The following is a 144179-nucleotide window of genomic DNA, read 5'->3' on the forward strand; positions in this document are numbered from 1 at the left end:
TCCTTTATAGGAGTTTGACTAACATCTCTATGACTGTTCCACCTCGATGCTGACCCTTGTGGTAACACCCTTATGCTGCAAGTAGAAGTGGCCGTAGCCTCAATCTTGCACCATTTTTGAGTTTATGCATGAATGGTCGTCTCATAATGATATCAAAGTTGTTGCTCTTTCCAAAATCCACTACTGCAAAGGTATGCTTGAACTCAATTCCACATGAGGATACTATGATATGTTCTAGCATACCTGAAGGTCTTTCTATAAACCCATCTACAAGTTACAGTTTTGTTCTTGTTTTTTCGAGCGCTGGTCTCCCCCATGTTTCCCATATTGCTTTGGTGGCAATGGCCACTCCAACCCCACTATCAAGTATAGCAATTTTTTTCACTCCTTGACATTCCAGTGGCAAGGTGATATTTCCTTCTTCACCTTCACAGTTTTCTCCCATCTTGTTCATAGGTATTGGTTTTGCCTTAAGTTTCTCTTGTGTTGTTTTACCTGTGTGTTCATCTAGGGGAATATCTTCAAGAGAATTTTTTCATCCACTCTTGTCTAAGTGTTTGCCTACTTCTCCCCATATATGTGGTCTAATTTTCAACAACTCTGAGAGAAAGTGTGCATTGTATAGGAGAAGACATCAATTCGTGCAAGCTTTTGGTATCCATCATTTTTTGTGTGGCTTTCCACTAAGAAGGTACCACTCTAACCTCGGATTTTGTTTTGTGTTCTCCTATGAAAGATGGTAGATTATGTAGAGGGTGTGGTTTGCTCTCTTTAGATGCTATAGACCTGGCATCTCTGTATAGAGATTGTATGTCTCCTATGTAGAACTCATGGTCCATATTGATCTCAGTGATAGGTGCACACTTAAAATTTGCACTACCAATCTTCTCATTTCTTATTGTCTCCCATAAGGCTTGTGTCCATGGCTCCTCTACCTCTAGGATAGGTGCCAAAAATTGTGATCTTGCAACATTAGTGGTGCTAGCCACTACCCTTGTGTCCAATGGTGTTTCAGTCTCAGGGTTCATTAGTTCATTAATTCTATTTGTTCGGGAATGTTTAATGTTTCTGGCTGTATTAGAGCTTGAACGGTTTCTCTGAGTTGTCTGTACATTTCCAGTCTCTTTGTTTCAAATTCAAGATGCGGATACGTCAACCATCTTTGCTCTAGAGTTTGGGTGTTCTTTAGTTTTGCCTCATACATAAGCTTGAAACTAAGCATCCAAATGTTCATTAACTTTATCTACTAAGATTTTGGATGATTTTTCTTTCTCCATGTTTTTCTTTTCTTGTTCCAACTACTTTTTGTTGTGTTGTAGCTCAGTTTCTAAGGTGCTTTTCTCTTTCAGCTTTTTTGCTTTCATTTTGTCTCGTTTGGCTTTCCATAATTTTCTTCTAGTCCTTGCTGATATGTGCTCAATTTCCATATGAACTATCAATTTGTGATAATCCTCGACAGGTTTGTTCTTGGAAGCTTCTTGAGCTTGAGTCCTGGTCACCGCATTTATTTCATTGTGACTTTACCCTTATTGTTTGGGTGTTTTGAAAAATTAGGAATGAAGTGTGTAACACCGTACTCTAGACAATATCCCCTAATAAGGACAATGTGGTGTCTGGTTAGGTGGGCGTCGTGTACTAAATCCGGCTACATGGATGCCCGTGTATTGAATCTCAGTCCAATGATTATCAAGAACTAAACCTTGTAAAGTGGGGCCCCAAGGAGACCAATGTAGAGCTGTGTTTCTCTAGTAACTGGTCTCTTCATCCTAGATTAGAGTGGAGGAAGATTTTCAACATTTCACATCCTATCTTAAGAAAATACCAAGATAGGAATAACAAGTCAATCTGCACACCCCCATAGTTTTAACATCTTTAACCATCCATAAGTTAGATATAGTTTATCCTAGCCATACAGAGTATATGAAGGTTAGGGACACGTATTTTCTTCAAAAGAACTATCAATGAAATTGATACTAAAAAAACCATCAACCTAGGAGGAAGTAGCTTCCTTTTACCTTGTAAATAGCTACACCCCTCAACTATGAGTATGATTTTCTCTATTTCTCTACCTTAGACTAATGTACATAACCCCCATGTGGGTATATGTAGCCATGCCACCATAGTGCTATTTGGATGTCTTCTCAAGTTTTCTATTGGTGGATTTCTGGGATTCGGCATACATGCACATGTTTGTGACCTGCTACCGTCGCTAGAAGAGGAGGATCTGGCACAAATCTTCCCTTACTTCTATGGCCACTACCTCATGGATATTGTGAGAAACATTCTCATGTTATTGTTCTTTTCACAATTTTCCTCCTCTTGGAAAACACCACCCTTATGTGGCATTATATGGCCCACGTGTGCTCCCGATACTTTACCTATGTACTAACATGGGTGGAAGATTCTTCTTACAGCCACCACAGGACATATAAGGTGAGGGGTTTCACCCTCGCTTATCTTGGTCTCGTCTCATTGGTTTCCATTTTGCACATGCACCTCCATATGCACATGAGAGAGAGAGAGAGAGAGAGAGAGAGAGAGAGAAGCTTGCCCTTCTGCTTCACATGCACTTGTGGAGGCCTATTGCGCCTTGCTGATTTTACTGCAAACATGACAATTATTCAAGAGCCACGCCAAAGGATGATCTCATCCCATGCAAATGTTCAAGAGAGAAGAGCTCTAGAAAGGATGACCCAAGCACATCACAAATGTAAGATCCTCAATTTTTTAGTCTCTTTTGAAAATAAGAAAAATAGATTCCAATGTCCACTTCTTAGAAATTTTGGTCTATAATGCTCATTGCACAATGTTGTAAGGTTTTAAAATCAAAAGCAAGGTCATTTTCATGTTCTAGTAGGTCAGACGGACGTGAGGTTCAGCTTTTTGTGCTTTTTTGTGAAAAACGGAGCCGGATCCTTAATCTATGAGTCTCGAGGATGCTATTGTTTAATTTTGTAAAAATCCGCTTTTTAAGTGATTTTTACACTATTTTTAGCTTTTCATGCTTTTCGGTGAAAAGTGAGTTCGTTTCCTTGTTCGGATGGATGACGAGAATTTGTGGCTCAATTTTATAGAATTTTGCTTTTTCTCTGTGCTTTTTACACTACTTTAACTTTTCATGCTTTTCGGTGTTTCTAAAACATAATGTGCTTTTTAAAATGACATAAACCGAAAAATGATATTTTTAATGATCGTATGAGTGAAAAACGGATGTACGGTGAAGAGACGAGATTAAACAAGACTTTTATGGGATTATTTTTATAAAAAGCGACAGTGTAAGTACATTGTGGCAATACGAAAATGTCGTAATTACATCAACGCATCATGATGTAGCTTAATTTAGTTATTATCACATTAGTTGCTAAGATATCATTTTCATTAATCAAATTGCAGCAAAAATTGAAGGGTAAGCCAGAGTTGACTTTTAAATGTTCTCTTTTCACGGTATAGGAGCTTGACATCAACTTTGTGTGGCAAAATCCTCTATGTAGCTGTCATCACCGCTCTCTTGCAGCAAAGAAAGAACCCTTCCAATCATTGGTAATCACTTTTTGATCACAGTAAGAAGCTTTAAACTCCATAGCCATCATCTCTTTCTCTCTCTACTATCATATCTGAGAAACTACGCTTTTAGTGGTTGTTTTTTTGTGTACATAGGCAAGTATGGACTTGTTGGATGTGTACAAGGATGCTCCATGATTGCTTCATCATATTTAGCACACTGATGTATGCATACGGTGTGTTTGATCATGTAGATACATAAAAAGCGTTTTTTGTTTCACGTCACATGGATAGTAGGGACATTATTTTGGTCATATCTCCTAAATCGCTATGAATCAGGTCAAATCTTTGGAACCAAAGATTAAACACATCATTTAGAGCATTTTCTCTTTTGTGTGTCACATGAAAATTTTGCACGAGCAAAGAGTTATGGTAAAATACAACTCGTTACCCAGGACCCCAAGCTCCTTGGATAACCACTATATAGATTCATCGGATAAGGAAACTAACTTAGAATTTTTTAAAAATGTATTTGGATCACCGATATCACTTCATGAGCGTGAATTATTAACCGTTCCTTGTACGGGATTACTTATACGTGTAGGGGTGCTACCAAGGAGAGTACCATATGGAATCATTATTTGATGTGTGTTTCAAATATGTTTTATGGGTTTTTTTGGGAGTTGATTTCAATTGTTTGATTTCCATAAACTTACGTGTGGGTAAATGGTTAGTCAATCCGAACAGTATGGGCAATTATGCATAAATGGCTTTCTCGGCTATTCGCATGAGTCTCATACATGTGAAGTAATGTAATTAGGTGTTAGCCTATGCTATGTGGTTGAGCTATATGCATTGGTTTCAGATCAAATTAGTCCTTTTGTATGTCATGCACGCACCAAAAAGCATGAAAAAGTTTTTTTTCGCGTATATGTGAAGTCCTAGCATATGCTTGATCAAAGTGGTAGGGTTGTTTTGCATCATGATTGGATTGATGTGGTGATTTCATATGATGTAAGGAACCTCATGGATGGATGTGGACGTTTCATGTGCATGCGTGCACGTCAATGCATGCACTGCTTTCCACCCTTCCAGGTCAAAACTAGCTCTATGTGCAAGGAAGGTGAGGTGCGGTCATAGTACATCACTTATGCATGGCCAAACATTATCAAATGTGATTTTGAGGTTGTGTTTGATCGTTGGTTGAATATATTTTTTCCGCTCTATTTCACCCTCCACTTCTCTCTCTCTCTCTCTCTCTCTCTCTCTCTCTCTCTCTCCTTGCAATGTTGTGTACACATATGTTCACCCTCCACTTGGTCATTTTCTTGAGTACACTTTCATTCATACATATTCAGGGGTAGCACTAGTCGCTAGGTACCTCTTGATGTAATATAACTCATGTCTTAAGCTCCATGCTAGGTCGAGCGTTGAGAACTCCTTCCCTATACAAACTCTTTTGTCACTGTGATGTATATTGAAATTTGTATAAAAGTGTAAATTGTATAATTCTCGTATAGACCCCTAGGGAGGGGTATCTCTCAATACAGCAAAAAGAAGCACACAAGTCTCCACAGAGGATGCACAGTTAATGCCCATCCCTACAACCACTAGAAAAATATAGGAAGCATTCCCATGAGGTTAACGAGGTTAAGTCCCAAATCAATCCAAGCAAGGATGGTTTCCATAACCAATAGTTTAATTAAGATAGCTCACAAGACCAAGGTAGGGATAATTCCCACCTTGATTCAATAAATCATCAAGAGAGTTCAATTCCGTAAGCATCCAACAAAGGACAGTTTACTTAGGGGTATTGCGTCAAAACAAGCTAGTTTCTCAACATTTTATGTGAAAGAATCACAATGGTAAGGTTAAGTGTTTTGACAAGGTGAAGCCAAAGTTTGTAGTCAAAAACAAAGGTAGTGAAACCCACCAACAAATTGACCAAAAATCAAGTTAAGCCAAGTACTAATACATAACCAAATCAAGGGTCCTCTGCTTGACAAGGTTTTGAACCAAATCACCAAGTAATTTTGCAAAAGGGACTCCCATAAGAACCGTGCAAAAGCCTAGGTGGGAAATAGGGTTTCTCTAAGAGGAAGTTGGTACATTGATTGTTTTTGTTTGTGTGTGTGTGTGTGTGTGTGTGTGTGTGTGTGTGTGTGTGTGTGTGTGTGTGTGTGTGTGTGTGTGTGTGTGTGTGTGTGTGTGTGTGTGTGTGTGTGTGTGTGTGTGTGTGAGAGAGAGGAGAGAGAGAGAGAGAGAGAGTGATGGAGATTTTTTAGTAGTCAAATGAGGAGAGAAAGAAGTTAGGGAAAGAGAAATAAATGTTTTTTGGTACGGCAATGTGTGTTTGGTGTGTGTATACCAACATGAATAGAGAAAGAGAGAGAGAAAAGTGGTGGAAACTATTACTCATGTGTGTGCATGTGTGAATTTGCACGAGAAAGATGTTTGTTGACCACGATGGGTAGGGGCCACAGAGAGAGAGAGAGAGAGAGAGAGAGAGAGAGAGAGAGAGAGACGTGTGAGGCATGTGTGTGTTCACACACATACACTAGATAGTCAATCCTAAGAGATAGATCGATGAAGGATTGAGGATCAATTTGCAGTATTTATTTGATCTTAAAAATAGTGGTCACCCATCACATTAGCCTCTTTTTTTTGCTAAACTCTCAATAGTGATGGATATATTAGATATTCCTCAAAGTAATGCACAAAACAACCTTAAGCTCGTGTTGAGCCTTAAGGGATTGCTGGTTACATCAAGAAGTTACATAGCCTCAACCAAAGGTGAAACATATCCCTTATTCAATGTAATTGGTTCTAACTGTGCTAGCTGTCCGATTCTACCCATCCCAATTTCTCCTTTTTCCAATTGCAACAATTGTTTCTCTACTTTCTTGGTCATCTCTGTGAAGTTAGCCACAAAAGGTCCTTTTTGAACACACGATGGTTTGTGGTTCCAAATATGATGAAAGGAGGAGAGTCTAACAATTTCTGTACAGATTAAGAGTGCTTGGCTTTGGCTTTTCTTCCCTCTCCATCCTAGGAACAAATTGGTCTTGAAGACCCTATCTTCCAAGTTCTTTGGATCCACTTACAAATCTTACATGCCAGCCATTTTAGTGGTATTAGGGAGACATCTTCCAATATATAAAAAAAAGTTAATAAAATATGAGATTTTTCTTGTTTTAAGAAGCTTCAAAAGATGAAAATTGGTCCCTTTTTCTAGCACTTTGTGCATATTATCTTTTGGTAACTCTTTCAACCTATCCTTCCATGATGATATGTGTGTGTGTGTGTGTGTGTGTGTGTGTGTGTGTGTGTGTGTGTGTGTGTGTGTGTGTGTGTGTGTGTGTGTGTGTGTGTGTGTGTGTGTGTGTGTGTGTGTGGCCAAGTGGCGGCTGGTATTATATGATGTAGGACATGCTCCACCGTTGTTGTCATCTCAACAGTGATACCCAGCATGCCTGCGCTAGAATAATTGATCTAAACCCAATCCACACTAGCAACAAAAAACTATTGGTCATTAAGCTCTGCAAACCTTATCCCCATTGGACATATATTTGTGAGGACCTTGATACCACCCCCCTTGATAAAAGATTGCGGATGGACGATGGAGTAAGTTGGAAGGCGATGGTGAGCTCCACCAAGTTTTCATCTACAGTGGTGGTGGAAAGGAGACACCTTGATTCTGGTACACAGAGGAGGAGAGGCTAAGCCTTCAACATGCAGGAAGAGGCTTGCCTCGTTGGATCGACTCATGAGGGATGGCTCGCCAATGGCGAGGTTGTAAGCATACTAGAATGGCCAAGGAGTGGCCGCCTCGTAGTGAAGACCTGGTCGTGCAACCAATCACGGAATGTGGAAGATGGCTACAGCAAATAGGCAGGCTTTACTGATCAGACTGGCCACCGACATGGGCCCACGTGTGAACACCATTTGCATATCCTGATTGTGGGAAAAACGGGGGTATTTTGCTTCATTTGATTGGCTCGATAAGCAAGCCGACTGGGATGGAATCAAGCATGAGGCATGAGCTGACATGGTAGGATGGACCTATGGTGGTCTGCGAGATGATAACTTGCCATTGGCATGCAACTAGTAGTAACCTAGGCTCACTGCTTGGAAGTTGGATCTACCCCTTTGCCCTAGTCGCTCCGTGTGACGATCAATAGAAAATATAATTTTGATCATACATCAAAAAAATGTGAGAAATGATGATTGACCTATATTCTATGTAAACAAAGCATATTGCCTTTCCACGATCTCTTGATTCCTTCCATGCACAAAGAGCTCCATACGTATTGCAGTTGCATTATGGTAGTGATGGTTATGCACACACATGATCACCACGCTCTTGCACTAGAGACTCCACACTCGGCCCTCAATCAGTATAAGTGCTTCCACTGCCTTGATCTTGTTCTCCATGATGTCCCAATTTGAGGAATTGATGATGGACATCCATTGAGCCTCCAATAGCTTAGCCAAATATATATGTGTGTGTGTGTGTGTGTGTGTGTGTGTGTGTGTGTGACACATGTATACACACACACACACACACAAACACACACACACACACATATATAACACACACACACACACACACACACATATATATATATATGTGTGTGTGTGTGTGTGTGTGTGTGTGTGTGTGTGTGTGTGTGTGTGTGTGTGTGTGTGTGTGTGTGTGTGTGTGTGTGTTATACACACACACACACACACACACACACATATATATATATAGATGTATATACATGTACATATATATATATATATATATATATATGTACATATATATATATATATATATATATATATATATATATATATATATATACATATATATATATATATATACATATATATATATATGGTAATTAAAGAAATAACAAAAAAGCTTTCTCCAAACCCCTACTCTGCCTTCTCCACCTCCACCGGGTTTTCACAAATGTTGGTCAATTATCTATGTGTGTCTACTGCATCCACTATAAGATGCCAGATTGCTTCATATGTAGAATTGATACCTCCAGCTCCAAATCCTACTGAACCAACATTACCTAACTTGAAAGACACATATGATCCTGCAATCTGCAAGACATCATTGACAATTTCAAAGAAGGCATTTGCAATCAGCTTGTTCCTATATGCCATGATACCTAGATGTGGCAGCACGTGGAGCATAATTAGAAAGCATAAACCATCGATGCCTCCTTTGTATTTTTTATTGTTTTGACAACATCGTGCCAGAATATAGCATCTAGTTTCAAGAAACCACACATAACCTTTGGCAACGCATTCACTTTTCGACAATGTAGGTAATTATCACGTACTAGCGAAATTGGATTTCTAAATTTAACCTTACAAACTATATTGTACAATAGTCTACAATGATAAGCACCTTTCTTCCTATTGTCCTTGACTTGTTGAACTCTTCAATTTTCTTGCAATCACAGATTCAATGGGACCAAATCCCCTGTTGGCATTCATCATCTTCATCCTTCACAAGGCTACTGGAATTGGAGGCCTCGAGTCCTCATCAGGTAAATTTGATCCAAGTAGCATGAGAATGAATCCGCCACATGTGCATCGATATTCTCCCCAATCAAGCCTCTCACCTTCTCTAATGTATTTAAAGTAACCAGGTTCTCCTCCACTTTGTGCAATCCCACCGATTTTTGAGCATCAGATACATAGACTTCCTTCTTGACAGTCCTTCCTTTGCTTCCTCGACACTTGTGGGGCTGTAGATTACAATCTCAGAGTTACCCCCAATACCATCGTTAACTACCACCGGCACATCCTCTTTCAAGAGAGACAAACCTTATACATAGTAGCATGCCAATAGACTGGTTGAAACCACCACTTCCCTTGTTTCTGGTGGTGTTGGGTCACAAATTATGGTATGCATTTCACTAGGAAGGGCAATATACACTAGGAGTATAATCATCTTTGGAACATTGGGACCCAACCCCTTCTCTTCATACAAGATTTGGCATGCTGTATCAATTTCTTTATGTCCTTTTGAAAAGAGAAGGATATCACCTTGTGGCTCAGTTACATGTATCTATATAATAGTAATAAGTTCAGCATCTAGATAGTCACTATCTAGTTGCTTTGCAAATAGAATCTTGACAGGAAACGTTCATGGAATAATGAAAATATTACAATAAAAAAAGTACGTAGTGACTATAAGATGCAAATCTTTCCGCCGCCTTACTAGGTTATTTAGCAACCCAAAGAGGACATCAAGGTGTGTAGTTCTTTCATGTGCTTATCGATCAAGCACAATAACCGAATGTGCCCAAAGCTGGTTATCCACAAGCACTATCTCAAAAGTATTCCATTTTTCATATACTTGATAATTAGCTCAAGCCGTGTGCACTCCTTAAACCTAATCGCGTAATCAAGCTCTTCACCAAGAGTGCAACCAAATTCTTTAGCAACCCTCTTGGCTACAGACATTGCAACCGTTCTTCACGGTTGCATGCAACCAATCTTTCTTTTTGTTGTGTTCCCTACCTCTACTAATATTGTGTAACTTGTGTTGTTTTCCCTAGAGTGGTTTCTCCAATCAAAACCAAAATCTAGTTCTCATGGACTGCTCTAAGGAACTCATTTTTCAACTTGTAATTGGAAAAAATTTCTTTGCTCGTGTATTGATTCCTTTGACTACTGGCCAATGTGGTTGCCTTACCAAATTCATCTTTCTTTGACTCCGGCATGTCATACGCAGAGTCCCATACCACCAACTTTGTGAGAGCAAGATGCTGCTCTCCTGTCTTTGGCATGGGATCTTCCCAAGGATCATTCAAATCATTTGGGATGGAAGCCGGCATGGTCCTTCTCTACTGCTCTACCAACAATCTCCGCTCTTTGGCTAAAGCATATTGTGTCATTGTAGCTCTTTGAAGTGAATCATCTGGATTTCTTACGATTTACAAAATTATCTCTGAAAAATCATCGTTTCACAACCTCTTAATGAATCCCCCCCCCTCCCCCCCCCCGCCGTCTATGGCCCCAATTGTGGCACAAGATTTATAGATAAAAATGTACATCACTACCTTTGGAATGATGCCCTCATGCTACATGCAATCATATAGATCACTATTATTGTCATCTCGGCCCTCTTTGCAACTTCAAAAGACAACATTCCAAAAGGCAAGACTCTTCAGCACATCTTTTGTCCTCGAGAGTGCACCACACTTGTGTTGGAGTTAGGGTTGCAAGGAAATGCACATAGCTTGGAGAAGACGAAGGAAGCTCAAGGCACACAATAGAGAGTATATTACTTAGTGTGCAATGGAAAGATTGGTAGCCCTAGAATGAATGGACATATATACAATGCATGGGGGGAAAAACCTCCTAAAGAGGGAAAAAATGACCCGGCAATCCTAAGTGTGTTCACACACATCACTACCACATGTATATGGTAACAAATGCCCCCTGGAGTGATGTGGTGAAAGAGAGCTGGCACATGAGTAAAGGGAAGTGCCATGCCCTAAGGACATGATCAGTCCACAAAGGGGAGTAAGCCCAAAGCTTTGCGTAAAGCTTCGAACTTCTCACAAGACAATGCCTTTGTGAAAAGATCTCCAAGGTTGTCATGTGTTGGCACATAAGCCAAGTTGATCTCTCCTGCTGAGAGTAGTGGTAATGCACCTCAATGTGCTTTGTGCGAGCATGAAAAACTGGGTTCTTCGCAACTGCCAGTACTCAGCCTCACAACTAGAAGTGGCCACAATAGGTTGCTTCTTGCTCATCCATGATATACATGAATTGCCAAGCATGAAACAAAAACCACTTGTGAACACTCATGTGTCGAAACAACCAGCTCAATCTGAGTCTGAAAAAACATGTAAGTCTGGCGGCAATGATCCCCCCTTGGGATAAAACAATCCAAGATGTAAAGTGCCACTCAAGTAGCAAAAAATCCTCTTGACAACCCGTCAATGCTTAGACCGTGGGCTATGTATAAATCTGTTGACCTGTGAGACTGCGAACTAAATATCAAGTCTCGTGTTGCATACATGAATGAGGCATCCAACAGCAGTTTGGTAAAGAGTGACATCTGCAGGATCACCAGCATCATGAAGACTCAATTTCAAACGTGTTTCCATGGGAGTGGCAATAGGTTTGTAATCCTCAAGTCCAAACTTACATATCAATGTCTCTATGTAACTTTTCTGACACAAGGCAATACCACCATCACACTACTTAAATTGTATACCCAAGTAATGATGCAACAACCCCAAGTATTTCATCTTGAAAGTAGCATTCAAATTAGACTTAAATACAGCAATATGTCTCTCATTTGGTCCAGCGATCAGCAAATCATCTACATAAAGAACCACAATGAGAAGTACATCACCCTCACGCTTTACATACAATGTGCTTTCTGTTGGACTGTTACGAAAGCCTCGTTTGACCAAATGAGTGTCAATCTTCTCATAACAAGCACGAGGAGATTGCTTCAACCCATACCAAGCTTTGTTACATTTGTACACCTTATCCTCTTGTCCTTTTTTGACAAAACCGTAAGGCTACGTTACATAAACTTCTTCAAAATATATCAACATTCAAGAAAGCAGTAACAATGTCTGACTGATGTACATCCCAACCAAAATGAGCTGCCAATACACATAAAAAGCGCACAGTAGTCATACAAAAAGTGGGAGCAAAATTTTCTTCATAATCTATGCATGTTTGTTGTGCATACCCCTTTGCAACAAGTCAAGCCTTATAGCGATCAATCTCACCATCCGGCTTGCATTTCAACTTGTAAACCCACTTTGTACCAATGGGCTTTTTGCCAAGAGGCAAATCACATAAAGTCCATGTGTCATTTTCTATAAGTGCATCATACTTTGTGAAGCTAGATATGGCATTTCTCAATTGTTTGGTGAAAATTATGGTGTAGGGAAAGGACCTCAAGTGTCCTTTCCCAAAAATAATTGTGACCATGTGGCGATCGGTGTTAAATGGGAAAGGACACTTGAGGTCCTTTCTCGTCCGTCAAATGTCGGGGGGAGGTGGGCCCACCGCACAGTGTAGCTGCAGACATTCGTAGGTGTAAGATTAGCAACATGCATTCCAATTGCTTGCATGGTAGGCGTTGACTGGCTCTCATGGCTTTGGATTCCGAGTGTTGACATGTTGCGTGCATGGTTGTCAGCCTGTCGCTCTCACCATTCCGCCTGCAAACATGTCAGAAGGGCACACAATTCCCAAGGTGGACTTGCTGTCACATCATTGGATGCTCAAGCAAGAATTCCAACTGCTGACCTGTCGACGATCCGTCGGCTGCTGCAGACTTGGATTACAGCCAGGAATTGCAGAGGGTTGGACGGCCCAGATCTACAACCCGGTGACCCCCGACTTTGACGAAGTGGTAGGCACACCAAACTTTAATTTGTAGGGTATGGTTCCACTAGTAATGTTCTCTACAAGGTGATTGTGTCTAAATGAGTAGGGGCATTGGTAGCAATTTATACTTTTAGCTTCATAAAGAAGAATGGTACAAGTGTGCCAAGCACTTGCATCCTTAGTTTGTATTATTAATTCCGTATACTTTACCCATAATCATAAGCCTTTGGCAAGTCTACTCCAAGACATGAGTTGAGTATTATAAGCTTTATCCATAATCACAAGCTAATGAAAACACTTCTCCAACATATCAAGTTTATCTTATGCCGTGTTAACCCTCTCAAAAAGGATAGAAATAATGTCTTTGTAAGCTTTTTTACAATCTAGCACATGCACATGAACTCCAATCTGCAATCTTTTTAATGATGCTTGCAAAGAAATTATATGTAGTGAATCATTAGTGGATTAACAAACAAGGAGCCAATTCAGGAGGAACTCTCATCTTTGAAACCATGTCAAAAACCATGGATCTTGCTCTCCTATGGTCGGTGATACCCACAAATCCACGTGTATTAGTCGGGCCAATATCGTATTCATAAGACATTACACCGCCATCAACGAAAGTAGAATGTGAAGAAAGTGGAGGAATGGTAAGAATATGCACAATTTAGGCAAGAGCATATTGTTTAGCTTCAATTATATATCCCTTTAACAGTTTTCACGTGTCCAAATGATACAAACAATTAACCTTGTGTCTCATAAAACACCTTGACATGAGAATTCTCCTATTTTTGTTGCGGCATGGAGAGGACTTGCATAAATTTTATAGCCCTAGGGTTCTAAACCAATTCTTGGGCTTGGTTACAATAATCAACATTTGTAATTTAAAAGGTTTCTTCACCATTTCACCACATGGGTTGTATGCATATAACCTACAAGTCTTATGAAGAATCCACTTGAAAATGGTTCTCTATTTCCAGTTACATTGTTGAGAAGGCATTCAATATAACAAGCCCTATATGGGAAAGTTGAGTGGTGGCAACTCATACTTTGCATCTTCAGGCAAACTAGCCAAGAGTCACTATTTAAGAAAAAAGTAAAAATTGTCTTTCATAGAATCATTAATTTGGCATGTGGAATCATTGAAGGAGATATATGGAATGAAACATTGTGATTTAGATTGTCTTATAGCTTGTTGACAAAGATCTTGTGATCTTAATGTTAGGAATGGGATCGTGCTAGCTAGGGTGGATGAAAGAGAAACATAGTGTTAATGTGTGAGTGTGTGTGTGTAAGCAAGATTATCACTCAAGTGAATTAGGTTCCAAGATAGAATTAGCTTGAACTTATAAACACAATCTTGAGTATTGATTTAGCTTAGCACAAGCTCACCATAGACAAGCATGTAGTGCAAAATAGTGTTGTGTTTGTTCATTCATGAAATGAGCTTTAAGTAGCTCTACAACCTTGCTCCATAGCATGCGGGATAATTCCACTCTCCTCTCCTTGACTCACACTTTAGGACAAAGCTCACACTTTACAATCCTCCCCTTGAGGTTAGGACTATGACAAAGTACTGAACATGCAATATCCACACAGGATGATAATATCAGTGTCCACACAGAATGGTAATATCCACATAGGACACAGGATGGTGATATTCACACAAGATGATAAAATCCACACAGGAAAATAAAAGTCCTCCCCTACAAGGAGAGAGTTTGCATCTTCAAAATGGGTCTTCATAAAAGACAAGATTGCTCTCGCCTTCATCTTCTTTGTCTTCTACCATGTGAACTGACCCTTTGATAGGTCTCTTCCCTTCGTGGCTTCTGTTGCTGCTTTCTCCACTGCTACTGCCTCCATTTGAGTAGCACCGAGAAGGAGGGTGTCCCTTCTTACCACATTTGTTGCCAGATTTGTTTGTGTAGCAGTCTTCCGCTACGTGTCCCATTCTTCCACATTCATAACACTTTCTTCCGTTTGTCGATGTCGATGGCGAATACCTTCCCCTTGAGGATGTTGCGATAAAAACTCCTCCTGATGACGTTAGGAACCTCTTTGCTTTCTTTCTTCTGCTTGGACTAAGTTGATGACATCTTGAAAAGGCAGTGGGATGGGGTGCTTCTCAGGCAGCGGGCAGCCCAGTCAATTTGGTCAAGCCGGGCAGGTCAGGTAGCATTCGGGCACGCGCGGGCAAGCGGGGGCACACCGGGCAGGCGAGGTCAGACCGAGCGGGCTCCGGGCAGGCTCCGGGCAGTCGAGGCAGGCGCGAGCAACTCCGGGCAGCCAGTCGGGCAGGCGGGGGAAGATCTGTCAGTGCCGAAAAGGCTTATACGCGTGAAAACTCCCCAACAAAACCGACCCGCTTAAAAGCTGGTTTTCATGCAAATTTCGGGTCCGCCCACTCTCCCTCAAATTAGGCACGGGTATTGACCCCGAGACCTCAAGAGCCAAGAATAGTGTGCCTAAGTTGGGCTAGCCAACAAGCCCACCGGCTTGCTTGTGAAGAAGCTCCAAAAAATAAACTCTTAAACTCGAGCTTAGCAGGTTTCCATACACACACACCTAAAATTAGAAATTTTTTGGGATTGGAGATGAGGGGACTCCCAGGATTGGAATGGAGCAATCGAGGGCTCTATGGAGAGCTTCAAGATGAGATGGTTAATGCTTGATAAGTACAAAAATCGGGAAGATTAATTGAGGATGCAAATGATTAGAAAATTGGTTTTAAAAAAATGACTAGAAATGCAATAATAGGTGCTAATTCTCTCCCCAATCAAGCTTACCTAGCCATGGAGGGTAGTGGCCTCTTGGGTGTACCAAGGACATGCCCACACATAACTAGATTAGTGCTTAATTAGTGAAATGCAACTAGTTATGAAAATGTCAATGGGACGTAACAATAATTATGAAATGCTAATCGATCTAATGGAGATGCTAATTATTAACACACACTAATGCATAATGACAAATCTAGCTAGCATAACCTAAAGCTCTGATACCAATTGTTGGGAATGGGATTGTGCTAGCTAGGGTGGATGAAAGAGAAACATAGTGTTAATGTGTGAGTGTGTGTGTAAGCAAGATTATCACTCAAGTGAATTAGGTTCCAAGATAGAATTAGCTTGAACTCATAAACACAATCTTGAGTATTGATTTAGCTTAGCACAAGCTCACCACAGACAAGCATGTAGTGCAAAATAGTGTTGTGTTTGTTCATTCATGAAATGAGCTCTACAACCTTGCTCCATAGCATGTGGGATAATTCCACTCTCCTCTCCTTGACTCACACTTTAGGGCAAAGCTCACACTTTACACTTAACATGTAAGCACTTCACTGAAAAAGGGAGAGGAACCAGAATGATCCTACACACAAAGGCTAACACCATATTGGCCCCAAAGATTCACATCTTTTTGTAATCACAGCACATTGCCACAAAGAAAACCCCCAAACAGAAAAAGGAGTTCGAAACATGCATAAGAGACAAGGCAGTTCTCTCAAAGAATTTACGAGAGTACAATGTCACAACTTCCCATCAATCCCACAAGAGTTCTACTAGTCAATCTAGCACCTTGACACGTCATCCTATCTTTTCTTGCTTCATATCAATAAACTTTAAAAGAGCAACAAAGACAACTTTTTGAAGTACAATTGTGGAGAAAGAATTATATCGATGTGCCAAATTTCTTGTAGAATCATCACCTTGAGCTTCTCGACTTTGTATGCACAAACAGGAGGTCTTTGCAACACAATGCATCACTACTATATTAAGAATGATTTCTATACTAGATGCAAGCACCAAAAACATTTCCCGCATGACAACACTTGAGTTATGCAAAGACCCATAGAGACAGATGGATGTTCTCAATTGAAAACTTTGTAAAGTTTTCACTTGCAAATACATCATGCTACATAGACAAGGTCGTAGACAACATTCAAACAACATTCAAACAATTGCCATAAGGCCATTATGCGCTAGAAGAGTTCCAATGCCACAAACATACTCACATCAGACCTTAGAATTTTGGTTAGCCCAACTGGACCCCTACTTGCACATCGTAATCAGGTAGGCTTGTTGATGTGTGCACATTAATTCCATTAAGCGAGGGCAAAAACCAATGGGCAATTGAAACAAAATATTTAGCACAACTCGTGTACTCTCTTACTTCATTTAACACATAGCCTTATAGTGGATTTTGCCTATGTTTAAAAATTTGTCAAACCTTCAAAATGATTAAATGAAATAGAAGCCACACCAAAGGTCCACTCTCCTTAGCTCATCTCTAGCACTGGTCATGCATTGTTGGAAGACGTCTAGGTCTTGTCCACTTGCCGAGCTCAAGAGTTTTGGATGAAAATAAACTAAAACTATAATGAAATAAGCAAAAACCGAAAGTCCACCCCCTAGTAATATGCCAAATATGCACACATTCTTGACACTAGGTTCATGTCAACCTTCATGTGCTTTACCTTAATCTACCTGAACCCCTAGGAAATAGGGAACAATTCATTCTTATGCTAATGACATCCTATCACATCTTCATCCAGATGTCTCAAAATCAAGCAAGAAATTACTCACTTGAGGATATTTTTTGGAATTTTCCTTTGGCTCCTTACTCGTCCCTTTCCTTTGTTTGGATGGTATTTTGTTTTCTTGAGACGCATTGTTGCCCAATTAGAGCATTTGAGGTGTCCTTTCAAAGGAGAACGTGAACTTCTGCATGTTAAGCACTAGAAATGACGTACTTTTATTATTAGACTCTTCAAAGGTTAGCATTGACACCTCGACATTAAAACTTAAACCGGAAGAAATCTCACAGTTGTCATTGGTGTAAATGTAGGGGGATATCGCTAAACGAATGTTGATTCAATTTTTTGGAGTCTAAGGCAAGTCATGAACCACACAAGAATAGTCTTTGATCTCATGGCCCATAGTCTTGTTGGTGAAATGAAATAAGGGAGCAACTTCACAAGAGGTCACCCATCCCAATATTGTTCCTCCACAAGCATGCTTAATTACAAGGTTTCCATGTTCTAGTCATCCAAACCAGAAAACCTTGAATAAGGGACCTCCAGTCTAACCATTTATAGAAACCTGAAGTTCGAATGGAATGTGCGACAAAAGTTCATCCCCAACAACCCTCCCCTTGCCCTTTGGAGCCTTGTGACAGTCTCCAATTTGAGGCCTCATGATCAAGAGACTAAACATTTTGGTGGTCTTACAGCCCTGTTGACTCTAGGACGCTCTTCTTCTTGACAATAGCTATATACATGGTAGTATGCATTTTTTCGCCCCCATAGGGTCTAACATGAATGGGAGCAACCACCGCGAGGCTATCCCATCCCAATAATATCCCGCCATATGCACGCTTAGTTGTTCTAGCCATCCAAACCCCAAAACATTGACTGTCCCCGCATATGCACACTTGGTTGTTCAGCCATCCAAACCCCCAAACATTAGGTGTTTGGGACTTCCAATCTAGCCATCTTCTAGAAGTGTGTGTGCACACAAGGCAGAAATTATGATGGGTTTGAAATTAAAGATCATCTACTCTCGTGTGTGTGTGTGTGCGTGCGCGCGCGCACGCATGTGTGTCTCAATGAACCTATAGTAAAAAGGGCAACAAAACCTTTCACCCCGCGCATTCAACATTGTGCATTCTTTTTAAAGGGCCAAGAGGAAATAAGAACAGAAAAAACTTGAGAGAAAGCTCTTGAGCTGACATATTCATGCCTCTGGGAAAATATGATCGACTGATTACAAACCTAAACAGCCCCTAAATTTTTAAAAGAAAACTAGGAGGGTATAAGGAAAAGCATGCAGTTAGCTCTATCAAAGTTGGCAATCAACTCTAATCAACTATACAAGCCCTCACCAACAAAATCCCTGGAGAAGCCAGCATGATACAGGGATTGATTAGATTTGCTAAGAATCAGGGGGAAGGTGAGTCGCAAAAGCAGCATACATTACTCTGCCACTTCAGCCTGAACTAATTACATTTTCAGATTAGACTGATCGGTATACCGTGCATATATGTTACATTGCCAAATACTGTCCGAGAATGTTTAATGCCGTGCTCTCTTCCAAGCTTGATCCTCCTCAAGTTCTCCTTTCTGTAAGTTCATCATCAAAAACAATTTATGTTATGCTAGAGCATATTCATTGCCTAACAAACAATCACCAGCTTAGGATAAGATCCATTCAGTTTTCTGCCAACAAGCATATATTTATTATATACATATGACAACAGATGATGACAGAAGAAAATGCGGAGCACATTTGACTGCTTTGGGACAGGTTTCACCAGCATTGACAAGGGTCGATTGACGCGGAACTGCACAAGGTGTGTGTAGAAGCATGGGAAAAGGTTAAATGAGGTCGTTTTTGCTCTAAAAGGGACAAAAGGCAAGATTTTCTTTCAGAATATTCTAGAAATCTCTCAAAGGTTGAGAATTTAAAGACTCTACAAAAGCCAAAGTTGATCCTCTCAACAAGCCCTACAAATTGATGCAAACAGTTTTCAGTTTCCACCATCTTCCAAAATTAGGTTTACAGCCGCATACGGTCTTATGGAATTTCTTGAGCTTTTATATTTGAAGCATCTCACAGTGGAGATTAGTGATGATTTTCTTGGTCTTCAACAACTCGAGCAAAGGAATTTCTCATTGGACATTTGGTTCTAAGTTGCTCAAGTTGTCAAGCATGAAGTTATCCTAAAGGAAGCCATCACTTTATTGCAGAGGGGGTGTACTATTCCGTAGATGTGAAACAGGAGGAGGAATGCTTCTTGCATAGAAAGCATTGATTTTCCTTTCTTCTTAATAATAAGTTAAGGCTCATACAAACGAGGTGTGGAATGAGTTTTGGCATAAACGGCTAAAAGATATAGCCTTGCATCGTCTATGTGCTTGATATACTATGGGGCTATGTATGAGAGAAGGTACAAACCAACACTAGATTGATATATTGGATTTGACATCATGATCATGCATGGTTTAGCAAGGTATGATTCATCGGGCATGCTATGGAAGTCAGCACAGTCAACAGGGGCCCTGGACTTTTGGACTACAATCTTTAGGCCATTCTTGTGTAGATGCTCTTAATTTTTCCCTTTCCCCTCTCTTACCCTAAATCTTGGGCTATGGATACAAACCAACACTGGATTGATGTATCCCCCCCCCCAATCTATGTTTTGTGGTTTATGACACTTGATACAAACCAACACTAGATTGATGTATTCCCCCCCCCCCCCCCCCCCCCCCAATCTATGTTTTGTGGTTTATGACAACTATTTGTGTTGGAGATGAATGACTGTAGCATTGTCTCCAAGTAATAAAAAAGTCTCCAATAATTTGATTTTGCTTGCATGACTACAAGACGCATTGATTGTTAACAATATTGGTTGAGTGTTTATGTCAGTCGGTGTGATCACAAATGACTACTCTTATTTAAGAAAGGATATGTGACGACTTGGTGACATTTGCATGAGAACAAGAGAAGCGTTGAGCAATGATACCACCCGTAATCACCTTCCGGACAGATGACTCACCGAAACACGTAAAATTGCGACCGAAAGACTTTGAAGGAACTGAAAGAATCCCACTTTCACTTTGTAGACTGCACGAGAGCCGCGGAGTTTCGCTATACAGCGTATTGGCACTCAAATCGAGCCGCTCTGGCGGTATTCCTTCATTAATTGATCAAGAGAATTTTACGTGTGACCCACAAGTGAACAGGACATGAAGGCAGATAATTGGGCTAAGCTGTTTGTTTAGTACATCTTTAGGATTCATGCCATGCCTATTAGATAGAGACCCTAGGTTCACAAGTTTCTTTTGGAGAGCAATGTGCGAGAATGTGGTTACTACACTCAAATTCTCCTCATCATTTTTTGCACAAAATGATGGACAGTTACTGAGACTCGTATTGGACTTGTATTACATCTCTGAAAAGGACAGTTAGAGATTACTGAGACTCGTATTGGACTTGTATTACATCTCTGAAAATAAGTCACAATGGGAGAAGCATTTGTGTTTGGTGGAGTTGAATGCAACAACATTGTACATACATCAATTATGAAGGCACCATTTAAGATAGTCGAGGGTGGCAAGAAGGTTCTGCCTATCTTTTGCACCAAGGAAAAGATCTTTTAGGCTGATCATTTTGTAGAGGATCTAGCTATAGCATTTGCTAAGATTAAGGAGGCTTTCCAGTATTCTCAAGAATGACGCTAGGAAGCAGCAAACAAGAAACATCGCAACTTGAAGTTAAAGGAAGGTGATTGGGTGCTTCTTAAGTTTCAGAAGACGTGATTGAGAAAGAAGCAGGGTAATGAGAAGCTTTAACCAAAGCTTAGCATGAGATATTATAGGCCCTTCCAAGTAGCAGATAAGATCCATGAGCTATCTTTTAGACTTAAGTTGCCAAACACTTGGAGGATTCACAATGCTTTTCATGTGAGTCTATTACGACCTTTGAAGGGTGAGATGTGAGAGGACAGGGTGTCGGATGAGCACCCCAAGGTAGAAAAAACAGAGATGATTATTATAGAGCAGATCTTAACGCACAAGGAAAGGAAAGTGAAGTCACTGGATACATCACCAATTGGACTTCTTCTTCTTCTGCTTCTGCTAGGGTATATGCACCTCGGACGAGATTTGCAGGTTGGCTAGGGTCTCTGGGTCTTCACTGGCTTGACATCCCCCCATCAAAGAGTAATCGTCCGCGATTATATGCAAAACAACTCAAGTTAGATTAAAAAAATTGTCGGAGTGTCACAAAGTGATGACGTGGCGGACAGCAGAAACCCTAATTTCTGCCAAAAACCCTAAAAAACCTGCAAACCCTAATTTTTGTCGAAAACCCTAATTTCCAATAATCGCGGAGGCTGAAAAAAGAAAAAAATTTGGAAAATGATGAGAGACACAAATTTCGCTTTTTCTCTACTTAATGAGAAAGAGAGAGAGAATGCTTTTGCTTTCAAGTTTTGACTCTCTGTGAGAGAGAGAGAGAGAGAGAGAGAGCGATTGCTTTTGATTTGAAGCTTTTGGGGCTCTGCTTTTGGGCATCCCTTGTAACCTTTAAATTAGTGGTGAGGGCCTCACTTCTCAGAGCATCTGGACGCAGAGTCGAGAGTGAAACCCTAACCGCTCTCTTGTACTTTGATGATTGATTAATACAAAAAGAAATACCGAAAGGGGCGCCAGTCTTTGGGGCCAATATCTCTAGGCACGGAACTCCGCCGGGCCAATGCAAATCTATTGTGATCTGTGAATTGTTTTGAAGTGGTTAATTGGTGCTGTCGCGATTGATTTTTGACTTGGAGTGTCCAAGTCTGTTACACGGAGGGTCAATCATGAGCGTCATTCAGTTTTCTCATTCCATATCGGAGCTCTTGATATTCTAGCAAAGCAAAATTAGCCGCATACACCCAGACCGCGTTGATTTGTAATGGGTGTCTCGATGCACTAAAGAGACATACCCAGGTAATCACGATGCAACATGGATGCCTACATATGCATGTTACAAGACACAACAAACACAACCGTTGATCACTTCTCCCAAACAGAAGGTCGTACACATGAAGCTACTCAACAACTACCGCCAATAACCTAAAAAGGTCAAGGCCATGAGCTTAGAGAACTTATACAACTAAACGCTCCCCAGACCGCAGCCTGCGTCACTTGGAGCCTCCAAATACAACTCAACGCTCCCCGGACCACTGGCCCGCCTCATTCAGAGGTTTTCAAACAAGAACACTCCTCTCACGACAGCCCGAGCCGAAGATATTCAAAAAAAAAGTATCAAAAACCAAGCATTTTCAAATCGGCACCAAAGCAAGTTCAAAACAGATGAATCCATTTCAAACAAATTCCAAACAGTATTTTCAAACAAATTCTCAAACAAGGTTCAAAAAGTGTTTAAATACAGATCAAACTTGAAAGCATTCTTGGTGTATCTCGAGCAGTCGAGCTCAAAAAATAGGAGTGGCTTTCCATATTGAGACTTGCACCATAGTCAAAATAAGGTTCCTTCCATAAGATTGTAGCCGACCGTAGCATGGTCCATAAGCTCTTGAATAATCAACGGCTTGGACAGACAGTAATCCTGTAGTGGTAATGGTAGTCCAATGATATAGCAATCACACTCGGCCTCCAAGGTTATTAGCTTGAAGAGAGACACTTGATGATAGGTGTCTAAGAATTTCAAGTTGAAATCTATTAGAGTTTCCGTGGCAAGCATTTTTAGAATACCCCAGAAGCTGTCCTTCAATGGACGATGTCATGTAACTTCGGGCAAGAATTTTCTTGAAAGCTTGCCAAGTCCTTGGAGTGTGCGGCTTGGTAGCTATAGACATCCACCACTGCATGGCATTGTCTTTGAGAAAAGTGGTGGCTCGAAAGATCTTTGATTCTTATGAGTAGTTCCCAATGGCATAGATGTGGTCAAACTGTTGCAGGAACTGTAAAGCTTTCCTTGTATCTTTCTCTCCCGTAAAGGGGGGGAAAAATTCTTTGAAATCTAGAAACGCCATCTTGCTCTGTCTGCTCTTCATGGGCCGGTATGCTTTCAGAATAGCAACCGCCTGAAGCTATGGTACCACTGTAACGGGACGGGCACCACGCGCCAACTAAAAAGAACAAAATGAGACAGATGTTTAACACTTCAAACAACTGAACAGAAAGACAGAGAGAATCCACACGAGACGCGGGGTGGCGGAGTTCCACCCCCACAGTGCACTCGCCCCAAATGATGGCGTCCCTTTTGGTATTTCTTTATAGGGAAAATTACCAAAATACCCCTCTAATTTGTGGAAATTCCCAAATACCCCTCAAATTTCAAAAATTCCCAATTTACCCCTCGTATTTTGTCATAAATTCCCAAAATGCCCTTCAAATTTTTCAAAATTCCCAAAATACCCCTCGTTGTGAGAGTAAATTTATCCAAAGATAAAAAAAATTTGTAGCTTTTCATAAGAAGACTGATTGTCTATCAATACAAGATACTAAAACTAGAATTTGAGTTGGTTATGTAGGCTTTGAAGATGAATTGCTTCATTATTTTTAGACATAATTGTCTTTTTTTTGGGAGGTAATTTGTGACAAATTACATGCTAAGCACTAAAAAACGATTCTCCATTGTCAAAAAAGAATAAAGATTAGGAAATCGTGGACAATCCAACTAAAATAGATACAAGGGTATTTTGGGAATTTTTGAAATTTGAGGGGTATTTTGAGAATTTCCACAAATTAGAGGGGTTTTTTGGTAATTTTCCCTTCTTTATATTGCTTCAACAAGGTACACTGCATGTGGCTCTGCTCCGCTTCACCCATCGGGGAGAATGCAAGAGTGAGAGCCCACAGGGCTTATTTAAAGGCCCCAAACGATGGCGCCCCTTTTGGTATTTCTTTATATTGCTTCAACAAGGTACACTACATGTGGCTATGCTCCGCTACCCACTGAGTAGAATGCAAGAGTGAGAGTCCAAAGGGCTTATTTAAAGGCCCCAACCCCCAAAAGCAATTTACATAAAAAGCATACAGTCTATAAGCATCTGAACCCAAAAGCAAGCGCCCATTGGGCAGATCCGAACGTTGTTGCAGTCCGCAAATCGCGGATTTCTATAAAGCTACCACGTCAACATGTCAACGCAAATTGCGGGTATCCATACAGCAAGCCACATCATCAACTTTGTACGCAATAACTCAATGTGTGTGTGTGTGTGTGTGCGCGCGCGCGTGTGTGTTCAATAATTTAGGCCCCATAGGACGGTTCCATAAGTTGTTGGGGGTTAGTATTTTTAATCGTAACCCATTTTAGTAATTGGGACACTCAACGAGGATCTGTAAGTTAATGAGGACCTCTTCTTCTTCTGCTTCTGCTAGGGTTTAGGCCCCTCCGCCACGATCTGCAGATTAGCTAGAGGCTCTACCCATTTTAGTAGCTGGGACACTCAACGAGGATCTGTAAGTTAATGAGGACCTCTTCTTCTTCTGCTTCTGCTAGGGTTTAGGCCCCTCCGCCACGATCTGCAGGTTAGCTAGGGGGTCTGGGTCTTTAGTGGCTTGACACGTCAGCACCTTGTGCCAACAGACCCAAGATAAAGTCTAGAAAGCACTGAAAGCAATCTAGCAATTCAAAGCAGAAGACCTCCTCCTCTTCGGATAGTTCAAACAATGAGAAAAAGAGAAAGAAGACCAAGGAGTTCAAGGATGGGGTCAAACAGTTAGGTTAGATACATTTTCACGCTACAAGGATACTCATTGAGCGCTTGCTTTTACACAAACATTTTAATCGTCTTTTTGGGAGGTAGTTTCTCGAAAGCCTCCAAGGTACGAAGGGTGGCGTCTTATTTGAAAGGTAACGCACAGACATGGTGGTCTACTCTGCTGTTGTACAGAGAAGCACCTAAGAAGTGGATTAAATTCAAGAGAATTTTCACTTTGGCATAGTTAACGGATGAATATGAAAAAGATGTCATTACTCTTGGCATTATCTGAGGATGAAGAAGGAAGACACTTCGGTTGACTATTGCCACAGGTTTTGGGATACCTTTTTATCTATATCTACTTTTCAAAAGATCACCTTTAAGTAGCAGGTTGAGTGGTTTTGTTGCGGACTACCAAAAGAGATTCGACGGTATTGCCTGAACCAAAAGTCGGTATCCATTCAAAGGCTTATGGGACATGCCAAGGAAGGTTTGGCGTAGCGTGCAGAGTACTTTGTGGTGGGCACGTCTTCACAAAGTGTCCAAAGAAAGTACCAAGGGAACCAGCTGATATTTCAGCAGAGACGTCTAATGATTCAAGATGATGTGCAGGTGAACATGGGGGACAAAGTAGCAACCTACAAGTCGGAGGGCACAAAAAAAAAAAAAAAACAGAAGGGTAAGCTAGGTCCACAAATAATTTGGTCAAGATCAGGCATTTTAGGCTCTTGATGCAAAGTGGATGGGGGAGGAGAACTCCGCAAATTCTCTTAAAATTTGAGTTTTACCTTTAGACTTTTGGATTTTTAGCAGTGTCTATTCCTTAAGTGCACGTCGAATCAACAGGTTGAATCTAGTGCAATGCCTCCTTGAGATTTTAGGGATACCATAGATTGAACGGTTAGGGTTTTGATGACCTAACCTTGTGGAACTTGAAGAGCTTGGCCGAGGGGCCCTAACTGTCACAAGACGGGCACCACGTGCCAATAGAAAAGAACAGACTGAACAGACTTTTAGCACTTTAATAACAACTGAACTGAGAGAGAGAGAGAGAGAGAGAGAGAGAGAGAGAGAGAGAGAGAGAGAGAAAACGTGACACGAAGTGACTGAATTCCACCCCAGAGAGTATTGGCCCCAAACCTTCGCGCCCCTTTCGGTATTTCTTTATATTGCATCAACACAGTACAAGCGGGTACTCCAGACTCTGCACCTTCTCCAGGAACTTGGAAGCATGCTAGAGAATGAGGCCATGGCCTCATATTTAAATGCCCTAGGCCCCAAAAGCAATTTACATGAAAAGCCTTCAAAACTCAAAAGCTTCTGGTCCAAAAGGAATGCCAAAAAGCTGCCAGCACGTTTTGCAGAATTTCGTACAACTGCCACATCAGCACTGTCAGCAGAAAATCCGAAGAACTGCCACGTCATCAGACAGCTGCTACGCAAATCCTTCTTTGTGTGTGTGGGGGTCCTGCTTTATTTTAATCCTTTATGTCACTTGGGCCACATCGGACGGGGTCCCATATGTTGGTAGGACTTCTTCTGTTGTTGCTTGTTCTTCTTAGGGTTTAGGCCCTTCGGCTGTGATCTGCAAGTTGGCTCCATTCTTCAGGGCTTGACACATCAGCAATTTGTGACATCCCCCCTTCTTAAAGGAAAGTAATCGTCCGCGATTACAGCATATCTGCAAAAACAACTTAAGTTAGCTCAAAAATTTTCGAGGGTCATTCCAAGGGACATTACGAGGGACAATCAGTTTGCTATTTTTTTGTTAAGGAGTTGGCTTCTCCTTTCTTCTCTTTTGATCAAGGAGTTGGCTTCTCCTTTCGTTCAGTTCGGAACTCTTGATATGCTGGCGTAGTAAAATTAGCCATCACACCCAGACCGCATTGATCTTTCGCGGGTGTCTTGATGCACTAAAATTACATACCCAGGCAATCTCATCCAATTAGGAATATTCAGTGGTTGGCACATCATCATGCAACACAAATGCTCATATATGCATGTTACAAGACATAGAAACATAAAACCGCCGATGACCACTCCCCCCGTAAATAACCATCCAGGTCCGGGCCATGAGCTGTTCAATGACTCCCTCATCACTCCTCCCGCAAATAATATAAAAAGGTCTGGGCCATGAGATATAGAGGCCTTTTACAACCAAACGCCCCCCAGACCGCAGCCTGCATCGTTTGGAGGTGCTGAGAGTAACCACTACTCAGACTTCTTAATACTCCCCCCGTAAATAACCATGCAGGTCCGGGCCATGACTAACAACAACAATACCCCCCCCCCCCCCCCCCTAAGTAGCCACAAGGGTCCGGGCCATGAGTAAACAACAACAATACTCCCCCCTAAATAACCACAAGGGTCCGGGCCATGAGTAAAAACAACACTTTTCAATCATTCAATACTCCCCCCGCAAATAAACACAAGGGTCCGGGCCATGAGTATGAATGAGCAAGCATTCTCAAACATCATTTGTCACTACTCCACCCGAGAGTAAAATCACCAATCAATGAAACCAATATTAAAACCAGAGTCAAACATTTCAAATCAGTACCAAAACAAGTTCAAAATAGATACCATCCATTTCAAACAAATTTCAAACAAGATCACCAAACAAGTTCAAATAGAACTCGGACTTAAAAAGCAATCTCGACATCAGTCGAGCTCGAAAAGTCGACTGACTTTCCATCCTGAAACCTACACCAAAAATCAAGGTTAGGTTCTTTCGATAAGGTCGTAGCCAACCACAACATGGTCCATCAGCTCTTGGACAGGTAGTGTTCCTCTGGCGGCGATGGTAGTCCCAAGCCATAGCAATCACAACGGACCTCCAAGGTCATCACCTCGTGAAGAGACATCTACTGAGAGATGTCAAGAAATTTCAAGTTATACAACGCGTTTTGCGGAATTCCGTACAACTGCCACGTCAACACTGTCAACGAAAAATCGAAAAACTGCCACGTCATTAGCTGCTACGCAAATCCTTCTTTGTGTGTGTGGGGGTCCTGTTTTATTTTAATCCTTTATGTCACTTGGGCCCCATCGGACGGGGTCCCATAAGTTGGTAGGACTTCTTCTTTTGTTGTTGCTTGTTCTTCTTAGGGTTTAGGCCCTTCGGCCCTGATCTGCAAGTTGGCTCCATTCTTCAGGGCTTGGCACGTCAGCAATTTGTGACACTGACCCTAGAAAAATAAAGAAACTGCAAATCTGTTGACGTGGTAATACGGTAGATCTCGAAAATTGTGTTGACGGATGGCGTGACATTCTGGCCCGCAAACGCACTAACCGTTGATGTGGCATGTATGGCAAGCTTAGGCTGATTTAGCACCATGTTTTTGGGGACAGATACTTTTGGATCAAATGCTTGTAGATCTAAAGCTTTTTGAGGCTATACTTTTGGGCAACCCTTGTACTGTTTATAAGAGTCCTTTGGGACCACTCTGGAGAGCATCTAGTCACAGAGTCTCGAAGAGTTGGACCCTCGGGGAGTTGTACCTTTGTGATCGGCAATCAATAAAGAAATATTGGAAGGGGCACCAGTCTTTAGGGCCAGTGCATCTGGGACAGAACTCCGCCGTTCCATGCCGACTCCCGTCTTCTCTCTCTATTGATTTCTCGCTTGGAGTGTTTAAGCCTATAACAGCAGCAGGCTTGCACCAAATCCCAAACTTCCCCTCTGTTAGTGTGCGTGCAACGTCGACTGGAACCGGCCAATCTCTGCAGCTAGATACTCCGGCGCCAGAGGCGAAATGGTGGACTCAGTGGGAGCGGACGAGGGGGCTGCATTAGAGGCCCTCTGAGGCGAAGAGGCTGAGTCATTCATCCAAAACTGCTCCCGCTTCTATGTGAATAACAATAAGTTCATGAAGGTACAAGCGTCCAATTGTCCACCTCTCTTCTTATGATAGAAGCGCACTAAAAAATTTCTTGTTTTTTGGATAATGGCAGGTAATAAGTTTCTTTCGTGAAATCTGTCACAGCTCAACTTACCTATCATCTCTAGGTGAAGGAATCCATCAAGGTCAGCATGAATTAAAGATCTACGTTGTCACATTTAAAAAGCTGGAACTGGGGACATCATGCTTCTGATACAAATCATTCAATACTCAAACTCTCAGAGACTTGGCCACCTTCTCCTATCATCCTATTAAAGGGTTTCCTTTTTCCTTTTGCAAACTCCTCCCCCCCTTTCTTCTCCTTTTCCCCCATGGGAATCGGCTTGCGACTATGCAAGACCTACAGGCCTTTTCACTACCATTTTTGTACCTCATATACTGTGCATATATGCATGACTAAGCTTCTAAGAAGGTCATAATGTAAAGATCAAATATTCCCTCAGCTTCATTCCCAAAAGATCCCTTGAAAGCACGGATTGCAAGCAATCCCTTCAATGGGCTGAAAAAATAAAATCCAAACTAGGCTTCTCTTGGCTGACATTTTCGAATGCTTCAACGCACACAAGAGGCAGATGTGATGTAGAAAAGGCACCAACAGCGCCCTGGTTCTCGTAGTTCAAAGATTAATTCTCCTACAAGGCTTGCTCACGTTGGTGGCTGCTTGTCTACTTGGCTCTCTCTATGCAAGCTTTATTGCTTCCCTCCTGCCTTACGCTACAGTTCTGTAAGGTGCATGTCACCATCTACAAAATTCTCCAGCAATAAGTGATTCACGGTTTTATCTTCCCCCTTGACCTCCACTTCTTCTCGGTAAATATGTCCACCTTTTCCTAGAGAAGGTGCTCACTCATTGCTTGAACGTCATTCAAGGCTCAGAGAAGCCCCACTATCTCAGTGTACCTACCAGTTGATAAGCCCCATATAGTGGAATCTCTCTTTTGCATGATATTTTCGATCACTGCAAGCATTGAAGTGTAAATGACTGAAAATCTCAAGTTTTCTTTGAATTGAAGACCCCAGCTTGAATTGTATAACCACTTTCAGAGGAAAAAGCCATGGGATGCTGATCCAGAAGATAATGGTTTTTTCCGAGCACAAAGCTCTGTCACAGAGTTGTTCTACTCTTCCCCTCTTAGCAGAGTCCTCTGAAAAAAACAAATTACTGCAAAAAATCCTCTACTTTTAAAGGGGTAAACCCTTAAGAGTGTCCAGTACTGAATGCACAAATAAAACCTCTAACTTGGAAGATATTGCAGTCGACTTTTTTAGGAAAGATGAAGGTAAGACCAGCTCTAGTCCTTACAAAGACGAATACCTGATGTTCGTGTCTTATCGATCCACCTCGGAATGCTAGCAAGGAATTCTGTCTTTGAATTGGTGATAACGAGCCTTCAGACTGCAGTCAACGCTTAAAATAAGTAAGGGCAAAACTTTATAGCAATAACCATGCAAAACAGAGTACAACTGAGGGGTACCATTAAGAAAACATCAGGTGTTGATTGGCATTTTGCATGCACTATGGGCCCCTTGCCTTCATTACTGGCCATACCAGGAGCTGTGTTCAGATATACAGCACCCTTGTACATCCAAAGATCTGTCTCATCATCATAAAAATCCTCAAATGGCTCCCCACATAGCGTACATGCAGCCTGATCCTCGTCTGCTGGAACAGCCGGTTCTCCACTGCCCTCCACCTTACAGGCGCTCTGTAAGGTGACTGCCTGTTTGCAAACAGATAACCTAGCACCTTTCAACCACTCTTCCTTTCGTGGAAACCAGCTTCTGGAACCCTTTCCTAAAAAGTTTTGGGTGCTGTTCTCAGGAGCATGTCGTTCCATGTGCTTCAGAAGGTCATGCTGAGACTTGCACCTGAGGCCACATGTTTTGCACTGCTCAAGTAAGCTTGCATACAGCGCATTAATCACAAGATCGTGCCGCTCCCGTAATACATCTGTCTTGAACTCAACGCCAACTGATGCATGTCTTGTGTCCACTGAAGAATGCTGAGCAACATTTAAGATAGGCCCCTGACTTACGAGGCTATCGGGTACAGCTGTTCCAGAAGAACCATCCAATACAACAGCTGCAGTTGCCCCTGCAGCAGCCATGTTTTCGATGGATGGAGTCAAAGAGATAGATGGAATCGAGTAAGGCAGTTGTAAAGATGGAGTTGCACTGGTGGCAGAGATTAGTCCTTGAGCAACAAGTGAAGAAAGAAGAGTAGAGATGTTAGTATTGAGCACTTGTGGTGGTGGGTTGCCTTCCTGAGATGGCGGGGGTGGACGTCCAGGAGGGAGAGGAGGTTGAAGCACTTGACCAAGATGAGGAGCATGCACAGAAGCAGCAATGAAGGAATTTTTAGCTTGTGTTAACCAAGCAATAGTGCCACTAGCAGGAAATAAAGGCTGAGGCTGTCCCCCAGAGATGAGTGGTATAGAACAGCTTGCAGACTTGTTAGGTGGGTATACACTTTCAGCAGAGGAGACAGTAACACTTGCTGCCAGAAAACTATGACCATTGGAGTTCTGTGCCCCCAATTGAGGCACATCAGCCTTTGATGTTTGTCCAAACTGTTGAAGCTGTAGATCTTGTTCATGTTGTTGATGCCGTGCTTGTTGTAGTTGTAGTTGTTGCCGTCGTCGTTGCGGATGTTCTTCTTGTTGCTGTTGCCCTTGTTGATGCATGATCACACTTTGCTGAAATTGGGATTGCTGATGCTTAGCTGGCATATTTTGAAGAGCTGGTAAGTGTTCTTGCAATTGCTTCAATGTTTTCAATAAATCGGTTGGAAGAGGGAGAGCTGCCAAGGAGTTGCAGTTACGTTCAGGCATAGAAGGTTGACCCTGAGAAGTATTTTCTACTTGGATTAATTGTGACTGAGGTGCCTGAAGTGACATCAATGGCTGCCATGCAGACATAGGAACTGCTTGATTGGGCAGGGAAGAATGAATTGTCACTTGCTGCTCAGGAAAATTAACCTGATTTGCCATGGGTATGTTCCCATTGCCTGATGGGTTAGGAGGAAAGACCCATGATGCTTGTGGAGGCTGAGTGCCTACTTGAGGCTGACAGACAAGAACTGGCCTCTGTAACACTGAGGACAATCCAAAAGAAGGCCCATCGGCATTTAGAAGAAGTGGCGATGAATGAGGCTGGTTTGGTGGATTCAATAAGAAGGGACGTAACTTAAGACGCATAGAGGCACTTAAACGTTGAGGAGATTCATGAGGTATCCGATCAGCAGGAAACTGATGCCCTTGAACTAAGCCAGGATTAGCGCCAAAGACACAAGCATCTCTCACAACCCCCATCTCCAGTTCCTGGCAAGAAAAATGAACTTCCCAAAATTAACAGAGCCCCAGAAGGGTGTAATTGTCATTAGATCACAATGCCTAAAAGAAAGTGGCTCACTCTTTCAAACTTTTGCTTGAATGTATCAGGTAGTGACTGATTGGCTGCATGTAAGGGTGCATCGTAGTGCCTAGCAGCCCTATCATGGATGACAAGATTATAACTAAAATCTTCTTTGTCTGTTGCAATTTGTGAATCTTTACCTCCATCACCTAAAAAGCACGCAACTTTCCTGGATACTTCTAAATGCCTCTGATTTTCCATAGACCTTGGGCTCTTGTCATTCCAAATGTGCCTTTCCTCCTCCCAGATCTTTTTCAAGCGTTCCCTGCCTTGGCTACCATCACGCTGAGGCAGGACCACCCCTGAAGGGCTCTTCAACATTGGTGGAACTCGGACATTACCATAAGCATCTATCAAAAGCCTCGGAGATGACTGCACCCTATCAAGAATACTTCCCTGCGTGTACCTTGGTTTCGGTGACTCATTCACAGAGGCACTCAACAAACTGCCATCTTCCTTAGGCCAGGACTTCTCCCATGAATCTGTATTTTTTGGAGTCTGATTCCCTGTCTTGGCTCCTATGTCAGTACAGACATAATCATAATCTAGAAAATTATCCGCAGAGACCTTCATGCCAAGGTCAGTAGAAAAACTATTTTTTGGAATGTCTGCTGTAAGAGGCTGCAACACAGGAAAAAAAAACCTTTTAAGTGCTCAAATAAAACTCAAAGAGCATTAAACAACAATGCTATATTGGTACCTACAATTTTAAGTTATTCCACATACACAAAAACACACACAAAGGCTTAACAGTTTTGATAGTCCAAGCTACACTGTTCCACAACATACTAAACATGCTGTTTGCGCATCCATCTTGCATACACGACATGACACAAACCATACAAGCACATAGAACAAGGCTCAAGCACAAAGAACAGGCATCAACCTTACCTCCCAGTCACAGAGCCAATTCAGGGCCAGGGACCCGGCAGACACTCGTTGAGCCCCTTATCACAAGGGTTTGTGTATCATACCACACAACCAACACCAAGTCAGTGTGCAGGTAGGGCTGCCACGGGGACCAAAGTGACGAGTCTTTTAAGTGTGGTGGATAATGAATTATACCAGATACGCGTGCATTTTAAACTATTTTTTGCCAGTAAGCTGCACATGACTTGTTATTTCATTTACAAACCACAGGGGAAAACCAGAAGAACATCACATCCATAGAGTCAACGGCATTTGAAAAGTGGAGAAGCCATACAACCAGCCACACATGGCTTGTCAACCAACCAAACAACAGGAAGGAACAGAAACAATCAAAAACATGCAAGCCACACAACCAACCACACACCCACTCCCAAAACATGCGTACACATGAATGGAAGAGGCAGCCAAAAACAGCACACAAGAAAGAAAGCGCCACACAGAGCAAGCAAGACAAGAAGCCCACACATAGAAAAAGAAACTCAGAAGCAGCTTTGCCAAATCGAAAGTGTCACAAAAAAACATGCCATCACACCCTCCCGGCCCCCCGGCCGAAAGAGGAGGACTGGACCGGACAGTAAGGCACTCCAAGACTTGCAAACACAGCAGAGTTGGCAAAGCTGGCGCAGAGGTTGCCTTAGCAGTATGTGTTGCACAATCAGATGCAAGCCATTATGCTGATCTCCCACATCAGATGCAGAGGCACTGATCTGCTAGAGAGGACCCTCAAGGCTCATATTTAAAGGCATGCGACCCAAAAGCAGCAAGGCTAAAAACAAAGGCGCCTTGAAGCTTTGCTTTCAAAAAGTAACACCCAGAAAGTTAAATGTGTTCAAAAACTGGCTGAAAAGCAAGCCCACCATGAAGCAAGTCCTCACTGCCACATCAGCAGCCCGCGAATTGTGGCACGATTTGCGGTGCAAAATGCAACGTATTCTCCAAGTGCCACATCAACACCGTACAGCTATGTCCGTACTACCACGTCATCTTTATTCGCTCAGGTAATGACAATTCACCACAATGTGACAAGTAATCGCGGAACCAATCAAAGGCGGCACTGAAGTCATGTCACCCACAGCAAGTTCACATTGAAGGATCATCGAGTTGGGTAAAGTCATGACAAGAGTCGCTGCAAAATGTTCAGAGGAAAATCTCAAAAGCTCCAGGGTCAGAGAATATCAAAGCTTTGAACCCTTTCACTTGTCCCCAAGCTCTGCAAAGTTCTCCAGACCCATCATGATACGTCACCACATTGAGACAAGTAATCACCCGTGATTACAACCAATCAAAGGAGACACTAGAATCATGTCACCCACAGTGAGTTCATATTGAAAAGAGTCATCAAGTTGGGCAAAGTCATGACAAGAGGTGCAACAAAAATGTTCAGAGGAAAATCTCAAAAGCTCCAGGGTCAGAGAATATCAAAGCTTTAAACCCCTTCACTTGTCCCTGAGCTCTACAAAGTTCTCCGGACTCATCATGATACAAAGTACCAATCACATTGGCAATGAAGACAACTCAGGGTTTAGGAAGTTTGCTAGGTTGAGGGTTGTACGACAAGTTGGGTGGTTATAGAAAAGGGCAAGCACGAAACATCGTTAGCACTAATTGTTGTTCCTCAAAGCTTCTCTTTGCGCAGCATTCAAATTTAGGGTTGGAAAAGCTTGTGAGTTTGTGCGGTTAGTGTCGGAAGGTGTAGGAGTAGGAAGCAGGAGAGCATTGCTAGAAGCAAGTATATCATTTGTGAAAGTAAGCTTGCCAACCATCATCTTGTAGCCAACAACTGCATGATCCGTAAGCTCTTGCATGGTAGACACTTCAATGTTAAGACCATACTCCACAATTTCCCACACTAATCCGCCAAACTTCAATCCTTAAAGATAGAAGCAGGAAGGTAAGCATCCTAAAACTTTTGATTGTAGTCGCCAAGGGTTTCCATGGGATGCATCATCAACTGGTTCCATGCAGAGAGAATATTTAACTCAAAGGTAGGAGTAAGGTAGTTTTCAGAAAAAGCACTCTTGAACTGTGACCAAGTCTTGGAGCAGAAGGTTAACTCCTCCGTTGCACAGCATTTCTTTGAAGAATCCTCCAAATCAGAAAAACTTATGAGTCTTCTCTATAACAACATCAAACTGTTGAAGAAACTCAAAAAATTTTAATCAATCCTAAACACCATGGAAAGTGTCAAAATTTATCATAGAACCACTATCTTTAAACGGTTTGGGCCCAGCAACTAGGTGGGGGATAATAGAGAAGTAGCCCATATACATTGGATAGGGTCCTAGCACCAGAGAACAAAAGGGTCCAGGTGATGGTGGAGGTGGTGGTGGCAAAGTAGAAGGAACTATAGAGGTAGGAGGATTAGGCAAAATAGGATTCTCAATGGCCATGGTGCAGAAAATGTTACACACTTGGACACCCCAAGTTAGAAATCTGACACAACACACGAGAGTTGCACAGAAGCTCGTGAGCTAACTGAGGGGAAGAGTGGCCTTGGGTTCATATTTAAAGGCCCCTTGGGCTCTCAAACACAGTACATCAAAAGCTTCAAACTCAAAAGCATCATCCCCAAAAGCTGGCACTGCCCCCACGCTGCAGCGCAAATCACGGAATTTCGTACAACTGCCACGTCATCAGCCAGCGCAAAACGCGGAGCAGCCACGTCAGCACTTTTCACTCAATCTCTTTTTTTTTTTTTACTCGTGTCCCCAGGGCCCCATCGAACGGGATCCTATAAGTTGGAACAACTTATAACTTTAAACCCTTGTTAGTTTCCAGGTGGACATGCCACGTCATCATTTTGTGACAAAAAACACCTCCCATTAAAGAAGATTGTGAAGGAGGAGCAATAGGAGTAGAAATTGGAAGAGTCAAGCCATGTAATCAAACCCATGTGAAAACACATATGTATGTGTGATGTGGGCAAGCCAATTCATCATCCTATGTGGCAGGATAAGCACCGTGTGTGAGGTCAACCATGTGTGCCAAAAGATGCCTCTCTAGCTCTACAAAAGAGCATGCTTTGGCCTATCAGTAGCACTCCAAGGTCGTGCTCCCCTTCTCCAGCTCGTCCTCCTACTTATGTGCTCTCCCCTCATGCAAGCACCCCCCTCGCCTTTGGTTTCTTGTCGTGCTGCCCTTTTCCTCAGTAACTTACGACTCTGCTCCTTGTTGACGGCGACGCTCCCTCTTCAAGTCGTTTTCCACCTGCTGTGTCTCGCTACCAAGTAGTGCTTCCCCCTTTTTATCTGCAAGTACTGCTCGTTTTTATCTTGACTTTTCGGCCCGCAACTTATTGACGGCGCTCCCTCTTCTCTTCTAGTAGCACCCTCTTTTTACCTTCCCTTAGCATTGCTTTTCCTCTCCTTTTTCTACATGGCGCTCGCCACCCCAAGTTTTTCTTTTTTTTAACTCCACTTTAGAATACCTTCACACCTCTTGCATGCCTTTGACTCTCCACCACATTCTTCCCCTTTGGCCTCCCTTCACATGCCCTCAATTGCCAACCTTCTTTCCACGTTCATAGAACACTTTTTGTTCTCCCACTTCAACCTGCCGACCTCAAAGTCACCCGTTGCTTTTGAGTTAAGAAACTCTGCATGCCATAGCATGTAATCACTTCCGACGAGTGATCGGACAGAAAGACAAACGGTACAGCAATCTACACACTTGTGATACCACTGTCACAAAAAAAAATACGGAAGCGTACACTAACGTTTAATTGCACTTCAAATACTCAAGAGAATTAGAGAGAGAGAGAGAGAAAGCTTGACACTTCATTGGGGACCAGAAGATGGGCTGGTCCCCCCCCATAAAGAGAATATCTTTATTACTAAGGGAGAATCTTTACAAGCACGGGAACGAGGCGAAAGCCCGTCCTCTATTCTTTCTTGGCCTTTTTCTGCTTCTGACTGAGAGAGTAGAACTGCTCTCTGACTACTGAGAGGATCTTTCCTCTTCTGCGAGATTTTGGTAGCTTGGCACCAAATCTATCGCATGGTCCTCGGGTCTCTCTGGCGGTAATTGAGACGGTAATGAATCGGAAAAACAGTCACTATACTGTTGTAAAAACTGTTGGGGTATAAAGCCCAATGTGGTCGCCCAGGTAAGTGGGCGGGCCGCCAGGTATGTACACATATTCTTTTGTTAAAACCTAATAAGAACTCACTATGCTCTACACATTACAGTAGAGCGAGTTCACCATATCGTCGTGCTCTTCTTCTCGCACTCTCTCTCGCGTCGCACTTCCGCTCGTACTCCTTCAACTGGTATCAGAGCTCAGATCGAGGCTCGGGGCAACACTGCAGGAGGCTAGAGTCACCAGCTCAAATTGGAGTGAAATTCGACAGGCGAAGACACGGCCACCGTTCGGCTTCGTCAAAGGTCTGCGCAGGCCATTTTCGACTACGTGGTCTCAACGGGTGCAGATCCGACTCTGCAAATTTGGGGTTTTTGGCCTACGACTGCAGGTGCTGAGGATATCGACACTCCCAGAGTGTTGATTTGTGACTGTCTACACATCGAAGGACGGCTCACAGTTCTTGGAGGCGTGTCACATACGACACGGGCGCATCTACACACAGACTATAGGCGACATCCACTAGTTCATCAGGTAGCTTGTGTTTGCTGCTTGATATTCCAGATTTCATCCTGACATTGCAGGTACTTCCACATGGGATGTATTGTCAGAGATGATGTATGTCTGTTGAGGGTTTGCTGGCTGTGAGTCACGCAGCAAACAACCGCCGCAGCGTTTACAGCATACAGTGGGAAATTTGTGGATGTATGACTTTGTGGGAAGTCTATGTACTATCAGATTTACTGCAGCCTTTGTTGAGGGTCGAGTGAGGTTTTATTGAGCTAGGGGATTCTCGAATGTTGAGATCCTTTCGGGGATACAGGTCTTGGAGCGATCCCTCGAGCACCCTTAGATAGGCAGCTAGGATGTATTGACTGTGAGTTAGACAGTTGGGATTGCATCTTTGCTTTACTGCCGTTGAGGCATTGTCGCAGTCTATGCTTATAGGACAGTGACAGGACAGTGAGAGACAGTACAGGTGCAGGACAGGTTTACCCGCAGCTTACAGTGTCAGAGAGACAGTGTTTTTTTTTTTTGAGCTGTTTTTTGGTCTGTTTTTTAGTACACCAGAGCCATTTTACAAAGGAGACTCTGTCGAAATTTATGCAGAATCTGAAGCTTTCTTGGTTCATTTGACAGGTTGATATTGGTTCAGAGGTCAGTTTACAGGGGAAACTCTGCCGAATTTTTCCCAGGAAAGTAAACCACTGTGAAGCATAGCTATGGCTGGATCACAGGACACTGCTCTTTACAATATCAAGAAGCTGGATGGAACCAATTTCCCATTGTGGAAAAGGCAGATTTGGCACGTGTTGGTACAAAAGAAGCAGATAAAACCTATAAAGCTCAAGGGGATAAAACCAGAAGATATGGACGAAGATGAATGGAGCGAAATGGATGAATTGGCACTTTCTACCATTATGTTGACTTTGGCAGAAAGCGTTTACTTCAATGTAGCAGACGAGATGTCGGCTTATCAAGCATGGTTAAAGCTGAGTGATCTTTATGAGAAGCAGAGTGCAGCTTCACAGGTATACTGGCTTAAGAAGCTTGTTGACTTGAAGATGAAAGAAGGGACACCTATGTCCAATCATCTGAATGAATTCAACACAATCTACAATCAGTTCTCAGCTCAAGGTGTCAAGTTTGATGAACCTGTTAGAGCTATGTTCCTGTTGATCACATTGCCGGAAAGTTGGGACACTTTTCGCACAGCTTTGAGTAATTCTGCACCTCCAGAGGGTTTGAACATAGCAGGTGTAGAAGGAAGTCTGCTTACTGAAGAAACCAATAGAAAGACAATGGACAAAGGCAAAGGAACAGCCTTAGTTGTCAGGGGAAGGACCAAAGAAAAGTACAAAGGTGGAAAGAGGAATCAGTCTCGTAGCAAGTCCTGCAGTGCTAAAGGCAAGAGTGACATAGAATGCTACCATTGTGGCAAGAAGAGTCACATGAAAAGAGACTGCAGAGAATGGAAAGCAGAAAAAGGCAAAGAGAAAGCTGAAGACCATGGTGAGAAGAACAAGTCCTCAGTGAAGATTCAAGAAATAAATGTGACAAACACTGTTGCAGTGGATGACAGTGTAGTGTCAAGAGACATCTACTTCTTGAAGAATACAATGGACTCAACTCTTCTTACAGCATCTGATGGAAATGCACTGAGTGACTGGATTATAGACTCAGGGGCATCACTTCATGTGTCTCCAAACAAGGAGTGGTTTACCTCTTATGTGCCCACTAAAGATCATGTTCGGCTAGGCAATGGGCAGACATGTGAGATCTTAGGTGTTGGAGATGTTCAATTGAAGTTTCAGAATGGCTCTTCTTTCACGCTGAAGAATGTGAGACATGTTCCCGCAATTACAAAGAGCTTGATCAGCACAGGTTTACTTGATGATGCTGGCTACGTCACCACTTTTGGACAGAACATGTGGAAGATATCCAAGGATTCTATGACAGTAGCACATGGAGTAAAGTCTGGAGGACTTTACATGATTCATGTATCAAATGTCTCTAAAAATGTAATCAATGTAACCAAGCAGCCGAACGTTTCTTTGTGGCATAGCCGGTTAGGACATATGTCCAAGAAGGGAATGGAAATCTTGTCTCGTTTTGGTTATTTGCCTGGCTTTTCATTTAATGATTTTGAATTCTGTGAACATTGTCTGTATGGTAAGCAAACACAGCAGCCACATAAGCATAGAAGCAATAGAAGAGATACACAGTTGACACTTGTTCATAGTGATTTGTGTGGACCTATGCCTAACCTATCTCTAGGGGGAGCTTCTTACTTTATGACATTTATAAATGATTACTCGAGGAAAGTATGGGTTTACTTTCTCAAGCACAAGGATGAAGCGTTTAGTGTTTTCAAAACGTTTGTGACACTTGTGGAGAATCAGAGTGGCAAGAAGCTTAAATGCTTACGCATTGACAATGGTGGAGAGTATGTTTCAAAGGCCTTTCAGGACTTTTGTGAGTCAAAAGGTATAAAACGTGAACTTACTGCTCCTTACAATCCTCCTCAAAATGGTGTTGTTGAGAGGATGAATAGGACCATACAAGAGAAGGTCAGAAGTATGTTGTCTAATGCACAGCTGCCAAATGGGTTTTGGGCTGAAGCTGTATCAACAGCTGTTCATCTTGTAAATAGATCTCCTAGCAAGGTTTTGCAGAAGGATTCAGTGCCAGAGATGGTATGGTCAGGCAAAATGCCCTCATACAAGCATCTCAGAGTCTTTGGCTGTGAGGCATATACTCACGTTCCAAAGGAATTTAGGAACAAACTTGAGCCAAAGAGTAGAAAGTGCATCTTTCTAGGCTATGGTAATTCTGGTGAGATGGGGTACAGACTTTGGGATCCCGAATCCAGAAAGGTTGTCTGCAGCAATGATGTTCACTTTAATGAATCCAAATATCATTCTAAACCAGAGAGGGTTGAGGAGATTAGAAGAGTTGTCTTCCAAGAAGATGGACCTGCACGTGCAAGACAAAATGTCAGGGCTCAAGAGGAGCAAGGACAGGATAGAGTGGAACCACAGGTTGTGGCTGAGCCTGAGCCACCTATTGTGCGTAGATCTGGACGTGTCACGCGACCTCCTGATAGGTTTGTTCCATCTATGAACTATGTCATGTTGACTGATTGCAATGAGCCTTCATGTTACAAGGAAGCACTGCAAATGAAGGACTCCGGGAATTGGCAATTGGCCATGCAGTCAGAGATGACAGCTCTGCATAAAAACCAGACATGGAAGCTAGTTAAATTACCACGGGGCAAAAAGGCTCTACCTTGTAAATGGGTTTACAGGTATAAGATCACCGCTCATGATAGTCAGCCAAAGTACAAAGCAAGGCTTGTTGCCAAGGGCTTTAAGCAAGAACAAGGCATTGACTTTGATGAAGTCTTCTCTCCGGTGGTCAAGATGACTACATTGAGATGCTTTCTTGCATTGGTTGCCATATTAGATTTGGTGTTGCACCAAATGGATGTCAAGACAGCGTTCTTGCATGGTGATTTAGATGTGGAAATTTACATGCAGCAGCCAGAAGGGTTTGTTGAGAAAGGCAAGGAAGATTGGGTATGCCAGTTGTTAAAGAGTCTTTATAGCTTAAAACAATCACCGAGGGCATGGTACCATAAATTCCACAAGTTTATGCTTTCTCAAGGCTACAAACGTAGTGAGTTCGATCACTGTCTATATACAAAGAAGGCTAAGGATGGCAGTTGGCTGATCCTTATTTTGTATGTGGATGACATGTTGATTGCTGGCAAGCACTTGGAAGAAATTTCAGCTTTGAAGTCAAAGATGGCAAAATCGTTTGACATGAAAGACATGGGTGAGGCAAGTCATATACTTGGTATGCGCATTGAGAGAGACAGATCAAAGAAGTTGATTTGGTTATCTCAAACAAAGTATATTGACAAGGTTTTGCAGCGTTTCAATATGGAGAAGGGAAAGGCATTGAGTGTTCCATTGCCACCATATGTGAAACTTAGCAAACAAGATTGTCCTGTGTCTGAGGAAGAACAGGCTGAAATGGATAAGATTCCATATGCGTCTGCAGTGGGTAGTTTGATGTATGCAATGATTGCTACTCGCCCAGACATTGCATTTGCAGTGGGAGTAGTAAGTCGATACATGTCAAACCCAGGCAAGAAACATTGAGAGGCAGTGAAAGGAATATTGAGATACCTGAAAGCTCCAAAGAGTATACGTATATGCTATGGGAGTCAGGAGCTAAGTGTAAAGGGTTTTACAGACTCAGATTATGCAGGTGACTTAGACAACCGAAGGTCTACGTCAGGGTATGTCTTTACATTGGCTGGTGGAGCAGTATCATGGCGTTCTAGATTACAAGATTGTGTTACTCAGTCTACTACAGAGGCTGAATATGTTGCAACATCAGAGGCATGCAAAGAATCAATTTGGCTTAATCGACTAGTAACAGATTTGGGAATCAAAGAAGAGATGCTTGTGTTATATTGTGATAGTCAAAGTGCTATACAATTGGCTCGCAATCCAGTTTATCACTCAAAGACAAAGCATGTGGATGTGAAGTATCATTTCATCACGGAAATGCTCGAGGATAAGCAACTTCAGCTTGTCAAAGTTCACACCACAGAAAATCCTGCTGATCTACTTACAAAAGGACTTCCCTCAGAGAGCTTTGCGCATTTTCGCAAGCAGTTAGGTGTAGGGTAGTACATCACTTCTCTACATCTCTTGTATATTAGCTTGTATAGTAGCTTCTCTCACACTTAAAGTACCACATTGGACTTTAAGTGGGAGGTTGTTGGGGTATAAAGCCCAATGTGGTCGCCCAGGTAAGTGGGCGGGCCGCCAGGTATGTACACATATTCTTTTGTTAAAACCTAATAAGAACTCACTATGCTCTACACATTACAGTAGAGCGAGTTCACCATATCGTCGTGCTCTTCTTCTCGCACTCTCTCTCACGTCGCACTTCCGCTCGTACTCCTTCAAAAACATTGACCTTTCCTTATCTAACACAGATAAATTTGATTCATCACAATCTGACACTTCACGTGCAAAAACCAAGTACGCAGAAAGATGCTTTTTCATTACAGAAGTAATAGCAGAAGCTGATACAGTGGGAATAGACTCCCCTTTAAGCTTTACATCCAGAATGTGAGTCTTTCCCCTGCTCTGTTCAGTGATCTTTTTGTTGTAGGCATCCATGATTCCCTGTACACGAAATAACCAAGGATACCTAACAACACATCACATCCGTCCAGTGGCATGATGTAAAATTCTTCAGCGTCTACATAGGACTGGATATGTAGGTGCAACTTTCCGATGATGGGTGTCACAGCCTCTGTATGGCCAGGACATGCCAAACCTGCCTCTGTTGTATACCCCATCTCTTCAGGTCTGATTCCCAACTTTGAAGCCAATTCTGGGGAAATGAAGTTGGCTTTGGAACGTGGATCATAGAAGATAAGCACTGTTTGATCCCTGACCTTTCCCCATGCTCTGCAAAGTTCACTTGCATCTGAATTTGGCTTGTCGCCCACCATATCTGGCACTAGACCAGCCATGGGCTTCTTTCCTTTCTTGTCCTCCTTGTCTTCAAAATCAGCTGGCCTTTTCTTTGTAGGACAATTGTAAGCAATGTGGCCAGGCTGCTCACAGATGAAGCATTTGTTCTCTGACCTCAGGACCTTCTTTTGCTCTTCCGACTTACGGGGAAAACGTCTTTTCTATTTCTTTGTTGGTCCCTTTTCTGATTCAGCCGTAGCTTTGCCTTTCCCTGCGTTGGCTGGCTCCTGAGTCCCTTTAGGAACCTCATTGGGAACGTGCTTCTTGGCTGAATTTTTCTTGGCTGATCCTTCTTTGACGCCAGTATTAAATTCACAATCTTCTCCCTTGAGCAAACCATTGCCAGTGTTTGCTACCTCGATGAGCTGCGTCAAAGTAGTGACTTTTGTCTTCGTGCAGTATTTTCTCAATCCTTTGGGTAGGCCACAACAGTATTTTTCAATCTGTTCTGTCAATGGCACAAACCTATAGGAAGTTACTAGAAGTAGAGCTTTCCAAAACTTCCGATTGTAGTCATCCAGATTCTTGCAAGTGGCAGCATTAAGCTGGTGCCATTCTGTCATGACATCTGCTTCAAAGTCATCAGATAACCATGTTGCTGCAAAAATCTGCTTGAAGTAAATCCATGTGGACGGAGCTTGCCCTTGCAGCAATAAAGTTGTCCACCATTGTCCCGCATTCCCTGTCAAGAAAGTGGCTGCCTTGCGGACCTTTGAAGCCTCTGTAAAGTTTCCCCCTGCATAGGCCTTGTCAAACTGCTGGAGGAATGAGAAAGCCTTCTTCCTGTCATCAAACCCTGTAAAGGTCGTGAATGTCACACCTTTGCCACCTTCTTTGTATGGACTTTGCCTCTCCAACGGCATTAAGTTGTCATATGGAAGTGACTGAAACATAGGAACACTGTTAGGGTTCGTCTGTGTTCCCTGACCGCAATTAAGTTGACCTGGAACTGCCATATTTGGCTGCTGATTTGTTATTCCAACCATACCAAAATTTGTCGATGGCGTCCCAAATTGGCCCTGGGTGCTTTGAAACCCTCGTAGCATGCCCGTGACACCATACATGGGGTTAGGCATCATCGTTTGAGCACCCCATAAGTCACGAATCTGCTGCTGCAATACTGGAGTGGTGAGAACACTGTTAGGGATGCGGCAGCCTCGTCTCTGTGCAGAGGATCTAGTGAAGGAGATAAACAATGAGATGGGTAAATGATCTGAGACGCTGGTCCCTCTCCATATAGTAGTAAATCCGCCTAGAGCTGCTGCCCAAGGGCCAATGTAAAAACGATCAAGTCGCTCTAATAATCTCCCCTGCTGTCTCTGAAACCCCCAAGAGTAATGAAGTGTAGCAGAGTGGTGACCAAAAGAGGGTATGTGCCAGGCGTCAACACCTTGAATAGCTAGAAATCGATCCCAAGCTGTCTGCTCATCGGGAGAAATGGATGATAGAACTGGGATGATAGAACTGGAGATATGCTGGCTCGCCAATCAGAGTCGCTCTCAACGTTGTTGAAGTCACCTCCAACAACCCAAGAGTATACAGCAGGTAGAACAGCAGCCAAAGAGGACCAAAAGGTAGCCCTCTCCCGAGGAGTAGTTGGTGCATAGACTGGCATAAAACCAATGATAGATTCCCGAATCCGAATAGAAACATAAACTGCTCTGCGAGCGACAAGGATGCCATGCTGCTCAACTGAGGCCAAGTAACGTGGCCCCACTGAGATGCATACACCGCAACTCTGTCCATGAAGGCCCAGAGCAAGCTCCCAAAAAGTGCGAGCGCCCGAGGGCATGAGATTGCCAAAGGGAGTGGCAATCTTATGCTCCTGTACTAGTAATATATCCACAGTTCGCACTACATGAGCGTGTAAATCTCTGCGAAGTAAAAGCTTACGGGAACCTCTTACCCGAGAAGTCTGTAAACCATTAGCATTCCAAGAAACTACATGTAAATCCATAGACTGCATGAAAGAATTTGTAGAGCATTTGACTAACTACGCATCTTCTTGGAGGCAGTTGGACCATCCAAGGGGTGAGCTTCAGGCGGTAGGAAAGCAACCCGCAAGCCCTCTCTAAGATATGGTGTCTCATTGCACCAACTGCGGACCTCAGCTTGTTTACATTGCATTACCGATGCTGCAGCTTTGACACCCCAAATGCGCATGGACATACGAAGCACCACATCTGAGGATACATGAATGACCACCATAGGCAATGAATAGCAAGCATAAACATCACTCCACTCCATAGCACCAATACATGAAGGGTAGTGAGGAGACAAAACATCAGGAGCGGAAGTAGACAACCATAACTGAAGCTGAGCCATAGTCTATGCGTGCACAAAATGTAGAACCTGATCCTCGGACCATTCCTGAGCAGCGTGGAATGGAAGGAAAAAGGAATGGGTAGGCTGAGAGCGACTGCCTATTAAAGAGGGAACACGACCTGTCTTGTGATGCATAAGATAGAGTTGCACCCACAATGGCCCTTCTGAGTCACCGCACATCTCAGCCCGATGAGTGCCCGAGGAAAGAGGGCAAGAGCTGAGAAAACTACGTGGGACGTAAGTATGAGCTGCTGAGGGAGCGGGAGGACCAGAAGGCGAAGGGGGAAGAGTAAGGGCGAGAGGAAGAGGAGGAGAAGGGAGAGGTAGTAGCGGTGAATGATCCATCTGCATGGGAACAGGGACCTCGGGAAGAGCGGAAGGAGAGGGCGGGGGAACTGCAGGTGAAGGAGGAGCTGGTAGCAGAGGTAAGTGATCCTGTGGCGAAGAAGAAGAATGGCGAGGAGATGCAGGGGGTAAGGGGGTGGTGGAAACTTGAGAGGGAACAGGAGAGGTAACACTGGGAGCTCGCTGCATTGTTGGTTGCTGACAAGGACGGAAGGAATGATTACAACCCACTGTCTGCCATGTTGCCTCAGTGTGAGCTGAAGCTGAGGGAGGAAGATGGAGGGTCAGAGCTCGAGGAGCGCCTGTAGGCTGCTGAGGTGCTTGGGTAGTAGATGGGAAAGAAGGAGGAACCGGCTGTTGACGTTGACCACGTGGATGAGCATGACCGCCACGAGCCGGCTGTTGTTGCCGCCGATATCGTGGCAGGGTGGGGCAATCTCGCGCCAAGTGTCCCATCTCGTGATAGCGTAAGCACTGTCCTGGGCGGCCAGTGACTACCATACGGAGAGAGTAGTCCCGATCGCGCACAGCCACAGTAACTGTATCTGGTAATGAAGTATCCCCAAACACCAAGACCTGAATGCGAGGTGGGCCAGATGAGAAAAGGTAGGATCCTAGAACTACCGTGCCAAAATGAGCAGCAATCATCTGGAGGAGATGCTCATCGATAAAATGGAGAGGCATATCCGGGAAGGAGAGCGTCAGAGGGAATCTGGGAATAAGGTGTCAACTGTCAAACTCCTCAGTGGAAAACTCGGGATACCACCTCGTCAAGTATATCATCCTGCGATCAGAGAGTATCGGAGAGCGAGCCAGGAGAGCTGAGGCGGTGGCGGGATCTGACAGACGTACCATGAATATGCCTCGGCCAAGGAGTGTAAGCTCCGAGATCCGTCCCTGAGTAGTGCCCAATGCAGTCTGACACCAATCACGTATAGAAGATCGAGGTGGAGACTGTCCAATCATCCGGCCAACTAAGGTATGCTTAGCCGTTGTACTTTGGAGTCGATGCGTGTCAATAGGTCGCCAGTGCAGTCCACGCGACAGGCAAGTGGTGATGGAGCGCCGTGAGTAGCACTCGAGACCGGCAAAGCCGCCATTAAGAATGGGCAAGACTGGCAAACGGTAAAAGCAAGACCCGAAGTGAAGCTTGGACTCTCTCTCTCTCTCTCTCTCTCTCTCTCTCTCTCTCTCTCTCTCTCTCTCTCTCTCTCTCTCTCTCTCTCTCTCTCTCTCTCTCTCTCTCTCTTTTGGAAAAAGTCAGGGCTGTATATTACTGAGTACAATATAATCCCCAACGGATGCCAAAATAGCCTATCACGTGGGGTGTATAAGCTGAATGTAAGGAGGAGAGCCACTATAGTGACAACTCGACTAGAACAATCTCATGGTGGTCGGTGTGATGAGTGGAGGAGAAACCACCGAGGAGGGGCATAATGCCACGTAATCTGGCCACCTGTAAGTGTGAAGAAGAGTGGAGATCGAGCCCAACGCCGAAGGAAGGCAAATCGGCGTGCCTCGGCTGCTCGACATGTACCTGAGGATGAATCCCACTGCCAAATCAGGGTATGAATGATGTCCAGCCAAATAGCAGTGAGGGTATCCTGAAGGAGCTGTGGAGCCGCACATAGAATGTGGAGACAACGAGCTCTCCAAACATTCCACAGTGTAATACTAGTGATGACTGAAAAAACTTGATCACGTGTCTGAGAATCCCACTGCCAAATCAGGGTATGAATGATGTCCAGCCAAATGGCAGTGAGGGTATCCTGAAGGAGCTGTGGAGCCGCACTTAGAATGTGGAGACAACGAGCTCTCCAAACATTCCATAGTGTAATACTAGTGATGACTGAAAAAACTTCATCACGTGTCTGAGAATCCCCCTGCCAAGCAATCTGTGGTAGCATAGCCAAAGTACCTCGCCGATAACCAGTCAATGTGAGCATAAAGGCTGGATCTGTGTCTGAGCCCTCGTAAAAAAGATGGGGGCCGGGCATCGGCATCAACCATGAGACAGATCCCCAAGTAAGAAATCCATGCATGCTGAACACCTGCTCTGCTAAGTAGAAAGCAAACTGCAAGCCACAGTACAAGGGAAGCTGAGCATGACCAAAGGCAGTGTGCAGGTGACTCAAGTAGTCGCAAAGGACAGCGAGTACATAACGGATCATGACCCATAGTAGCTAGCCAAGTCCACTGCTGCCCCCTTGCCCACCGCCTCCCTCTCGCCCTTCATCCGATCGCTCCTTCAGATTTGGGTTTCCATGCGACGGGCTATCATACGCTCACCTCCCTCATGTCGTGAGGAGATTAAGCGCCAGCCTCTCATTTGGAATGCTGCAGTTCTTGGTTCTTCGGTTGATCCACCCCGTCAGCTTGGAGAGAGGACTCACATTGATTGGGCTGCCTGGGACACTGGCCCTGCTGCCTCTATGCGGTTGTTTCATGAGTCACGTATGCTGGATGCTGATTTTGTGGCAGAACATTATGACATTGGTCGCAGGGTGACAGACAGACTGCTTGAGATTGATTCCGTCGTTCCTTCACAGTGGGATGCAGTCATGAGAGGCACGGTTCAGATGCCTCCCCATTGTGGTTGGGAAGGCCTCTTTGCTCAGAGCACTCTCTTATTAGTTCGTTTAGACACCATGCTATTCACAGTTGATACTGACCAGTCTCAGGGGATTCATGCTAGATTGACATATGATGCCACCTCTCCGCACTTTGTCCTCCCCGGCGCTCGATTGGATGCCATCAGAGTAGGTGGCCCCCGCGGGAAGCGTCGTTGTGTTGACCCCCGTTTCGCTTTCGTTGATGCTGCACTTTGGAGGCTTTGGGTGTGGGAGGGTCGTGCCCTATCTCAGCTTTATTGGGACCCAGGAGAGTGGCATTGGCCTCACTCTGACCCCACCGATGCACCTGTATTGGCCTCACTCTGACCCCACCGGTGCACTCTGACCCAGGAGAGTGGCATTGGCCTCACTCTGACCCCACCGGTGCACCTGTATCCTTCTTTGAGTACACTGTCAGGATTGGACGGTTAGCATTGATGAGACAGCAGCCAGAGCAGCCCACTCGTATGCATTTCTGGTTACATTCAGGCCTCTCCCATGCCTATTTGCAGTAGTTTTGGTCCGCCATCTGGGATTTACATGCGGCTCGTAGAAAACGATACCCTGTCTGCCAAGTATGACCATCTCTAGTGCCGAGTCGTGGAGTCACTACGCAAAGAGCGGCCAGAAGAAGCATCTTCCAAGGTTCTTGTCCGAGGAAAAGACCCCGAACAATAAGCTCGGTAAGAAGGGCGCGGCTCTGTAACTATGGATCAATAATGCCAAGGCCTCCCTCTGACCTAGGACGAATAATCGTGGACTAGCGAACTCGAGCACGGGTATCAGTAGTCCCATCTGTGCCACTCCATAATAAGTTCCGCACTAAGCGGCGGAGCGGAGCTATCACACCACAATGTAACATTCAGCAAGAAGTCGTATACCATACTGTAGCCAGAATGACCTGGTTGGCGACCAATGCACGGCCAACCAACGACAGATGACGTGAAGACCAATGGCATAGCTTCCTGCGAATAGACTGTAGTACAGGTGCAAACTGCTACTGTGAGGTAACATCCAATCCAACCTGAAAGCCCAGATATCTGCATGTCTGACCCGGTCGCAGCCATGTGAAACCATCAGCTACCCCCCAAGTAGGTATGTCATCATTGCCAACCAATAACCCATAGGATTTATGCCAATTAATGCGAGCGCCACTAGCAATGCAAAAAACCTCTAGGGCCTCCCGCATAGCATCAAGAGCAGCTAGCAAATAGCGTAACATGAGCATAGTGTCATCAGCAAACTCCTGATCAATAAGGTCTGGAGCTGTAGGTACTGACATGGTCAAGCCACAAAATGCATGACTCTGAGCACGAAGAAAGTCGGACATAGTCTCTCCTACAAACAGATATAGATATGCTGCTAGGGGACATCCCTGACGGACAAATCGAGAAAGCTCAAAACTGCGACTGACACGGCCGCCAATAGTAATAGCACTGCTGGCAGTCCTGAAGAGAGCAGAAATGACTGAGATCCATCTCAAAGGAAAACCCATCCTGGCTAAAGTTCCTTCAAGAAAGTCCCACTCAACACGATCGTATGCTTTCTCGAAGTCAAGGATGAAAAAAGTGAGAGGCTCAGAAGATGATCTGGCCCACTCTACTGCCTCATAAAAAGTGAAGATATTATCCAGGATGCATCGATCCATGATAAAGCCTGTCTGAGAAGTGTGAATAATATCTGGTAAGAACGGCCACAAGCGATGGCTGATCATTAACGCTAATATCTTATAGACCGAAGGGAGTAGGGTAATAGGTCTCCACTGTCGGAGCTGAGTGGTGTCACCCCCCTACGGAATAAGAGATATGAGACCTGAACAAAGATCCGGATGCATATATCCTGATGCAAAGATGTCCTGACAACATCGAAGCAGTGGTATATGCAATACATCCCAATATGTCAAAAAGAATGCTCTAGTGAGGCCATCCTCTCCTGGACAGGAGGATGGATCAAGACTCTCTATAGCAGCATGGAGCTCTCCAAGTGTGAAGGGTGCCAACAAGATCTCTGCCATAGTGTTTGTACAACGGTCTCGCGTGTGATGCCAGATCTGCTCACGGGCAAGTAAAACCTCAGTAGTGCATACATCAGCAGTAAACAATGTCTCAAAATAATCTGCAGACATATCAAGTATAACATCAGGATGCATATGTAGTGTCCCCTGAGCATCGCACAAAGTCCGAAGAGTGGTGCCAGGAGGGCGCTCTTTATGCGCAGCGGAGAAGTCTTTATTCATTCGATCAGCTTTAGCTATCCAATGAGATACTGAAGCATGATGAGTGAACTCTGACCTAGCATCCTGTACGCGACGAATATCCTCTGTGAGCTTTGTCTGTCTAGCAGCGAGGTATGCATCCTGAGGCCACTCCTCAAGCAAGCGCTGAGTGGAACCAAGAGGGATGTGAAGATCCGACTCCCGTACTCTCGACTGACGATGATTAATAGCGGTCTGATCACGGCAGTAAATACTAGACTGAGTAATGCAATGAGCAAGAAACTCTCTGGGGGGTCCACAATAAGAAGCATCCGAGGACCATAAGTTACGAATCTGTTGCTGCAATACTGGGGTGGTGAGAACACTGTCAGGGATGCGGCAGCCTCATCTTTGTGCAGAGGCTCAAGTGAAGGAGATAAACAATGAGATGGCTAAATGACCTGAGAGGCTGGTCCCTCTCCATATAGTAGTGAATCCGCCTAGAGCTGCTGCCCAAGGTCTCTCTCTCTCTCTCTCTCTCTCTCTCTCTCTCTCTCTCTCTCTCTCTCTCTCTCTCTCTCTCTCTCTCTCTCTCTCTCTCTCTCTCTCTCTTTTTTTTTTGGAAAAAGTCAAGGTTGTATATTACTGAGTACAATATAATCCCCAGCGGATGCCAAAATAGCCTATCACGTGAGGTGTACAAGCTAAATGTAAGGATGAGAGCCACTATAGTGACAACTTGACTAGAACAATCTCATGGTGGGCGGTGTGATGAGTGGAGGAGAAACCACCGAGAGGGGCATAATGCCACGTAATCCGGCCACCTGTAAGTGTGAAGAAGAGTGGGGATCGGGCCCAACGCCGAAGGAAGGCAAATCGGCGAGCCTCGGCTGCTCGAGATATGCCTGAGGAAGAATCCCACTGCCAAATCAGGGTGTGAATGATGTCCAGCCAAATGGCAGTGAGGGTATCCTGAAGGAGCTGTGGAGCTGCACTTAGAATGTGAAGACAACGAGCACTCCAAACATTCCATAGTGTAATACTAGTGATGACTGAAAAAACTTCATCACATGTCTGAGAATCCCCCTGCCAAGCAATCTGTGGTAGCATAGCCAAAGTCCCTCGCCGATAACCAGTCGAGGTAAGCATAAAGGCTGGATCTGTGTCTGAGCCCTCGTAGAAAAGATGCGGGCCAGGCATCGGCATCAACCATGAGATAGATCCCCAAGTGAGAAATCCATGCTGAACACCCGCTCCGCTAAGTAAAAAGCAAACTGCAAGCCACACTACACGGGAAGTTGAGCATGACCAAAGACAGTGTGCAGGTGACTCAAGTAGTCGCAAAGGACAGCGAGTACATAACGGATCATGACCCATAGTAGCTAGCCAAGTCCCAAATGGAAGTCTTGCATGTGCAATCATCCACATGAAAAAAGAAATACGACGAGCCGCATGTAAATCCCAGATGGCGGACCAAAGCTGCTGTAGATAGGCATGGGAGAGGCTTGAATGTAACCACGAGTGGGCTGCGCTGGTTGCTGTCTCACCAATCCTAACCTTTCAATGCTGTCGCGACGAATCTCCTCTGTGAGCTTTGTCTGTCTAGCAGCGAGATAAGCATCCTGAGGCCACTCCTCAAGCAAGCGCTGAGTGGAACCAAGAGGAATATGAAGATCAGACTCGCGTACTCTCAACTGACGATGAATAATAGCAGTCTAATCACGGCAGTAAATACTAGACTGAGTAATGCAATGAGAAAGAAACTCTCCAGGGGGACCACAATAAGAAGCACCCGTGGACCATAAGTCACGAATTTGCTGCTGCAATACTTGAGTGGTGAGAACACTGTCAGGGATGCGGCAGCCTCGTCTTTGTGCAGAGGATCTAGTGAAGGAGATAAACAATGAGATGGGAAAATGATCTGAGAGGCTGGTCCCTCTCCAAATAGTAGTAAATCCACCTAGAGCTGCTGCCCAAGGGCCAATGTAAAAACAATCAAGTCGCTCTAATAATCTCCCCTGCTGTCGCTGAAACCCCCACGAGTAATGAAGTGTAGCAGGGTGGTGACCAAAAGAGGGTATGTGCCAGGCGTCAACACCTTGAATAGCTAGGAGAAATCGATCCCAAGCTGACTGCTCATCGGGAGAAATGGATGATAGAACTGGAGGTGTGATGGCTCGCCAATTAGAGTCGTTCTCAACGTTGTTGAAGTCGCCTCCAACAACCCAAGAATCTACAGCAAGTAGAACAGCAGCCAAGGAGGACCAAAAAGTAGCCCTCTCCCGAGGAGTAGTGGGGGCATAGACTGACATAAAACCAATGATAGATTCTCGAATCCGAATAGAAACATAGACTACTCTGCCAGCGAATAGGGTACCATGTTGCTGAACTGAGGCCAAGCAACATGGCCCCACTGAGATGCATACACCACAACTCTGTCCATGAAGGCTGTCACCAGCGTGTGACTACTATCTATCCTTTTTGTTGATTTCTTTCTTATTATCTATTTACTTTCACTTTTTGGAAACACCCCTCGGGAAATCTAACTGCCCTCCATTGCATAGCTAGTGTGGAACTGTCCAGAGGGAGTCCAGGCCTGAGGGCAAGAGAGCACTAAGGTTGGACAAGGACTATGGTTAGCCAAGTGGGGTCATTGACTAGCCAAAGTGGAATCCTTTCCTACAGAGGCTACATTTCAGTTCTGGATGTGGCCGCAGTGTACAAAGAGGGTCGGATTACCTAGCAAGATACAATGGCAGCATCTCCTAAAATTTAGGGAACTGCTATTTTGGGACCTGAAAATGTGTTGACGTCATTACCGCCGGAATGACAAAGGGAACATTTTCTTACTCTGCCGTGAAGTCAATTGGGCAACCGGTTGGGATATTTTTAGACGGCAACCCCGAAACGGGAAAATGCTTGTAAATGTGCCAAGTGGCACCTTCTGGTGCACTTGCCTCATGCATCAAGAAGTGGCGCTGAATTTTAAGCTGGGAGAGCCTCATTTTCAGTTTTTGTCACAGGTTAAGAGCTATGGAGTGCTTGCTTTCCCTCTTATGCACAGTGCGGTGCCAGGAGTGATGCCCTGCACGCTACGCACTGCCCTCTCTCTCCCCTTTGGCAGTATGTTATGCCCCTCTAGTGGGCTCTTCATTTGACCAATGTACAGTTGTGTGGGTTCATGCGCGATTGCCGAGGCAAGAGCCTCTTGCACAGGTACTGGATTAGCTAGCGGCTAATCCCCCCGCAGGTACAGGTGAATTCGGAGAGGTTTCACGCCAGAAATCTCGTCTGATTCAAAGGGCAAGTAGCCCTACAGGTGCGGGAGCTCGAGGACTTGCTACGGATGTGACCGGCACGCGAAAGGGAGCCCGAAACAGTAAATTACAGCCTGCTGTGTATTTTTGCAGGTTTAGGGTTTTGGCACTAAACGGACCCTAATACCCCCAGGAGGTTCGGGGACGCAAGGGGACCGTTGTACAGGTGATCTGGCGCATTTTCAGGGCTGAAAACAGAGAATTCAGCGTGCTGCAGATTCTCGCCAGGTTTTGCAAAGTGCCCGTATGCGTCGGGAAAGTCATTTAATGCGTGGGAATAGTGACCGTGAAGGGTTCTAGTACAGTTATGCTGCCGAAATCGGGCTGGAACAGAGGAAATTCAGCCGAGTTTGTGCGGGGCAGCTTGTAGGGAACCTCAGCGTTTATTCCCTCTTGTGAACAATAAAGAAATACCGAAAGGGGCGCCTAAGTTAGGGGCCAATCTGGTGTTCGTCTTCTCATACAGGTGCATTCTAGCATCTGTATCCCATTCCCCTCTCTTGTGTCACTATAGCGCAGGTAAAATAGACGACTAATAATGGGTGAAAGCTAAATCAAGGTTTAAAGTAAAGTCTACCGCCCTTTTTGGATTGAACAGGCCGGTTTCATGGTTCCATCGACGGGATTAAATCACTTTTTCCCATAGAAGTGAGCCTTGGTCAGATTGGGCTTGAAGACACAGGGGATCATAGACTAGACACAGGGAATTGCAATTATGGCTGACAGACCAGATGATGTGACTGAAGTGGTTTCCTCTTCACAGGGTCAACAGACACATGAAGTGGGTGAGTCCTCAAGACCACCACAGACACATGATGATATATTCAGGACCCAGTTGGCTACTGCTGTGGCTATGTTCACACAAGTAATGCAGAATCCGAGGTTTTTAGCCTTTCTGCAACCTCCTGTTCCGTCTCAGCAAGTTGGGTCACTGGATCATATTCAAAAGACTGTTAAGGCTCGAGCACAGGTGATTCATACCGCACAGTCAATGGAAACACCTGTACACTTGACGGAGAACATGCAGTCTCCACAACCTATGCCTAAGGTGCAAGAACAGGTGGCTGAGATGCCAGTCTTTCAAGCTGTACCAGTTCAGCCCGCCACCTTTCAGCAGCCCATAGCTGGTTCTAATGGGCAGGGAAGCAACCTACAGGCTATGCAACAGGTCTTCCCACCACCTTCAGTACACCCTGGCTATTTTGGAGGTGGATCGGTATTCCAGAGCATGGCTGGTCATGCACCTGGAAATCAGTTTTACACGCCAGGAACAGTGTTTGGGGGTGCTCAAACGATGATGCCTAACCCCATGTATGGTGTCACGGGCATGCTACCAGGGTATCAAAGCACTCAGGGCCAATTTGGGATGCCACAGGCAAATTTTGGTATGGCTGGAATTACAAATCAACAGCCAAATATGGCATTTCCAAATCAAGTTAATAGCGGCCAAGGAACACAGATGAACCCTAATAGTGTTCCCATGTTTCAGTCACTTCCATATGACAATTTAACGCCGCTGGAGAGGCCAACTCCGTACAAAAAAGGTGGCAAAGGTGTGACATTCACGACCTTTACAGGGTTTGATGACAGGAAGAAGGCTCTCTCATTCCTCCAACAGTTTGACAAGGCCTATGCAGGGGGAAACTTTACATAGGCTTCAAAGGTCCGCAAGGCAGCCACTTTCTTGACAGGGAATGCCGGACAATGGTGGACAACTTTATTGCTTCAAGGGCAAGCTCCGTCCACATGGATTTACTTCAAGCAGATTTTTGCAGCAGCATGGTTATCTGATGATTTCGAAGCAAATGTCATGACAGAATGGCACCAGCTAAATGCTGCCACTTGCAGAAATCTGGATGATTACAATCGGAAGTTTTGGAAAGCTTTACTTCCAGTAACTTCCTATAGGTTTGTGCCATTGACAGAACAGATTGAAAAATACTGTTGTGGCCTACCCAAAGGATTGAGAAAATACTGCACGAAGACAAAAGTCACGACTTTGACGCAACTCATCGAGGTAGCAAACACTGGCAATGGTTTGCTCAAGGGAGAAGATTGTGAATTTAACACTGGCGTCAAGGCAGGATCAGGCAAGAAAAATTCAGCCAAGAAGCACGTTCCCAATGAGGCTCCTAAAGGGACTCAGGAGCCAGCCAACGCAGGGAAAGATAAAGCTACGGCTGAATCAGAAAAAGGACCAGCAAAGAAATGGAAAAGACGTTTTCCTCGCAACTCAGAAGAGCAAAAGAAGGTCCTGAGGACAGAGAACAAATGCTTTATATGTGAGCAGCCTAGCCACATTGCTTACAATTGTCCTACAAAGAAAAGGCCAGCTGATTCTGATGACAAGGAAGACAAGAAAGGAAAGAAGCCCATGGCTGGTCTAGTGCCAGATATGGTGGGCGACAAGCCAAATTCAGATGCAAGTGAGCTTTGCAGAGCATGGGGAAAGGTCAGGGATCAAACAGTGCTTATCTTCTTTGATCCAGGTGCCAAAGCCAACTTTATTTCCCCAGAATTGGCTTCAAAGTTGGGAATCAGACCTGAAGAGATGGGGTATACAGCAGAGGCAGGTTTGGCATGTCCTGGCCATACAGAGGCTGTGACACCCATCATTGGAAAGGTGCGCCTACATATCCAGTCCTATGTAGATGCTGAAGAATTTTACATCATGCCACTGGACGGATGTGATGTGTTGTTAGGTATTCCTTGGTTGTTTCGTGTACAGGGAATCATGGATGCCTACAACAAAAAGATCACTGTACAGAGCAGGGGAAAGACTCACATTCTGGATGTAAAGCTTAAAGGGGAGTCTATTCCTACTGTATCAGCTTCTGCTATTACTTCTGTAATGAAAAAGCATCTTTCTGCGTACTTGGTTTTTGCACGTGAAGTGTCAGATTGTGATGAATCAAATTTATCTGTGCTAGATAAAGAAAGGTCAATGTTTTTACAACAGTATAGTCACTGTTTTTCCGATTCATTACTGTCTCAATAACCGCCAGAGAGACCCGAGGACCATGCGATAGATTTGGTGCCAGGCAGTAGCCCACCAAATAAGCCTCCGTACAGGGTTAGTGCGGCTCAGCAGAAAGAGATAATGGGCCAAGTACAGGAGTTGTTAGAAAAGGGGCTGATTCAGCCCAGTTCATCTCCATTCTGTTCTCCAGTGTTGTTGGTGCAGAAAAAGGATGGCTCATGGCGTATGTGCATCGACTACCGTGCACTGAACAAGAATACCATCAAGAATAGGTTCCCTATACCTAGAATTGATGATATTATCGACAAATTAGAAGGAGCAGCTATGTTTAGCAGGATAGATCTAAAGAGTGGGTACCATCAGATCCGCATTAGATCAGAGGATGTGCACAAGACAGCTCTTAGAACGACGTTTGGCCTTTACGAATTTTTAGTGATGCCCTTTGGTCTCACAAATGCTCCTGCTACGTTTAATAGGATGATGGACAGAATTTTCCGTCCACACCAGCAGTTTGTTGGTACATTTTTTTATGACATGATAGTCTACTCAAAGAATGAAGAGGAGCATAGGCATCACTTGGCCATTGTGTTCAAAGAGCTACGCAGTCATAGGTTGCTCATCAATGCAAAGAAAAGTGAGTTTTTTCTGGAAGAGATTCACTTTCTGGAACACATTGTCTCAAAGGATGGTGTCAGAATGGATCCTGCAAAAGTTGAAGCGATCAAGTCATGGCCAAATTTGAAGACGGTGCATGATGTCCGAAGCTTTTTCGGACTATGCTCCTATTACAGAAAGTTTATCCGAAATTTCGCTGAGATTGCTTCACCCTTACACGCTCTTCAAAAGAAGGCAGTCACTTTTAGATGGACACAGAAAGAGATTTCAGCTTTTAATCTCTTAAAGGAAAAGATGACTTCAGATCCAGTCATTGTGTTGCCAGATCTTAGGAAGTCATTTGTGGTCCAGTGTGATGCTTGCGGTAGTAGCATTGGTGCAGTGCTAATGCAAGATGGCAGGGTAGTAGCCTATGAGAGCAGAATTTTGCAAGGGCCAGAGATGACCATGCAGGTCTATGAGAAAGAGTTACTGGCTGTGATTCATGCGCTCTTAAGTTGGAAACACTACCTACTAGGTGCAGATTTTGTTGTCCAAACGGACCATCAGACCTTGCGATACTTCTTGACACAAACAAAGTTATCTGAGAAGCATATGCGATGGGCAAATATCTTGTCCATGTTCCATTTTCAGATTGTGCATGTGGAAGGCAAGAAGAACGTTGTGGCTGATGCCTTGTCAAGGAAGCCACAAATTTCAGCTGTGTCGATTCCTTATCATCATGAACTTGATGATATGAGAGAACAGTATGCAAATGATGAAGATTTTGCAAGGGTCTTCGAGCAACTAATGGATGGACAACGTCATGAACACTATCTTCTCAAAGATGGTTTCATGATGATGCATGGCAGATTGTGTGTCACAAAGCCATTGCGACGCAAAGTGATGGAAGAGAGTCATGTCCCACCGTATGCAGGGCATCGTGGTATCGATGCTACAGTTAAAGCGGTTGAGACATTCTTCTATTGGCCTACATTGAGAAGGGATGTGGATGCCTTTGTGCGAGAATGCCTAATATGCCAAAAGGTCAAGTTTGACAGGCAAAAGGCACCTGGGTTATTGCAACCACTACCTATTCCAGATAAACCATGGGAAAGTATTGCTATGGATTTTATCTTTGATCTTCCGAGAACGCAGACACGAAACGATGGTATTTGGACCATTATTTGCAGATTCAGCAAACAGGCTCATTTTATTCCTGTCAGGAAGAAGATAAAGCCAGATCAAATGGCACGCTTGTTTATCAGCAATATTTTCAAGTATCATGGCATGCCACAGTCGATTATTCGCAGTGATCCACGCATGACAAGTTTGTTCTGGAGAGGCTTGTTTGAGAATATGGGCACCACGCTCAAATTCTCTTCGTCATTTCATCCTCAAACAGATGGGCAGTCAGAAGAGGCAAATTCTACTGTCCTAGATCTGCTGAAGTGCTATGTGTCATAGCATAAAGGAAAATGGGAGCAGTATTTGCCATTGGTGGAGTATGCATACAATAATACAGTGCATTCATCAACTGGCAAGGCACCTTTTGAGATAGTTGAAGGTGGCAAGAAAGTTCCTCCCATACTGCATACAAACGACAAGATATTTGAAGAAGATAAGTATGTTCAGAACATGGATGAAATGTACAAGAAGGTCAAAGTGGCCTTAGAAAGGACTCAGGCAAAACAAAAGAAAGCAGCTGATCGTCACCGTCGTGAAGTGGTATATTCACTTGGTGATTGGGTGCTTTTACGCTTTGAAAACGCAAGGTTAAAGAAGATGAAGGGCAAGGAAAGATTGTTTCCAAAGCTCAGCATGCGTTACTATGGGCCTTTTCAAGTATGCGACATAATCAGTGATGTTGTATATAGGCTGAAATTGACTGACAGTTGGAAGATTCACAATGCGTTTCATGTGAGTCTTCTCAGACCCTATGTGGGTGATGTGCCAGAAGATATGCCAGCTGAAGATCAGCCGGAAGTCGAGGAACTTCACGAGATCTTGGTCCCGGAAGAGATTTTGGCACACAAAGAAAGGAAAGTGAAAGGCAAGGTTGCTAGGCGTTACTTGGTAAAGTTCAGAAACTATCCACCAATGGATGCTAAGTGGATGGAAGAGGGTGAACTTGCAGAGTCACCAACTGTGTTATCACTTTACCTGGAAGCCTTCGATTTGCAACCTACCTTGACCCCTTGAGTTTCAAAGCTACATGGATTGTCAGTGTGACAATGGCTTCTGAAACAAATGATGTACATGGTATTTAAAGTCAGCTCAAATGAAATACCTGTTACATGAATGTTAGAGCTGTACAGATTGTCAATTTGGCAATTGCTCTTATGGAATGTCCAAAAGTATGGTTAGTGCTATAGAAGTGAGTATTTCTTCTAAGTTTGTCAAGGATACAGTGATTGCTTCTATTGAGGAGTACATGTGTAACTGCATTCTTAAACTGTCGGTTTGGGTATGCTCGAAAGTGTTACGGGACCCAACGTGTACTATAAGACAGTGGCAAAATGTGCAGCTACCATTTTGTCATTGGAAAGTTAGTGACTCAAAGCAATGGCACAGTGCGAAGCTACCACTATGTCATTCGGACAGGGTGCACACGCAGGCAATACATGAGTCGACGAGGTGTTGAATACACCAGGATTGACAATGAGCATGTATGTGTCGTACATGTGTCGACAGGTGTTGAATACATCAGTGTTGACTAGGAGCATGAACGGTGTGACTACTATCTATCCTTTTTGTTGATTTCTTTCTTATTATCTATTTACTTTCACTTTTTGGAAACACCCCTCGGGAAATCTAACTGCCCTGCATTGCATAGCTAGTGTGGAACTGTCCAGAGGGAGTCCAGGCCTGAGGGCAAGAGAGCACTAAGGTTGGACAAGGACTATGGTTAGCCAAGTGGGGTCATTGACTAGCCAAAGTGGAATCCTTTGCTACAGAGGCTACATTTCAGTTCTGGATGTGGCCGCAGTGTACAAAGAGGGTCGGATTACCTAGAAAGATACAATGGCAGCATCTCCTAAAATTTAGGGAACTACTATTTTGGGACCTGAAAATGTGTTGGCGTCATTACCGCCGGAATGACAAGGGGAACATTTTCTTACTCTGCCGTGAAGTCAACTGGGCAACCGGTTGGGATATTTTTAGACGGCAACCCCGAAACGGGAAAATGCTTGTAAATGTGCCAAGTGGCACCTTCTGGTGCACTTGCCTCATGCAACAAGAAGTGGCGCTGAATTTTAAGCTGGGAGAGCCTCATTTTCAGCTTTTGTCACAGGTTAAGAGCTATGGAGTGCTTGCTTTCCCTCTTATGCACAGTGCGGTGCCAGGAGTGATGCCCTGCATGCTACCCACTGCCCTCTCTCTCCCCTTTGGCAGTATGTTATGCCCCTCTAGTGGGCTCTTCATTTGACCAATGTACAGTTGTGTGGGTTCATGCGCGATTGCCGAGGCAAGAGCCTCTTGCACAGGTACTGGATTAGCTAGCGGCTAATCCCCCCGCAGGTACAGGTGAATTCGGAGAGGTTTCACGCCAGAAATCTCGTCCGATTCAAAGGGCAAGTAGCCCTACAGGTGCGGGAGCTCGAGGACTTGCTACGGATGCGACCGGCACGCGAAATGGAGCCCGAAACAGTAAATTACAGCCTGCTGTGTATTTTTGCAGGTTTAGGGTTTTGGCCCTAAACGGACCCTAGTACCCCCAGGAGGTTCGGGGGCGCAAGGAGACCGCTGTACAGGTGATCTGGCGCATTTTCAGGGCTGAAAACAGAGAATTTAGAGTGATGCAGATTCTCGCCAGGTTCTGCAAAGTGCCCGTATGCGTCGGGAAAGTCATTTAATGCGTGGGAATACTGACCGTGAAGGGTTCTAGTACAGTTATGCTGCCGAAATCGGGCTGGAACAGAGGAAATTCAGCCGAGTTTGTGCGGGGCAGCTTGTAGGGAACCTCAGCGTTTATTCCCTCTTTTGAACAATAAAGAAATACCGAAAGGGGCGCCTAAGTTAGGGGCCAATCTGGTGTTCGTCTTCTCATACAGGTGCATTCTAGCATCTGTATCCCATTCCCCTCTCTTGTGTCACTACAGCGCAGGTAAAATAGACGACTAATAATGGGTGAAAGCTAAATCAAGGTTTAAAGTAAAGTCTACCGCCCTTTTTGGATTGAACAGGCCGGTTTCAAAGGCCTAGAGCAAGCTCCCAATAAGTGCGGGCGCCCGAGGGCATGAGATTGCCAAAGGGAGTGGCAATCTTATGCTCCTGTACTAGTAATATATCCACAGTTCGCACTACATGAGCGTGTAAATCTCTGCGAAGTAAAAGCTTACGGGAACCTCTTACCCGAGAAGTCTGTAAACCATTAGCATTCCAAGAAACTACATGTAAATCCATAGACTGCATGAAAGAATTTGTAGAGCATTTGACTAACTGCGCATCTTCTTGGAGGCAGTTGGACCATCCAAGGGGTGAGCTTCAGGCGGTAGGAAAGCAACCCGCAAGCCCTCTCTAAGATATGGTGTCTCATTGCACCAACTGCGGACCTCAGCTTGTTTACATTGCATTATCGATGCTGCAGCTTTGACACCCAAAATGCGCATAGACATAGGAAGCACCACATCTGAGGATACATGAATGACCATAGGCAATGAATAGCAAGCATAAACATCACTCCACTCCATAGCACCAATACATGAAGGGTAGTGAGGAGACAAAACATCAAGAGCGGAAGTAGACAACCATAACTGAAGCTGAGCCATAGTCTATGCGTGCACAAAATGTAGAACCTGATCCTCGGACCATTCCTGAGCAGCGTGGAATGGAAGGAAAAAGGAATGGGTAGGCTGAGAGCGACTGCCTATTAAAGAGGGAACACGACCTGTCTTGTGATGCATAAGATAGAGTTGCACCCACAATGGCCCTTCTGAGTCAGCGCACATCTCAGCCCGATGAGTGCCCCAGGAAAGAGGGCAAGAGCTGAGAAAACTGCGTGGGACGTAAGTATGAGCTGTTGACGAAGGGGGAGGACCAGAAGGTGGAGGGGGGAGAGTAAGGGTGAGAGGAAGAGGAGGAGAAGGGAGAGGTAGTAGCGGTGAATGATCCATCTGCATGGGAACAGGGACCTCGGGAAGAGGGGAAGGAGCGGGCGGGGGAACTGCGGGTGAAGGAGGAGCTGGTAGCGGAGGTAAGTGATCCTGTGCCGAAGAAGAAGAATGGCGAGGAGAAGCAGGGGGTAAGGGGGTGGTGGAAACTTGAGAGGGAGCAGGAGAGGTAACAATGGGGGCTGCATGCGTTGTTGGTTGCTGACGAGGACGGAAGGAATGATTACGACCCACTGTCTGCCATGTTGCCTCAGTGGGAGCTGAAGCAGAGGGAGGAACATGGGGGGTCGGAGCTCGAGGAGCGCTGTAGGCTGCTGAGGTGCTTGAGTACTAGGAGGAATCGGCTGTTGACGCTGACCACGTGGCTGAGCATGACTGCCACGAGCCGGCTGTTGTTGCCGCCGATGGCGTGGCTGGGTGGGGCAATCTCGCGCCAAGTGTCCCATCTCGTGACAGCGTAAGCACTGTCCTGGGCGGCCAGTGACTACCATTCGGAGAGAGTAGTCCCGATCGCGCACAGCCACAGTAACTGTATCTGGTAATGAAGTATCCACAAACACCAACACCTGAATGCGAGGTGGGTTAGATGAGAAGATGCAGGATCCTGGAACTACCGTGCCAAAATGAGCAGCAATCATCTGAAGGAGATGCTCATCGATAAAATGGAGAGGCATATCTGGGAAGGAGAGCGTCAGAGGGAATCTGGGAATAAGGTGTCAACTGTCAAAGTCCTCAATGGAAAACTCGGGATACCATCTCGTCAAGTATATCATCCTGCGATCAGAGAGTATCGGAGAGCGAGCCAGGAGAGCTGAGGCAGTGGCGGGATTTGAAAGACGTACCATGAATATGCCCCTGCCAAGGAATGTAAGCTCCGAGATCCGTCCCTGAGTAGTGCCCAATGCAATCTGACACCAATCACGTATAGAAGATCGAGGTGGAGACTGTCCAATCATTCGGCCAACCAAGACATGCTCAGCCAAGTGTTGTACTTTGGAGTCAATGCGTGTCAATAGGTCGCCAGTGCAATCAACGCGACACGCAAGTGGTGATGGAGCGCCATGTGTAGCACTCGAGACTGGCAAAGCCGCCATGAAGAATGGGCGAGACTGGCAAACGGTAAAAGCAAGACTCGAAGTGAAGCTTGGACTCTCTCTCTCTCTCTCTCTCTCTCTCTCTCTCTCTCTCTCTCTCTCTCTCTCTCTCTTGCAGGCAGTATATAGATGCACGCTGAGCACAGTTAGGGTTTCGGGCAGTTAGGGTTTCGCAGAATTCTGGTTTCGCACAGCTAGGGTTCGCGCAGGCTGGAGCAGGTACGCACAGGCTGCAGAAAGTACGCGCTGGCTGCAGGCAACTTTAGGGTTCGCGCAGGCTGCAGGCAACTGGCAGAAGAGCGCGTGGCAGCAGGGCGTAAATGTGCAGCAGGGCAGCTGCAGTTGCACGCGCAGTTAGGGCAGCAACAGGTCGCGGCAGGGCAGCAGTAGCATGTCGCACGCAGGGCAGCAGCAAGTCGCGCGCAGGCAGGGCAGCAGGTAAAAGCAAGACTCGAAGTGAAGCTTGGACTCTCTCTCTCTCTCTCCCGAATGGCGAGCAGGCAGTCCAGGACAAGGGGCGAGGGGCAAGTGGCGAAGGGCGAGTGGTGAGCCCAGGCGAAGGGCGAGTGGCGAGTGGCGAGCCCAAGCGAGTGGCGAGCAGGCAATCCAGGACGAGGGGCGAGGGGCGAGCAGTCAGCCCAGGACGAGGACCGCTTGTGGTCGGATTGAGGACGAGGACGAGGGGCGAGCAGGCAGCCCAGGACGAGGGACAAGTGGCAAGCAGGCAGCCCAGGACGAGTGGCGAGCGATCAGCCCAGGCGAGTGGCGAGCAGGCAGCTGAGGACGAGGGGCACAGCTCAGGACGAGGGGCGAGGGGCGAGCAGTCAGCCCAAGACGAGCAGGCATTCTCTCTCTCTCCTGCAACGAGCGAGCAGACAGGAGCCTCTCACGCTGTAGACACAGCAGCACATCATCCCTTCCCCTCTGTACAACCACAGTAGCTTCACGTGCTGGTCTCTCTCTCTCTCTCTCTCTCTCTCTCTCTCTCTCTCTCTCTCTCTCTCTCTCTCTCTCGTCAGGATTCACGTGAGGCATGGCGGCTCTTTCAGGAGTACTCTCCCCCCCCGCTCTCTCTCTCTCTCTCTTTCACGTGAGGCATGGCGGCTCTTTCAGGAGTACTCTCCCCCCCCGCCATCACTTCTACAGAGGACTGGGGCCAGTATGCATCATCTTTGTACACAGTTCCTGAGCAGGCCCCCCTTCCTGACCCCCCCGATCCATGCCCACACACATGTGCTTTTTTCACCGCAGAGATGGTGAGGAAGGCCATTGACAGGATGAGGACTGGGAGAGCTTATGATCATGATGGTTTAGTGGCTGAGCATTTCACACATAACAGAGATCTACTAACAGAGCTTCTAGCAGTGATGTTTAACCGTGCCATGTGTGAGGGCTTGCATGATACTTGGAGCCTATCTACTATTGTACCTGTCTTCAAGTCGGGAGACCCTATGGAACCTGGGAATTATCGCACTATCATGATTGGACACACATTGGCACGGTTGTACGCATCCATTCTTGAGCAGCAGCTGAGTAGATGGGCAGAGAGGGAGAGGATACGCGCAGCCGGGCAGGCAGGGTTCAGGAGGGGTTTTTCTACTCTTGACCATATCTTGACACTCAGAGCCATCATTGAGGAGGGTAGATCGCGTGGGAAACAGATCTATTGTAGCTTTGTGGATTTCCGCAAAGCTTTTGACACAGTGCCTAGAGCTAGATTGATGCGCAGATTACAGCAGATGGGAGTACCCACAGAGCTCATATGGGGGGTCATGGCATTATACAGGTCAGTAGTGGGGTAGGTACGCACCTCAGAGGGTCTATCCACCCCGATTCACTCCACTATTGGGGTGAAGCAGGGCTGTCCGCTCTCTCCTACTCTATTTGGTATGTATGTGGATGAGGTTTCTGACTACATTGAGAGAGATGGTGATAGAGGTGCACAGATGGCAGGGACATGGATTCCATTATTGTTATATGCTGATGATATTGTGTTGATCTCCGACTCTCCGGAGGGGATGCAACGTCACTTGGATGCTTTGAATAGGTTTGCTCAAGAAAGTGGTTTGTCCGTCAACCTTGGTAAAACCAAGGTCATGGTATTTAATACCACCCCACAGTGGATCAGGAGGTCACCACCAGCATTCACATACGGCCAGGCGACTGTGGAGTATACAGATGCGTACACTTACCTCGGAGTGGTTTTTAGTGGGCCAACATTTTCATTGAGGAGGGCAGCAGAGACTAGACTGACCAGAGCCCATGCAGCATTGGGTAGATTGGAAAGGATGTGTTCACAGGTTCAGTTTCAGGAGCCTAGGACGAAGCTCTGGCTCTTTGACACTCTGGTGGCTTCTGCATTACTTTATGGAGCTGAGATCTGGGAACCTTCATTAGATCATCACGGGAGGACAGGCCGCAGTGATGGATGGGGGGACATGGAGAAGCCTCTGGTCTCTATGATATCGCGGCTCATTAGAGCCAAGGCCTCAGTACCACGTGCTATTGTTCGAGCAAAGCTAGCTGCCCCCCCACTAGTGGTGGAAGCGCTCACCAGATCGGTCTCCTTCATACACCGCATGTGGGAACTTCCCAGAGACAGATATGCTCGCCTTGCACTTGAGTCCTCTCGACAGTTAGCCATGCAGGGAGATACAGCATGCTGGTATGGGGAGATGACATCATGGTTTCAGGCGCATGGGGTCAGCATAGACAGATTGCCTCCCTTCCAGTACTCACTGGATGCACCCTCTCTGACTCTTACACAGTCCGAGATCACCAGGCTCATCCACCAGGACTTGACTCAGCTAGACACCAGGAGGACATGGATACAGCCAGCACAGGAGCTGGGCACGAAGATGGCTTTCTACAGAGAGCATCTCCTCCAGCTTACGGTTGATGGCTTTGTGACGAGGCCGAGATACATGGACACCCACTTGTCTCATGGGATACGATGTGCTATCGGCCAGATACGTACATCTTCACACCAGCTGCGGATCGAGACTGGGAGATACAGCAGAGTACCACCAGAGGCCAGGACATGTCCGCTGTGTGACATCGAGCCAGAGACAGAGTTGCACTACACATGCCACTGCCCCGTCTACTATGAGATACGAGGCCGCTTCCATTGCTTGTTCAGAGAGGGCTTTGGACCATTCTCCAGAGTCATGCAGTACGAGGATCAGAGATGCTTGGGCTTGTTTTTGCTCGAGCTACGCAGACACAGAGAGAGCCTGATGAGAGGAGAGGTTAGCTAGTCCCAGAGACAGATCACAGATTTCTTTAGAGCTGTCACTGGACACCCGGAGGAGTTACTACCACAGCAGAGCTTGTCGTCTCACACTAGAGGCACACTGATCGACCGAGCGACTGAGCTTGGAAGATCCAGACGCCCACGACTGCGGAGGACTACACAGCATCGATGGAGGCTGCATCAGAGGATTCAGATCACTTTGGCTCGACATGCACGACGCCCGGTCAGACTACTGACCATGGAGGAGATTGATGAGATCCGCCAGCAACCGATGCTGGATCTCTTATGATCTAGATATCCCAGCTAGCTGCTGTTCACACCTAGTAGTTTAGGATTCCATAGTATTTTATTGTGGCATTTGTCATTTCATTTTTGTCTTTGTTGTCATCTTGTTACTTTGACTCTGACTTTGTATCAGATCCACCACATTGTAACTTTCAGGTCTCATAGGTCACTTTGGCCTTTTGAAGACGTTAATATAACATTTCATTTCATTTCTCTCGGGGCGAAGGGCGAAGGGCGAGCTTGGCTAAGGACGAAGGGCGAAGGGCGAGCTGCTAGACCTGGGCTTGGTGACGAGTGCGAGGCCAACCACGGCGAAGACGAGACCTCTGTTGGTGAGGGCCTTGGCTCAGAGCTTACTTTGTTCTTCTCTCTCTCTCTCTCTCTCGGATGGACCAACGATGCAAGTGGCTTCACCACCCCACAAAAAATGAAAGCAACATTCAAGCGGAGGAATAGAGATAGTATACTCTCGCCAAGCTCTCTGCGGGCAGGGAAAAGAGTCACAGTCCAAGATGATTTAATGATGGAGAGGGTTCAAGTGATGATTAAATCTGAGCTCAGCTTTATGAGAGATGACATCAGGAAAGAGATGTACGCAAACGCAGAGAGTTATAAAAAATTTATGTATGTAGATATGAGGAAAGAATTGGATAAAGCGATGCTTGGAAAACATGATGAGATGTATCTATCTGTGAAAGGAGAGATGCAGGCTCTAATGCGGGCAGAAGTAAATGTAATGGAATGTATTATGCAGAAAAAGTTGGATGAGGCAATTGCAAGCTTCGCATCTTGGAAAACCAATGTGGAAAAGTGCATGAAGGAAAAAGATGCAATGATTGAAGACCTTAAAGGGGAACTTGCAGCTTGCAAAATTATGCCCAAAACAGAGGGGGAAAATCAGCCCTCGATGTTAAAGGAGCTCGAAGATATTAAGGAGCAGGTGAAAGCTGTGCGCGAAGGGGAAGAACAAAACTCGAAAGAGGCTTCCTCATGGGCGGAGCGCCTTTGTAAAACACAGGAGAAAGTTGACGAAGCAGTAAAATGGATTGAAGGTGCAAAGAAAGGGAAGGACCGGATGCCAGAAGCCGCACAGACTTCTACCATCATCAATATGACCATTGAGGAGGAGGACTAGAGCCCTCCATGTGCGTATTACTGGTATCAAAGACACAGAAAATGTAGAAGACGAAGTGAAGGAACTCTTGCAGCGCATGGGCATCCCGGAACCTATGCACACAGGTGCTTGGAGACTAGGAAAGAAGGGAGTGGATGGGAAGGGAAACGTCAAAGAGAGAGCACTTATTTTGCGTTTCCCGACTTTGGACACAAGGAGAGAATTCCTGAAGAAGAGACCAGCACTTAAGAAAACTGGAATATTTATGGGGGATGACCTTACTTTAGCACAAATAGCACATATGCAAGAGTTGATGCCAGAGATCAAGGCAGCAAGGGAGAAGGGGAAAATTGCCTTTTATAGAGGAGGGAAAGTAGTGGTTTTGGAAAGACGCACAACATGACAGTGTGAGACATATGGGACCACACTCCGGATGGCGGCATGGAATTGCAATGGAGCATATAGGCTGGATGTGGGTGCTTTTGAGGATAGCTTCAGAGATAGAGACATTGTCTTTTACTCAGAGACACATCAGAAATCTGGACAGTTGATGCCAAGTGTGACTGGTTATTTATGGGAGACTGCTTGTCGGCCAGACGCTAGATCCTAGCATGGGAGTCGAGGTTCAGGAGGGGTAGCAGTCTTATTCAAGGAGGAGTTGCAGCCGCTATTACAGATTGTCCGGAGAGATGACCAGGCGAGATACATGTGGGTGAGACTGAGAGCTGAGACAGGCAGATTCTTATACATTGCTATATGTTACTTTCCCCCTAGCACATCAATCTATACCTCACCTAGAGGGCAATCCCCTTTCTCTATACTTGATGATGACACATGGGAGTTCTCTAGAGATGGAGATATCATTCTCTTGGGAGACTTTAATGCCAGGACGGCCAACTCCCAAACGCTATTTTATGATACCTCGGAGGAGATGCTTAGAGAGATGGATATATCGGGGATGGGGCTTGACAGACACTCACAGGATAGAGAGCACACAGAGTATGGGAGATATCTCATGGAGATGACTACTACGCATGGTCTGGCCATACTTAATGGTCTAGAGATTTTTCCTTCATCTGGGGGATTCACATGCTTTCCACACAGACATGGAGCCAGTACAATGGACTATGTCATGACTTCACCGAGCTTCATCTCTAATATTCAGGATCTCAGTGTGGGTCCTAGGCCTGTTGGAGTAACAGTGGACCATGCTCTCTTGACTTTTTCAGTCTCTTTCCAATATAGTGCCTCTCAAACATCACGGAGGATTGCACACACACGGTATACTTTTACACCAGAGACGGACTCGGTTTATGTGGAAGAGATTTACAGACAGATGTGGGCAGCCGAGCCTGTATATACCGTGGAGGAGATCACCACTTTATTGACGGAGATCTTGCATGGGGCAGCAGCAGAGGCATACCCACACACTCAACCAGATCAGAGAAGACGTTCTGGGAACATGCCTCAGAATAGTTGGTATGATGAGGAGTGCAGAGAGATGAGAGTTCAAATTCAGAGCGAGCTTATACTCGGAGTCATTACATATAGACAGTCTCGGATTGCCATTCGGCGTTTAGTGCGACGGAAGAAGCTGGCCATCTTAGCTTAGATGGAACATGATTTGTATCAGCTCTTTTTGAGTCGAGATTCAGGTGAGGCCTGGCGTCTCTTCCATGAGCACTCACCTCCTCCAGTGATTACTTCTCCCGAGATTTGGGGTCAATATGCAGCATCATTATATACAGTACCTGGGCAACCACCATTACCAGACCCTCTAGAGCCATGTCCAGCCACTAGTACCTTCTTTACCACTGAGATGGTGAAGAATGCCATTAACAGGATGAGGACTAGGCGAGCATATGATCATGATGGTTTGGTGGCAGAGCACTTGATACATGCTAGAGATTTACTGTCAGAGGTTCTTGCGCGGTTGTTTAACCGTGTCATGTGTGAGGGACTACCCAAGTCTTGGAGGTTATCTACAATTGTACCTCTCTTCAAGGCAAGGAAACCCACGGTGCCAGGGAACTACCAAACTATTATGATAGGGCACACATTGGCACGTTTGTATGCATCCATTCTTGAACAGCAACTGAGTAAATGGGCAGAAAGTGAGGGCATACGAGCAGCAGGACAGGCTGGATTCAGGAGGGGTTTCTCCACTTTGGACCATATTCTTACACTCAGAGCCATTATTGAGGAGGGTCAGGCAAATGGGAGACGGATGTATTGTTGCTTTGTGGACTTCCGCAAAGCATTTGACACAGTGCCGAGGGCCACATTGATGCACAGGTTACTGCAATTGGGAGTACCCACAGAGATCATATGGGGGATCATAGCTTTATACGGCTCAGTGAGACTGGCCAGGTATGCACCCTTAAGGGGATTTCTGACATTGTTCATTCCACTATTGGAGTGAAACAGGGGTGTCCTTTGTCCCCTACACTTTTTGGTATGTATGTAGATGAGGTCTCTGACTACATTGACAGAGAGGGTGACAGAGGCGCTCAGCTAGCAGGGACATGGATCCCTTTATTATTATATGCTGATGATATTGTGTTAATATCAGAGTCGCCAGAAGGCATGCAGAGACAGTTGGATGCATTGCACAACTTTGCAAAGGATAGTGGACTGTCTGTGAACCTTGGTAAAACCAAGGTTATGGTGTTTAACACCACATCACAGTGGGTCAAGAGATCGGCACCTACACTCGTATATGGTCAGGACACTATGGAGTACACAGATGAATATACATATCTGGGGGTGGTATTCACGAGACCGAGGTTTACTCTGAGGAGAGCAGCAGAGACTAGACTGTCCAGAGCCTATGCGGCATTGGGAGGGCTAGAGAGGATGTGTTCGCAGGTTCAATTTCAAGAACCACGAACAAAGCTATGGCTCTTTGATACTTTGGTTGCTTCAGCTATGCTTTATGGGGTCCAGGTTTGGGGACCATCTGTGAATCATGACAGTTGGAGGAACATGGAAAGACCCTTGGTATTTATGATATCCCGGATGATTAGAGCCAAGGCCTCCGTACCACATGCGATTATTCGAGCGGAGGTAGCCGCCCCTCCTATAGAGATTGAGGCTCTTACCAGATCAGTGTCCTTTATGCACAGTCTATGGGATACACATAGAGGCAGATATACTAGATTGGCTCTTGAGTCCTCTAGACAGTTAGCGATGCAGGGAGACGCATCATGTTGGTATGCGTAGATGACCTCATGGTTTCAGAGGCATAGTCTCAGCATGGATAGATTGCCTCCTTTTCAGTATTCCCTGGATGCACCCTCCCTGCCAGTCACTCGGACGGAGATCACTAGACTCATTCGTCAAGATCTTATACAGTTGGACACCAGGAGGACATAGGTAGAGCCAATGCAAGAGTTGGGCACGAAGATGGCTTTCTACAAAGAGCATCTTCTCCAACTTTCGGGAGATGGGTTTGTGACTCGTCCGAGCTACATGGACACTCATTTGTCTCATGGTCTACGATGTGCTATTGGTCAGATTCGCACATCCTCACACCGGCTGGAGATTGAGACGGGTAGATTCAGAGGGATACCACCGGAATCTAGGATATGCCAACTATGCGGTAGAGAGCCAGAGACAAAGCTACACTACATATGCCACTGCACTGTGTATTATGAGATACGAGGGCGCTTCCATTGCTTATTCAGGGAGGGTTTTGGACCCCTAGCTAGAGTCATGAGGTACCAGGATCAGAGATGCCTTGGCTTATATCTACTTGAGTTACACCGACATAGAGATAGTCTGTTGAGAAGACATGGAGTACGACAGTCACAGAGACAGATCACAGACTTCTTTGGATCGAGGGAGCCAGGAGACCAACCACCAGCACAGGGTGGTACCCGCATTCATACCAGAGGCACCCTCATTGACAGGGCGACTGGGCTCGGGAGATCGAAACGACCACGACCGAGACACAGGAGCACACTCCATCGGCGGAGACTCCAGCAGAGGATCAGAGGCATTCTAGCGCGACACCCAGATTGTCATTGAGGACCTATTCTACATTTTCACATTTCGCATTTCACATTTCAAACTTCATTTTCAGTTTTCATTTTTTACTTTCAGTACTTTTTGTACTTGTACTTCAGACATTGTATTAGACTCACCACTTCGTATCTGATGGTCTCATAGGTCATTTTGGCCTTTTGAAGACGTTAATATATCATTTCTCTCTCTCTCCATATTGTTTGAATGCTTCTAGCACTTGCCTTGCACAAACCAACACACACCCCTCCCCCCCCTCCTACACACACAAGACTTTTAAGAGCTTGCAATTTAAATTGCATGCTATACCAAGAGAGCTCTCCCCATATAAACATTCAGGAGCGAAAACTAGATGGCTGTATATGCTTGAAACTAAAGATAAAACTCACTCTGTTGGTCTGCTGCATTCTTTGCCTCTGTGCTTCAACGTAAGAAGGGTTAACATGAATCCCATGTCCAGTACGCTGAGACGGAGATTCTGCAGTTTTTGTGGGAGATAACTTATTTGAGGGGACTGAGTTAAACTCTAGTTGCTCTTCTATAGCCAGCAATGGATCCTCAAAAAAGACCTCTCTCCAAGTTTCAAATAACCTCTTCATCTTGGGATGCAGTGAAGGATCAACCTGTCTGTAAGCTTCACAAAAAACCTGTAGACATACATTGTGAAAAAAGTAAGGCCCACTCATATAAGTTATTTCTCACAAGTTCACATTTCTCATTATGGTTCTTTATTGCATTAAGATACGCCATCCAGTGGACAGGCAAACACTCAGAGTTGACGCATATTGGACCTTTTGTGCTACACACTCACAACCATACAACCAAAACAATAAAAAAAAACCTTGCACAGAATCTCCAGCCCGACCTCCAATTCATTTAGGAGCATCGAGTCTCCCATATCCAACAAATTTCTACATGACTAAATGAAGCAAAACCATAGATTCCAACATGCGAGTTTTACCCAAAACCACAAATGATGGATTCAAACAATAGAATACCAGGTGCATTAAAAAATGTCATTTCCCAAATTCGCAATTGCAGACGTGATTGGTGAGTGGCTAACAGTTAGTCAATTCGCATAGGTGTGCTTGGAGAAGCAAGCGGGTTGAACCGTTTATGATAAAATTTGCATCCAGTAAAAATGTTAGCCATTACTATTATGTGCAAGACAGTGAACTTGAAAGGAAGGAAAAAACACAGAGGTGGCAGTGTGCCTGCCAACAAACATATCCTCACTCAGAAGGAACTTACAACCACACCTGTGGTAACCTTGCAGCAAAAAGCTCAATATAATCTCTACCGATATTCTTCACAATACTGTCGAGCAAATATAAAGATGGTAATTTTTGTTCACTAGGAACCTGTAAAACCAGAAGAAAGCACATTAAAACATGAAGCAGCTTGAATAACTAGAAGAAAAGGTCTAAATCCTAAGAGCATCCTAAACTAAACACACTGTTTGTTTACGAGACAAAAAATCCACTCATCAACACTTCTCTAGCTTCAAAGTCAATCTTCCACCTTAACAAACGCACAAATTTAGCGGTTCAAAGTTGTTTACATTATATAAATAATGCAAAATTCACACAATATATCAAAAGAGCTGCAGCACACGTGAGAGTAAGGGAAGGCAGAGAGTAAGAAATGCACGAGCTAAACTACACACATAATACCAAAATACAAGACCGGAGAGTAAAAACAGAGACAAAATGAAGGTTGGGTAAAACATTCCCCCATAACCTGAGAAAATACACCGACAAGTTACATACAAGTAGCCACCCTATAAATGTGTGGCCATCCCATTTCCTCCTTATGGGCTGAAAATGCAGAGATGCCGAGGCCTCTGGGGCCAGAAACATAGCACCAAGAAGTCCTTTGCATCCGCTCTCACGCTCTGTTGCTGGATTGGCATTTTGTAGCTAAATTTCAAATTAATGGTTACTCTTAATAGGGAAAATTACAAAAATACCCCCTAAAATTGAGGAGGTTCCCAGAATTTCCCTCAAATTTCAAAAATTACCAAAATACATTGTACGTATTTTGGATGGATTGCTCCGATTATTGCACAATTTTTGTTTTTTTAACAATAGAGATCTCTCTTTAAGTGTACTTTTCAGCAATGAGCTCACAAATAGAGGCATTTGTGTCTACAAATGATAACCGGTTCATCTCAAGAGCCCACAATACTGTCCTAAATCCTAGTTCCATAATTTGTATTAAGAGAGAACCATACTTCCTATGAAGAGTTGCAAAACCTAATGTCTATGGAGATGTTTGTGAGATTGACAAGAGATAATTTGGAAAGTTTTGCAATTATAGGGGTATTTTGGGAATTTATACAAATCTCAGAGGCATTTTGGTAATTTACCCTTCATATGTGCATAGTAGGATAATTAGTTAGAAAGCGCATCGGCTATTGCTGCTATAGCAATGATAGGCCACACTCTTGCACTACTCAATAAAAACTGAGTAGAGAGAGACCAATACTGATAATTATGACGTAAAGTGTTGGAGGATTGAGAGATTGAAAGACTGGATAAAATAAAGTCGGCAAACAAGCATGAGTAGAAGACGCATGGTCAAGAACACTCATAAAATTGTTGATGAAAGAAGAACCAGATGTGGGCGCAGTAGCAGTCCGCAATATACTAGTGGAAGCGGTGTAGAGAGGATCATTGTACTATGTAGTCTCCTTAGAATCTGCCAATGGATTAGCACTAGAGAATGTGCTCGGATTTAGGAATATGGTTTATGAGGACGAGGATGAGATGCCTAGAGATTTTGGCACGCCATTCACTTCAAAGCGCAACCAAATAATTAAGCCGACTATGTATGTCACCGATTTTGGTCATTGCAATAGACAAGCTAGTTAGGTACGTAGTGTTCGGTACAAATTCAGTACGTAAGGTACGTAGTAGAGAATGGATTGAGTTTTTAGGTACGTACAATTTCGTACTTTTTTTCACAAAGCCTAAAACTGAGAGTACTACATATATTACTTATGCATTCACCAAGACTTCAAATAAAGACTAGTAAATCAACAATAGACCATTACAAATGCCAAAAACTAGAGTCCGCGACTCTAACCGAACAATGAAAACACAAAGCTGACCAATGTCTATAACCAAACAGTGTCAGATGTTTGATGTTATGGTCTCATAAAACTAAGAGGATCAAAAAAAATACATAATGATAATCCAAGACTGCAGTCTGAAGTCCCGACTCTAATAAGTACGTCAAACTACACACTGCACTCAAAGCTCATCATCGTCATCAGAGGACGATGAAGATGATGATGAGGACATCTCTCCCGCTGTGAGGACATTTCCCTCATCATCATACTCTTGCCCTGTAAATCCTGGGTCCTCTGGTGGGCCTGCATCATCCTCATGTGGATCATCCTGCTCATGTCTCTTTAAGTCTTTGCACAAGAGCTACCTACAAGAACAATGCACACAGTACCTGCAAGAACAGTATATGCAACCCCTTCAATATGCAACACTGCACATTGCACCCCCTTCACACTGCAACCCACCCAAATTCGCCTCTTTGAGACTCTGCACAGGAGCTTCATGCAAGGGTGAAAATCAGCCACTGCAAACAAATTTCAAAAAGAGGCCGTGCAAAACAGGGCACAATTTTTTTTTACTTTCTTTTTAAACATCTTTACGGATCCTATCCGTATGTATGGATCCCTACTATACGGATAGGATCCATACAACGTACGCATGCAACCTTGGCCGTGGACAGGGCTGAATATCTGCAATTGTTGTATCCATTTGATATGCTTGTGGAAATTTGGCAGGAACCAATTGAGGAGTTGTAGGAGAGCTGCAGGAGATTATGTTGCGTGTGAAGCTCCAGGTGCTTGACCTGTTCAGGGACCAGGAGAAGGAAAACTCACAGAGCATGCGGGGCGACTTATAGACTAGCAAGAATGCACAAAAAGGGGCAAGACTACTAGCACCTAGCAAATAAAAGAGCATGCAAGGTAGGTGGACCCTTGGAAGGCCCATGCAAAGCGGGTGGACATTTGGATGGCCCATGCATGGCGCATGCAAGTCAACTAGCATCCATGCAAGCTAACTAGAGTCCATGTGTCACAAGGCGGGCACCATGTGCCAATAGAAAAGAACAGACTGAAACAGACTTTTAGCACTTCAATAACAACTGAATTGAGAGAGAGACGACACACGACACGGAGTGGCGGAATTCCACCCCAGAGAGTATTGGCCCCAAACCCTGGCGCCCCTTTTGGTATTTCTTTATATTGCATCAACACAGTACAAGCCGGTACTCGAGACTCTGCACCTTCTCCAGGGAGCATGCCAGAGAATGAGCCTTAACCTCATATTTAAAGGCCCTTGGCCTGAAAAGCAATTACAGTGAAAAGCCTTCAAAGCTCAAAGCTTCTTGTCCAAAAAGCAAAACCGAAAGCTGCCAACGTAAACCACGGAAATCCGTACAGCCTGCCACGTCATCAGCCAGCACAAAACGCAGAAATTTTCCTGCTGCCCTTAGGGTTAGGGTTAGGGTTTCTGCAGTTTTAGGGTTTCTGGCAGCAGAATTAGGGTTTGCAGGTTTAAGGGTTAGGGTTTCCAGAATTAGGGTTTCAGCAGTTAGGGTTTCTGGCAGAAATTAGGGTTAGGGTTTCTGCTCTCGGGCAGCCACGTCATCTGTAAGTTGGCTCCATTCTTTAGGCTTTGACATGTCAGCAGTTTGTTACACCATGCATGGCAAGTAGCATGCCATGCAAGTCAATTGGAGTCCATGTAAGGCAGCTACAGTACATGCATGGCAAGTGGCAGTTCCAACATGTTTGTGCACCGGCTTTTTTGTTGCATTGATAGATATGTAGATCGTTTTAGTAGCGTCATAGCGAAATCAACAAAAAAAAAACAAATAAAATCACTGTCACTAAATAGTGAAAGAAAGCTAGGATGGTGAAAACCACCCTAGCGAGGACAGTTGGAGCATGATACCAAGCGACCCTAGAGAGAGGCAATTCAAGCATGGCAGGTACCAGACGGCCCTAGTAAGGGGCAGTGCTTGCATGGAAGGTACATGGCACCACCAAAATTGCCATTTTCAGCCAAGGCCACCACACATACAGATGAGGTTGTTACATGCTTGGACACTCCATGAGAAAAATCATAGCAACACACGAACAGAAACTGCAAAATCATTGAACTTGACGAGAGAAAGAGAGAGAAGAGATTCCACACAGCACGGCACGCCAGAGTTTTGAGCCAAGACATACTGGCCCCAAAGACTGGCGCCCCTTCCGGTTTTTTTTTTTATTACACTCGCACAGTACGACTCCCCGAGGGTCCAACTCTCTCCGAGACTCTGTGTCCAGATGCTCTTTGAGAAGTGGCCGCAGGGGTACTTATAAACAGTACAAGGGATTCCCAAAAGCTCTAGTCTCATAAAGCCTTGCGTAAAAACTGTCAAATCTGCCATCGCAAATTACGAAAATACATACAACCTGTCACGTCATCACTGCAGCACAATTTGCGGGGTTCCATACATTCATGCCACGTCATCAATCCGTACAGCCATGCCACGTCAGCAATCAACGCGATTTGTGGGGATGCAACCCAAAGTTAAAGCTTTGAGTTTTTAGGGTAAGGCCCCTCGACCAATGCTCTTTAAGTTCTTTAAGTTGAAGGGGGTTAAATTTTTAAAACCCTAACCCTTTATGCCCTATCGGCCATCTTCTAGGTTCAGTTTCTCTTGTCCACTTGACAATTCCTTTCCAGTTGGGCACGCCACGTCATCACTTTGTGACATTCCCCACTCTTGAAAGAATTGTAATCGCCCTCGATTACGCCTACAAAAACAGCCAAAGGACAAAAAAAATCGTCAATAGGCGCTGACTCTATGTACTCATGCACAAGACTCCACCAATCCAGCACCTCTACAAAGACATCAGTCAAACTGATCAATCACATTTCTGTCAAGGGTCTCATATACAAACCCTGATCATTGTAATCATTTAGCAATCACATCTAGACCGCATTGATCTTTTCACGCATGTTTTGATCTACTAAATCTTGTTACCATCAAATTCATATCCTTTCTTTACACATTTCAATCAAGCAAACCATGCCCATGACCATCCCCACAAGACAGTACATCCACATAGCATGCAGTTCACAAAATCACACATTGAGTGCCCACTGAACTCAATTATTCAATCTAGCCATCTCATTCCATCTAGAACTCTTGATGCACCTAGATCACTCTGCAACCATCTCATCCTTCCGAAACTCTTGACTCACAACAATATCTAGTCATCTCATCCAGACAGATATCTTGATGCACTAGAATCTCATTCTGTTCACATTCAGTTCTCATTCACTTAGCCATCACATCCAAATCTCGTTGATCTCTAACAAATATCTAGATGCACTCAGTTCAAATCATTCATCAAACAAAATGCTGCAAACATGTCATCTTTCTCTACATGTCTCTAACAATACACACATGAAAGAGAACATGTTTTCAGTTCAATTACGAAAATTTCCAATTCAGTGCACATCTGTTCATAAGTCATTCCGCAAAATATTGTCAGCCCATAAGTATCGCTAAAATGTTAAAGAGAAATTAGTGACTATTCAACCTAGGCAATCTATGGCAAAGGAGTGGATCGGCTCCCTTCTTGTGCAATCCACACTGCACCAAATTCAACCTGTCAATTCATCGATAACTTTTGGCATAGACACTGCTAATAATCCAAACACTTCTAGGTATAGCTCTCTCTGAAGAGAATTTTTGATGTTCTCCACCTCCATCCACCTTGCATCGAGGGCCAAAAAGTACCCTTGACCAAATTATCCGATGGGCCTAGCTTACCCTTCTTTCTGTTCTTGTGTCCTGTGACCTGTTGGTAGCCTCGCTTGCCTCCCCTGTCCATTGGCATTTCAATTTTAATCGTCGGAATTCTTTGATGAACCATCAATTGATTCCCTTGCTTCGTTTGAACCCTCAGATGCACTATCATTTGATTCCCTTTCTTCTCCGGAATCCTTTGATGAACTTGCATTCCATTCCCCTGATTCATTCTTTTCACTTGCCCTGTTGAGATCAACACTAGTCTATCCGTAGGATAAGTCAATGAGCCGGCATGCATTCCAAAATCTTGCTTGGCATGTCCCATAAGTCTCTGAATAGAGTCAGACTTCTGTTGCAGACAATGTTGTTGACTTTTGGCAAACCACAGCAAAATCGCTCAATCTGGTCCCTTAAAGTGATCCTTCGAAACGAGGACACTCGCAAAAAGGTATCTTAAAGTGATCCTTCGAAACGAGGACACTCAGATGATGCCAAGCCATGATGACATCTTCTTCATATTCTTTTGACAGGTTGACATGAAAATTCTCTTGTATTTTACCCACGTTGTAGGTGCTTCTCTGCGTAACAACAAAGTAGACCACCATGTCTATGCATTTCCTTTCAGGTAAGATGCCGCCCTTCGCACCTTGGAGCGTTCCGAGAACCGACCTCCCGAGAAGGCGACGTCAAACTGCTGTATAAACTCAAGGGCTCGATGAGTGTCCTGGTAGCCTGAAAACGTGTCAAACCTGACCACTTGATCCCATCCTTGAACTCCTTGGTCTTTTTGTTCACTGTCAAAAGAGGACGAGCTCTCCTCCTCTAAACTGCTAGATTGCCTCCCATGCCTTCTAGACTTTTTCAAAAATTTGCTTTTCTTGCTTTTTCTCCGCTTCTTCCACATTTTCTCATCCTCTTTGAAACTAGAGGACGACGAACTGTCGGAACTCTCTGAGGATGAAAAAAAATCTAAGTCATCCTCGAAACAAACACGCTTCTTGCATTTGCTTACCACCTCAAAAGTCGACTTTCGGCCCAAATAACCAAGGAAATTAACCGATTCTCTCTTCTTCCGAGAGTGCTTTAAGCCTTTTCGTAACTCGTTCATCTTCTTTTCAAGAGCTTTGTCAAACTCTTTCTCCGAGTACAGTTTCCACTTTTCTGCACTATGCTTTCCTTTCAGCTTCCTTCCCGCTTTGAGAGGAGAATGGGCAGCTTCTCGCCGTGACGACTTTCATCAATCGGGTAATTCTTTCGATACTTCACATATTTCGGGTTTGCGGAGTACTTGATTTATCTTTTTACACACGTGTCAACCTGCAGTTGACGTTTGTACTCCACTCTGGCAAAATTCCCTGCCGAAAATTCGCCTAAATCTCCGTTGGTTCGAGAACCCATGTGTGTTGCAGATCGTCCGTAGAAGAAGAATCGTTCTAAGCTCTGATACCACTGTTACACGCTTGGACACTTCAAGTGTCACAAAACGGGCACCACGTGCCAATAGAAAAGAACAGACTGAACAGACTTTTAGCACTTCAATAACAACTGAACTGAAAGTGAGAAAGCACATGCGACACGGAGTGGCAGAATTTGAAACCGGCCTGTACTTTCAAAAAGGGCGGTAGACTTTAGACTTAAACCTTATTTGCTTTCACCCATTTAATTTGTCGCCCACTTTACCTATACTTTCAAGACACAACAAAGGGGAGAGGGATACAGGCTGCTAGATTGCACCTGTATAAGTAGACCGACACCAGATTGGCCCCTAACTTAGGCGCCCCTTTCGGTATTTCTTTATTGTTCAACAGAGGGAATAAACGTTGTGGTTCCCTACAAGCTGCCCCGCACAAACTTGGTTGAATTTCAACTGTTCCAGCCCGATTTTGGCAGCATATCTGTACTAGGACCCTTCACAGTCAGTATTCCCACGCATTGATTGACTTTCCCGACGCATACGGGCACTTTGCAAAACCTGGCGAGAATCTACAGCAAGCTGAATTCTCTGTTTTCAGCCCCGAAAATGCACCAGATCACCTGTATAGCGATCCCCTCGCGTCCCCGAACCTCTTGGGGGTATTAGGGACCGTTTAGGGCCAAAACCCTAAACCTGAAAAAATACACAGCAGGCTGTAATTTACTGTTTCGAGCTCCGTTTCGCGTGTCGGTCGCATCCGTAGCAAGTCCTCGAGCTCCCGCACCTGTAGGGCTACTTGCCCTTTGAATCGGACGAGATTTCTGGCGTGAAACCTCTCCGAATTCACCTGTACCTGCGGGGGATTAGCCGCTAGCTAATCCAGTACCTGTGCAAGAGGCTCTTGCCTCGGAAATCGCGCATGAACCCACACAACTGTACATTGGTCAAATGAAAAGTCCGCTAGAGGGGCATAACATACTGCCATAGGGGAGAGAGAGGGCAGTGCGTAGCGTGCAGGGCATCACTCTTGGCACCGCACTGGACATATGAGGGAAAGCATGCACTCCATAGCTCTTAACCTGTGACAGATTGAAAATGAGCCCTTCTCCTCTCTAAAAGCAACGCCCCCTTCTCTTGCATGACGAAAGTGCACCAGAAGGTGCCACTTGGCACATTTATAAGCATTTTCCCGTTTCGGGGTTGCCGCCTAAAAATCTCCCAACCGGTCGCCCAGTTGACTTCACGGCAGAGTAAGAAAATGTTCTCCTTGTCATTCCGGAGGTAATGACGCAAACACATTTTCAAGTCCCAAAATAGCAGTTCCCTAAATTTTAGGAGATGCTGCCATTGTATCTTTCTAGGTCATCTGACCCTCTTTGTACACTACAGCCACACCCAGAACTGAAATGTAGCCTCTGTAACAAAGGATTCCACTTTGGCTAGTCAATGACCCCACTTGGCTAACCATAGTCCTTGTCCAACTTCAGTGCTCTCTTGCCCTCAGGCCTGGACTCCCTCTGGACAGTTCCACACTAGCTATGCAATGCAGGGCAGTTAGATTTCCCGAGGGGTGTTTCCAAAAAGTGAAAGTAAATAGATAATAAGAAAGAAATCAACAAAAAGGATAGAAAGTAGTCACACGCTTGTGACATACCCCCCTCTTCAAATCTCAAACGTCCTCGTTTGCATCTATGTCGTACATACTCAGAGTCAACACTGATGTATTCAACACCTATCGACATATGTACGACACATACATGCTCATTGTCAACGCTGGTGTATTCAACACCTCGTCGACACATGTAGTGCCTGCGTGTGAACCCTATCCCAATGAGATAGTGGTGGCTTCGCACTGTGCCATTGCTTTGAGTCACTAACTTTCCAATGACAAAATGGTAGCTGCACATTTTGCCACTGTCTTATAGTACACGTTGGATCCCGTAACACTTTCGAGCATACCCAAACCGACAGTTTAAGAATGCAGTTACACATGTACTCTTCAATAGAAGCAATCACTGTATCCTTGAAAAACTGACAAGAAATACTCACTTCTATAGCACTAACCAACTTTTGGACATTCCATAAGAGCAATTGCCAAACTGACAATCTGTACAACTCTAACATTCATGTAACAGGTATTTGATTTGAGCTCACTTTAAATACCATGTACATCATTTGTTTCATAAGCCATTGTCACACTGACAATCCATGTAGCTCTGAAACTCAAGGGGTCAAGGTAGGTTGCAAATCGAAGGCTTCCAAGTAAAGTGATAACACAGTTGGTGACTCTGCAAGTTCACCTTCTTCCATCCACTTAGCATCCATTGGTGGATAGTTTCTGAACTTTACCAAGTAACGCCTAGCAACCTTGCCTTTCACTTTCCTTTCTTTGTGTGCCAAAATCTGTTCAGGGACCAAGATCTCGTCAAGTTCCTCGACTTCCGGCTGATCTTCAGCTGGCATATCTTCTGGCACATCACCCACATAGGGTCTGAGAAGACTCACATGAAACGCATTGTGAATCTTCCAACTGTCAGGCAATTTCAGCCTATATGCAACATCACTGATTATGTCGCACACTTGAAAAGGCCCATAGTAACGCATGCTGAGCTTTGGAAACAGTCTTTCCTTGCCCTTCATCTTCTTTAACCTTGCCTTTTCAAAGCGTAAAAGCACCCAATCACCAAGTGAATATACCAATTCACGACGGTGACGATCAACTGCTTTCTTTTGCTTTGCCTAAGTGTTTTCTAAGGCCACTTTGATCTTCTTGTGCATTTCATCCATGTCCTGAACATACTTATCTGCTTCAAATATCTTGTCCTTTGTATGCAGTATGGGAGGAAATTTCTTGCCACCTTCAACTATCTCGAAAGGTGCCTTGCCAGTTGATGAATGCATTGTATTATTGTATGCATACTCCACCAATGGCAAATACTGCTCCCACTTTCCTTTATGCTCTAACACATAACACTTCAGCAGATCTAGGACAGTAGAATTTGCCTCTTCTGACTGCCCATCTGTTTGAGGATGAAATGACGAAGAGAATTTGAGCGTTGTGCCCATATTCTCAAACAAGCCTCTCCAGAACAAACTTGTCATGCGTGGATCACGGTCGCTAACAATCGACTCTGGCATGCCATGATACTTGAAAATATTGCTCATAAACAAGCGTGCCATCTGATCTGGCTTTATCTTCTTCCTGACAGGAATAAAATGAGTCTGCTTGCTAAATCTGCAAATAATGGTCCAAATACCATCGTTTCCTGTCTGCGTTCTCGGAAGATCAAAGATAAAATCCATAGCAATACTTTCCCATCGTTTATCTGGAATAGGTAGTGGTTGCAATAACCCTGGTGCCTTTTGCCTGTCAAACTTGACCTTCTGGCAAATTAGGCATTCTCGCACAAAGGCATCCACATCTCTTCTCAATCTAGGCCAATACAAGAATGTCTCAACCGCTTTAACTGTAGCATCTATACCACGATGCCCTGCATACGGTGGGACATGACTCTCTTCCATAACTTTGCGTCGCAATGGCTTTGTGACACACAATCTGCCATGCATCATCCGTTTGTGGTGGTCTTGAAGACTCACCCACTTCATGTGTCTGTTGACCCTGCGAAGAGGAAACCTCTTCAGTCACATTGAAACCGGCCTGTTCAATCCAAAAAGGGCGGTAGACTTTACTTCAAACCTTGATTTAGCTTTCACCAATTATTAGTCGTCTATTTTACCTGTACTTTCAAGACACAACAAAGGGGAGAGGGATACAGGCTGCTAGATTGCACCTGTATGAGTAGACAGACACCAGATTGGCCCCTAACTTAGGCGCCCCTTTCGGTATTTCTTTATTGTTCAAAAGAGGGAATAAACGTTGTGGTTCCCTACAAGCTGCCCCGCACAAACTCGGCTGAATTTCCACTGTTCCAGCCCGATTTCGGCAACATAACTGTACTAGAACCCTTCACGGTCAGTATTCCCACGCATTAAATGACTTTCCCAAATACGGGCACTTTGCAAAACCTGGCGAGAATCTGCAGCACACTGAATTCTCTGTTTTCAGCCCTGAAAATGCGCCAGATCACCTGTACAGCGGTCCCCTTGCGCCCCCGAACCTCCTGGGGGTATTAGGGTCCGTTTAGGGCCAAAACCCTAAACCTGCAAAAATACGCAGCAGGCTGTAATTTACTGTTTCGGGCTCCGTTTCGCGTGCCAGTCGCATCCGTAGCAAGTCCTCGAGCTCCCGCACCTGTAGGGCTACTTGCCCTTTGAATCGGACGAGATTTCTGGCGTGAAACCTCTCCGAATTCACATGTACCTGCGGGGGGATTAGCCGCTAGCTAATCCAGTACCTGTGCAAGAGGCTCTTCCCTCGGCAATCGCGCATGAACCCACACAACTGTACATTGGTCAAATGAAGAGCCCACTAGAGGGGCATAACATACTGCCAAAGGGGAGAGAGAGGGCAGTGCGTAGCATGCAGGGCATCACTCCTGGCACCGCACTGTGCATAAGAGGGAAAGCAAGCACTCCATAGCTCTTAACCTGTGACAAAAGCTGAAAATGAGGCTCTCCCAGCTTAAAATTCAGCGCCACTTCTTGTTGCATGAGGCAAGTGCACCAGAAGGTGCCACTTGGCACATTTACAAGCATTTTCCCGTTTCGGGGTTGCCGTCTAAAAATATCCCAACCGGTTGCCCAGTTGACTTCACGGCAGAGTAAGAAAATGTTCCCCTTGTCATTCCGGAGGTAATGACGTCAACACATTTTTAGGTCCCAAAATAGCAGTTCCCTAAATTTTAGGAGATGCTGCCATTGTATCTTTCTAGGTAATCCGACCCTCTTTGTACATTGTGGCCACACCCAGAATTGAAATGTAGCCTCTGTAGCAAAGGATTCCACTTTGGCTAGTCAATGACCCCACTTGGCTAACCATAGTCCTTGTCCAACCTTAGTGCTCTCTTGCCCTCGGGCCTGGACTCCCTCTGGACAGTTCCACACTAGCTATGCAATGCAGGGCAGTTAGATTTCCCGAGGGGTGTTTCCAAAAAGTGAAAGTAAATAGATAATAAGAAAGAAATCAACAAAAAAGATAGATAGTAGTCACACGCTGGTGACATACCCCCCTCTTGAAATCTCAAACATTCTCGTTTGCATCTATGTCGTACAAGCTCCTAGTCAACATTGATGTATTCAACACCTGTCGACACATGTACGACACATACATGCTCATTGTCAACCCTGGTGTATTCAACACCTCGTCGACTCATGTATTGCCTGCGTGTGAACCCTGTCCCATTGACATAGTGGTAGCTTCGCACTGTGCCATTGCTTTGAGTCACTAACTTTCCAATGACAAAATGGTAGCTGCACATTTTGCCACTGTCTTATAGTACACGTTGGATCTCGTAACACTTTCGAGCATACCCAAACCGACAGTTTAAGAATGCAGTTACACATGTACTCTTCAATAGAAGCAATCACTGTATCCTTGAAAAACTGACAAGAAATACTCACTTCTATAGCACTAACCAACTTTTGGACATTCCATAAGAGCAATTGCCAAACTGACAATCTGTACAACTCTAACATTCATGTAACAGGTATTTGATTTGAGCTCACTTTAAATACCATGTACATCATTTGTTTCAGAAGCCATTGTCACACTGACAATCCATGTAGCTCTGAAACTCAAGGGGTCAAGGTAGGTTGCAAATCGAAGGCTTCCAGGTAAAGTGATAACACAGTTGGTGACTCTGCAAGTTCACCTTCTTCCATCCACTTAGCATCCATTGGTGGATAGTTTCTGAACTTTACCAAGTAACGCCTAGCAACCTTGCCTTTCACTTTCCTTTCTTTGTGTGCCAAAATCTGTTCAGGGACCAAGATCTCGTCAAGTTCCTCGACTTCCGGCTGATCTTCAGATGGCATATCTTCTGGCACATCACCCACATAGGGTCTGAGAAGACTCACATGAAACGCATTGTGAATCTTCCAACTGTCAGGCAATTTCAGCTGTGTCGATTCCTTATCATCAATCGACACAGCTGAAATTTGTGGCTTCCTTGACAAGGCATCAGCCACAACGTTCTTCTTGCCTTCCACATGCACAATCTGAAAATGAAACATGGACAAGATATTTGCCCATCGCATATGCTTCTCAGATAACTTTGTTTGTGTCAAGAAGTATCGCAAGGTCTGATGATCCGTTTGGACAACAAAATCTGCACCTAGCAGGTAGTGTTTCCAACTTCAGAGCGCATGAATCACAGCCAGTAACTCTTTCTCATAGACCTGCATGGTCATCTCTGGCCCTTGCAAAATTCTGCTCTCATAGGCTACTACCCTGCCATCTTGCATTAGCACTGCACCAATGCTACTACCGCAGGCATCACACTGGACCACAAATGACTTCCTAAGATCTGGCAACACAATGACTGGATCTGAAGTCATCTTTTCCTTTAAGAGATTAAAAGCTGAAATCTCTTTTTGCGTCCATCTAAAGGTGACTGCCTTCTTTTGAAGAGCATGTAAAGGTGAAGCAATCTCAGCGAAATTTCGGATAAACCTTCTGTAATAGGAGCATAGTCCCAAAAAGCTTCGAACATCATGCACCGTCTTCAAATCTGGCCATGACTTGATCGCTTCAACTTTTGCAAGATCCATTCTGACACCGTCCTTTGAGACAATGTGTCCCAGAAAGTGAATCTCTTCCAGAAAAAACTCACTTTTCTTTGCATTGATGAGCAACCTATGACTGCGTAGCTCTTTGAACACAATGGCCAAGTGATGCCTATGCTCCTCTTCATTCTTTGAGTAGACTATCATGTCATCAAAGAATGTACCAACAAACTGCTGGTGTGGACGGAAAATTCTGTCTATCATCCTATTGAACGTAGCAGGAGCATTTGGGAGACCAAAGGGCATCACTAAAAATTCGTAAAGGCCAAACGTCGTTCTAATAGCAGTCTTGTGCACATCCTCTGATCTAATGCGGATCTGATGGTACCCACTCTTTAGATCTATCCTGCTAAACATAGCTGCTCCTTCTAATTTGTCGATAATATCATCAATTCTAGGTATAGGGAACCTATTCTTGATGGTATTCTTGTTCAGTGCACGGTAGTCGATGCACATACGCCATGAGCCATCCTTTTTCTGCACCAACAACACTGGAGAACAGAATGGAGATGAACTGGGCTGAATCAGCCCCTTTTCTAACAGCTCCTCTACTTGGCCCATTATCTCTTTCTGCTGAGCCGCACTAACCCTGTACGGAGGCTTATTTGGTGGGCTACTGCCTGGCACCAAATCTATCGCATGGTCCTCGGGTCTCTCTGGCGGTAATTGAGACGGTAATGAATCGGAAAAACAGTCACTATACTGTTGTAAAAACATTGACCTTTCTTTATCTAGCACAGATAAATTTGATTCATCACAATCTGACACTTCACGTGCAAAACCCAAGTACGCAGAAAGATGCTTTTTCATTACAGAAGTAACAGCAAAAGCTGATACAGTAGGAATAGACTCCCCTTTAAGCTTTACATCCAGAATGTGAGTCTTTCCCCTGCTCTGTACAGTGATCTTTTTGTTGTAGGCATCCATGATTCCCTGTACACGAAACAACCAAGGAATACCTAACAACACATCGCATCCGTCCAGTGGCATGATGTAAAATTCATCAGCATCTACATAGGACTGGATATATAGACGCAACTTTCCAATGATGGGTGTCACAGCCTCTGTATGGCCAGGACATGCCAAACCTGCCTCTGCTGTATACCCCATCTCTTCAGGTCTGATTCCCAACTTTGAAGCCAATTCTGGGGAAATGAAGTTCGCTTTGGCACCTGGATCAAAGAAGATAAGCATTGTTTGATCCCTGACCTTTCCCCATGCTTTGCAAAGCTCACTTGCATCTGAATTTGGCTTGTCGCCCACCATATCTGGCACTAGACCAGCCATGGGCTTCTTTCCATTCCTGTCCTCCTTGTCTTCAGAATCAGTTGGCCTTTTCTTTGTAGGACAGTTGTAAGCAATGTGGCCAGGCTGCTCACATATAAAGCATTTGTTTTCTGTCCTCAGGACCTTCTTTTGCTGTTCTGACTTGCGAGGAAAACGTCTTTTCCATTTCTTTGCCGGTCCTTTTTCTGATTCAGCCGTAGCTTTGTCTTTCCCTGCGTTGGCTGACTCCTGAGTCCCTTTAGGAGCCTCATTGGGAACGTGCTTCTTGGCTGAATTTTTCTTGCCTGATCCTGCCTTGACGCCAGTGTTAAATTCACAATCTTCTCCCTTGAGCAAACCATTGCCAGTGTTTGCTACCTCGATGAGCTGCGTCAAAGTAGTGACACTTGTCTTCGTGCAGTACTTTCTCAATCCTTTAGGTAGGCCACAACAGTATTTTTCAATCTGTTCTGTCAATGGCACAAACCTATAGGAAGTTACTGGAAGTAGAGCTTTCCAAAACTTCCGATTGTAATCATCCAGATTTCTGCAAGTGGCAGCATTTAGCTGGTGCCATTCTGTCATGACATCTGCTTCAAAGTCATCAGATAACCATGCTGCTGCAAAAATCTGCTTGAAGTAAATCCATGTGGACGGAGCTTGCCCTTGAAGCAATAAAGTTGTCCACCATTGTCCCGCATTCCCTGTCAAGAAAGTTGCTGCCTTGCGGACCTTTCAAGCCTCTGTAAAGTTTCCCCCTGCATAGGCCTTGTCAAACTGCTGGAGGAATGAGAGAGCCTTCTTCCTGTCATCAAACCCTGTAAAGGTCGTGAATGACACACCTTTGCCACCTTCTTTGTACGGAGTTGGCCTCTCCAGCGGCGTTAAATTGTCATATGGAAGTGACTGAAACATAGGAACACTATTAGGGTTCATCTGTGTTCCTTGGCCGCTATTAACTTGATTTGGAAATGCCATATTTGGCTGCTGATTTGTAATTCCAGCCATACCAAAATTTGCCTGTGGCATCCCAAATTGGCCCTGAGTGCTCTGAAACCCTGGTTGCATACCCATGACACTGTACATGGGGTTAGGCATCATCGTTTGAGCACCCCCAAACACTGTTCCTGGCGTGTAAAACTGATTTCCACGTGCATGACCAGCCATGCTCTGGAATACGGATCCACCTCCAAAATAGCCAGGGTGTACTGAAGGTGGTGGGAAGACCTGTTGCATAGCCTGTAGGTTGCTTCCCTGCCCATTAGAACCAGCTATAGGCTGCTGAAAGGTGGCGGGCTGAACTGGTACAGCTTGAAAGACTGGCATCTCAGCCACCTGTTCTTGCACCTTAGGCATAGGTTGTGGAGACTGCATGTTCTCCGTCAAGTGTACAGGTGTTTCCATTGATTGTGCGGTATGAATCACCTGTGCTCGAGCCTTAACAGGCTTTTGAATATGATCCAATGACCCAACTTGCTGAGACGGAACAGGAGGTTGCAGAAAGGCTAAAAACCTCGGATTCTGCATTACTTGTGTGAACATAGCCACAGCAGTAGCCAACTGGGTCCTGAATATATCGTCATCTGTCTGTGGTGGTCTTGACGACTCACCCACTTCATGTGTCTGTCGACCCTGTGAAGAGGAAACCTCATCCTCTGGTCTGTCAGCCATAATTGCAATTCCCTGTGTCTGGTCTATGATCCCCTCTGTCTTCAAGCCCAAAATTGACCAAGGCTCACTTCTATGGGAAAAAGTGATTTAATCCCGTCGATGGAACCATGAAACCGGCCTATTCAATCCAAAAAGGGCGGTAGACTTTACTTCAAACCTTGATTTAGCTTTCACCCATTATTAGTCGTCTATTTTACCTGTACTTTCAAGACACAACAAAGGGGAGAGGGATACAGGCTGCTAGATTGCACCTGTATGAGTAGACAGACACCAGATTGGCCCCTAACTTAGGCGCCCCTTTCGGTATTTCTTTATTATTCAAAAGAGGGAATAAACGCTGTGGTTCCCTACAACCTGCCCCGCACAAACTCGGCTGAATTTCCACTGTTCCAGCCCGATTTCGGCAGCATAACTATACTAGAACCCTTCACGGTCAGTATTCCCACGCATTAAATGACTTTCCCAAATACGGGCACTTTGCAAAACCTGGCGAGAATCTGCAGCACGCTGAATTCTCTGTTTTCAGCCCTGAAAATGCGCCAGATCACCTGTACAGCGGTCCCCTTGCGTCCCCGAACCTCCTGGGGGTATTAGGGTCCGTTTAGGGCCAAAACCCTAAACCTGCAAAAATACGCAGCAGGCTGTAATTTACTGTTTCGGGCTCCGTTTCGCGTGCCGGTCGCATCCGTAGCAAGTCCTCGAGCTCCCGCACCTGTAGGGCTACTTGCCCTTTGAATCGGACGAGATTTCTGGCGTGAAATCTCTCCGAATTCACCTGTACCTGCGGGGGGATTAGCCGCTAGCTAATCCAGTACCTGTGCAAGAGGCTCTTGCCTCGGCAATCGCGCATAAACCCACACAACTGTACATTGGTCAAATGAAGAGCCCACTAGAGGGGCATAACATACTGCCAAAGGGGAGAGAGAGGGCAGTGCGTAGCATGCAGGGCATCACTCCTGGCACCGCACTGTGCATAAGAGGGAAAGCAAGCACTCCATAGCTCTTAACCTGTGACAAAAGCTGAAAATGAGGCTCTCCCAGCTTAAAATTCAGCGCCACTTCTTGTTGCATGAGGCAAGTGCACCAGAAGGTGCCACTTGGCACATTTACAAGCATTTTCCCGTTTCGGGGTTGCCGTCTAAAAATATCCCAACCGGTTGCCCAGTTGACTTCACGGCAGAGTAAGAAAATGTTCCCCTTGTCATTCCGGAGGTAATGACGTCAACACATTTTTAGGTCCCAAAATAGCAGTTCCCTAAATTTTAGGAGATGCTGCCATTGTATCTTTCTAGGTCATCCGACCCTCTTTGTACATTGTGGCCACACCCAGAATTGAAATGTAGCCTCTGTAGCAAAGGATTCCACTTTGGCTAGTCAATGACCCCACTTGGCTAACCATAGTCCTTGTCCAACCTTAGTGCTCTCTTGCCCTCAGGCCTGGACTCCCTCTGGACAGTTCCACACTAGCTATGCAATGCAGGGCAGTTAGATTTCCCGAGGGGTGTTTCCAAAAAGTGAAAGTAAATAGATAATAAGAAAGAAATCAACAAAAAGGATAGATAGTAGTCACACGCTGGTGACACACATTATCTGGTCTGTCAGCCATAATTGCAATTTTCTATGTCTGGTCTATGATCCCCTGTCTCTTCAAGCCCAACCTGACCAAGGCTCACTTCTATGGGAAAAAGTGATTTAATCCTGGCGATGGAACCATGAAACTGGCCTATACTTTCAAAAAGGGCGGTAGACTTTAGACTTAAACCTTATTTGCTTTCACCCATTTAATTTGTCGCCCACTTTACCTGTACTTTCAAGACACAACAAAGGGGAGAGGGATACAGGCTGCTAGATTGCACCTGTATAAGTAGACCGACACCAGATTGGCCCCTAACTTAGGCGCCCTGTCACAAGGCGGGCACCACGTGCCAATAGAAAAGAACAGATTGAACAGACTTTTAGCACTTCAATAACAACTGAACTGTAAGAGAGAGAGAGACGACATGCGGCACGGAGTGGCGGAATTCCACCCCAGAGAGTATTGGCCCCAAACCTTGGCGCCCCTTTCGATATTTCTTTATATTGCATCATCAAAGTACAAGCCGGTACTCCAAACCCTTCACCTTCTCCAGGAAGCATGCCAGAGAATGAGCCCTAGCCTCATATTTAAAGGCCCTTGGCCTAAAAAGCAATTTACATGAAAAGCTTTCAAAATCAATATAGTCCAAAGGTTGTGCGGAAAGCAGTCTTATGGACATCCTCAGGGGCGATCCGTATCTGATGATACCCACTCTTTAAGTCTATGCGACTAAAAACACTTGCACCCTGCAACTCATCAAGTATTTCATCAATCCGAGGGATCGGAAAGCGATTCTTGATCGTGATCTTGTTTAAAGACCTATAGTCTATGCACATTCGAAACGTGCCATCTTTCTTCTGCACTAGTAGAATTGAAGAGCAATAGGGTGAAGCACTTGGCCATACTAACCCTTTCTCTAGAAGCTCGTTGACTTGCTTCAGAATTTCCTCTTGCTGAGCAAGACTTACCCGATAAGGGGGTTGATTGGGAGGCGAGCTACCCGGTATGAGATCTATGCGGTGATCTTCCGGGCGTACCAGAGGGAGTTCATCAGGAAGTGTTTCCGTGAAACAATCTTTGTACTTTTCAATAAATTGAAGACGCTTAATTTCCAGACTAGAGAGAGAGTCCCTACTAGTTTTATCCTTCTCACGTGCAAAAATCGAGTAAGCAGAAACACACTTCTTCATTTCTTTCTTAATGGAGATATGGCTTACAATTGGGAACTGCCAATCTCCTGCATCAGCATGAATCTTTCTTTTCTTACCCCCATGATCAAAAGTGAGGGTCTTTTCCACATAATCGGGAATAGGTGTCATGTGGAAATGCCATGGCATACCCAAGATGATATCACATCCCTCGATGGGTGCCATCAAAAATGATTCGCGGTCCTTGTACTCGCCAATCCGAAGATTGAGCTGTCCTTGCACGGGAGTTGCATTGGTTGTCAACCCCTCGAATGCCGATCCGGATGTAACCGGTGTGCCAAGCTGAGCCGGTGTGAGGCACAAACGTTCCGCAGTATCCAGGGAGATGAAGTTATCCGTGGATCCTGGATCATAAAGAATTAGTACTCGCTGGTTGTTCAAAGACCCCCAGCCCTTCAGAAGTTGACGCTTCCCTTTCTCCGTTTCTGTGTTTCCTTGAACATCTGGAATTGAGTTCGAGCTTGGCGGTGCGGGTTCCTTTCTTGCTTTTTCTTGCCTCGTAGAGGCTTGTTCTTGCCGTTGCTGCTTTAGCGGGCAATCCGGTTTCATATGTCCTTTCTCGCCACAGTAGAAGCATCTTCCTTCCTCTCTGAAAGTTTGAAGTTGAGTAGGAGAAAGATACTTAGTTCGCTTGCCATTGCCCTCTGGCTTCTTAGAGTGATCATCGTCCCTAGATGGAGGACGTTTTCTTCCTTGGCCCCCTTGGTCATCGTAGACCCCTCTTTGTCTTGCACGGTAAGTGCTATGCTCCATTTTTCTGGGCATCCCAGTTGAGTGCAAATCCTCAGCAATGATTGCTGACTCCATCATCCTCTGAAGAGTATCATGTGGATACACTTTCATACTCTTTCGAAGCTACGGTTGAAGACCCGCTTCGAACTTTCGTTTCTTTTCCTCGTCGGCAATCTTCATGAAGGGAGTGACCTTCAGAAGAACCGACCAATACTTGTCCACATATGTCGTTACTCTTTCATGTTCCTTCTGGGCAAGCCAGTCCCATTCCTTCCGTATGTCCTGCTCGAAGTCAGGTGGAAGAAATTGTTCATAAAATTCAGATTTGAAGCTCTCCCAAGTTCTGGCCTGAGAACCTTCCAGAATCTTGGCTAACCACCAATTACTTGCCGTTTCCTTGAGGTGCATCCCCACATGGCGTGATTTGGATCTTTCTATGAAGTGCCCATTGGTAAAGGCGACTTCAAACTGAAATGTATTTCTACATGGGAGAAAACTCCCCTATTACTCAGAGGGAAGCACTAGCACCCACCAAGGCACTTGTCTCGAAATCGACACCACATAGCAGTATTTCTTTATTGGTTAACAAGCACAAGTATGCCAATAAACTAAAGTTGTGACATTCATGGAAAGCCACTTTACAAACGTCATTCCAACTAGTTTTCAAGGTTGACCTAGCTCATTTTTCTCACACAACTTGGAAGGGGTTAAATACTCCAAGTTCACGTCCACTGTTTATGCATTAAATCATAAAGGGCACCAAGCCTTCATCAAATAAGCTATATGACACCCACTTTTTCTTCACTCTTGAAAATAGGTTGTGTCACCCAACTATTTTCCATACATTTTCTTCGATAACAAGACCTGAGTTTTTCAACAAGGCAATTATTCATGTCGCAAGAAATTATTCATCTTCTGACCCTTCTCCATTCAGCTCCTCTTTAACTCATATCCTATTCCAAGCAATTCCAAGGTGCTTGATGTACAATCTTATACAGCACACTCGTCTTTTAATTTTGGTTCAAAAACTCCTCAAACTTCTGAAAAGCGATATATTCTTTTCGACTAAATAGCTGCTTAATGGCATAGCTAAGCGTCTTCTCTGTATTGTCCACACATTTACATTTCCTTTTCCAATGTAAACTTCCCTTTCTCCTAGTCATGCATTTTGCTAACATATCTTCGTAACCTTTGAGAAACTTAAAGGTAAAAATGTAGTTTGCATGTTTCAACAATTCTGCATTGAACGCTACACTCCTTTCTATGTTTTGAGCATTCTCCTATAGATTGCATTGAGTATAGGTGAAGAGATTCCCCACTTTTTGTTTCACGTTACCTGGTAAGTCCTTGGGAGTCTTGAAAATAGTCAACCATGGCTGCTATATCTTAATGTTACACCTCCATCAAGCAGCCGTCAGAGAGTCATCATGCATTTGCTTTCACTAAACATTTTTAAGTCTCTAGCGTAAACTTTAGCAATTCTTCTAGACACTAACATGGCCTCCACAAGACCACCTGTATGTAACATGACATGCAACTGCAGATGGCTGGGTTGATATCACAAACCCAAACACCGATGCCAAAGTCCACCCTGAAAACTTTCAGCAAACCATCTGTTAGCCTCTATCAAATGGAACTCAATATATTTGAAGAGAAAACCTCTATCAAATAGGGATTCATCAAAAGTTTGAAGGCGAAAGGCTCACACCAAAGTTACCATTTAAAGCTCAAACAACCGATGCTAAGTATGTAGATTCAAAGGTGAAAAAAAACCAGCACCTTGTAAGAATCTTGATAACAAATACCAAGAATATCTGTCTCCTAATGCATTCATAAAAAGCCTCAAATCGACCCTTGGATTTCTTAGTCAAAGACATGCAATTTAACGGGAAGATTATTTACATTAGAATATACAGCGTACAAAGGGGTAAGCTGGCATGCTTGCAAGTGAGCATCACGTAACCAGCCTGAAGATTCCGAACAGACCATATCCCTGGCTACGCCAACCTCACACAATTATACAGGTAGCCCTGTAAAATAGGACCTAAAAATTACCTCTAAAATATGAGCACAAACGGTTGCAGCAATACCCTCGGCAGCCTGTATGTTGTCGCCTGCGTAGATAGTCAGCTTTGTGATTATAACTTTTGAATTCACAGTCAGCTCAGTAAGGGCAGTTTTATACTGGGCCACAATTTCCTGTATGGCTTCATGCAACATGTTCTTCGCTGTAGTCTGCTCTAAAGCTTGGTTTTCTTCAATAGATCCAATGTTTTCAATATCATCATCTCTCTCTCGTCCTGCTGCCATGAAGCTTCTCTCTGGTTTACTGTTCAATCGCTCAAATGCAAGTGTACTGTGACAACGGGGGTCTATGGCACCCCCCCTAATTTGTCCATCAGTAGCCCTCTCTGCATCAGCGCGTCTGGAGTCTAAAAGTGGAGCAGCAGCACCTCTTCCAGCTCTATCTACTTGCACTACAGCACCATCAGGTCCCCTCCTCAGAGTTTTTGTTGGCTGTCTTTCGAGGATCTTCACAGGCAATGAGTTGCCTTCTACATGAAACATCTTATCTGCATCACCATTTTCCTTGACGCTAGCAGCAGAAGCCAAGGTAGTGCGTTTGTCTGCTAGTACTCGTTGAATTTCTACAGCATCAGCCTCTGTCTTCTCAGAAAGGTCTCTTCTGTGAAAAGGGAGCTCTCTGGGCTTCTCAAAATGGCGTCGCTGGCCAAGAGAACTAGAATTCATGGTGCCCTCGCGTCAAGCGCCAAGACGCAGAGGAAGGTGTCTTCCGTTCTGTGCAATTCATCGTTTGGTTGACATAAGCACCATCTTGAGAGGAGCCTTCGTAGTGCGATCAAGCTGCAGGCCTTTTTACATCGACATTCTGCCTCCTCCCGCAGAAGCTAGAACCCAACAGTAGAGATGCTCCAACGCCTGCATTTCTTGTGAATTACTGCTTGAGTTTACAAAATATCAAATATTCTACTACATGGAGGATTCACTAAAGAGTCTCTATAAGTCTGCAGTGATTTGGCACAAGTTGGTTTTGGTGTACTTTTGACGCTACAAGCAAGCATAGTCATTGGCCATAGTTGACAACAATGATCAATTCATCACTACATTTGTTGTTGAAAATTTATTGTGGGCTTCTGTGATATAGATCACGTATTATTTCCAACGGGTTTGTGGGATATTGTGCAAGGAAGTAAAAATGGCTGCCTATGATGACAAAATGTACATATAGTGGAGATGTTGTCCCCATGTATGTCAACTGTAGAGTTGCATGTGTTCTACTTTGATAGTAGTGTTGTTAGGCACCTTACTCTCAAGTTGATATATCATGCTTGCCTTTTGCAAATGTGCCCACCCTACTTTTCTCATACGCTTAGTGATTATAAAGGTCCTAAGCATGTTTGACATTCTGTTGAGAAAAATCTTTAACAATTCAAAGTAATTATAGAGAAAATCTTAAACTTTATGGATTCTCTCTTTATATATAAAAAATGGCCTAGGTTGAAAACAGTACATAACATTTAAAGTGATAGAGAAGGAGAGAACTTGAGCTCTTGCAAGCATAAACACACACACACACACACACACACATACCCCAAGAGAGAATATACGCAAAGATGGACGTTCAATATGATTCTCATTCTTAAATACTCAAAATGCTAAGATAGATCTACAAACCATAAGTAGAATAATGATCAGTGTCACGTCCTCTGGTGAGTGAGCTGACGAGATAAGGGGCCATCACTCTCATCATGTAGACTTTGTCAGTATAGTCCAATTATAGCAGCATTGTTGATGATCCTTGTGCTTGCTACCTTGCACCAATAATATATATATAGGTGAAAATTCATCAAGTGAGCCATGTTGAGTGTAATACCTCAACACTCTTCCTCGAGCTCATCGACATCTACCTTGTGCCAATGATAAATCTAGGTGAAAATTCATCAAGTGAGCCATGTTGAGCTTGATACCTCAACACTCTTCCTTAATCTCAAGACCATCTCTCGTCTTTGAGCATCGCTTAAAATCACTACACTTGGTCTAGTCTAAGGGCCTTCATAGAGATATCTACAATCTGCACATTTATCATCACATCATAACATGCAAGAAAACCTTTTGGATCATGCCCTAATGGCATTGATTACATATGGCATCAAGTGCTATGTCCACCGCATTATCTATGTGCTCTTTCGTCTTCACAGCTTCAACTTCAAGAAGATATCTTTGTATCAATTCAAGCATCTTTGAAAAATGTGGAACTGTTGCATTGCGTTGGGTTCACCAAACATATCGGAGTGCATGGTTCTCTGGGGTTGTCAAAATCTCTGCAGCTTCTTCCCACTGAGAGAGAGAGAGAGAGAGAGAGAGAGAGAGAGAGAGAGAGAGAGAAACTGTGTGGGGATGTTCTGTGGATAGACGCCTCAAGAAAGAGTCGATATCTTGCTCTGCCTCCACTTTAAGCTTTCATAAAGTTGGTAACCACTTCTTCGAAATAAAACTTCGATGCTTTTGTTCATTTACAGCTTTCTTTTCATGCATATGAATCTTTTCCATGCCGGAGGGTGTTTTGAGAAGCCCTTGGTTAGTTTGCGTGCACCACACATGGTGTTTTGAAATGCTTGATATCGACAAGCAATTGCCCTTTGTTATTGTGTGCATTTTGATATGTTGTTGCAAGTCAAAAACTAGAACTTTGAGCATCTCAAGATGCTACCCAATACCAACTAGCTTACCAAGGTGTTTTGGCAATGTTTTGATATGCTCTCTCACAGCCTTTCTTCACACTACAACGTTTTTATATGCCTCTCAAAACATTGTCCCCTGAAACCGACTTGGATAGCATTTTGAACATGCACAGAAGTCAGGATTACGTTTTGGAACGCTAAGAAAACTCACTTTTGCCGGCTAATTCTTTTGCAACATTTTGAGAGGCACCTGTTTTGCCTATGCTTTTGCCATTACCTCGCTTTGCTTGCGCAACCAACGTGCAACATCTTGAAGCGTCTTGCTTTGCCACCAACCAAGCAAAGAAGATACAACGACAGTGTGTTGAGATGCCCACCTAGAAACGCCTTGGAGTTCCTGCCTCCTTGGCTTTGATACCACTTGAAGCTTTGTGGCTAGGGAGGATGCCAACAAGGTTTTGCCATGGCTAAGTTGAGAGCATGCAGAACAGAGACAACGAGTTAAAGCGAGAGAGAGCAGAGAAGTATTCGACACAAAAGAAAATAACCACACCTATGTTTATGATTTGAAGCTTTTACATATTGTTGGGAGAAGAGGGGGAGATCGACCGCTTAAATTATTCAACACAAGCTCCCAAGCATCACCATCAACCTGTCCACCTCTTCTTCCAATTTCCAAGCACACACACACACACCTAGACTATGACACACACACACACACACACATAGCAAACATAAAAAAAATTGACATAGACATGCTTGTAAGAGAGTGTAAGAGATGTGTAAGAGATGGAGACTAGACTAGAGAGTACACAGCAAATACCCATAGCATAAGAGAGTAGAGAAGAGAATCTGCAAGCGAAAGGCTTAAATCTAGCCCCAAACTCCACGGCACCTCTCTTGTGGAGTTGGTATTTAATATATTATTTTGAGTTTAAGGTGCCAAAAATTGAGGCCCCTCTTTTTTACAACCACTTTACTTTTGCAAATGAGTGAAGCTCGTTAGTTCTTGCATGACCCATAAGGGGAGTTCCCACTACAACTATTTACAGAACCATAGTGGCTTATTGCAATGATGTTCTAAGATAATGTGCAAATATAAAATGGCCAAGAGTAATTGCCGTCGCCTCTTCATTAACTCCCCGCATTCCACTCTACAAAATCATCATCAACTCAATTAGTAAAATAAAAAGACAGCACATAATTAACCATTACGCCAGCTATCCCAATTGCAGCTAACCACTACAACAGGAGGGTGCACAGTCTCGTAACATCCCTCCCACCAAGGATAGCAACTGTCCTCAGTTGCTCAATAGAGAAATCAACTGGACTGTGAGTGATGGAAAGTGTGGAGAAGGTCGAGAAAGTTGCGAAAAAACTTTTCAGGCATCCATTTGGCATCCTCTCTAGGGTGGCCCTTGAAATTCAAAAGGTAACGGTTATAAACCATTCCTGTGCGTGTAGTGGTGATCTCATGGTCAACTATTTTATCAGGGATGAGTTGCTCTTCTTGGTCTACAAGTGAAGGTGGGTCTTCATAAATGTGGTGTGTAGGTAGGGGTCCTCGGAATGGGGGTAAAAGACTAATGTGAAAGGCATTGTGAATGTGCCAATGTAAAGGTGATTAACTATTAAAATGCATTACAAGGTTAGGCTTAAAGACCATGACCGAAAATATAGTGAGTATCCAAGCATGAGCTAAGGACATGGAGAATGCACAAGATCTTAAGAGTCCTCATGCCCAGCATATCGTGCATTACAACCATAGAAGGTGGCACACAAGGTGGCCACAAGTGTGATTATCTAAAAAGAAAGCTCTACCAAGAATTTAGTACCTGCTAGGGCCAGTAAGCCCAAAGCTACAAGAGATGCAATACCATAACAACTTGTTAAACTTCACTTTTCTATCAAATAAGCAAATGCTAATGAAGAAATTGGTGTATTTTGTTATATAGACATGGTTCTATGTAGAAATAGAGTTAGCATACTAGTAGTAAATAAAATAATGATGTCATTTTAGCAACTTAATGAGTTGGCATTCAGCTTTTTGAAAAGAATGTAAACCATAGTAAATCTAGTGTTTGAAGCTCACAATTCTCGAGAGAATTTTGTACTTACAAGTGATTGTATTTGTGATCCGTCAACATTAGAACTAATAGTGGCATGATTAGTAGCATGAAGATTGAAAAACATATAACATGGAATCATCAATGCTTAACTACAAATGTCACAAAAAAAATTTTAAAAAATCATATAAATGTTAATGGAAAATGAATATTACCCCAAGGTCAATATAAACTTTTAAGATACGTATTTTGAATGTTGGTGGTTAGCCAATCCAAATGGTTTCAAATACAGACATGTGGTTAGTGGATTCTTCCACTGTCTTCTGGGTGCCATCTCTGCAACTTCTAAATAGAGAAAACTCCATGGAGAGTTAATAGTATAAAGTTCATGTGATAAAACTCGTTTAAACACATGTTTCAAGAAAATATAATAAGTTTAAATCAATATACCTGGGTGTCAAATCTAGTAGGCTTCTTTGTAAGCCCTTTTGATAGTTTATATCCACTGTGAGAACTCTTCAACATCATCAGCATTAGCATTCAATTTGTACAATGAGCTCGACAATGGTATTGGTCCTGAGTAATTGTCACAACACAAGATACTACTTCCAAGTTCTTTTGGAATGATAATCTCAATGTCACAAATGATTTGCAAGTTAGCTATCATGCTTGGTTGTTCAATGAAATTGGAATCTGAAATTGGGTTTGAGCTCTTATGAATCCGGATGCATCGACTTGGGAGGCCAACTTCAAAGGCCTTCTAATAAAATAGTGTGAGAATTTCATGGGAGACTAGTAAGCAAGAGTTAGATGGAAAAGAGATGCCTGTTAAATGACTAGGCATGCCATGGGCAGCCAAAAATGGTAAGGGCGGACAAGATAATGAAGGTTAGGTGTCAAAATAAGGTGTAAGTTGGGTGGTCGGAAGAATTTTAAGTGGTTGGCTTTGAAGTTTGGTCAAGTGCAACTCTGATTGGGTAATCGATCGATAAAGTTTTGAAATGGGACGGTCAGTCAAGGGTATAATAGGGTGGACACTCCCTTGAGGATTTGACCCTTGAGTACCAAGTGGGTGGTTGACAGTGTTCGGGAAAAATCATTTTTGTTTTCAAACATACAAAATTCCTTTTCTTGAATTTTCCAAGAGGAATTTTTAGAAAATTAGTATTTTTTTTCGTGTTTTTACAGTAATTTTTTTCTCGATTTTGGGGCAAAATTTATCCTTTACTCTATGCCCTCAAATGGCATTTGTTCGAAATTGAAAATGGCACGATATTGAGCTAAGACACATTTTCCACGAACACCGGTGATCGACCAAGTATTTGAGGGGGGGAGGAAAATTGCAGACTAAAAGTCTTTGAAAATAAATGGACGGCCAAAGTTTGGGTACATGCAAGAGATCGGCCATTATCTAGTGAATTAACTCTTGCTTGGGACGAAACTTGGGCGGCCGAAAATACGTGGTCGAGGCTAAATAAAAGCCTCACTTTATGGTTAAAGCAAGTGAAAAAAGAATGGCTGAGCGTCGTCAACAGACAGTAGTGCCATGCATCGGGGAGTTTTCTTGAGTGGTTAAGGGGGGGGGACTTCAGATCGCCTGCAGTCAAGACTCAAGTGCGCGAAGGAGTTTAGGGATGATGGCGTTGCTGCAGGGAGGCTTGGGTGACCATTTGCTTAGTGCAGTGAAGGACATTTTGGTAATGACGACCATTGGCAGAGGGCAGAGGGCGACAGTGTGGGCTGTGGGGCAAAGCATGGTTCGCATGGATCGTTTGTTGCGCCTTTTTGGGCTGAGCCGCTGAGCTACAAAGGGCGGAAAAAACTGCAGGCCTTGTTAGTTGTGTAGGGCGCTGTTAGAAAGCTATTGGCCGCCAACGTAATGTCAAGGTTGCCCTGGCCATCTATTGGTTTGAACTCAAACATTGGACATGGATCGATGTCTCTAGACTCTTACAGACTTCAACTTGTATCCAACTAGATATGCGCAGTGCCCACAGTCCTTTTTGTTAAGCTTTCTTCCTCTTTTGCATAGGGAGCTTGCAAAAGGTGCCATAAAACCTCTCTCTCTCTCTCTCTCTCTCTCTCTCTCTCTCTCTCTCTCTCTCTCTCTCTCTCTCTCTCTCTCTCTCTCTCTCTTCCCTCTCTCTCTCTTAGATACCAGCCCAACTTATGAGGAGCATCGTTAGCTGTCTTGGTCGGAGAATTATCCTCTTCATAGGCAAACTCATAGGTCATACTTTCATCCCTTTTTAGTTTATTCTTAAACAAAATTGTTGTAAATTATTTCAACTATATTTACCCTATTTTCTCACAAAATCCAAAGTTAATTCAGTTGAGATCCTCGACTCAAGTATACTTGTACCCATATTTAAATCTCAAGTGACATGGTCAATTGCAACACATGATGAAGTAAGTAAAAACAATAAAATAAACAAGAAAGTAATTAAAAAATCCAACAATTTGAAAAATTCTATTACTCTCTTCGGTTGGCACGTCTTCCTTGCGCTTGTTTCGAGAACAGCTTGCCACGTCTCTCGATCTCCTTAACATGAGTTTCTCGGTTGTTAATCGAGCCGCCATGTTCACATAATTACTCCTCATGAAATGAAACCTTTGCTCTGATACCACTGTTGGGAAAAGAGGGGGAGATCGACCGCTTAAATTATTCAACACAAGCTCCCAAGCATCACCATCAACCTGTCCACTGATACCACTATTGGGAGAAGAGGGGGAGATCGATCGCTTAAATTATTCAACACAAGCTCCCAAGCATCACCATCAACCTGTCCACCTCTTCTTCCAATTTCCAAGCACACACACACACACCTAGACTATGACACACACACACACACACACACACACAGTAAACATAAAATTGACATAGACATGCTTGTAAGAGAGTGTAAGAGATGGAGACTAGATTAGAGAGTACACAGCAAATAACCATAGCATAAGAGAGTAGAGAAGAGAATCTGCAAGCGAAAGGCCTAAATCTAGCCCCAAACTCCACGGCACCTCTCTTGTGGAGTTGGTATTTAATATATTATTTTGAGTTTAAGGTGCCAAAAATTGAGGCCCCTCTTTTTTACAACTACTTTACTTTTGCAAATGAGTGAAGCTCATTAGTTCTTGCATGACCCATAAGGGGAGTTCCCACTACAACTATTTACAGAACCATAGTGGCTTATTGCAATGATGTTCTAAGATACTGTGCAAATATAAAATGGCTAAGAGTAATTGCTGTCGCCTCTTCATCAACTCCCCGCATTCCACTCTACAAAATTATCATCAACTCAATTAGTAAAATAAACCATTACGCCAACTATCCCAATTGCACCTAACCACTACAACAGGAGGGTGCCCAGTCTCGTAACACATATATAGCCAATTTGACTAACTGTAGCCACTCTTTCCCATAAACAATTGAGTTTGTCTGCATGCCATAGGGCTTGTTTCCATGGGTAATGGGATTGAAGACCCAACACTATCCTAGTAACATTTGCAACTATGCTACCTTACATTGACATTGCAATGGACACACCCGACCCAGTCTGTATTTGTGTACCCATGGAGTCCCGAGTCTATGTTAGCCTTTTAAAAGCGTGCACAATCCAAGGTAGCACTCACACAACACAATGTACACCACACTCCACCAAGTGTGGCTTCTTAGAAATCTACATAAACTAGATCTTCATTCTAGTTGTCTAACTCGATTTCGGTCATGATATTCTTAAGTAGAGCAAGCTACCCACAATTTTACTATCCATAGTCGCGTTTTCAAGCTCTTCACTTGCATTAGGTATCATCTTCAAATTCTAATCTAAAGGCATCGCAATAGGCTTACAATCAACAATACGATACTGTGAAAATATTTCTAATACCTACCACCCCTCTGTGATAGCCATATGCTCTCTTCCATGCATATAACCCCAATGGCCAAAAATACCGTAGCTCACCCAGATTTTTCTTGCCAGTTTCCTACTTTGAGACAGGTTTTACATGATCCACTTTATCCACACACACACACACATATATATATATACTATTAGCTCCAAGCACCAAATCATCCACATAGATGCTAACTATCACAACACATGGCTCGTTCTCGTGCACATATGATAAGTGTTTTGCATTAGACCTACAAATGCCGTCCAAAATCTTTGAGATGTGATTGATCGGGTTTCTTCATTGAAGTTCTCTTCAAGTGCCACAATACGCAATGTAACTATAATGAAATTTGTAAGAAATGAAAGGTGGGCATGGGAACTCCTTCTACACCTAGTGCAAGATTTGAAGTGACACATAATATATATGTGTTTGGCTACTTTGAAAGACAATTGGAGATGAGAGCTACCGGATATTGGTTGTCAAACCTTTTGTATATATACCCCTCTTTTTTGTATATGAGTTATGCTATAATGTAAAGGTATTGCATTGTACATTTTTGTATATTGAGTATTGGAACGTGTGAAATTCTCTCTCTCTCTCTCTCTCTCTCTCTCTCTCTCTCTCTCTCTATATATATATATATATATATATATATATATATATATATATATATATATATATATATATATATATATATATATATATATATATATACTGTGTGTAGCCATGGCTATTCAGCAATTCAAGCCTCCATGAGAGCTCTTTCTCTATCCCACAAGCCCAAAAATTGGTATCAGAGCCTACGGCCATTAGATTAGCAATTCCCAGCCCATCATTAACAACCCCTAATTGCCCAAGTTTCATTGAGTTTGCAGGAAGTTTAGCGCCTCTAATTAGCTTGCTTAATAAGCAAAATTTGCAAGCTCTACTGCAAATTGATCGAATCGGGCTTCACGAATGCATTCGCAACGTCGAATTACCCTTCTCTCGGCACTCTATTTTCAGCCAAAACACAATTTTATCATTGTTCTTTCATGAACAACTGAAAATCAACTCTCTAATCTCTCGACTCGGGCACCCTCGACACGATCGGAGCTTGTGGATGCATTCCCCAAGCCAGGGCAGCCTCCCACACACTATCCACACACTCCCTACTGCTCAAGTCACCCCCTCCCCCCCCCCCCCCCCCCCCCTTCATTGGACAACCCTTGTTCATGCTGAAATTCTTTGACATCTTCTCATTAAAAAACAGTTTTCAACTTTTGTAACTCTTTCATATTGCAAAAACCTTTGATTTAAAGTGGCAAGGATACCCACTATGGTATGCACTCTCAAAAAAAATAAAATAGTGAGTTTTTTTACCTTGGACCTTATCCCCTTTTCCTAACCAAGGCTTCACATGAGTTTATCAAAGCGGGCAAGGAGACTCGAGCAAATTCAAGCTCTCGACTTTTTTTAGTTTTCAACAAACTTGAGCGGCCAAGCAGTTTCAAAGTGATCAAAGACGACCTAGTTTTCGAGCTTCATAACTTCACAAGACCAAGCTTTCAAGCTACTCAATTTCAAAGCTTCTTTGAGCATCCTTTGAGCTTCATACCTCTTTCCAACGTCACAAATTTTGAGCATTCCAAGGAAACGTCAAAGGCTTGTTAGACGAATCAAAGTTTGTAACATGAATTTCAAACTACGGCTAAACATCAAATCAGGGTTTTTTTTTTTGCGTCTTGTGAAGAGGTGCTTCACAAAAGTTTTTCGTGAAAAATGACTTCACAATCAAGATAATTAAGCTCGCACCTGCACTATTTCTTTGTAAAATTGGGCAAGAAACTGCCATAGAAGAGTCTCTCTATCGCTAAGACCAAGTCTCTGGCATTTTTCATGAGCACTTGCATCATGGAAGAAAAAGGAATTATAAAATTTAATGGGGAGTGCTTCCATACATGGCAAACTAAGTTAAGGGGTTATTTAATGAAGAAAACATTATGGGGTGTAGTAAAAACACCTCTCATTGATCACGAAGGCACACAAACCAAGTCATCTATTGCACTCAATCAAAAAAAAGATGAACATGTACTTGGCATCATAATTACTACACTCCATGATAATTATGTACATTTTATAGACGAGTGCTCACATGCATACGAGGCTTGGCAAGTTCTGGAGAAGGATTTTGGGTCTAGAGCCAAATGAAGTAAGGTTAGCCTAAAAAGGCAACTTTACAAACTCACCATGCTCAAGGGGGAAGACATAGCCAATCTGGTCAATAGGCTTAAAAGCATGATCACGCAATTGACCTACATCCAATGCAGAGTAGAAGAAGACGACAAAGTTGCAGTACTCCTTAGTGCACTTCCTTCCAACTATGACCATATAGTCATTTTTCTTGAAGAAAAGGAGCCAACTCCAACACTTCAAGACGTGGTAAGCTCGCGTTAGGCAAAGGAAAAGAAGCAAAAAATTTCATCTACATCGACAAACGAAGCTTTTTTTGTTTGGCAAGGGGAGGCGAATCATCCATAGATTTTACATCATCTTCCAACAATCAAAAGTGCTATGACTATGGTAAAATGGGACATATAGCTAAGTATTGTTATATCAATAAATTCTATAGTAATTGAGGCAAGAAGGGGCATCCTACTTCTAGGTGCTATTCAAAGGATCAAGGTAACAACAACAACAATAAAGGCAAGAAGCCAATGAAAGGAGCACTTCATGTAGTCGAAGACGAAGAAGCAGGGGAAGAAGGGGAGGTTTGTTTTGTTACAAATATACTTTGAAGATCCATTTCTACCTTCTCTAGTTCAAGGGGAGGTATTATTTGTCATCCTTAGTGGATAGTGTCATCCTGTGTGGATAAATGGGTTTTTCATTATGTATTACATGCCCAAGGGGAGGATTGAAAGGTGGGCATGGGAACTCCTTCTACACCTAGTGCAAGCTTTGAAGTGACACATAATATATGTGTGTGTCTGGCTACTTTGAAAGACACCTGGATGAGAGCTACCGGATATTGTTGTCAAACCTTTTGTATATATACCCCTCCTTTTTGTATATGAGTTATGCTATGTTGTAAAGGTATTGCATTGTACATTTTTGTATATTGAGTATTGGAAAGTGTGAAACTGTGTGTGTGTGCTATGTGTAGCCATGGCTAATCAAACAATTCAAGCCTCTATGAGAGCTCTTTCTCTCTCCCACAAGCCCAACAAGAAATAGCCTATCACCATCACTCACATAATTGAATAAGAGATGTTTAAAATATAATAAAACCCAAACATGGAGACAATCACATAACCATAAGTAGAAATGTAGAGAGAGAGAGAGAGAGAGAAGATGACATAGTATTGAGGGTTAGAATGGTCGATCCCCTCATAGGGCTTTGTGTATTACAAAATCTTGTCATGAAGCTCATTACAATCATGATTATTCATCTTGCCAATAATACCATTGTACAAGTCCAACTATTCCCTAATCACATACTAACAATCTCACGTGTTGATCATCACCCAGGGACCATACACAAAGACCATCTAAGCAATATTGCAAGGAGAGAGTATGGACAATTTCTTAGTAGCACCTCATCTCATCCAAGTGTGGCTTCTTGGAAAGCTACATATATTGAGTGTCAAGCCCAGCCATGTAACTCAAATCTGGTCATGATATTTTCGAGTAAATAAAACCACCTACAATATTCTTATTCAAGGTGGAGTTTTCAAGTACACCCGTTTCAGCTTGCACCTTCGAATACTGATCCAATGTCATATCAATAGGGTTGCAATCATTTGTACCATAATTTGATAGCATATCTAATGCATATTGCCTTTTGAGCGTACGATTTCAATTCTAGGAAGTAGTGAAACTCTCCCAAATCCTTCATGATAGAATCCTACGTCAAGAGGATCTTTACATGATAAACTTCAGCATCATGATTGCCACCGACAATAAAATACTCCACATAGACACATATAATCACAACTCCCTCTACCTGCCAAGATCGATGGACACTTATCTTGCCATCTCACTCCCTAGCGGTTTCACAGTGGCCATTTTTGAGAAGTGAAGAAGCTGCAACTTTTAAGCTCCATCCCCATTGTATGCTCTCTTGGTTCTGTGCATGTATGTGGTTACAAGATCTCAAGCTCTCTCTTTGCTATCTCTTTGCATGGTATCAAAGATTGGTTGTGGCTAAGGAGTTGTGAGTGACAAGCACAATCAACAAAAGAAGTGGTTAAGGGTAGGGTTTCTCCATTCTCCTCCCTTGCGTGTTGGTACTACACCCACCCCGAAATTTGTGGGATTCATTAAAAAACGATCTCTAATCTTGGTGATTTGTGCGGAAAATCATGTGATTTGAGATACCATGAAGCTCTTTGTGGATTGGAGCAACTAGTTTTCCATTTTGAGCGCGTTTCGGCATTCATTTTGGAATTAGAGTGTATTTACATGCAAAAACACCATGGTTTAGGTTGTGAAAATCTCCCATGTTAATGTTGTAGGAAGATTGGTTGGTGCTACAGTTTTCACATACACTATATAGTAGTCTGAAACATTTTACTGGGTGTATGTACACATATTGTAGTCACAAGTTGTGATACATATATGTTATTTTTGGTCCGATATAGGAATTTTGCATATTTGTGATTATCTGTTGGTGATTGAAACAAGCACGTAGAGCTTGGCATGAAAATATTGTAGCCTATTTGATTATGATGAGTTTTCTATGGTCAATGCGGATCACTCTTTGTATACGTGGGAGAATGAGGCATGTATTGTAATCATCTATGTTGATGCTTGTTGGACGGATATGCCGGGACGGACGTCAGCATAGCGAGAACTCACCTAACATATAATGTCAACTAAGGACGGAGCTCGACCCGCAAGCGCGTGGAAGCAAGCAAAGGGTGTCAACCTCTACTTGACCGACTAATGACTACTTCCTACAGAGATATCAAATCTACATGCAATCGGTTCTGTGAATGTGAGAGTCTCCTATGATGCTACCGCAAGCCAAAAGCCCATTAGACGTTCTTGTTAACCCTCACGGCTCACGGACACCCCATCACCTACGACGGATGTGTATTATGTATTTGGTAGAGTCAGGTACCGGGCTTGTTGGATCAATAGGAAAAGGGTAAGAGTGATCGCTGATGAGAGGCGCACTCTAACTGGGACATTCAAGGGATTAGTTGGCTAAGCATGGGCGCCCAAGTGTGAATGGGGTGAGCTCATATAAAAGCCAACTAAACCTAAAATTCACTCATTCTCTCATTTGTGCAATAGAAGAGTGCTCTTGCTCCATCTTCTTCTTGTTCACCTCCTTGTGTGTGTGTGTATGTGAGAGAGAGAGAGAGAGAGAGAGAGAGAGAGAGAGAGAGGGAGAGTGTGTGTGCGATCGAGCATTACGAAGGCACAACGGTGGCGAAGCGGTTGAGCGCGGCACGACTGCATCTTCTTCTTCATCGCTGCGAGGAATCCACCACGAAGGCGAGCATAGAGCGGTGAGTGACACACCCTTTGCTCTCTTGAGCTTGCTAGATTAGTCCTGTTGTGTGCTTGGAGCCATTTGTGGCTCGCACACGGTGTATCGGCGAGTCCCTTGCTTCGACAGTGCGGCAAGGAGCGCACATTTTTGGCGCCGTTGTCGGGGAATCGCCCTGCACTAAGCCCAAGAGGCACTTTGTGCTTCTCCTATGAGTTGTTTGTAGTAGGAAAGAAGAGGAAGAGGAAGAGGAATGAGTTGTTTTTCTGTAAGTTGTTAATTTTTGTGTTGTCTGCAAGTTCTGTGATTTCTGCATAATGTTGTGTTTTCTGTTTGCACACAGTCTTTGCACAATTAGTAGTCGTTAGCTTGTTTGCAATGAATGAATAAGTAGGAAGGCAGTTAGCAATTTCTGTTTGCACACAGTCTTTGCACAATTAGTAGTCGTTAGCTTGTTTGCAGTGAATGAATAAGTAGGAAGGCAGTTAGCAATTTCTGTTTGCACACAGTCTGCACACAGTTTTCTGTCAAGGTTTGGCTGCACACAGTCTTTGCACAGTAAGGTAGTGAGAGAGGAAGTAGGTGGACAGTTAGCTCACTGTCAGTAAGCAGTTAACAGATTAGTCAGTGGTTAGCAGCACTGTTAGTAAGTAGATAAGGTAGTGAGCTGTCTGTGAGTTGTTGACTGGGAGGTTAGGTAGGTGAGAGTGTGTGTGGCCAAGAAAGGGTCACCTAAACCGCGCGCGGTCATCGCCAAAAAAAAAAAAAAAAAACCCCGAAAATATTTAAGTGTGAGTGATGGGGGGCTACACTAAAATTTTGATCGGGATCAGGCCCAAGCCCAAGCCCAGGCCTCAGTCCTCAGTCTTATGATATATACTAGACTCACTCTTATATATATACCCTACCCCCTCAAGAGGGAATGAGAGCATGTGGGGCAAGTCCTCCACTCTCCTCCCTTCTCTTCCCACTTGCACCCTTAGACTTTCTAATTTGGGCCTAGTTCCCTACTAGAAATTGACGGTTTTAGGGATTCCGAGGGCATAAAGTGACCAAACGGAGGGCTGTAAAGCATGGCATGTCCCTCTGACCGAGACGCTCGCTTTGAGCTATCATACGTTCTATTCTATAGCTGGGTCAGAAAAAAACGACCAAAAAATCAAAAAATAAATAAATAAGAAAAGACTTGGGTTGCAAAAAACCCAAAATTACTAGGTGAGCAGCCTTCACGGGCCCTCACTGACACTTCTAGGGGATCCAAGTCATATGAACCTACGCTCTGGACGAGTGTTAGAGCACGAGCATATTGGTAGTGCCTCCATTTACGCGGGCACCCATTATTTCTCCACCTTAGGTTCTGGATCTTCGGCCGGGACTCAAGGTAGCGCGACCCAAGATCCTCATATCGCGTCTAGTGATTCTTCCTCTGACTACGAATTCATGGAGGGGTATCCTACACCAAACCCTGATAGTTCAAGTCAAGACATGCATGCCATGGGCCCACGGCCCGGGTCTAGCGTGTTTAGCCGCTTAAAAGAGACCCTTAGTAGAGCTACTCGCTCCGAACATGCGGTTAATGAAATAAATGAAGGGAGTGGGGAAGTAAATTCGTCATTCATGCCTAAAATGGACCCTATGCTTCTTGAGAGTGTGCATGTGAATGTTCCATCCACTGCACCTCCTGATCCTTTAGGACTATCTCCCTTTGAGGTTTTACTACCCGATGGTAGGAGTCTTGCCGAAGTACAAGAGATCGAACGCTATATGCAAGCAACAAGGGAGAGGAAATTGAGAACCTACGAAGGCTAGAACAAAGTCGAGCCCTGAAAGCAAAGGCTCCTATGACAACAATCATGCCAGCCGAGCAACCGAGTGCTCCCAAGGTAGCAGTCATGGAGGGGCAAGCTATGGGGAGCAATAATGCTTCCACTTCAAGGGAAACCTCCATCACGCCAGGCCTAGATGGGATATTCCTAAACGAAAATTGGGAGTATGACCTACAAGCAGAAGCTTTAACTGATCGGTACACAGGACACACCTATCATGTGGGTTGGTTAGATGTTCTACAATCCACATCGGGTGCTACTAGCATAGATGAGCAACAACAGAAAGTTTGTGATGTCCTCCATAGGATTGTCGAGTTAGAAAGACAGAACACAGGGATCAACATGCCTTCAACAGGCCTAATGAGATTCTTGGATACGGGAAAGGCCAACCAACCAACCCTATCACAAATGGAGACTCCCTCAGTGAGCCCCATTGATCCTCCATATGTTGTTTCGCCAGGAGCCTCAGTACAATTTGAGCCCACAAGTGGCAGCTTTACCTTCCCAGATCTAGCTCATCTTTCTCTTAATGACACCACGGCTACCATGCATATCCCAATGGTGAGCATGACAAGAAGTACACCATGGAGTTCATTTGTTAACACTGCGCCGATGCCTAGTAGCACAGTGCCCCCAACTATACCTACATGTATGTATCAATCATGTGCACCTGTCGTACCTCAGCCTCATGTAGCTCCTTCACCTCCGATTATTCCAAGAGCTTACAATCCACAATGGAATTATCCAAGCTCTTATACAAGTGGAGCCATGCCATTTAATAATAACATGCCATATCAGGCACCCCCTATGCCTAGGGCCACGCTTGTAAACTTTGGACCACTGTCTGGTACACCACCATACGAAATTTGGGACCCAAGAGCCGCGCGTATGCCAAGGCCAAGGCCAACTCCCATCTCACATGTGGTTCCAGGAGCACATACACCCATTATACCTACTCAAATAGGAGATTTGGCAGCATTTGCTCAAACTATCGGTCGCTCTATTGCGGAAAACATGCGTAGTGCACCTGATAGAGAGCCTAGGAGCAAGGCAGTTCAAGTAGCTAAGCTCACACAAAAATTCAGTGGAGACGGAGATGCTAGAAAGCATATGGAAGTCTTTGAACATGTGTGCGATTCCTTGGAAGAGCACAATGAGCTACATAAGTGTAAGGCTTTGAGTTTGACCCTAAGCGGAAAGGCTGGAGATTGGTATAGAACCTTAAGAGTAGAAGAGAAAACGATCTACTCTACTCTTAGGAGACTGTTCTTAAAAGAATACATACGAGAGGGAGTACTTTGGGGTATAGCCTCTCAGCTCCAAAAAGCCCAACGAGAAGAAGGTGAATCCGTGAGAGACTTCATTAGTCACCTAAAGAATTTGAATTCTCGATGCAATCCAAACGAGTGATTCAACAACAACCAATTGCTCGATAGATTCATTAGGGGACTACGACATGAAAGTATCTATAATGGCCTAGTCATTAGAGGTATCACTACTTGGGAAGCAGTCACCATGAATGCAATCCAATTGGAGGATAATTTAATGATTGCAGGAGAAAGAGTGTCTGCCGAGCCGAAGTCAAGTAGCTCGCAAGCATCAGGGCATGAGCCAATGAAGATAAAGCCAATCGTGAAAGAGCAAACGATATCTGAGATGACTTTGGCAGATCTCACCAAGGCCATCCAAGAAAGCCTTAGGGGTAATCGTGCTCCACAAAACACTCATATGTATCCAAGAAGGGAGCAACAATGGTTCTCAATTTTCTTGGGCCCACATACTACGAGTGAATGCCCTACTTTCAGAGTAAAGTTTAACGGGACTTGTAACGCGTGTGGTAGGTATGGCCATCAAGCGAAGGATTGCCTAATGCTTAAACGCATCATGGAAAATAGACCGCCTATAGCTTGGGCAGACTCACCTCGAGTTCCTGCATTGATGCCTATCCCACCCATGGAGCAACAGTTGCCATTACAGCACATGGTCCCTAGAACCCAAAATGTGGTCCAAACCACACCGTTGCCACCTCCAGTGCTATGACCGCAACCCCCTCATCCAAGAGTTACACCTATGAACCAAATAGGTTGCGATTCATCTAGTACTTATGTAGATTGTGAAGGGGACATAGACCCTAGTATCACCTATGGAGTCGACATGCTTGAGGAGTGTCCCATGTACTATATGGAAGACCATTGGGGACAAATCAAACCGGTATACCAAGCTACTGCGCTAGCAGCAAGAGGCCAAAACATTAATAGTTTTGCCAGGAGACCACCTCTTCAGTGCTACGAATGTGGTGGACCACATCGAGTAGCTGAGTACCCCATTAGAATGCAAAAGAATGCTGCACTAATGCAAACAAGTCAAGGGAGTGCATTGGCAATGCCAATACTCATTTGTAATCGTTGTGGCATAGATCATTTGATCGCACAGTGTCCTAACAATCCAAACGCACCGAAAATCACACCATTGAACTTAATAGAGATTGTTGATGGGACACCACCAACTATAAAAATAGCACCAGTGAATGCACTCACACGGTCGATGCTCCAAAAGCAAAATTACATCCTCGAAGAGAGAGATGCTGCATCCATTGGCCGAGCGAGAAAGAAGAAAACACGAAGAAAGAAATCCCTTAATGCTTCTAGCTCAAAACCTAGTTCAAAGACTAACATAGGGACAGGAGAGGATCCCGTGTATATGAATGACCCTGAGGATGACTCAGATTCGATAGAGACCACGGGGACCAAAACTATTACTACAAAGGAAAAAGCCAGTGAGGAGGATCACGAGAGGGAATTACGACGAACACCAAAAGAGTATTCAAAGTTAAACCACCCAGTTGCGAACCCCCAAGATAAGCCACGAGAGACGAAAAATGAGGATTGCAAGAGAAAGATTGGAACCTATCCAAACCCAACAGTGGAAATTGAACGAGTCCAACAACTGAGGGGTTTGGTGGAAGAAACTCAACGAACATTAGAACCTGAACCCAAACATATCCAGATGTCGGACACAGTGTTTCCCACACAAGTTCAACCTCACAAGAACTACAGGCCGTTAGCTATAGCTAGTATCATTCGGGAAGAGAGTGAGGGTAGGACATCTGAAAGTGGACACACACCTTTCCTACTAGAGAGAATGTTTGGTGAGGGAATGCCCGACCCCCTTGAGGAAGTGGAGATTCCATCTTCACCATTCTCTTGTCAGGGTCCTACGTCCCACAAGATGCCATTAAATGTTGCCAAATTGATGGATTTCATGTCTTCAGAAGTTAGAACCACCATCATGTCCAAACTATATAAAGACCCCGAGCTAGTCTCAGCTCTTCGAGCCTTCCTCAATGGAGAATTACAGGCCGGATTACCACAGTTTGCACATATGAACAAACTTGACTCGGTAATGAATGATGAGGAACATTTAGCACCACCATCTGACCTAGCGGGACATGAATCTGTAATTGAAGTACCCGTTAACAAGTTGGGGCAATACTTTGAAGGTGATGAATCTAATGCTACTCTGCCAATCACTACTAAAGGATTAACTGTAAAGGGAGTCCTTGACGGTGGTGCGGGAGTCAGCATGGTGACAAAGAGTTGTTGGGAGTCTATGGGGCGACCTCACCTTGAAGCCACAAGCGTAGTGGTAAAAATGGCTAATGGATCTATTGTTACGCCTATTGGAATGCTTAAGGATCTCAGGATCAAGGTCTTGGGACACAAGGTAAGGCAGACTTTCATTGTTATGGATTTTTCCAAGCATCCTATGTCATTTGAGATGATCTTAGGGCATCCATTCATGAGGGAAGCCAAAATGGTGCATGACTGGTCCAAAAACCACGTCTACTTACAGTTCCAAGACTCTGTCATTCGAGTTGATCTTTTAAGTGGTCGAACGCATCCTCTAGGAAATAAATTCATCATTGATAATCGATCAGACACAACAATTCACTCAGCTCCATTATAGTATTGTTACACGTGTGACGAAGACACGGATATTGGGGAGAACTCTCCTTATATGGATATCCTACCCGGAATGGCTGAGTCAGACAATGTCGATTGGGTACACCTAGCGACAACTATAGATACATGGGGAGCTAGAGGAACAACCTGGGTAACACCAGATGGGGAAGAGATACCACACATTGCACCAGTAAACATGTTAGGTGTAGCGCATGTAACATCCGATGATAAGAAAGAGGCACACCTACCTGAGAGTGAAACCGATGATTCCTCAAAGGCTTCAGGCCAATACACATCCGAAACGGAATCTCAGGGAGAAATGGATTCAGAACCTGAGGAAACATCGAGTGAGCCAAGTATAGAAACTGAACACTCAAGGTCTAGTACGACCATCTATGGTAATTTATATGAGAGTGAAGAAGATACAAGCGAAGACCTATCAAGCGAGTCGAGTTCAAACATTTACCAAAATCAAAACCTTAACAAGAAACAAAGGTCATATAAGAGACGACGATATCGAGCAAATGTGAGATCTAGGATAAACAAGGAAAGATCTACTGCAGAATGGCTTAGCTATCTAGGGGCATGTGATGCTCATCGAAAGCTAGTAGACAATTGGGGTGAACATCTCCAGAGTGTCATGTGGTGCAGCCCGCGACCCATTGACCTCGCTCAATTGGAGGTTACAGAGCCGAAATTGAGTCGAACTATAAGAAGACGTCAAAACCGAGAGTTAGCACAACAACAAAAGGAGGCAGAACTAAAAGAAAGGTCTCCGTCAGGACAAGAGCCTTTTGACTTACATACGGCTCCTGAACATTTTAAATCTTATACCACGGGGGAGCGAAAGGTTGTGTATGTGAATACCTACCAATGGAAGCAGTGGAGTCTATGATGGTCCAGCGATAGTTAAAGAGATAGAATTAGCAGAACCAGGTGAGGAGTCTAAACCAGTCTTTATTGCTCAAGACCTTACTGAAACTGAAGAGGCTGTACTTAAGGAGCTCCTCAAGGAATACAAGGATATCTTTGCTTGGACATATCATGACATGAAGGGCGTTCCACCTTCTGTGGTGCAACATACAATTCCCATGATCAACACTGCTAAACCCGTCCAGCAACGACCCTATCCAATGAATCCTAAGTACGCCAAAATTGTACAAGAGGAGATTGAAAAACTTATCCAATGAGGATTCATATACCCTATTGAGCACTCAGAATGGGTTTCTCCAATAGTCATTGTGCCAAAAAAGAATGGGAAACTAAAAGTGTGCGTGGACCTCAAGAAAGTTAATGCAGCCACTAGGAGGGATCATTATCCCTTGCCATATTCAGAACATGTGCTTGAAAGAGTTGCGGGCAAGGAAGCTTATAGCTTTTCAGATGGGTACTCTGGTTACAATCAAATCACAATTGCATTAGAGAACCAAGCTAAAACTGCTTTTATCACAGAGTTTGGAGTGTTTGCATTTCGTGTTATGGCTTTTGGCTTAACGAATGCCCCTGCTACATTCCAACGATTAATAAACACTGCGTTTAAAGAATTTCTAAGGGAGTTTTGTGAAGCTTTCCTAGACGACCTTTGTGTTTATTCTTCTTGGGAGAAGCACTTGTTATATCTACGAAAAATATTTGAAAGGTGCGGATTTTATCGCATCTCATTGAACCCTTTCAAATGCCAATTTTGGGTTAAGCATGGAGTCATTCTAGGGCATATAGTGTCCAAGAACGGGATATCCACAGATGAGAGTAAGATTAAAGCCATTGCCGATTTGCCACCACCTACTAACTATAAAGGAGTTCAAAGATTTATGGGCCATGTTGGTTATTATCGAAGGTTTATTTTAAACTTTGCCGAGATAGCGCGTCCATTGTACAAGCTTCTTATCGAGTTTCACTGGACGGAAGAATGTCATCAATCTTATGAGTTATTAAAGAAGGCCCTAACAAGTGCTCCAATCCTGCGAACACCTGATTGGAATGTACCTTTTCATGTGCATATTGATGCATCAAATTTTGCTATTGGGTGTGTTCTAACTCAACCAGGAGAACATAAATTGGACTACCCTATTAGCTTTGCAAGTCGCCAATTAAATGATGCCGAGATGAACTACACTACTACAGAGCGCGAAGGTCTAGCTATGATTTACGCAGTAAAGAAATTTCGCTATTACCTTCTTGCTACCAAGTTTGTGTTTTATGTTGATCATCAAGCATTGCTATATTTGGTAAACAAGCCGTGTTCCACAGGTCGAATTACACGATGGTTGTTAATTCTTCTTGAGTTCGACTTCACCGTTGTTGTGAGGCCTGGGAGGAAACATGTCATGGCGGATCATTTATCTCATATCCCTAATGGCGAAGCTCCTACGGGGGTTGATGATGAATTGCCTGATACTCCTTTGTTCATTGTTGAGACAATGTCTGAATGGAGTGAAAAGATTGTTAACTTCTTAGTTAATGGTTTTCCACCCAAAGAACTGCGAAAAGATATAGCTCGAAAATTAATCAAGGAATGCGAACCCTATTGCTTACTGGCTGGAACTCTCTATAAGAGAGGAAAAGATGATGTTCTTAGACGCTGTGCCCGCGAGGATGAGTATTTATATATTCTACAAGAGGCACACATGGGTGTAGCTGGTGGTCACTTTTTAGGAAACTTGACTGCCCGAAAGATCTTACAGTCAGGCTATTGGTGGCCCACTCTGTCTAAGGATGCATCACTTTTTGCAAAGGGATGTGATGAATGCCAACGCTTCAACAAGCCACAAAGAAGGGATAGGATGCCTCTACATCCCATCAAGGTAACCCAACCATTTGAAAAGTGGGGCTTAAACTTTGTAGGACCGATTAGTCCGGCTACACGTAACACGCAATCACGATATATCATTGTCGCTATCGACTATGTAACCAAATGGGCTGAAGCAAAAGCAACACGAAAGGCGGATGCAAAAACAACACCTAAGTTCCTCTTTGAGAACATTATCACACGTTTTGGATGCCCCTTTGAACTTGTGAGTGACAATGGAACTCATTTTATAAATGAAGTAATAAAAGAACTCACATCAAACTTCATGATATCTCACCACAAGTCTACACCCTATTATCCCCAAGCAAATGGCCAAGCTCAGAGTACCAATAAAACTCTCATTTCCATTTTGACAAAGACAGTCGAGGCTCATCGCACTGATTGGGACCTAAAGCTTACATCAGCTTTATGGGCTTATCGTACTGCGAATAAAGTTGCTATTAATTGCACATCGTTTAAGATGGTGTATGGCCAAGAAGCAGTTATGCCATGGGAGTTTGTCATTCCTAGTCTTCGAGTAGCTTCTCAAGAAGGTTGGGATGGTAACCCCTTAATGGAGCGATTATATATCCTGGAAAGGCTAGATGAAGAAAGGCAATTAGCTGTGCGAAATGCTCTAGTGGAGAAGGATAGGAGAAAGAAGTGGTTTGATAGCCATTTAAAGGATAAAGACATCAAGGTTGGTGATAAAGTTCTTATGTACGGGGTACATAATGAAAAGAAGAAATTGAAATACGCTGGTAAGGGACCATATCGAGTGTGTGAAATTACTCCACAAGGTACCATTCGTGTGGAGACTCTAAATGGAGTTGAAACCATTGGACTCCTTAATGGGAGTAAATTCAAAAGATATTATGATCCTCTAAGCCAGGAAGAGTTGCAAGCCATCCATCAAAAGAAGGCTGCCAAGGAACAAGCAGAGCTTTAAAAAATCCAAGCAAGAGTTGAGGCTCGAGAACGACAACAACGTCTTAGACGCCAACGAGAGGCTAATCTGGGAATCACGCAAGCATTTTTTGAGGACACAGATGACGACTCATTAGAATCTGAGCCACCCCTACGATACCCAATTGAGCTAAATAGCCCCTATGGGAAAGTACTATACAATGCCTTATTAGATACGGGAGCTAAACACAATTTGTTATCCTATGGAGTTTGGTGTCAATTAGGGAAACCGACCCTATCCCCGAGTACGATGCAAGTCAAGGGCATTAATAAAAAGAAAACTGCTATTCTTGGAGTCCTTCAGACCCCTGTTGTCTATGACAATGGAAGCATAGTGCAGAGGTTTCTAGTCATGCCCGCAGGAGCTATGGAAGGCAACGTAAACCTGGGACGCACGTGGATGTTGGCAACCAAATGCACTATTGATTGGGATACTGGTAGTGTCACGACGCGACCACCGACTCTTACCCCTATCATTCAAGCAAAGTCACCTACGTTGCAAACTCTAGCAAAGTTGAAGGATAGCCAACATTCACAAGCCAAGGTGGTTAACTCGTCTTTGCCGGCTACCCATGAATCTAGCACTTCAACACTTGTAGTTGCAGCAAGCAATAATATTGCAAGTACTCAACCTGCACAACCTAAGAGTACATATCAATGGGTCCCCAAGGCCTTACTTCCAACTACCTCAACCCTCCCATCCATTCCAAGAAAAAATTTCCCGGGAAAACCAAGAGCGCGCCCTAGGAGAATCAAGACCAAATCACGATGGATTCCAAAACAACTATTAGAAGCCCAAGGCTACTATGATGGAAATGAGCAAATTTGGGTACCTAAACGTAAAATGTGTCCTTCCCTATCGACAACAAACCCATATGAGTCAAACAGTGTAACGCTAAAGCCAATGGCAGACCGTGGGAAGGGAAAGATCACAGAATGCTACACACCTAGTCCAGAGCTAGTTTGGGCTCCAAGGCAAAACCAATTTATTCCACCTAGCTCAGGAAGGGGGGAGTTCCATGAAGCTTCTAGCTCCTCATGTAATACATCCATAGAGGTAAAAGCTTCTACACATCCTCCATCTATAGTAATGGACCTCTATGAAGCTACAAAAGAATCCACACCTCCCAGTGTTCAAGAATCACCTGATGAACCACTTCAAGTTCGATCCTGGGAGAGTACCTTACCACCCTTGCAACTTGACGAGGCACCTAGGGTAATAGAAAACTACTGGCAAAAATCCTCACCTATTACCAACTGGAACAATTGGTTTCAAAGGGTGACAACATCATTTCAAACGGTATGATCTACCCAAGGAAGGGGGGAGTGTTTGTGGACATCCATCATTCACTTACTTCCCTCTCAACCTTTCTCCCTAACCTCTTAATCTCCAATCTTAGGGAATGTATATATAAAGCCTTATACTCACAAAAACAAGATAAAAAAGTAAAAGAGCAAGAGCCATAACACAAATCATAAAAACAAATTATGCACAAGAACACGACCCTTGTAATATTTGCACTCTAACCATCATCTATTTGCGTGTACAGATATGGCTAGTACGCTAGAGTCATACACTCCTGCCTTGGGTGAGAGGTACCCTCGTTACTTTTCACAAATATTTCACATGGTCTTTCCAGTGCTTGCATGTGAATGGGATTTGATAGGTACGCTAGCATGTGAGAGGAATTTTGAGGAGTTAGAATGGCTGATACGTCTCTTGACCACGTCTGATCCATACTTAGTAGAGAGCGTTTCTCCCATTGCACAAGCCTACCCTTTTGACCAAGATGACTATAGGCGTCTAGTGACCTTCTTAGTAAACATGGGCACCTATGATGAAGAAGAAAATTTACACGACTACACGGATGGCACATATGGTCTCATGGATGATGACTTTGTTTATCTCGACAACGAAGATAGGGGTTTAGCCTTAGGGTTTCCCCCCAACCTCTACAATATCCTGTTCCCTTGACTCTCTAGGGGGAGTGCAAATAATTAGGTTAGGGTTCCTTATGTTTTTTGTTGTGTTCAATAAGTGTTGGTACCTTTTTCCACTAATGTGCCTCCTGGAGGTATTCCTTTTGTTTCCTAGTGTGTACAGGAGCGTGTTGCTATTGGTAGGATTTGGACCTTCATGGAATCTTTATCTCGACTCACTCTTCAAATCAAGCGCGACCATCGACACAAACAGGTGTTTCTTGTCCATTAGCATTGCCCCTTATCTTTTTTGCATCTATGATTGTCAGCTTTAATTGTGATTGGTAGCCTAATATTCACCGCATTTGCTTAGTATCAAACATTTAATTCAATGTAATTTTTTGTCATAATCACTTATCTAGGTTTAAAAATCAATCAGTCCGACAAACTAGTTTGACCAAGTTAGGTGTTAGAAATCTTCTCTTAATACCATGGGGAATGCCTTCCTAATAATTAATGGTTACTTAGGTTCTTAATCCGATTTAGGCAGCATTGTGTGAAATGTACTAGGGCTTTCTAGTGGGCTTGACCCTATTGACCTTTAGCTTAAGTATTATAAAGGGAGTTTACTAGTGTGATGAGCCTGGGGAGGTGTATCAATGTTATATGACCCCCCAAAGTTACAAAATTAAAATGCTGAAAATGAACAAACAAAAAATCAAAGTGCCACACTGTAAAATCTTAAGCTGGAAGAGAAATCTCAGCTTGATTTGGTACTTCACTCACATGTATTGCCTATGGTACTAGAGCCCTAGAGGTTCCCAGTATGGGCGCTTTTACTTGAAAAGCAAAAAACCCAAGGCATACAAAATAAGCACACACATCAAAATTGAATCACTGTGAAAAAACTTTGGGGGGTCAAAGAAAAAGTAATCAGGGAGGCGATGATTTCATGAGAAATTCCTTTTATGGTAGCTTAACTACAAGGTCTTCTAGATATAGCCTTTAGTCAGCCCTCGAACATGAATACTTGGCTCTCGCGATTAAACAACTTAATTGACCACAGAAAATTAAGAAGCTTACCCATGGTATTAATATTCGATCTCTAGTGCCTTTCGACCATCAAATTAGCGACCCCATACTTGTTTAATTTTTTACCTTTACATATGTTTATGCATTTGATTACATTGCAATTTAATGTTCATTGCTGAAAAATTGTTTGAAATTCTTTTACCAATCAATTTGTCTACCTAAAACTGCATATGCTTTTTAATCACTTATGAGAATGCAATTATTGTGCCAATGTTGTTTGATTTTGCAGCGACTGAAGAAGGCTAAGGACATTCATCTCAAATGCTCTTCCACCTCGACGAACGAGCTTCAACTCAATAGCTTACGAGGACGGAATCTACATCAGGAAGGGGGGCATGTTAACCCTCACGGCTCACGGACACCCCATCACCTACGACGGACATGTATTATGTATTTGGTAGAGTTAGGTACTGGGCTTGTCGGACCAATAGGAAAAGGGTAAGAGTGATCGCCGATGAGAGGCGCACTCTAACTGGGACATTCAAGGGATTAGTTGGCTTAGCATGGGCGCCCAAGTGTGAATGGGGTGAGCTCATATAAAAGCCAACTAAACCTAAAATTCACTCATTCTCTCATTTGTGCAATAGAAGAGTGCTCTTGCTCCATCTTCTTCTTCTTCACCTCCTTGTGTGTGTGTGTATGTGAGAGAGAGAGAGAGAGAGAGAGGGAGAGTGTGTGTGCGATCGAGCATTACGAAGGCACGACGGCGGCGAAGCGGTTGATCGCGGCACTACTACATCTTCTTCTTCATCGCGGCGAGGAATCCACCACGAAGGCGAACGTAGAGCGGTGAGTGACACACCCTTTGCTCTCTTGAGCTTGCTAGATTAGTCTTGTTGTGTGCTTGGAGCCATTTGTGGCTCGCACACGGTGTATCGGCAAGTCCCTTGCTTCGACAGTGCGGCAAAGAGCGCACAGTTCTCGAAACGTTACGAAACTTGAGGGATATCCTATCAACACCAATAGGCCACTCTCCCTAAGGTCCGTGACCAAAAAAACCTACCCAATACCCTCCGTGCAGAAAACGCGTAGGATGTCTGGCCGGTTTTTGCAGGTCGACGTTTCCGAAAACTAAAGTGCCTAATGTGTAGCTCTACTCGCTCTGATCGCGTGGATATGCTGAAATGCAAAAACGGACAACAGTTACTCACCGAAACTCCAAAAGTAGCTCGCGGGTGAATCTGCCAAAACACAGACGAACGCGCGTGATGTAAGCATCAACGCGTAGCTCTCCTCGTGGGCAACACACTGATGCTCTCCATTTGCGATTCCGACCACCGTAGCTCCTGTAGCACACACACACACACACTCTCTCACTCTCTCGTAGTCTCCCAACGACGTAGAAGATCAGTTTATTAGAAGTCTCCTTACAAAGATTTAGGTTTTGGCTTATATACTAAGCCTTAGAAAACCTAATGTCCGACCAAAATGACCTGATTTGTCCCTAGGCTTTTATAGAGCTTAATTACAACACTGTGAGCTAGCTTTGCTCATCCAACAAGCATCTGTGGCCAAAATACAATTGCCGACTTAAAATATGAAGTTCCTGTAAACATTACAAACGTGACCGTAATGGCTCAAAATAATAATAACGGGATTTTCGATGATGTCCATGAGCTTGTATCTTCACATTACAGCATCCATCTTCGTCTTCATCACTTTATCAGCATCTTTATTTGGAATCTTTAGAGAATCTTTGAGGAATCTTTGTGGAAGCGTTGTTGAAAGGTTGACCTTTCAACAATGCTTTCATTGATGGCATCAATCATGAGACTAAATTTGAGAATGTAAAGGGCCTCTTAAAGCAACAATTTTATATGAAAATTTTAGGAGAGCAACATTACTTTTTAGGCATTGAGATTATCCACACATAGCAGTGCATATGGCTATCACAAAGGCAATATGCATTGGATATGCCGTCAACGTATGGTATGGCTGATTGCAAGCTATTGCTATGTCTTTAAAATTTGAAGCTGCAAGCTAATATGGGTGATGTGCTTGATAATTTCAATGTGCTTACCGATGGTGGAATCAATGGTAATTGTCACAAAAACAACCTCCATTCTTGGAAGTTCAAAATGATCTAATGGAAAAAGGATCTTAAAGATACACTAAATGTGAGCAAGAAGATGAAATAGTGTTGCTTGAGGAGAATCCTATTATTTGGAAATGAAAGCCTTTGAATATTGAAACCAAGGAGCATGAAAAGTCATGTATTGGTTATTTGTTAGTGTGTAGGATACCATGATTGGGATTCCAATTCCCTTACTCAGGTGTTGAAAATTTTGGGGCCATTAGATGTGACCAACAATATGGCAAGGATTTTTCAATTGAAGACAAATCTGAACATTCAGCATAAAAAGTCCTATCTTTGAATGATCATGTGTTGAAGATTGAGGATCCCTTGCATCTATTGGTTTCACGATTGATGATGATTGCAAGGTGCAAGTAAATTTGTGTAGGTCTACAACAATAGAGGTAGAGGACATGGTTCAAAGACAAGGAGGTCCCCATGGTTGTGGAAACTAGAATCAAGGTAATTAGCAAGTATATGACAATCAAAGGCATATTGCAGGTGGTAGACGACACTCCCAAGGTGGGGGCATTCAAAGAGCTTGCAAAACCTTTAATAAATAGCAAGTAATTATCAAGTAAATGACAATCAAAGGAAAATTGCATGCGGTAGAGGACACTTCTAAGGTTGCAATGTAAACAATAATGGTAGGGGATGTTGGACATGTGGAAGACAAGACCACTTCTAGCGTGATAGTACATGAAGAAGATAACAAAACAATCATGCAAGTACTAGCAAGGGTACAAATGAGCTAAAAGGACTATTTGTTATAAACATTATGTTTGCAAATAGATCAAAATGTAGTGATAATGTATGGTATGTGGATTTGAGTGCATTGAATCACATGACCAGCCATAGCGAATGGTTTAGGAACCTACAAACTTTGAACAGTTCTTGTTAGCACATCCTATCGTACGTGTAGGGAATATGTTGTTGTTGATGAGATATGGAAAATTTTACTTGGTTGCTGTATTGCAAGTACGAAGAACTCAGTTATTGTTAGGCAAATGGTTCAACAAGGTTTGTAGGTTAGATTTAATTTTGATGTTGTCTATGTAAAGGAATATAAGCATGATGGAAAGCTCATTCACAAGGTAGAAATCGAAGGCAATGTCGATGCATGCATGCACGTGCACACACACACACACACACACACAGAAGGATGTGTGGATCTCGTGCAACAACACTATCTCTATTGCTTTCTTATTCACTTAGTGATATGAATAATGAAGAATGTGAGTAAGTTAGTAAGTGTACAGACATGAGATGTCCGTTGTCTAGCCCTTTACCCAACAACCTCCCACTTAAAGGCCAATCTACCTTTAAGCAAGGTATGTAGAGTTTGGATCTCTACGCAATGTGCATAAGCACTTGATAGTGTGCAAACTTCTTGGGGGGTAGACCTTTGGTTAGTAAATTAACGTGGTTATCATCTATGTGAATGTTGGCAAACTCTATGTGCTTGTCCTCAAGCACCTCACAAATCAAGTGATACCTCACATCAATGAGCTTTGCGTTTTCATGAACCTTGAATTCCGTGCAAGTTGTGGATGGCACTCTAACTAATGCAATGCAAAGCTACAACCACTGCATTGATTCCCAAATCTCCCACAAGACGAGTAAGCCATGTAGCTTCCTTGTTGGCATATCATGCTGCAACATACCCTCTTTTGTAGTGGAGTGAGACATAAACTTTTGCAAACAAGATCACCATGAATCTACACCATAAGTGAATGCAAAGACATAAGCTATCATAGACCTTCTTTTGACCACCTTCCTTGTAAAATCCTCATCCATGTATCCAACTACACATGCATCTTTGCCTCATGAATAAATGTACACTCTTTTGTACCATTCAAGTATCTTGTCACACCTTTCATTGCCTCCAAATCTTTAGGAGACCCCTTGACTTGCATGCCTAGTTGGCCATGCCCCCCTTGGTCCTACCATTGTCCTGACATTACTCCCCCCTTGATAGAGGGCTTCCTTCCTCAATTTAAACATACATCAGTTCAATTGATACACTCAATAATTACCAACTATGGTAGCAAAAACTAAACAGAATGGTTGCAATCAATATCCTCCAAAGAGGTCGTTACTTTGCTCCTTGCAAAAATTGGAATAATTCTCAACAATGCAAATCAATCAAGCAAGTGATGAGCATTTAGACTTGCATGTGACACTTAATAAGTGATTAACAAAAGGTTGTTGGCACCATGTGTCTTAGTCCATGGGTACATTTACCCTCCACACGTAGAGTGAATCCCAAAGCTCGTGTTGTTATGCGTAAAAGAAGAAGAGTCTTCTATGGAGTGTATGTGTTTAATGTAGCGGGATCCCTAAAACTTCTTTACAATCTAATGGATGTTGCAATGTGCCCAATCATGACTACACCAAAACTGTGCTACATGTAGCACAATTTAAAATTGTGTGCCCTTATGGTTGTACATTGCTTCTAACTAGAGTAACCAAGCATGATCCTAGATATGATCAAGCTTCAATACTCAAACTTGTAGTGTCCTAATAGAGTGAAGATGGATCTTGGTTTTCACACCTCCCAAGGCATCAAACTCATGCTATTGCACATTGCCTCTAGTTTGAATAGGGAAAGGTGATCTAATATGTGACCAAACAACACACTCTTAGTGATCTAAAATGGGTATGTCAATAAGATAATTCAAAATTAGCAACACCCTTGTACACGCTCGTAGGAGAATTGCCAATAAGCAAAACTAGAAGCACACTTTGTACTTTCTCTTAGCCTCCGGATATACTTAAACTACCATAGTCCATAAACTGCCACTTGTGATCATACATATGATCAATTTTATAAGTAAAATTGCACACTCATAGTGTCTTCATATAGAACTTGAACATCTTGTATATTCCATTGAGAATCCTTGATGTTGCACTTAGATTTGAGTTGAGCTTCATAGCTTAGACTACTTTAGTATATAATGGCTATAACATAAAGAGAAATATCATTTGTGCACTCTTATGTAGAATTCCCTAAGCACCCTCGTGCAAAAATTCATAGCTAAAAATGGGTGTACTTATGCACCGTTATGCATCCTTGTAGATGTGGATTAGAATCAACCTTGTCAATATCAACCAATCAATTGATCATAATTTGGCCTATGTTGTCATTGGTAGAATGCCAAGACATTGTAGTAAAAGTGTCACTAAGAACTTCTTGTGTGGAATCAAGTCCATCAATCTCGCATGCCTTGGATCCAACTTCTGCAAATAGAAGCAACCATTTGTAACGTCTTCATCTTTTTGAAGGTCTTCAAAAGTTCTCTTGCTAGGAAAACCACGTTTCTAAGAATACCTTGGAGATGTTTGCCTTCTTGACAACTTTCCTCTTCTCGAACCCTATTGACACAAGTTGGCTTGCAACACCTTTGTGTGCACATGCCATATTCTAAAGCACTCATGCCATGCATGTGCTTTTCCCCAAAAAATTTGGGTGTAAGTCCACCCAAGTCGACCTCGAGTAAACAAACCAATCTTTTGGCTAAACTAGACTTCTTGCAAAGAGGGTACGCAAGACTAGACCCTTGGTGAATAGGCCAAAGAAAGTTTAAAAGAGGAACAAGAATACGGCTCAAACCACGAAGGAACAAACAATCCCAAAAGAGTGAAAAAAAAAGTACAAGAACGATGTCCTTGCATGGAACCAACAACAACCTCGTCCCCCACAACCAATGAATAAGAATAATTGGAAATGGAGAGCTAGCATAGTGTCCTTGTATGATATACAAAAATATTAAAAGAGCACAAAGCCCATAATTCCCAAAGCTACATTCTAAAGGGTGGATGTGAAATAATTTAGAATTTCTTATACTCACAAAGTCCAATGGTATTTGAAATGTCATTGAGGAAAAGAAATCCATGACCCTCTATCCCCATTGCATGAAAAGTGAGTAGATGGAAATGTGGAACCTACTCTGTCACCTAATCTCCATCTAGCACTCGATCTATGTCGTTTGAAGGGCTAGAGTCCTGCAGGAGCACAAGTTTCATTGAGGCCTTTTCATCCACACTTATTACTTCAATCTCCCTATCTCTCTCCTCAACAAGGATTATGAGGGCCTCTTGCTTGATTTTTCCTTTGCTCTTACCCCTCTTCGTGTCCTCAACTACTGGCAAAGCTAGGACCATGTCTAAATTAAGAAATTGGGTGCCTATAAACCCCATGCCCAAGTCAATGAGGTCATCTTGGTCCTCTACTTTGTAGTCTCTCTTAGCAATCCCTTGACAAATCTCAACAGGCAATATAAAAAATTCTTGTCAGATTTGTACATATTCTTTAGAAAATCAATCGACAACCATTTGGTGTAAGTCCCTTTAAAAAATTGCATATTCAAACATTTGTGCCTCCATGTACAACTTTAAAAAATATTTAAGCACTTAATTGAATTTTAAACCAACCTTCAATGGAGGAAATAAATAGAAAACAAAATTTGCACACTTTCACAATAACACGACTCTTGCATGCCATTTTCTAAGACTTGATTACTTTTAAAGTTGACATGTTCACAACACAAAAATTTAATGAACTATCAAAAAAATCACCTAAATTGAATAAGAAACTGAAAGAATTTCAACTTTACAATCAATAGTTATGCGTAGAGATGGGATGTAAAACAAAATTTTCATTAAGATAAGGCCCTTTGGTTGTGTACAATGATACATCATGGGAATGAGATGTCCTTAAAACCCTTCTATTTTCTAGATAGTACAACTTTGCTATTCACACAAAAGGAATATTATTCAAGGAATTTATATTTAAAATTGAAGGACTTGCAAATATGGCTAATATGCCACTCATCATTGCAATATATCATAGTGGGGACATAGTCGAAGGTCCGTAGTCTTGAAAAAAAAAACGGAGTCGAGTGCCTCCCATACTCCCATTGTTTGCTTCCATCTTCTATATGGAAATTTCATTGACAAGCTTGCTTTGCAATATGGTATATGAATACCAATTTTTCACCAATAATAGAGCACTCGCTGTGACATAAGCATGGATATAAAAGAATATCCCATGTGAGAAAGCTCTCAAGGTAAATAGTTTGCATATGAGAACTTGCTTAGGTTTGCATGGATAGCTTCAAATTTTCCTATAAAATATTCCACTGGCTCCCACTATACAAAGTTAGACGGAAAAATGTATGAAGAAGAACACACAAAATCGTGCACATGTTTGAAGCAGCCTACAAGGTAAAAGCATGAACAAAAACATTTAAACAGAAGTAGAACATACAAGAAACCTAGGTTGAGTCAAGGATGTGTCAAGATTCAATTGAGAAGCTATAAACATATGTTGTACCTTTGTTTCTAGACTCTTGCCATAAATATATGTTGTATCTTTGTTGCTAGACGCTTGCCATCTTGAGTTTGCTTGAAATCCATGATTCTCCCCTTTTAATGATGTGCTTGCAAATCCATATGTCTCCTTGACACCTTGTGCACACCTCTTGAACTTGGCAGCATTGTCACCCACATAAATCATTTGTAGTCATAACAACAAGCCAAGAACCGCCACCATATTGCACGTTGTTGCAACTTATTGAGTCAATAAACATCCACATTGATGAGCACCTGAAGAAGCCATGAAAGGAATGCAACACACCATGTGGAAAAATTCAAGATTAGTTCATATACACGGTTATGATGTATACAAAGATAGATAATGGCACCGCTGCAAATCTCTACATGCAAGATGGAAACGAAAATCAATATGGTGAGTGAACAAAGCAATGAGAACATTGGAAATAGGAATGAAGTTCACTATGCTTACCAACACATATGCTAAAAGAAGCCTAATGATCTTACCAAACAATGCTCATGCGCCTAATCTCCAAAATGACGTGGACGAGTGAGGGAGACCGTTCGGGATGAAGTCGCGGAGTGGAGCGTGGATCGACTCACACACACACAGAGATACACAGAGAGCTTACATAGTACGCATAGAATCGTTTTGAAGGGTTATCTCCCAAAACCTTATTATCCACAAAAGTATATATGAGTATATACAAAGAGTTAGTGATAAGTGAGTTAGGCGGGCGGGCGGCCATATCCGTATAAGAGGCCACTTGGGCTTTAATCCCAACAACCTCCCACTTAAAGTCCAATGTGGCACTTTAAGTAACTGTAAATCTATGAACATAACTGTACAAAGATTTACATGGCTGCCACCTATCCAATGCCCAATAACTCACGACAATGCACAAAGCCCTCTCCTGGAAGTCCCTTTGTGAGTAGATCAACAGGATTGCCCTTGGTGTGGATCTTCAGCAGTTGTATCTGCTTGTCTTCAAGTACTTCCCTAATGAAGTGATATTTCACATCAATATGCTTAGTCTTCGAATGGAACACTGGATTCTTTGCCAATTGTATAGCACCTTGACTATCACAATATAACTATGGCATATCTATTTTGATTCCTAAGTCTGCTACCAATCTACCAAGCCAAATAGCTTCTTTGCATGCCTCATTTGCTGCAACATACTCAGCTTCTGTAGTAGATTGCGTAACACAATCTTGTTATCGAGATCGCCATGATATGGCACCTCCAACCAATGTAAAGACATAGCCTGATGTAGATCTCCTTTTATCCAAGTCTCCTGCACAATCTGAATCAGTGTATCCTCTAACAGTCAAATCCTGACTACCATAGCATATGCGCATACTCTTTGTATGTTTTAAGTATCTCATGATACCTTTCACTGCCTCCCAATGTTTCTTGCCGAGATTTGACATATATCTGCTAACCACTCCTACTGCAAATGCAATATCCGGACGTGTAGCAATCATTTCATACATCAAGCTACCCACTGCAGACGCATATGGAATCTTATCCATTTTAGCCTTTTCTTCCTCAGACACAGGACAATCTTGTTTGCTAAGTTTCACAATGGTGGCAATGGAACACTCAATGCCTCCATATTGAAACGTTGCAAAACCTTGTCAATATACTATGTTTGAGATAACCAAATCAACTTCTTTGATCTGTCTCTCTCAATGCGCATACCAAGTATATGACTTGCCTCACCCATGTCTTTCATGTCAAACGATTTTGCCATCTTTGACTTCAAAGCTGAAATTTCTTCCAAGTGTTTGTCGGCAATCAACATGTCATCCACATACAAAATAAGGATCAGCCAACTGCCATCCTTAGCCTTCTTTGTATATAGACAGTGATCGAACTCACTACGTTTGTAGCCTTGAGAAAGCATAAACTAGTGGAACTTATGGTACCATGCCCTCGGTGATTGCTTTAAGCCATAAAGACTCTTTAACAACTGGCATACCAAATCTTCCTTGCCTTTCTCAACAAACCCTTCTGGCTGCTGCATATAAATTTCCACATCTAAATCACCATGCAAGAACGCTGTCTTGACATCCATTTGGTGCAATACCAAATCCAATATAGCAACCAATGCAAGAAAGCATCTCAATGTAGTCATCTTGACCACTGGAGAGAAGACTTCATCAAAGTCAATGCCTTGTTCTTGCTTAAAGCCCATGGAAGCAAGCCTGTACTTTGGCTGACTATCATGAGCGGTGATCTTATACCTGTAAATCCATTTACAAGGTAGAGCCTTTTTGCCCTGTTGTAATTTAACTAGCTTCCATGTCTGGTTTTTATGCAGAGTTGTCATCTCTGACTGCATGGCCAACTGCCATTTTTTCGAGTCAACCACTTGTAATGCTTCCTTGTAGCAAGATGGTTCTCCGCAATCTGTGAGCATGACGTAATTTAGAGATGGCACATAACAATCAGGTGGTTTGGAGACACGCTCAGAACGTCTCACCACAACTGATTATGCCTCTCTAGCCACTATAGGCTGTTCCTGAGCCTGACCATGCTGTCTTGATGTGCTAGCACTAGGTCCATCTTCCCTGAAGACAACTCTTCTGATCTCCTCTGTCTTCTCTGGCTTAGCCTGAAACTTGGCTTCATTGAAATGCACATCATTGCTACGAATAAGCTTTCTGGACTCAGGATCCCAAATCCGGTAACCCATCTCGCCCGATTCTCCGTAGCCAAGAAATATACACTTCTTGCTCTTTGGTTCTAACCTATTCCTGAACTCCTTAGGAATATGGCTATAAGCTTCACAACCAAAGACTCTGAGATGCTTATACGAAGGTGCCTTGCCTGTCCATAGCATCTCAGCCACTGCACTCTTATCCAGAACCCTACTAGGAGACCTGTTGATCAAATGGACTGCTGTAGCCACTGCTTCCGCCCAAAATCCATCAGGCAACTCAACATATGACAACATGATTCTGACCTTCTCTTGTATGGTCCTATTCATACGTTCTGCAACTCCATTTTGTGAAGGATTGTATGGTGCAGTAAGTTCCCGCTTTATCCCTTTTGCTTCACAAAAGTCTTGGAAAGCCTTGGAAACATACTCTCCACCATTGTCAGTTCTCAAGCACTTCAGCTTCTGACCACTCTGATTCTCCACAAGCTGCAAGAATGTCTTAAAGACCTTGAGCACCTCATCCTTGTGCTTCAAGAAGTAAACCCATACTTTGCGAGAATAGTCATCTATGAATGTACAAAAGTACGCTGCTCCCCCTAGTGACAAACTAGGCATTGGTCCGCATAGATCACTGTGCACAAGAGCTAACCGTTCGTCCCTACGATTCCTCTTTGATCTGTGCGGTTCCTGTGTTTGCTTACCATAAACAAAATGCTCACAAAACTCGAAATCTTGAAATGAAAAGCCAGGCAAATAACCATAATGAGAAAGTATTTCCATTCCTCTTTTTGACATATGTCCCAACCTACAATGCCACAATGACACACTTGGCTGCTCAATCACATTAATTACATGGTTTTTAACCTTTGAAACATGTAAAGTGTACAGAGTTCCTGACTTGCTACCATGTGCTACAGTCATCGAACCTTTGGAGATCTTCCAAGCGCTGTTCCCAAAAATTGTCACATAACCCGCATCATCCAACTTCCTTGTACTGATCAAGCTCTTTCGGATTCCTGGAACATGTCTGACATTCTTGAGCCATAAAGAAGAGCCATTTTGAAACTTCAACTGCACATCTCCCACTCCAAGTATGTCACAAACCTGCTCATTGCCAAGTCTGACATAATCTTTAGTAGCCACATATGATGTACACCACTCTTTGTGCGGAGAAACATGTAAAGATGCCCCTGAGTCGATAATCCAATCACTTATAGCATGTCCATCCTTTGCAGTCAAGAAAACAGAATCAAGATTGCTTGTGAGGAAGATGTCACCAACTGCTATGCCAGAATCACTGTCTGAACCAGATCCTGTGACATTCATCTTTCAATCTTCACTGAACTCTTCTTTTCATCTTGCTCAGAACTCTTTGTTTTGCCTTTTTCTTGTTTCCACTTCGTACACTCTCGCTTCATGTGACCCTTCTTGCCATAATGGTAGCATTCTATGTCATCCTTTGACTTCGAGCCATGAGACTTACTTCGGTTTTGTGCCTTCTTACCCTTCTTCTCTTTAGACTGTTGTCTCCCTCGAATGACCAAAGCACTATTGCCTTTGCCTTTGTCAATGTTCTTCCTGTTCACTTCCTCTGTGAGCAAGCTGCCTTCTACATTGGCACTTGTAAGACCTTCTGGCGCGATAGAATTACTTAACGATGTACGAAAAGTATCCCAACTGTCTAGCAAAGTGATTAAGAGAAACATAGCCTTCACTGAATCTGGAAAGACTATCTCCTGTGCTGTTAACTAGCTGAAAATTGTGTGAAATTCATTGAGATGATTTGACATGGCTGTCCCTTCCTTCATCTTCAAATCCACCAATTTCTTGAGCCAGTAAATCTGAGAAGCAACACTTTGTTTCTCGTACATACCACATAGCTTTTGCCATAGGCCATACGCTGTAGTCTCTTCTGCTACATTGAAGTAAACATTTTTTGCCAGTGTCAGCATGATTGTGGAACAAGCTAACTCGTCAAGCTCTTCCCACTCATCTTCAGCCATACCTTCTGGTCTCTCCCCTTTGAGCTTCAGTGGCTTCACTTGTTTTTTCTGCACCAAAACTTGCCAAATCTGTTTCTTCCAGAATGGAAAGTTTGTGCCATCCAACTTCTTTATGTTGTAAAGAGTTTCACTTTGAGAAGATACCATATCTGCCAAATTGTTTACTCCTGGGAAAAATCCCGCAAAGTTTCCCTTGTAAACTAGCCTCTGTACACAATAAACAAGCTGTAAACAACAAGCTGAACACCTCTCCTCAAGAACTGTCAATATTTTGAAAAATTTTGACAGAGTCTCCCCTGCAAACTGAGCTCTGGGAACCAAAAGACAGCTCAAAAAACAATCATAAATAGCTGACCAGTGACAAATCTGAAAATCTCTGTAATATGCTATCCTGTAAGCATGCACTGTCTCCTGTCTGGGCAATGACAGAACCTGTATCTGTCTCAAGATTGAACCCTGAACAATGCCTCAATGGCCTGACGTATAAGATTCAATCCATTGTCTTCACAAAGTCATACATCCTATGGGATAAAAGTCGCCGAAGAGGATGCGTGTAGAGGGGAACTCCAGCAACCTAATCCACCTCACACTGGGTAACCCAGCCCCCAGTGCTTGGCTTCAAAAAACCTCACACACGACCCTCACAAATGGCTCAGCAAACTACCAAGAACTAGCATATATCCTACAATAGACCAATCATTGTCCTATGACCGCTGCGGCGGTCTGTCTGCTAGCGTGACTCACAACTAGCAGACCTACAATCACAGTACATCAATCTGCAATACATGCCAGTGGTGTCAAGCCGTCGTATGGCCACACCTCCCCTGGAACCTGACAACCACAAGAAGTAGCAATGCAGGCTGCAATATATATAGCTGACGATATATATGTGTACTTGGTCTATAGATGATGCTTTGAAAACAAATGAGTGATGTATGTCGATGCCGATATTGATGCCGACCACCTCCTGCTTGCCAATCTACACAAGACGGGTTTCTTTGCGGCTGAAACCTATCTTCTGATGTAGTGCTCAGAACGAAATTCTAAGGGCATAAACGGCTTTGAAAAGGAGGGTAAAACCCCAGGTCGCCTGGTGGAAATGCTCCCGAAACGCCGAGTGTGAATTTCCAAGCTCCAGATCCAGAATCTGCCTGAAAAGTGCGCGCGCGCGATTACGCAAATACACACTGAACTTGGCTCTGATACCAATTGAAGTCGCGGAGTGGAGCGTGGATCGACTCTCACACACACACACACACACACAGATACAAAGAGAGCTTACACAGTACGCAGAGAATCGTTTTGAAGGGTTATCTCCCAAAACCTTATTATCCACAAAAGTATATGTGAGTATATACAAAGAGTTAGTGATAAGTGAGTTAGGCGGGCGGGAGGCCATATCCGTATAAGAGGCCACTTGGGCTTTAATCCCAACACGGGATCTAGATGAAGAAGAAGGACCAAGGAAGGTGTTGATAAAGATACTCTAGAAGCAGCCATTACTTCATATCTACAGCTTTATGTGGAGGTGTGAAGGCGAGATTGAGTGATCAACCTCACCTCCACATGTAGATGCAGAAGAAGAACCAAGGAAGGTGTTGATGAAGATACTCTAGAAGTAACAGCGGTGCAGATCTACAACTTTATATAGAGGTATGAAGGTGAGGTTGAATGATCAATGGAGAATGGAGGTTTCAAACCTCTGTTGCAAGAGGTATTTGGAGGGAAAAGTGGGCTTGGAGAAGGAGATGTAGGTTTCGTAGCTAGAGGGGAGAGAGGATAGATATAGCAGCCTTGGAAAGAGTAAAGAGGAGAGAGAGAGAGAGAGAATGTTAGCACGTTTTTGGAAAGACCCCCTTTTAGGGGGTGTCAACAGCGTCTAGAGAGAGAGAAAGACTGGGATTTTACCCCAAATTTATGGAAAGGGATTGATATTTTTTATTTTTTCATTTTATTAATAAAGCAGAGACCCCTCCATCTCAAGGTCTATAAGTTTAATTGCTCACTTTTAGGACCTACCACACCCAGCATTTCAGCCCACACATTCCTTAGTCTCATTTTTAATCCCTAAAAGTGCATGTAGTGCGGATGCGTGTGTGCACGGTGCATGCATGCGGGGAAGGGGAGAAGCAAGAACACGGTGTTGTGTGAGTGGAGCAAACCTCTAGAATGAGAGGAGCCCCTTATTCTTTTGTATATCAAGAATAAGGTTAGTGTATGTACACACGATGGGCAGTCGAACACCTGATGTCCGGCCCCGGGAAAAGGCGCAAGGCCTTTACCCCAACAATCTCCCACTTAAAGGCGATGCATCGATAAGTGAGTGCTACTAGCTAAACTATTGGTATGTACAAAGAAACAAGTGAGGGACTCTCTCAACCTACACCCACTGGCTCTCTTAATCGATCTACATGCAATCATATCGACTCTAGTGATAGGTGAGCATGTGTATCCATGTTAGAGCCTACATGTAAATCTCGTAGACAATGCAATATAGTCTACAAAGCTCCACAATGCATCATGTTAGTGTCAATCATCGTACGACAAGAAATCCCTATTGAAAATGCTCCCACTGTAGCTGTTAGGTCGGCCTCAACACTAGTAGGTTGTACATGAGATGCCCGAATGTTGTCCTAGCCTCCCCTACACTATCTGCATGTATTGCACCATCAAGACTACTCATCACATATGGATGTGTCAACGCCAACACTGCGATGGCTACATCCCTCTCACCCATAGGCAAAACCATGCATCTTGTCATCAACTCATCAGCCTCTAGCATGAGAATATCGAGTAACTCCATGGATGTCATCTATGCATGTGTCTCTAAGGAGAAAACCCTCTCTACCTCTGACTGTATGGACTCTAACAACACATGTTGTGTCTCACTAGAGCATTGTCGCTCTACCTCTATAGAGTCTACTAGCATGTCCTACACAACTTATGCTCTGTCTTGTGAGCATGGTGGAGCACTTGTGAAGGAGACGTGTCTCGTCTCTCACTCAATGCATGCCACCAACAAAACCGAGACTATGCAATCTCATACCTTAAATACATGCATAGGATATACCAAGCCATTGCGGGCTCCTCTAGCAAACACTAATGATCCACAAATGCATCTAGAAAGACTGCTCTCTAAGCAGTACCTGACACCTACAATATGCTAGTTTCACTGAGATCAAACTCTGTCTCGATTGAGGAACATAACACACATGTCATAACATATAGGATGCACCACTAGGCAATGGCAAACAAACATCTCCTACATCTGCAATGTCAAACGTTGAACCATCGGCCAAGCGCTCTCAATCAAAGCTCCCACTAGAGAATGTGATGAACCTCTCACGATGTGGTGTGACATGGAAAAGTGTATCCTTGTCTAGAAACGAACAAGGAGAAGTGACACCTCTGAAGACACATAAGGGTGAGGAACGCTAAAGGGAAATGTTATATCACTGTCATTGGCATATGAAGCCACCACCCTAGCATGTGTCAAAAACTCATCTTCATCACACATAGATCTCTGTTGCTGCCTCATATGTCTAAAACAATGGTGCCTAATGTACCATGTGTGACCACAATGACAACATCGCATATATGGGAAACTATGAGACCGTCGTCTCTCACAATTCATCACTGTAGGCTTTGAACTGTCACACATCTCTGCCATAAGTGAATGTCAAAGTGGGAGGTCAACTTGACCACTACACAACCATGAAAAACATGATCAATCGCATCAAAACCGATGCTCGCATATGCATAAAACAAGTCCACAATCTGCTATCTACAACATACAATCTGGGACAAATAGCTCAATCGAGCGTAAAGCACATAACCGATGTTCAAAACCGATGTCGCAGAAGAACGTTGAAAGCTTGCAGATCTACCCGACTTGCTCTACCGAGACTCACCTCGCTACCTGCTTTGCTTGCCTTTGAAGCTCATTAACCTTTGCAAATGCTTGCCTTGCTCACTTCTACACCCTCTGCAGATCCCTTGCTTGAGCTCAAAATTCCATCGCACATTTGGGCGACTGCACATGAGCGGGGTGGGGAGCGGGAAGCCGGCTCGAGATCGGTGAAGAGCTCTGATACCACTTGAGGGGGAGGAGATCCCCCATGCTTATGTGTGCAAGAAGAGGGAAGGAGAAGGAGAAGAGAAAAGGGGACAATGTTTTGGTGGAGCTCTTGTGAGAAGTAATTCCCACACTCCATATTCTTCCATATAACCAAGAATTGTTAGTGTTCGTAATGGGCGGGTGGCCACTTGGCTTGAACCCTAACACCTCCACCTCCACCACCCTCCTCCCTCCCCCTCCCCAATTTTCTTTCCTCATCTTACTCTATCTCAAACTCCATCCCCACCTCTACCCTCCTTGTTCTCTCCCTATCGCTCCCTCTCTTTCTGTCTCCATCCCCCCTCCTCATCTATGTCTTTTTCTCTCGTGTCTCTCTCTCTCTCCCCCCCCCCCCCCCCCTCTCTTTCTCTCTCTCTCTCTATATATATATATATGAAATATTCTTTTAACAATGATTTTTTTTTTTGCTTATCTCCACATTTACGGAATTAACATTGCTTTGTTAGTCGCAATTTTAATGAATATGATCTATTGTATAGACCATATGTGTGTGTGTGTGTGTGTGTACATACACACACACACATATGTATGGATATAAATATATACATACATATATTTATTTTCAAGGAAACAACAAGACCAATAATTGAAAGAAGGAGAATATATTTGATTAAACCACCATTATAAAGGTCACAAAAGGAGATACAGAAGGTTTTTGCAAGCCAAGCTCCTGTTACCTACAACCACAATACAAACAAAAGTTAGCACGGATGAGAACATAGGTGTCACGAGAAAGCCCTTGGTATTGATGTCCACAAAAACATAATCCCTTCCACCTAGTTGTTCATGTCTTCCTCTTGATTTTGGTTGTTGAAGTTGAAGGTCCAAACCCACATTGACCTCAAGTAGGTCCTCTTGTAGAGTCATCACCTTCATACAATCGATAGTGTATGGTTTCATGGTGGCCCACCATAGAGAGTATGCTATGCGTGGGTGCTTTTGGAGTAGCAACAATATGGGTAGTATTGGTAGCTTTTTGAACTTGTGCATGATAGAGTGGGAAGACATTGTTTGGAGGATGATGTGCAAGGTTTGAGCCCACATGCATGAGGAGTCTTTCCCTTGTACATTTCTATACCATGCAACTTAATAAGATCAAAAAAATTATTGCAGGTTAATAACATGTGAATTCATAATTATCCATACAAGGTAGGATTTACACCCACATTTTACCATACATATTTGTTAAGTGTAAGTTCTCACCAAAATTTGTGGGCCTCCTACCATCCCATAGTAAGGGTTCCATGAGAAGGCTTGAGATTGGTATAGGACCTTAAGGGTTGAAGAGTGCACACATTACCCTACTTTTAGGAGATTTTTCTTGATAGAGTACATACAAGAGGGTGTGCTTTGGGGAGTAGCTTCTCAACTCCAAAAATTCAAATGAGAGGAAGGGAAGTCATTGAGAGATTTTATTAGTCGTTTGAAGCACTTGAATTCTTGTTGTACCCAAATGAACATTTCAACAACTACCAGTTGTTCGATAGATTCATTAGAGGTCTACAACCTGAGGATATCTACAATGGCCTATTCATTAGAGTTATCACTACTTGGGAAGCATTCATTTACAAAACAATCCAATTAGAAGACAATTTAATGATCACAGGAGAAAGGGTATCTTCTGAACCAAAGTCTACTAGCTCAAAAGCATTTGAGCATGAGCCGATAACAATAAAGCCTATTGTTAAAGAGCAAAAGATGTCTTAGATGACTTTGGCAGATCTCACCAAGGCTATATAAGAAAGCCTCAAAGATAATCATACTCCACAAAACAATCATATGTATCCAAGGAGGGAGCAACAATGGTGCTCATGTTATTTGGGTCCACACAGCACCAGTGAATGCTCGACTTTCATAGCAAAGTTTAATGGGAATTGCAATTCATGTAGTAGGTATGACCATCAAGTTGAGGATTGCTTAGTGCTTAAACGCATATTGGCAAATACACCACCTTTAGCTTGGACGGACTCACCTGCAAGTTCTTCCATTGATGTAGGCCCGACATGTTGAGCAAACATTTCAACAATTGGTTCCTAGACCCCAAAATGTTGTCCAAACCACACCATTACCACATCCAGTGTGCTAGGACCACAACCTCCACATCCAAGATTGACCACTATAAACCAAGTAGGTTATGAGCCATCTAGTGCTTATTTGGAATGCGAGGATGACAAGACTCTATTGTTACCTATGGAGTGGATACGCTTGAGGATTGTCCCCACTGCTACATGGAGGACCCTTGGGGACAAGTCAAGCATGTATATCAAGCGATTTCCCTTGCAGAAAGAGGTCAAAACATCAATATCATTGCTAGGAGACCACCTCTTCAATGTTGCGAATGTATTGGACCACATTGTGTAGCTGAATGTCTTATTCAAGTGTAAAGGAATGCTACACTAGTGCAATTTATTCAAGGGAGCACATCTACAATGCCAGTACTTATTTATAATCATTGTGGCATAAATCATTTGGTTGTCCAATGTCCCATTAATCCAAACACACCAAAGATCACACACTTGAACTTTATTGAGATAACCAATGGGACACCACAAACTACACTTGTGGTATCAATAAATGTACTGACACAATAAATGCTCCAAAATCAAAATTATATCACCAAGGAGAGATATGTTGCATTAATTCCTAAGGAAGGAAGAAGAAAACACGAAGGAAGAGATCACCAAAGGCTACCAATTCAAATCCTATTTCAAAGACTAACATAGGAATCGGTGATGACCCTTTGTATATGAACGACTCTAAAGATGATTGAGATTTACAAAAACTAAGACGACTATCATGAGGGAAAATCCAATGGGGATCACCCTGAGAGGAAGTCAAACAAGGAAATCACTAGGGGAGGACATAAGGAAACCACTCCCATACCACCAATGATTCAATGTGTGTCTTCAAATCTAACCAAAAGGGACGATAACCTCCAAGAGGAGACGCAAGGTCCACCCAAGGACACCATGAGGAAGATTGGGACCTACCCAAATCCTATAGAGGAGATTGAGTGAGTCAAACACTTAAGAAGCCTAGTAAAGGAGGCCCAAAGGGAACTAAAGCTAGAGCCTAAGCAAATAAAGATCGCAAACACAATGTTTCCCATGCAACCTCAACCTCGCAAAGACCATAAACTATTATCCATACCTAATATCATCCAAGAAGAAAGTGAGTGTAAGACATTGCAAACTAGGCATATAAATTATTTTTTTGAGAGGATGTTTAGTGAGGGTGTAATGGAAATTGATAAATAGTGATTTATTGCAGGTGAAAAGTGGCAAAAGCATGTGGTCAATGGAAAATGCAAAAGGAAATCGAGTTTTTTAACATTATTTTATTAAAGAGCTCGTTATGAGCTATGGTCACATTTATGTATGAGCGAACAATCTGTATTCATTTTGAGCATTCAGAAAATCTATAAATAAATACATGCAAGAGGAAAATGCTCACTCTTACATGCGGGGAGATTGCACCCAACGTGTGTGTTCTTCTTCTCTCTTCTCATCCCTCCTCTATCTCTTTGCACGTGTAGCATTCCACTCTAGGAGGTGCAATTGCACATGCTTCTTTTCTCTCTCTTGCTCTCTGTCTCTCTCAGATCGTGTATGACATTGATTATGTGCTTGTGGGATTTACCAAGTATGCAGATCTATTGATTTATGGCTTGTAGCATGTTATTTGTGGTATTTTGTAGGCTCTCTGCACTCCCGTCGTCTATAGCACTGATATTACAGCAGAGGCTACGCTCTAGTAACAACATATTTTGGCATTGCACAGCTAAGTATTTTGTTTTCTTATGTTTGTGGATGTTGTTAAATTGAGTCGACTTGTAGAAATTCATGTTGATTGTATAAGATTGTTAGTGGTGTTGGGAATTGATTGGAGACCATTTTATTTTATTTATTTATTTATTTTTCTTTCATCATAATAAGGTAATTAGTGTAATCATATTAATTGCACATAGTAAGAACCAGATGTTTGTTATAAGGATATTTATGCCATGATTATTTGGGATTATAGAGTTGATTAAACCAATCATGTGGGAATAACGGATGAAGAACATAGGATAGTATGTAGACTTAACTGGAGAGTGTATAAAGTCAATAGAATCTCTTCCTTGAAAGCGTGGTGTTGCAAGCTTATGAAGAAGAGGAGGAGTGTTAAGACCCTAGGGAAGAGACTCTGATGGGAAGTAGAAGAAGCAAGCTTAGAGAAGTTTTAATGTTATGGGAATTAAGCTCAAAAGAAATTAGAAAAAGGAATAAGTGGACTTAATAGATACATTTTACGAGTCTCAAACTCAAGAACCCTTATTCAAAGGGATTTTGATGTTGCTTTAACACCGGTATGAAACAATCCCAAGAGACCTTCAATTGCAAATTGTCATAGCGAGTGAATGCTCGTAGTTAGGAGACCTTGAGTAACATGAACAATAGCAACTAGCTTTATGGCCATAGCAGTACACACATCTCCTAGTCTTTCCTTGGTTGCCCCGCACCGACCCCAACATGGGAGAATCACAAGATCTACACAAGGTTCGGCATCAAGCCTACTGTGCGTGATAGCACTAGCATTCACTGGCCTATGGCAAAAAAACAATAGGGATGCCTTGGCCTAGCTTGTGACAACACAAGCACAACAATAGCCGCTCGATGAGGACCAGTATTGCCGGCCTGCCATCCAAAAACATCAACACGGCACGCGGGGGTACTGCATGCATGATACTATCCACACCCACTCACACTTCCTCACTGTTGTAGCCCCCACCATCCCCTAGCTTGGCATGTGTAGCTACTCGCATTCAATCCACCTAACGACATGCATGCAAACTCATCTCCATGCATGACAAAGTACTACGCAACCATTTAACGGCTCATTCAATCCACCTAACGACTTGCATGCAAACTCATCCCCACGCATGACAAAGTACTACGCAACCGTTTAACGGCTCATGCAGCCACCTTCCACCCACCCACACACTTCTTTTTCCAAACTTTGTGATTGATGATTATATGGTAGCTCACATCCACCAGTTGTAGCAAACAAAGTTCAACTCTATCCCTCCCTCTATGATCTCACTCAACCAGTGACTTTTGATCTCTATCTCTCTCTTCCTATCTACCAACTCTTCCCATCACCCAACTCCAGCCGCCATGCA

General features: G+C 43.6%; 1 protein-coding gene and 1 pseudogene across 1 annotated transcript; both read right to left on the reverse strand.

Moving 5' to 3' along the window:
- Positions 1-8469: 8469 nt before the first annotated feature.
- LOC147433963 (putative pre-mRNA-splicing factor ATP-dependent RNA helicase DEAH5) lies at positions 8470-10627 on the reverse strand (annotated as a pseudogene).
- Positions 10628-18684: 8057 nt separating this feature from the next.
- On the reverse strand, positions 18685-97086 carry LOC147433964 (polyadenylation and cleavage factor homolog 4-like). The gene is made up of 7 exons (XM_086490581.1): positions 96166-97086; positions 73982-74083; positions 73112-73369; positions 32400-33023; positions 30464-32308; positions 30304-30384; positions 18685-18991 (listed from the first exon to the last, which is right to left on the reverse strand). The coding sequence occupies exons 1-7, from the start codon at positions 96859-96861 to the stop codon at positions 18944-18946; spliced, it is 3654 nt and encodes a 1217-aa protein (XP_086346707.1). The 5' UTR covers positions 96862-97086; the 3' UTR covers positions 18685-18943.
- Positions 97087-144179: the final 47093 nt, after the last annotated feature.

Source organism: Adiantum capillus-veneris, chromosome 19, assembly GCF_014529385.1.
Source record: "Adiantum capillus-veneris isolate H3 chromosome 19, ASM1452938v2, whole genome shotgun sequence".
NCBI lineage: Eukaryota > Viridiplantae > Streptophyta > Polypodiopsida > Polypodiales > Pteridaceae > Adiantum > Adiantum capillus-veneris.

Excerpts from the sequence above, each read along its gene's own strand:
- LOC147433964 (XM_086490581.1), bottom strand. The coding sequence starts at position 96,861 with ATGAATTCTAGTTCTCTTGGCCAGCGACGCCATTTTGAGAAGCCCAGA. Across the intron at positions 33,024-73,111 it reads GAATGCAGCAGACCAACAGA|CCTCTTACAGCAGACATTCC; the intron begins GTGAGTTTTATC and ends CCTGTGTTGCAG. Across the intron at positions 32,309-32,399 it reads TCAAGCAAAAGTTTGAAAGA|GAACTGGAGATGGGGGTTGT; the intron begins GTGAGCCACTTT and ends TTTTCTTGCCAG.